We start from the raw sequence: 144,179 nt of genomic DNA on the forward strand, positions 1-144,179 counted from the left end.
TCCATCTATGTTTTTATTTCCCCTTTGATTTCTCATCAGCTGTTTACAATTTCTAGCTTGTAAATTATATTCATTGCTATCAGCTTCTCCCTTTTCCCATTTATACACATATATAAATAGACATATATGTACATATAAACCAATGGGAAAAGGGGGGAGCTGATAGCAGTGAATACAAATTAGAAGCTAGAAATTGTAGACAGCTGACATCAATGGCCTGCAGAGTTAAGGACAATAAATAAAAAAGTTTATTAGGAACACAAGGAATTGTAACAATGGTATTGGTCATAGTCTGGTAGTCCCTTTAGGCTTTAAACTCTATCTAGTCTGACCTCCTGTCTATCACAGGCTACTAAACACCATCCAGCCACCTCCACACCAAAGCAAACAACCAGAAATAGACCAAAGTATTACAGCCCTCAGGAGACTAAACCACTGTGTGCCACAGGCGGAGAACAGAAGCCATTGAGGCACTCTAATGCCTGTGAACCGTGCAATGGCAGAGAATTGATTTAGTGAGAGATGCCTAGGTGATCATGGCAGATGACCAACTCCCTTTGCTGTAGAGGAAGGCAAAACAAAAAAAAATGCCAGGGTCCCTGTCAATCTGACCTGGGGAAAAATTCCTTTCTGACCCCAAACCTGGTGATCAGTGTGACCCTGTGTGTGTGAGCAAGACTTACTAGCTAAGTACCTAAGAAAGAAACTTATCTGTACCACCTCGGAGCATCAGCCCATTCATCCAATGTCCCATCTCCACTCATGTCCCTCTGAAGGTTCATTAACTAGATGGAAATAGTAGAACTATCAATAATAATGCAGAAAAGCCAGAAGTGTTCAATAACTATTTCTGTTCTGCATTGGGAGGAAGCCAGACAGTATTCATATCATATGATGGTGAAATACTTTCCATTCCAATAGTAACTCAGGAGGTTGTTAAACAGCAGCTATTAAAGTTAGACATTTCTAAATCTGCAGGTTCAGATAACTTGCTTCTGAGAGTTTTAAAAGAGCTGGATGAGGAGCTCTCTAAACTATTAATGTTGATTTTCAATGTCTTGGAAACTGGGGAGGTTCCAGAGGACTGAAAATTAATATTATATCAATATTTTAAAAGGATAAATTATAGGCCTTCAGCCTGACATAGAACCAGGCCAAAGGGACTCAATTTACAAAGAATTAAAGGGGAGTAATTTAATAAACCCATGTTAATTGGTATTAATGGAAAGAAAATCTTGTCAAATTTGTTTGATATCTTTTTTTATGGGATTACAAGTTTTGTAGACAAAGGTAATAGTGATAAAGTAATATCCATAAATTCTGTAAGGCATTTGACTTCGTACCACACAACATTTTGATTAAGAAACTAAAATGAAACACATTCAACATAGCACACCTTAAGTGGGTTAAAAAGTGGCTAACAAGTAGATCTCAAAATGTAATTGTAAATTCGGTATCATCATGGAGTAGAAGTGTTTCTAATGTGGTTCCACAGAGATGGGCTACTTAACATTCTCAATGATATAGAAGAAAACATAAAATTATTACTAATAAAGTTTGTAGATGACTCAAAGTTTGGATGAATGGTAAATAATAATAAAGAGGACAAGTTACTGATACAGAGCAATCTTGGCAAACTGGACTCAAACAAGTTACATGTGCATCAATACCACCAAATAAAATCATACATCTAGGAACAAAGAATGCAGACATATTTACCAGCTGGGAGGCAGTGCCTCTGAAAAAGACTTGGGGTTCATAGAGCATAATAAGTTGAATATGAGCTCCCAGTGAAATGCTGTGGCCAAAAGGGCTGATGCGGTCCTTGGATGTATAAAGAGGAGAATATCAAGTAAGAGGAGAGAGGTTCTATTACCTCTGTATTGGCAAGGGTGTGGCCACTACTGGAAAACTGTATCCTGTTCTGGGTCCACCTTTCCAGGATGGTGAAAAATGGGAGAGAAGAGCCACAAGAATGATTAAAGGGCTGGAAAACATGCCTCTTAGTGAAAGAGAAAAGTTAAGGCATGAGATGATCACAGCCTATAAGCAGCTACATGGGGAAAAATAATTTGATAATAGATAATAATTTGCCAAACAAAGCTATACAAAGATCTAATGGCTAGAAGCTGAAACTAGATAAATGCAAACTGGAAATAAGGAACAAAATGTTAGTAGTGAGGACAATTAACTATTGGAACAAAGTACCACTATTGTGCTGGCTTCTCTATCACCGACAATTTTAAAAGAAAAGGAAAAAGCATAGTGGGGTTTCTAAAAGATGAAGGAAGTCCTGTAGTCTGTGTTGTTCAGGAGGTCAGACTGAATGGTTCCTTCCGGCCTTATAATCCATGGATCTATGAATAATGCTGCTACATGTATCATTAGTAGGGATAGACAGTCAACTAATGGGGGGAAAGTGCACAATTGATCACGTATTTGATTAATATTATCCAGCCTTCTGTGGAGCTAGCTGAACAGCAAAAAGTTGGTTTCAAAAATGTATCACTTGATGATCAAAAATGGTCAAATATTACTACCAGAGTAGCCCTAGCTATTAATTTCTGCTGGGTGCCATCACATCTCCACTCCCTCATCATCCTTGGTTGGGACAAAGGGCACAAGCAAGATAAGGGAAATCAGCGGAAGCAACTTAGTTAAGGGGGAAGTGACCAGTGAGCACCAGAGAGGGTTCAATCTCCACTCAGCAGTTCCAAGGGGAAAGCAAAAACCATCCCTAATGAAAGAGAAAATGTAATTAAAAATAATCTCCCTATGAATAATTTAAGGTCCTATTTAGGGATCCCCCCCTCTTCCCCCCTACCACCATCAATTGCAGAAGCAGTGAAATGGATTTTTTAGCACCGTCAGCTTCCAAGCTGGGAAAATAGATTTCAAATCCACACGTTCTCTATTTGGCCATCTTGTTCCTAGTCAAGTTGTGTAGATAGAATTTCTCCGCACAGATGACAAACGACACACTAAAAGAGCGTGCCCGGAAAACATTAATAGTTGAACTCAATGAGTTTTCCTAAGAGTTGCTAGAATCCAGAAATGTCATTCTTAGTATATTTGGGGAGGTGGGGGAACTAGAGACTTGGGGTTTTTTTCCAGGCGATCTGGAAACTGTACTGTGTGCTGCAGGAAGGCTCCCAGAGTACGACAGAAATAGGATTAAAGCAGGTGACACTTTGAACTTAGCTTAGATAACTGACCCTCAAAATCAACAGTCCAAAAGTTTAGTACACAGATTACATGGACATGTCTAGTTAGGTCTTCATCAAAGTGCCCCTGACTTCAGTAAGTCAAATTAAAACAAAGAAGACAGGCTGCTTGGGTTATCTCCTAATATTGCTTTAGCCATTTCTTAGCACTAATGGACAATTAGTGGACTGCGCGGTTCTTTATATAAAACAAAGGAGGAGGATTCTTTGTCTCTTTGAGTGTTGGGGGGGGGGACTCTGATATATACAGATTTAGGGCGGGGCGGGGGGGGGGAGGGAGTGCGAAGGGTCTATTTTGGCCAGGCGGATTCCAAAGCAGAATATAGTTGAAAACAGATTCCTCCCCGCTTCAGCACCAAGAAATCCTCTGCCCTTGATGCACTGGTAGAAAAGAAAGAGGAAGTCTGCACTTTATAAACAACCAAGTAAATGCCCAGGATAAAAAGGCAGGCTTTTGAACGCAGGCTGGCGTGTTGGTAAGAACTTGAATGACATTAGCAGTTCTTCAAACCAAAAAGGCCACGTTATTTCTTATGTGAGCTGGTCCCCACCTGTAGCTTTAATTCTATGGATGCAGACGTGCGTCTTTCCTGTGGGCCAAGAAATAACTTGCCAGGAGAGAACATATTGACCACTCCACTGCGGTTCACAATTCTTTACGCGTGCGGTAATATACTCCTCCCGAGAAAGTACGGTCATAAAGGAACACGAGCCGCTTCCTACAATCCTACCGAAAGTGTGCCTTGCTCAGCCGGGCCGCAGGGCTGCCAGAAATAAGGCGATAAATCATAAATGCACAAACTCTGCTTCTCTCTCGCGCTCTCTTTCACAAACACACGCGCGCGGTCTCTTTCCTCTTTCTTACACTCATTTGAATTCTGTCCCATCCTTCCTTCCTCTCTCTTCCTTCCTCTCTCTCACACGGGCACATTCTGCCTTCCCTCTGTCCTCCACGTTCCCTCTATCCTTCTCTCTTGCACTGCCCGGTAAAGCTCCCGGCCGCGCTCTATAGGCCAGGTTTACGGTCCTATAGGACCATTCCCTGCTGCTGCTATTCAGCCACGGTGCCCATGGAGTCATTTCTCCGGGAGCCGGCGATTGCGCTCCGGTGCTTTCAGCCCCGGACGTGCCAACTGCCTCCCAAGGACCCCGAGGTCCATCGCAGCCTTTGCTTTCAACGTAGCTTCGGGGTTGAGCCCTAATCTCGTCTCGCCCGGCTCTGGCTTTTACCCCTTCCCCCCTTATCGGCGGGGAGTGGAAAGAAACCGAAGCTTTTGGCTATTACATTTACCAGCCTCCTGGCTGATCCGCTGGCCCAGCCTCGAGTGCGGGGCTGGGGAGCCGGGGCCAGGAGAAATTCACCAACGGATACAATAATGTCTCCTAATAAATGAGCCCGGCTGGCCATGAAGCCCTTTTGCCAAGGGACGAGCCGCCGACGCTGCAAGCTCTCGCCTGTCCCTAACACACGCTGCTAACCATAAGCACTCAGAGCACCCGATATTAATGGAGTTATAATTGAGGGCTAACAGACATAGCAAGTCACCTTTAATGCTCACTCGGGAAGGGCTGGGCGCTGCTAGGCTACGAGCCTGGAGCGTTTCCTTAAGTTAAACGCTTTAAAGTTTCATTAAATCAGTACCTTGCCCAAGAACAACGAATGGTCTCTGTTCCGCTCCCCCCGCTTCCATTCTAATACTCAGGATTTAAACATACAATTTCTATTCCCTGTCTCGAAGGACTGAAAAGAAACAAACTCCTTTTCCTTTGGCCAGCTGCTAACTGTGGCTGTAAATGGAACTAAAGATACTAGAATGGAAAGCTCTGGGTCAGTTTGCTATTAAATATCTATATATCCCTATACACGCCCTCTATCTATCTATCTATCTATCTATCTATCTATCTATCTATCTATCTATCTATCTATCTATCTATCTATCTACGAGTATATAATAGTTATGTAACATATGTCCACCACACAATTATAAAACTGTATATACACATTTATGTCTCTATCTCTCCTTATAACCATATATAAATACATATACACATAGCTATCTATTGTGTGTTGTATATACATATGTTGAAAAACAATTTAGTTTTTTTTCTCGCTCTTTCTAGTATGACTGCGTAGTTGTGCGTAAAAGTGTTTAGAGCTAAACGGTTTCTTTCTTTCTTAAAAGCAAACCAATCGATTGTGTATAGGTTTCTCCCCCCCCCCCCCCCGCCCCGGAGCTAGAACATTTCTTTGTTTAACTTTTAAGGACGACCCCTGAAAGAAAAGAAAACCAGACCTTTTCTTTTATACACTTCTAGTCCTTTCTGTCTCCACTTTTTTCTTTATAGCTCAAGGAGTTCACGCCCCAGCCATTTGTTTTGCTCCCTCGAAGGGTGCGCCAAATATATTCAGTCTTTGCAGCCCCAGGCTGCCTGTGTGGGGATTTCAGGGCGATCAATGTATTTGTTTATCTTTATCTGGGTACCCCAGTAACAACTTCATAGTGTCCTGCTGCAAGCAATACACAGGGAGCACCTCTAGCCCGTAGGTAACCTCCTGACATCTTTCGGGCTCGTTCCCTCTATCTGGCTCATTTCTTAATTTTTTAGTGTTTTCTAATCCCACTCTTTTTCTAGAAGAAAGCGTGTTTTAAAAAGGACGCCCTTTATTATCTATCCTAAAATCTTGAGCCTGCTCGAGTCAGAAAAATCAACACCCGGCGGCCCCAGTGTCCACGTTTAAAAGAACCCCTAGCTCAGTAAAATGTGGTTTTCCTTCTGGAAGGCCACACAAAGCGAAGGGCTATTTAAAGTGGGTTTGTTGTTATTGTGCGTGGAACAGGGACAACGGTGTCTGTTGGATGGGAAACAATAAATAATAAACCCGATGGGCGCTGAGAAAACGGACGCGTTCAACATTACTGCATCCAAACTGTCTAGTTGCTGTTGTTTGTTTGGTATTGTTTGCATCCTGTAATTTACAAGATCTTTTCGGTGTGGGGAAGCGGTGTGTACTGGACAGAAGAGGGGGGGGGGGGAATCCGAGATCATAACAAAATAAAAACAAACATCTGGATCCTTTCACCCATGGAAAAAGATTGTTACGGAGTATGAGATCAGGATTTAGTTTGTAGAAAGTGAAATCAACTTGGGCTCCGTTTTGAAACAATCTAGCTTTTCTTCCCCACTGTTTTCTTCTGAGAGGAATGAGTGCTAGGGAGTTCTTGGCTTTTCGGGGCACGCAAAGGAGGAAAGAGCTGGGAACAATTTGATCCGAGGACTATTTCCTGCCAAAGAAAAATAGTTTCGCGCGGCCTGAGAAGATGCTGAAACTGACATGTAGTTGCATTTATGAATGAAATTATCTCAGTATAACGCATTTGGCACTTGTCTAAAATATGAAAAGGTTTTGTGATCAGCTTTGGACGGTGCAAACGCTTTGTGGATTAGTCTGACTAAACTTTAGTTTCTTGGCAACGATAAACCCCGTTCGCATTTGTATTCGGAAGTTGATCACAGTGCTAAAGACATGCTTATGTTTGCCATATTAGCAAATATTTTCTTTTTACCGCCAATCTATATTCATTCTATTGCTGCGCAGCCCCAAATAAAACTGAAAGTCCCCGGTTTTGTGTGTGTGTGTGTGTCCAACATTTATATACAGTACAGTGGCAGACCCGCCTCAGACATTACAACCCTCCTCCCCCATATATACAAATCTTGGTTCTTGGCATACAACTCCCATCGTTTAGTTAAATTTTACTGCGGTCTGAATTATACAGAGAAAAAAATGGCGTTATTATTCTTGGTGCTGTTTTGATATCAATAAACAAGCAGTAATCCGAGCAGACCTCGATCCTTGTATGAAAGAGTCGATCTCCATTATACCGATGCATCCGATGAAGTGAGCTGTAGCTCACGAAAGCTTATGCTCAAATAAATTTGTTAGTCTCTAAGGTGCCACAAGTCCTCCTTTTCTTTTTTGCGAATACAGACTAACACGGCTGCTACTCTGAAACCTGTTATTATACTGCTAGACTCTCTGATTTCCCGTTCAGGGGCGCTGAACATTGCACGGGAATAACATAAAAACAACCATCCAATCTTTCTGAATCGTGATTCTTCCGCCGTTTTTGAGGCGCTTTCCCCGAAGATTCTTCTTTTCTCTGTCTGGTGCAGTGAAAAGTTCGAATGGCTCCGAAAAGTGTATGTGATGCCGAGGGGCTGAAGGCGGAAGAGACCCCCGGTTTGTTTGGGAGATTCCCCCTAGTAATGGGCAAACAACGTAAGAATCCGGTTCAAATGAACTAAATTCTACCCAGCAAATTTAATGTGACTTTGCAGGACTGGGGGGAGGAGAACCTATTTTCCAAATTATCTGCCGAGAACCTATTTTCCAAATTATCTGCACCGTCGTTGCAAGGAAAGCGAGTTGCAAAATAAAACTTTATCCCAGGCAAGACACAGAATTGTGAACATTTGGTGGTAAGCAGCTCTTTTTAGAGTCAGATTTACTTTTAATTCCAGGGATGATGTTTAATTGGCAGGTGGGGGGAAAGGGCAATAATTGATGTGCAATTAAACTCTCAAATATGCACTAAATGAGCTTAAAAACAAGTGTACTTTTCAATTCAGTCCCCCGCGTGGGACAACCCGGGACATTTGTGCACCATCGCAGCGAGAGCGATCATTAAGACGGTCTCTAGTTTTCTTTGGCGTGTTGGTTTGTTTATAGACAACTTTAAAGCGTTTCTTTGTTTCCTGAGTCGCGCCGGAAAATCCAAGAACCGCACGCGCTTCGGGGTGGCTGGAGGAGAAGAAACCGGGTCAAAAGATAGGGCATTTCAGCCACACACTGCCCAGGGAGACAGGTCTGCAGAGAGCCCTGCCTTATCAGGGCACAACGTGTTAATAGGAGATAATTTGGATCATGCCAGGGGCCTGCTTTTCGCTTTCCCCTCCACACACACACACACTTTTGTGTTAAACTCATGTAAGTTTCAGACGCCTGAGGATCTGTCAAATGATCGATTTCAGCTTCCGAAGCAGGGGAGTTTGTCCTTCCACCACACCCCAAAGGATATTTGCTCTCCGCCGGTTTATTTTATGTTTTGGCTCAGAGGGGCGGGGGTCTATGTGCCCATGGCTTCCCCATCGGTGATTCATAGGTAGTGGGAGACTAACGACACGACACGCAAACCGGACAGAAACTGGCTTCTTGGACCAATGCACAGCTATCCGCTGCCTTCTGGATCAGAAAGCAATGAGGCTTTCCCCGTAGATGCTTTCAAAGCCTGCCCAATCTTTTTCATCTGCTCCCCAAAATGCCAATCCCAGTTCCTGTCCCAGATGACCGCTTTCAATCCAATTCCTTTTTTATTCCAGTTCCGTGGACCTGAGCACGGGGCCACACAACTGAAACACAGACGCCAGATTTTCCCACTCACACAAAAGCCAAGAATCAGCGCAAATAACCCATCTTGCCGGGCCTGTTAGGCCAGTCCGCTACCGTTTTACCTTGGCCCGGCGCTAAGTTTTGCACCGAGTTCACTTGCCCGTTTAAAGCACCCACGCCAAGAAATAAACGAGCAGGAACAAACCCCAAACCCTGTGATTCCGAGACACCGGGGGTTGCGCGGATTTTGAAAAGAAAGTTCTATTTTCAAAAAGAAAAAGAAGAAAAGCCGCGCATGTCCATTAGTAGGACCCCATCCTGCAGCCAATGGTAAAATTGTCCCATTTGTTTTTCCTGGCGGCAGGCTCAGGCCCCTAGACTAGCGGGTCTGAGATTGTCTTTTAGTGCCTGCCCTACCTTGTTTGGAAATATTTTATTGAAGCCAAAATCCAAGGAGCTTTACTCAGGCAAAAGCTATAGTAGGTGGCTGAGGACTTTACCAGTAGCCTCAAGTAAGGGCTTCAGGATCGGGCCCTTCCTCAATAGGCTAACCACAGCTTTAGGAGTTGAGCCTTTGAACTGAGTATTCATGTCTGTAGGGGTTTGTGTAAGACTAGAAGAAAAAAACATCTATTGTCCCGGCCACTTCTTTATAGCCACTGATGCTTCCTAGGGCTTCATAGTAGCGCAGGGGCTAGCAGAGGTTGCTTTGTTAATACCTGACCATTCTAACTGAAGATGTTTGTAACCAATCCTCGGATTGAAAAGTGCAGTTTGCATGCAGTCAAATAGGAGGTGCTTTGTGTAACACACATTTGGGCAGGGAGCCCTTTTAAATTGCATTCAGGTAGCTCACCACAATGAGCAGATGCCAACTGGGAAACATGCAGAGGCAGTGGTAGCCCATTGGGAGGCTGTGAGCAGGAATAGTTCCTCACCCCCCTCCACCCCTCACCCCTAAGTTTACTAATTGCATTATCTTCACAAACCAAACAAATAGACCAAACACAACATGTGCCAATGCACTTGTTTCAACCCCCCCCCCCATTCAATAAGATGAATGGTATTTTGGGGGTAATACTAAAGCGGGGTCCCCTTGAGCTGCATGGGGTCCTAAGCAATTGCTTAGTCAGTTTATGCCTAGAAGTGCCACCACTGGCTCCATGCAGCCTGTTCATGCCACCTCCTACCCCATCTAGCCCTTTTACAAATGAGCGCCCCACCTACCTCTTTCTCCTCCCACAAAGGCCTGGCAGGTTAACACTTTGGGAGTTAGGACACTGTCTGGCTCTCCAGGGCAGACAGAGCCTCTCTTTGTGACAGCTGCTCCCTGCCATCGGTTACACACTACAGTTCTGAAAGGCAGCCCCACCCCCATGCCAACATCTGTGCATCCTCAAACGCTTCCTGATGGGGACCAGGGTTTGGCTACTTGGTCATGAATGCAGCTTCATCATCTCATAGCCACAGGTATCACCAGCAAGATCATCAGTGCTTGGGGGAATCTACTCTAGTGAAAGCAAGTTGTTGGTGGTGTATGTGTGTGAGGTTTTTTGCAGGAGTGGGTGGGTGAGATTCTGTGGCCTGCGTTGTGCAGGAGGTCGGACTAGATGATCAGAATGGTCCCTTCTGACCTTAGTATCTATGAATTTATGAATCTATGAGAGTGGAATTTGCTAAGATTTTTTCCCCAAGTCAGGGACCATCCATCCCCCGCCCCCTGAAACATCTACAATTGAGACTCCATTTAACCCTCCTGTATTAACATCAGTGCTGTTCTTTTTCTTATTCGATCACTGGGATGAATGGGGCAGTGTGTGTTTGTGTGTATGTGAGAGACAGATCAGTGTTATCTGCGCGCCATATGGTTTGCTTTGTTTTCATACATACAGAGATATGAATGAGAGGAGTTCCCTTTAAATAGCTCTTTTATTGCCTGCTTTAACGGAAAATACAGAGTAGGCAGTGTTTGATATTACAATGTAAAACACATTGGTGTTATGCTATAGGGCTGGCTTGCCCCTCCCTCCTTTCCTGTTTCTGGCCCTCTCCCAAGTCTGGTCCAGACATGCACCCCACCCCCTTCCTCATTCTAAGGCCACATTCCCTCCACCCCCCAAGTCAAATCGCCTGCCTCTCCGCACGCTTTCACACACACACATGCAGCTTTAGCCTGTCCAAAGTAGACTTTCAGTTAATCTTGACATGAACCTCCAGTTCTCTTTAACAGTATAAATAGTGGAGTAATAACCACTTTCATTTCTGTAGTGACCCATATTCAAAGGACTGTTGTAGCCTGGTATGATATAAATCTTAAATCAAAGCCACAAATGCCCCTGTAACAAAGAAGAAAATGCAAAATCTGGTAAAGAAACAGCAAACTTGAACATCTCTCCCATACACACATCAACTCACAATGGTACAATAAATTACTCCCTACCCCCAAAAAATAAAAATGCCCCTGAAGCAACCAACAACTGAAACACAATCAAATTCCCAGCTGAAATTCAAGGAACCTATTGCAAGAGAAGAACCCTAACAGTGAATTTGAGCATGTCTCACATGTTGTACTGCACAGAAGCAATCTAGATTGGAAAAATATGAAGGTGCCACCAATAAAAAGTTGCAAACCACTAAAGAAGAAGAATTGAGGCCTGAATGCTCATTTACACCCACACCTCATCTAGCTAGGAAAATTGCACCAGTTTAAAAGATATGATCTTTAATCAATTTAGTGCAAATGCCTGTGTGGACACTCATTGCTTTTAAATGAATTTAGTGCAAATTCCTTATTGCTTTTAAATCAATTTAGTGCAAACTCCTGTGTGGACACTCTTATTTCAGTTTAAACCAGGTTTATCTTAATTTAGTTTAAATCAGAATTGGATTAAGCTAAACCAAACTAAAACACAGCAAAAGAGAGGATGGATGGTCCAGTGGTTTGGATGCTACCCTGGCACTGTGGAGTCCTGGGTTCAGTTTTCTACTCTTCTACTGATGCTTTCTCTGACTTTGGCAAGTCACTTAGGCTATATCTACCCTATGGAGCCTAGAGCAGCATAGTTATGCCAGTCAGGGGTGTGAAAAAGCCACACCCCTTAGCTGTGCTGACAACCCCCCAAGGGTTTGTCTACACTTGAAATGCTACAGTGGCACAGCGGTAGGTCAGCAGCGCCACTGTAGTGCTTTAGTGTAGACAATACCTATACCAACAGGAGGGTAAGTGCCATAGCCTCAGACTCTAAAGCTCTGTAATGGGCTATACAGCTATATTTATGACACCTGATATATCTATGCCAATGGTAGGCTCTGTAGTGTAGACATAACCTCAGGGCTGGTCTACACTACAAAATTAGGTTGGCTTAACCACAACTTTCAGGGCTGAGAGAAATGTCACACCCTGTACGATGTAGTTAAGCTGACCTAAACCCCACTGTAGACACCACTATGTCGATGGAAGAATTCATCCATCAACCTAACTACCACTTTTTGGAGCAGTGGATTTCCTACCATGACGGAAGAACCATTTTCGTCACTGTAGTAAGTGTCTACCCTGCAGCGTTACAGTGGCGCAGATGTGACTTGCCATTGTAGCATTTCAAGTGTAGACGTACCGTCAGACTCTAAAAATCTGTAATGGGCAATATGGCTATGGCCTTGTCTACACTACAAGGGTAAGTCGACCTAAGTTACACAACTCTATCTACATGAATAACATAACTGGAGTTGACGTAGCTTAGGTTGATTTACTATTGTGTTTACACTGTGCTATGTTGACAAGAGACACTGTCCTATTGACTTTCCTTACTCTTCTCATTCCGGTGGAGTGCTGGAGTCAACGGGAGAGCAATCTGCAGTCGAGTGAGCAGATCTTCACTAGACCCACTAAATAGATCCCCGGTGCATCAATTGCCGCAGCATCGATCCCCGGTAAGTGTAGACATGCCCTCGATCTGCACTATGGAGCCAGTACTGTCATAGCTATACTGTCATAGACCCCCTAGGTAGGGGCAGCCTACACTGACAAAAGGAGTTTTTCTGCTGTTTTAGATATACCACCTCCCTGAATATAGTTAGCTGTGTCAACAGAAGCAGTCATCTGTCAGTTAGCTGCATCTACACTGGGGGTTTTGTTGGCATAGCTATCTTGGGTGTAGTTTCTCTCATGTAGACACAGCCTATGGCCTTGTCTACACACACTAAGTGGTACTGCTTTAACTATACTGGTAAAGTTAAAGTGCTACAATGCCTCTAGTGGGGCCACAGTGATACTGGTAGACAGGTGCTTTTTACCAGTTTAGCTTCTTCCTGCAGGAGAAAGTGAATAGTTATATCAATATGAGTCTGCTTTTTCCTGATGTAACTGTCCACAGTAGTGGTTGTATGGATATAACTATTTCAGCAAAAAATCACACTGTCTAACTGAAATAGTTTTACCAGTAAAAAATCTGTGTGGAGACCAGGTTCTAGGAAGGTGCAGGAGAGAAGCATCATTGTCTGGTTGCCATTATTCATGGCCTTTTTCCTAGAAAGGTGAATCAGGCCTTGATTCCTTTGAAAAAGCTAATAATATTGCAGTTCAAAATGCAACCAGAAGGAGAGTTATAAACATGTAAGATAATGTTTTGTTTCCCTGTGCTTTTCTTTTCCAAAGATTTGATATAATCCTGATTATAGGGGTGAATTCTACTTCTTACTCACTTGATTAGTCACAGCAGACCTGGACAGTTGCAGGCACTTTGGCGGACAAGATTAGAATTCAAATTGGACTTGATAAATTGAGGAATTGTTCTGTAATCAACAGGCTGAAATTCAGTAAAAGCAAATTGAATGCACAGCGACAAAATGGGGAATAACTGGTAGTACTGCAGAAGAGGATTTGAGGGTCATAGTGGGTTACAAACTGAATATGAGCCAACAATGTGATGCAATTGCAAAAAAAAAAAGCTAATATTGTTCGGAGGTGTATTCACAGAAGTGTTGTATGTAAGAGCTGGTGTACATTTAAAATGTAGGTTGACATCGCTGTGGCACTCAGAGATGTGAAAAATCTACACCCCTGCACACCGAAGCTATTCTGACCTAACAGTGCAGACGCAGCTAGGTCAATGGAAGAATGCTACTGTCCACCTAGATACTGTCACTCAGGGAGGTGGTGTTCCTACAGCAATGGAAAAAAACCCTTCCATCGCTGTAGGCTGCCTTTACACTGCAGAGCTACGGTGGCATAGCTACAACACTGTTGCTTTAGTGCCATAGTGTAGACATGGCCTAAGAGGTGGGAGGTAAATATTCTGCACTGGTGTATTGTGTTCAGTTTTGGGTGACATGCTTTAAGCAAAATGTGGGCAAATTGGAGACAGTCCAGAGAACAGCAACAAAAATGATCAGAGATTTAGAAAAATCTGACCTATGAGAAAAGGTTATAAAAACTGGGTATGTTTAGACTTGAGAAATGAAGATGAAGGGGAGACTTGATAACAGCCTTCAACTATGTCAAAGGCATTACAAAAAGGACGGTGATCAGCTGCCCTCCATGTCCCGTGAAGGTAGGACAAGAAATGTTGGTTTGATCTGCAACAAGGGACATTTAGGTTAGATATTAGGGGAAAACTTTCTAACTCTAAGGTTAGTTAAGTACTGGACTAGGTTACCAAAGGCAATTGTAGAAGCCCCCTCATTGGAGGTTTTTAAGAATAGGTTACACAAACACCTGCCAGGGATTGTCTAGGTATACCTGGTGCTGGCTCAGCACAGGGTGCTGGACTAGATGACCTCTCGAGGTCTCGACATTGCTATGATTCGGTGACTGAGTCCTTGTGTGGGTAAGGTGACCAGAATTTGGCTCAGCAGCTCTGTTCAGGGAACCACGGCTGAACTTTATGCACATATTTAAGACCTATTGACTTCAATTTGACTCAATCATTTGCTTAAAAGTTAAGCACGTGTTCAAGTGAGTTGCTGAATGAGAATGGACATAACTGTGTATTGAAACACTTTGCTGAATTGGGGCCCTATGTCCGGACAAAAAAATGGTAATAATTATTCAGCGCTGCTCAGGCACAGCTGAAAAAGGGGAATCAAAGCATCATTTAATAAAGAATTTTAAGGTAGGTCATTCCCTTCCCTTTCCTCCCCACCCCCCTTCCCTCCCAAGCATATTTCAAGCACATTAGATGTTTGTATCTGTCTCCCTGTCAATAGATCTTGAACACATGAATGGGGAGAGCAGGAGAATGAATGGGGCACTTCAAAGAAAATGCAAACCATTACTAGGAAATCTGTTTATAGAGAGAATGAATGATTATGAGGGACAATGCTGACAGAGAGAGGAAGAGAGACAGAGAGAGTTTGCATGCTGCACAGTTACTTAGCCCAGTGGTTCTCAAATTTGCACTAGCAAGCACCCCTTGTTCCCTTGAAGCCCTCCCCCCAGTCTAGCCAGGACCCCCTTTCCATTTCGCAATATGAGAAGGGCAGGGTGGTTATGATCTCCTGACCACGGTTTGTAACCCCTCTTGTGGTCATGACCCCTAGGTTGAGAAGCCCTGATTTAGCCAAATATCTTCACTATTCCCTCCAGGTCTCATAATTCACAGGTTTCTGGTATCTGACCCCAGTTTAGTAGATAGTTCTTCTTCTGCTACTGCTTCTTTGTCATCATTGTTTTTGTGCCTGTAGGCTCTGATTTGGGATCAAGACCCACATACACATACAAGAACAGGACAGTCCTTGCCTGAAAGAGCTTTCACTCTAGATGATAGAAAGACAGATAGATAGGATGACAAATGGCATAGAGCAAATAATACCTACTGCTCATACAGCACTTTTCCTCTATAGCTCTCAAAGTGCTCTACAAAGGCAGTAAGCCCCATTATGCAGCTGGGGAAACGGAGGCATGGCGCAGGGATGTGACTTGTTCAAGGTCACCTTGTAGGCTAGCAGCCAAGCCAAGAATTGAATCCAGATTTCCTGCGTCCCAATGCCAGGCTCTAGCCACTAGGCCACTATAACACTAAGGTAAAGCAATGCTCAGAGGCCCCAGTGAAGGAAATCAGGAGCCCCTTGTGCTAGAATTGTAGTTTTGCAGTAAAAATATCTTCCTGGCTATTTGGCAGAAAAGGGCAAATGCCAGGAGTGTACTTGTGCCATGCCAATTGCTCTTTGCACATTACTTTGGCTCGATGCTGACAATCTTCCAAACACCTAGTAACAAACAAACGCCTTGTGCCGTGCTCATGGGATGGGATGTATTAATTGTGCAGTAATTAACTGGGAAGGTGAGGCATACTGCCCAGCACTGGCCTCATTCAAAGTGGTAGCTGACTGTTTACCAGCTTGTCCATTATATGGATCACATCACAAGAGACAGCGTTTTCCAGGGATCCCCCTCCCCGCTCCCCAATCCCCAGGCTGACTCTTGGAGTATTAGCACCATAGGCAAGAAGAACATTTGTTCTTGCCATATTAGACAATACATTCCAGGCTTTCATCATTTAGGCCTGGCAACGAGAAGTGTGCCAGCCAGGCTATTGGCTGACACAGAAAACCAGCCAGTGCGCTGCTAGCTCAGTCCTGGTGTGTGGTTCAGAGGAATGTGTAGACCCAGTAGAGAAAACGGTTTTAAAAGGCCAATGGCCTCCAATGGGTCTCCATCGATTTGGCAGCCGAGCTAGGTGTCTGCATCCTGTCACTGCCTCCCTATGCCACAGCATCCGTGCAGTGCCACTTACTGTCTGGTCTAGGTGGTCACATTGGAGCACCCCCGCTGAACTCCCTAGTAATAATTCACTGCAAGCTCCTCCGCCTCCCCCAGACTACTACAGTGGTGTAGCTTTAAATAGCCTTTCATGTAGGTGTGCACCTTTCCACTCTCGCTGATGCAATCATCTCCTGTTACAGTTTGGTATTGTATAATCAAAAGTGAAAGATGTAAGTAGCTCAGCCTCCAGCTGAGTGTTAGCCAAGGCAGCAACCAGGCCAGCTAGCTTTCAAAGGCTGGTTTTCAACTACTCAAGTTGTTAAAAGGGAGAGACAGGGAATGGAAGCCAGGTTAGAGAGGAAGGATGGCCTTGTTGATGGGGCCTTGGCCTGGATACCTAGTTTATATACCCAGATCTGTCATACACTCCCACTGTGACATTGGCAAGTCATTTAGATCCAGACCTTCAAAGGTACTAAGGTGCCCAACTCCCATGGATTTTAATGGGAGTTATGTACCTAAATGCTTTTGAGGGCTCTGGACCTTAGTTCTCCAGCTTTAAAATGGGGACAATAATCTTCCCTTGTGCCTACCCTTTGTTTATTTTGTTTAGTTAGACTTTAACTGCATTGGGGTAGGGACTCTATCTCATTATCTGTATCTAAGGTGGCTAGCCCAATGAAGACCCAAGCTCCATTGGACTCATGTGCCCCGGTAATACCAACGAACATTTAAAGACTAGGACCTGGTCACCACTAAAAAGCTAGGTCAACCCAGCTATGTTGCTCAGGAGGGTGGAATTAAAAAAAATCCACACCCATGAGTGGTGTGGTTAAGCCAAACTAAGTCCCTGGTGTAGACAGCACTAGGTCACCAGAGGAGGTGGATTACCTATGCCCATGGGAGGACCCTTCCCATCAGCGTAGGTAGTGTTTACAACAAAGTGCTACAGCTCATAAGAAGGTAGAGGGTGTAGTGAGATACAAACATGGACATTGCCTCTTCCTCCTTGTCTCGAGTTCTAAGGCCTATTCCTACTGGCATGACTTCATGTGGGCAGTCACATTGCAGGCAATATATATCCTGAGGAATGCTGCCAACAAGGCTTACGTTCTAGCTCAATACGCTGGTGAAATCGTAAACCACTCAGTCTTCACTCTCATGGGGAACCTGTGAATTGCAAAGTTATAAATACATCTGTTAGGTGACATCATAACAAACGGGATCAGAATGGCACTCAAGTGGCTTATGATGTAATCGTTGCCCCAAGATGTATTTATATCACTGGGCATGTGTAGGCACGCATTTTTTTGCCATGAGCAAGACATTTTGCTCTCTCCTTCATCATGTTGTCTCCTCCCGATGGCCCAGCTTTCATATTACTCTTGTATCACTTCTCCCTGTTCCAGGGGGCAAATCATGAAGGTCTTAGGTTTACTCAGACTATGTCTACACCAGAAACACTACAACAACAGCAGCTGCACTACTTTAGCATAGACCCTACAGCAATGGAAGGGGTTCTTTTGTGCCTGTAGTAAATACACCTCTCCGAGTGGTAGTAGCTAAGTCAATGGAAGACTTCTTCTGTCAACCTAGTGGTGTCCACACAGGAGCTTGGGCTGATTTAATTACATTACATAGGATGTGAAATTTTTCAGAGCCCTGAGCAATGCAGTTTAGCTCAGCTAACTGTGGTATGGATCAGCCCTTAGTCATCACTCATGGCTGGTCTACATTGAAAACTGACATCAGCATAGCTATGTCTCTCATGGGGTGTGAAAAACCCATATCTGGGGCATTTGTTAGCAGTTTACCTGCGGCCACATCACTTTGGACTTTATATATTATATATTCTAATATTCTTACCCATTTTTGTCCTGTGTGGCTAGTCAAGGTTCTGGGCCCTGGGCCCATTCCAGTTGAAAGTAGAAACAGATGGATTCTGGTATTTTCTTTGATGCAGCCTTGTTTGTTTACAAGGAAAGTACAATGTCCTGTGGCTCTGAAGACAGAAGGAACCAATAACAAAAGGAGCAGTTTCTTTGCTTGCAACCACCAGCCTCATAAGCCAACATCAGGCCCAAAAGCTTTTTCTCTAGCTTTTTCTAGAGTTACACTGCAAAGATTCCTGGTTAGTCTTCTTGCCTCTCCCTGGCTGTCTGTTCCCAGGACTAGTCTACACCTAAAACTTAGGTCTACCTAGCTACATCGCTCAGGACTGTGGAAAATATCTTGCCTTGTGTAATGAAGTTTGGTCAACTTAACCCCCACATGTAGACACAGCTAGGTGGATGGAAGAATTCTTCTGTTAACCTGGCTAGCACCTTGCGGAGAGAAAAATCCCTTCCATCACTGTAGCAAGTGTATGCTCCATGATGCTACCATGCTATAGCTGCAGCACCACAGGCTTATACAGTAGATATATCCTCAGTTTCTGTGTGTTCTTTCACATGTCCTCCTGGTCACAATATCCAGTTGAACCTTCCACCCACATGGTGTTAGTTTCTGGGCAGGCTCTATTAGGCATTGTTGTAGGTGTGGCTCCTTAACTGTCTCTTCCACCTAGCTTAAAGGAGGACTCACTCACCCACCATTTGGAAGGAGGGTTTTACCCAATCCATAACAAGGTTTCAGCCAGCTCATAGCCACATTTAACAGAGGTAGGCTAAAGCTACCCAAGACTGTGAGGAAACCTTTGGCTACAGCCACATCGACATACAAACGTTGGTTGATGGAAGTTACATTGGCGTAGCACCGCCGCAGTTAGGCAATGTCTAGGCTTAAACCGCTACAGCTGGACAACTGTAGTGCTTCAGTGTAGTCATTCACTACAGCGATGGGCTTCTTCCCTTGACCTAGTGGTGGGGCTTTGGCTGGCTTAACTATGTTGCTCAAGGATGTGAATTTTTCACAATCTTGAGCAATGTAGCTAGATCAACCTAAATTTTAGGTGTAGACCAGCCAAAGAGTGGCTTGAGAGGAAGAATGGCTCAGTAGTCAGGGCATTAGCCTAAGTTTTAGGAAACTGGAATTCAAGTCCCTGTTCCACCACAGACTTCCTGTATGACCTTGGGCAAGTCAGATAATCTGTCTGTGCCTTTATTCCCACTCTGTACAACGGATATATTATCTCCCTACCTCACAGGGATGTTGTGAGGCCAAATATATCAAACATTATGGGGATCTCAGATACTACAGTAAGGAACCAATATAGCTAGTGTTGAGTCTAAGGTTGCCATATGACCTATATGTCTATAATTGGACAGAACCAACCCTCAAGCCAAACTCCTGCAAAACTTGGAGGAAGCTTGCCTGCAGATTCAGACTTTGCAGCTGGCCCACAACAGAACCAAAGCCCTGGGCTTGAAACACTCTAAACTTCAAGAAGGTTTTACTCTAAGGTCAGAACCCTATAGCTGGGTCTCATGTGTTATTTTGAATGGTCTATTTACTGTCAAGGTGGAATATAAATATGAATCTGGTTTTGAATTTTAAAAAAAAGGCAATTGTATTTTTGTGTGTGTGTGCTGTGACCTGACCTGCTAATCTCTTCTTCTTCCTTTAAAGTTGTCTTCTAAATCTGCACATTAAAGGTGATTAGATACCTAAGGGACTTCCCATGTCATTAGTTAATACTTTAGAGCTTGTTTTGGTTCCAGCTAGCAGTAATGCAGGGCCCTTTTGATAATACATCACCCTGCTCAAATACGCCTGCACAGTCTCCAGATGATATACCCCACCAGTGTCTGCCTCTGTACAACTCGCAGATTGGAGAGTCAGAGACGAGTTTAATTTAAAGATGAGCCGCCCTTGGGCTGCCAAAGGAAATGGCGTGTCAGCTACGTCAAAAATAGATACTGTTGTGCAGATATATGGAGGGCGAGATGGATGCTGCCAGTGCTATTAATTACCTGGATTGCCTTTAAATGTCAAAGCAAATCCTTACCCATTCCTTCTCCAAAACCTAAATCACAGAGAGAGACAAGGTCAACCCTAGAAGGCTGGAATGCTGGAAAAGGAAAAAACATATACATAATGTTGCATTTCTATGCGAGTGTGTGTGTGTGTGTGTGTGTGTAAGAGAGTTTGTGTGTGTGTGTGTATCTATAACACAGGATCTATGTGTATACTAAAAGGCACATTGAGATATTGATTTGAGATTTTGGAATGTTACTAGATTGATAAACAAATAGACAGATACCAAACATTAAAAAAAAAACTAATTCCACATGCCTTATAACGCCTGATCTTTCTCCCATTGAAATCAGCCCTAACAGCAGCAGGAAATTCTATGCTAACATTATTTGCTCACATTTTACACTCAGTCTTGTTCAGTTAAAGGTCTAGCCATGTGGGGATGCAAAGGAGACTGGAAAGATATTGAGCTCCCTTGGAGTGACTGGAGAGTAAGCTGGGCCTTTTAGACTGTTGCTTTCGCCACCACAAACAAATTCAGGCAAACATGGCACCTACATGCCTGGCCCCCTCAGCAAAGCAGGCTCCAGCTGGTAATAGACACGACTTTATCCAACAGCCAAAGCCACTTTGGGGCTTGAAGATGGAGAGTACTTTGTGATTGAGACTCAGATCCCACAGCTGGCGAAATCAAAGGGGATAAAGTCTATTAAAAATGACGGAGTCTTTTTTTCTTTTTTATCCACATGAACTTTTTTAGGGATTTTTTAGGTTTCAAAAATCTGCCCCACTTTGCAGCAATCATGTTCTCAGCCAATCATGTTCTCAGCCAATCATGTCAAAAGACTGAATGTAATACAGTGCAGCGTTGCTTTAACTCCACTCTCATAAGGGATTAGCTCACAAAGCTTGGAGACATAGAAAAGGAATGTAATCGTGGTAGACGTTTATCACTAGCATGGTTGCTACGGGCACACGGCTGATTCTTGTACTCTTCTTCCTTCAACAGGATCGTCTCCTCTAGATAACTGGGGACACGCTAGCAACCAGATGTACATTAGACACTGATTTCAGGGCAACACATCTGAGAGCCCAGTTGGTTTCCATGCATGGTACGTGGGGTAAAAATGTAAAGAATTTCTGATAAACACATTTGGAAAGCCACTTAGAGCTACTAGAGAGAGACATGGAACTGGGAAGGAAGGGAGGGTGTGTGTGTAGTTTAGTTATGAGTCGCCTGGAGTCTGAAAGGGAACTGTGCATCTGTCCTGAAATGTATTAGTGAGCTATCTGCCCGCAGGCTCCTAAGACATCAGTCAATCAACACCATTCTCTTATCCCCCGTCTCTAAACCAAAGAATTTTAAAGGAACACTGCCAAGACTGGGAGGCCATGAAATAGTGAAGCCACCTTAAGGATTGATCTATATAGTTTGCGTACTGCTTTACCTATTTTGGTTGAGGGTGTTTTTTTTTTTACCAAAACAGTTAAACTAGCACAGTTCCCAGTATAAAGGTACTTATGCCAGTGCAACTTATTCCCCTTTTCATATGGGAATAAGTTACACTGGTATACGCATCTTTCTAGCAGTATAGCTGCATCCACCTAGAGAGGGAGTAGATTGCACCAATTGAAATATATCAGTTACATTTGTCTGCCCTGCAGTTAGCTTACAGTTTGGTTGGTTTTTAATTTTACTTTTGCCTAAAAAATTTATCTAGGTGGGGAGGGATAGCTCAGTGGTTTGAGCATTGGCCTGCGAAACCCAGGGTTGTGAGTTCAATCCTTAAGGGGGCCGTTTAGGGATCTGGGGCAAAAATTGCGGATTGGTCCTGCTTTGAGCAGGGGGTTGGACTAGATGACCTCCTGAGGTCCCTTCCAACCCTGATATTCTATGATTCTTTCAGTGAAGGCTGTAGGGATGATTCCTTGGATAAACAAACAGTGAAGTGACTCTGATCCTACAATAACAACAAAGGCCATGCTTTTCCCCATCATCACAGGGGAGAGTGCGCCCATCTCTAGATCCATCTGTAGATCTGCAGTGAAGTCCAAGGCACCGGAATCCTTCCATTCAGCGAGGCTGTGCAACTTGCAAATGAAAACACAACAGGCCCAGATCTCAGTTCCTCTGTTCCTGCACTTGGGGAAGGATGGTGGAGGAGATGGGCCAAAGATGGCTTTAATGACCTCTTGACTCCCCTAATTCTGGGACTCTGCCTGGACCCGGTGTAAATTAAAGCAACCGCAGGCTGCTCTATCTTACATTCTGCCTCCCATGGCCCCCATGCGGAGCAGAGAATAGCTGGAGTGCAGTGCTTTCCAGCCAGGCCCCAGTATTCCCCAGATCTGAACCCTATATCAGGAGCTTAGAGCCTTTATACCAGTTCACCTCTGGCTCAAGAGGGTCCCTGTACAGAGGGTATTATCAGGGGACTGTTTCTGCCCACTTTAAGGCACCTTTATGTTGCCAAATCCACATAAAGGTGCCTTAGAATATAACACAGTGGCTCTCAACCTTTCCAGACTACTGTACTCCTTTCAGGAATCTGATTTGTCTTGTGTACCCGCAAGTTTCCCCTCACTTAAAAGCTCTGTGCTCACAAAATCAGATCTAAAAACACAAACATGTCCCAGCACGCTATTCCTGAACAATTGCTCCCTTTCTCATTTTTACCACATAATTACAAAATAAATCGATTGGAATATAAATATTTCAGTGTGACACCTGAGCCTGTTTTTCACTTGTGAGCCTTTTCTGAAGCCCAAGTCCTGCCGCCCAGGGCTGACACCCTGCTTGCCACCCCCTAATGCTAGCCCTGCACTTGTAAATCCCCCACCACAAACCCATCCTGTGACCCCTCCCAGTAGCTTCAATCCCCAGGCTGAGAACCACTGATCTAGATGAGTTGAGTACCACATAGAAGACCTTTGAGTACCCCCAGGGGTACACATACTCCTGGCTGAGAACCACTGGAATAACAGTCAGGCTCAACAGGTAGATTCTTTGTATTCTTGACCTGTCAGCTTTGGCCATGACCTCGAGAACTGGTAGAGTGGTCAGAGCAGGGGACTACAAACTCTTCCTGAACACTACTCCCTGGCTCAGCCACTAACAAGCTGCAAGGCATGAAAACCGCTCTCTGCCTCAGTTTCCTCCTCCGTAGACGGCATGCAATAATGGGTATTAGGCTACTGCGCCAGGCTATTCTGAGGCCTCATTAATGCAAAGTAAAGCACTTTGAAAGCCTCGGGTGAATGGCAAATACAGTGTGTGCATCTTCGCAAAGCCCAGCTAATCAATAACTAATGTGAATAATGATACTTTGCACTGTTCCAGCATGTGCCTGCCACTGCAGGAACTCAAGGCACTGTGCAAAAGTGGCTAAGTATCATCTCTGTTTTATGGTTAGGGAAACTAAGGCCGAGGTGAAGTGGTGCACTCAAATGGTCCCAGATCCAATGGCTGAGACAGGAATAGAACTCCTGATTCCCAGCCCCATTGAACAAAGCTGAGTCCTGATTCCTCCATGGCTTGCCACTAAAAGGAGCTTGTGGGAATGTCCTTTCTGAGACGTGAGCTCTCATTGTGCAATTTCACCCTCAGATCTGGAGGACTACTCCTATTGCAGTCCATGGGCCTTTTGCCATTGAGTTCAATGGGACCAGGATCTGGCCCCTGAAATTGTTTTGAAAAGCCTGGAATCCATCCCTCCTCCAATCCGCACTGGTTTCTCAGAGAGCTATTAAGACCAGCCTAATCCAAGTCCCATAAATGCATTGAGCCCAGTTCTGGCCACAGGGCACATCAGGTTTTAATTGAAGTTAATGGAACTTTTGCCATCAACTCCAATGAGAACAGGATTAAACCATCACGACAATGCCCCTGCCACTGGAATCAATGGGCAACATTCTGCCCCTGTATATACTCATGGAATCCCACGGACGTTCATTCCCTCTGAAGCACCTGTCATTGGCCATTGTCAGAAGACAGGATATTGGACTAGGTGGCCCTTTGGTCTGACACAGTATGGCCGTTCTTATGTCCCAGTGGGGCTGGATGGGTGTAATTGAGTGACTACCCTCCTTTACCAATCATGGCATTCCACACTGCAGCTGGCAACTCTGCTTTGAACAGCTCCAGCTACTAGCTTAAAACTGATGCAGATAGAATCCAAGAGGGAGGGAGACAGAAAGCCAAGATATCTGGGATTTTTATGGGGTCATTTTAGATTCATAGAGTCCAAGGGACTGTTGTGATCATCTATGTCTACACTGGCAGAGTGACAGTGCCGGCAGTTACAGCACCGCTCAGAGAGTGCTGAAGGGACACCACTGTTATGTGGTCACACGGTCAGTTGCCTGGCCAATAGCGTGTTCACACTTGTGGCACTTGCAGTGGTATTTGGAGTGGTGCACTCTGGGCAGCTATCCCACAGAGCAGCTCTTCCTCTTCTGCTGCTAAGAGCTGTGGGAAGGCGGAGGGGGTCGCAGGTTATCCTGGGTTCTGTCCCAATGCCCTGTGATGCACTGCTTCGCATCCCAGCAATCCCTGTGCTTCTCTCTGCATTTGGTGCCATCTTTTAATGGTTGGTGTACTGCGCACTCTGCCTCTTCGGTCTGCAGGCATGGATCCCGCACTGTTGACCAATATGCTGCTCGCTCTCACTAACACGTCATGAGTGGCAGTGGAGTTATTCCTTAAACTACAAAGGCAAGAGGAGTTTGACATTGATCTTGCCACATGTAGTAGTACAACATGAGATTGCTTGTGGGATTCACAGAGGTGCTGACCACAATGGAACGCTGCTTTTGGGCTTGGGAAACAAGCACTGAGTGGTGGGATCACATCATGCATGTCTGGGATGGCGAGCAGTGGCTGCAGAACTTTCAGATGAGGAAAGCCACATTCATGGGACTGTGTGATGAGCTCACCCCAGCCCTGCAGTGCAAGAACACGAGAATGAGAGTTGCCCTATCGTTGGAGAAGCGCATGGTGATTACACTGTGGAAGCAAACCAGTTCAGAGTGGGAAAGTTGACCGTTGGACTCGTTTTGATAGAAGTGTGCAGGGCCATTAATCGCATCCTGCTCTGAAAGACTCTGGGCAACCTGCATGATATTGTGGATGGCTTTGGGCAAATGGGCTTCCCTAACTGAGGAGGGGTGATAGATGGCACACATATTCCAATTCTGGCACTAGACCACCTCACCACTGAGTACATTAATAGGAAGGGGTATTTCTCTATGGTTCTCCAGGCGCCTGTGGATCACTGTGGGCGTTTCACAGACATTAATGCAGGCTGGTCTGGAAAGGTACAGGACACACACAACTTTTGGAACACTGGCCTGCACAAGCATAAGTGCATGGGGCCGGATGCGCAGCATCCGAGAGTGCTAAAGGAGTTGGCAGATGTGATTGCAGAGCCATTGGCCATTATCTTTGAAAACTCATGACGATCAGGGGAGGTCCTGGACGACTGGAAAAAGGCTAATGTAGTGCCCACATTTAAAAAAGGGAAGAAGGAGGATCCAGGGAACTACAGGCCAGTCAGCCTTGCCTCAGTCCCTAGAAAAATCATGGAGCAGGTCCTCAAGGAATCAATTCTGAAGCACTTAGAAGAGAAGAAAGTGATCAGGAACAGTCAGCATGGATTCACCAAGGGCAAGTCATGCCTGACTAATCTAATTGCCTTCTGTGATGAGGTAACCAGCTCTGTGGATGAGGGGAAAGCAGTGGACGTGTTGTTCCTTGACTTTAGCAAAGCTTTTGACACAGTATCCCACAGTATTCTTGCCAGCAAGTTAAAGAAGTATGGGCTGGATGAATGCACTATAAGGTGGTTAGAAAGTTGGCTAGATTGTCGAGCTCAACGGGTAGTGATCAATGGCTCCATCTCTAGTTGGCAGCCAGTATCAAGTGGAGTGCCCCAAGGGTCGGTCCTCAGGCCGGTTTTGTTCAATATCTTCATAAATGATCTGGAGGATGGTGTGGATTGCACTGTCAGCAAGTTTGCAGATGACACTAAACTGGGAGGAGAGGTAGATACGCTGGAGGGTAGGGATAGGATACAGAGGGCCCTAGACAAATTAGAGGATTGGGCCAAAAGAAATCTGATGAGGTTCAACAAGGACAAGTGCAGAGTCCTGCACTTAGGACAGAAGAATCCCATGCACTGCTACAGACTAGGGACCAAATGGCTAGGCAGCAGGTCTGCAGAAAAGGACCTAGCGGTTACAGTGGACGAGAAGCTGGATATGAGTCAACAGTGTGCCCTTGTTGCCAAGAAGGCCAATGGCATTTTGGGATGTATAAGTAGGGGCATTGCCAGCAGATCGAGGGACGTGATCATTCCCCTCTATTCGATATCGGTGAGGCCTCATCTAGAGTACTGTGTCCAGTTTTGGGCCCCACACTACAAGAAGGATGTGGAAAAATTGGAAAGAGTCCAGTGGAGGGCAACAAAAATGATTAGGGGACTGGAACATGTGACTTATGAGGAGAGGCTGACGGAACTGGGATTGTTTAGTCTGTGGAAGAGAAGAATGAGGGGGGATTTGATAGCTGCTTTCAACTACCTGAAAGGGGGGTTCCAAAGAGGATGGATCTAGACTGTTCTCAGTGGTAGCAGATGACAGAACAAGGAGTAATGGTCTCAAGTTGCAGTTTGGGTTGGATATTAGGAAAAACTTTTTCACTAGGAGGGTGGTGAAACACTGGAATACGTTACCTAGGGAGGTGGTGGAATCTCCTTCCTTAGAAGTTTTTAAGGTCAGGCTTGACAAAGCCCTGGCTGGGATGTTTTAGTTGGGGATTGGTCCTGCTTTGAGCAGGGGGTTGGACTAGATGACCTCCTGAGGTCCCTTCCAACCCTGATATTCTATGATTCTATGAAGCCGGGGCTTTCTTCCAAGACTAGAAGATCACTACAGGGGAGGCTGAAATGTCCACTGTGATCCTGGGAGACCCCGCCTACCCCTAATGGCATGGCTTATGAAGCCATACACAAGGCACCTTGACAGCAGCAAGGAGAAGTTCAACAACAGGCTGAGCAAGTGTAGAATGACTGTTGAGTGTGCTTTGGCTGTTTAAAGGCTTGCTGGCGCTGCCTATATGGGAATCTGGACCTGGTCAATGACAATATTTCTATGCTTATAGCCGCGTTCTGTACGCTCCACAATATTTGTGAAGAGAAGGGTGAAAACTTCAGTCAAGGCTGGACTGCTGAAGCTCTGTTCCTGGAGGCTGAATTTGAACAGCCAGAGACCAGGGCTATTAGAGGGGCACAGCGCAGGACCATAAGGATCAGGGATGCCTTGAGACAGCAATTTGAAGCTGAAAGCCACTAATATTTGTTACTATGCTCAGGAGTGCAGTGCTTGTAATGCTAGGAGGTGATTGTGATTGGTACAGACAATGCACTATGAAGGTTTAAGAAAGTTGCATGTTGCTTTGCAGGGCTCTATTTGCTTTCAGTTAATGGAATAAAGATTGCTTTCAAACCAAAATAATTATTTTATTAAAAAACAACAGCACTGAGGGGGATGGGAGAAGGGAGGGTCCCAGGAGGAGGTGGGATCCGGAACAGTTAAAGATATGCAACCTTGTCCTTTGGAGTACAGTGCAGCAGATACTGTATGTCAGCAGGGCTAAACAGAGGGATGGGTGTCGTTCTCGTGTGCCGCATTCTCCTTTCAGTCCCTCTTCTCGCTGTCCTGCCACTCCTTCAATTCTTGTTTTTTGGCCATGGAATGTGTCATGACATCACATAGAAAATCCTCGTTAGTTCTTCGTGGCTGCTTTCTAAATCTGCACAGCAATAACAAAGAGGGAGGCTGGGCTCCCAAGGTCTCATCTGTGAAGCCAAAATGCAACATTTTACAGAAACAGTATTGTTTGCAACACACAGACCACTGATTTAAAACACAGCCACTATTCACATACCTGTCACTAACTGGCTTAACACTGGCAAGCACACATGAGCCTCAAGGGAGGGTCTTCTCCAAGACTTCAGCTTCCATCCTGGCCCTTTTGCAGCTCGCCTGTGTGCAGCAATGGTCCCCCTCACCCCCCAAGATGGCAGAGTGGCATGGGAAAGTTACCTTTAATGGGGCAAGAAACAAAGAAGCTCTGACAAAGAACCTGCAGCAGGGGATTGCCCAGTATCTCCATGAGAGTTTCCTGGAGCTCTCTGAGGCAGATTCCCGTGAAGTGAGGGAGTCAATCAACACCCTGTTCCACTGCTCAGACTAGGTATGTGATGGTACGTGCATCATACAGACACAAGCCTGCTTTCTGCAACTCTCCTGCCCCCAACAACTCGCTTCAGCAATTCCTAAAATCGAAGCCACTTACCAGGACCCTCCTCTCCTGTTTGCGCTTCTCCAAGCTCTGACAATTGTGACTGGCTAGCCTCCTCTTGAATAGAGAAGAGCTCTTGGCTGCATGCATCTCTGACCTCCGAGTCGTTCTCTGCCTATGGGTCCCCCTCCCCCTCCACAACCTCATCCAAGATTTCCTCCTCCTGGCTTGGTCCACTCTCGACTGGCACATGAGCCATCGAAGTATCCACAGGGACCTTTGCAGTGGAGGAGGGGTCGCCACCAAGTATCACGTCCAGCTATTTGTAGAACCGGCAGCTCGTGGTTGCAGTACCAGAGCGATGGTTTGCCTCCCGTGCCTTTGGTAGGTGTTCCGCAGCTCCTTCACTTTGACCCTGCACTGCTGTGTGTCCCGGTCATGGCCCCTTTCTGTCCTGCATCATGAAATCTGTCTGTAGGTATTATAATTTCTGTGGCTGGAGCACAGCTGGGAATGGACAGCCTCCTCTCCCCAAATGCCGCTGAGGTCCAGCAGCTCAGCATTGCTCCAAACGGGGGATCACCTGGTGTGTGGAGCAGGTATGGTCACCTGAAAAGATGCGCTGAGATCATAGGTGCCACTTTCTCCTGGTGCTCGAGCCTCTCCCACCCCTGGGCCCACCGACTCCTCTCTTGCCCACCTGCTCCCAACCCTGCCCTGCCCCCATTCCAACCCCTTGCCCAAAGTCCCTGCCCCAACTCTGCCCCCTCCTTGCCCCTATTGGAATCCTTCCCCAAATCCCCGCCCCAGCCCTGCCTTTTCCCTGCCTCCTCCACTGAGTGTGCCACGTTCCCGCTCCTCCCCCTTCCCTCCCACAGCTTGTTACGCTGCAAAACAGCTGTTTTGCAGCGGCAAGTGCTTGGAGGAGAAGCAGAGACGTGGCGTGCTCAGGGGAGGAGGCGGAGGTGGAGGTGAACTGGGGCAGGGAGCTTGACTGCTGATAAGTGCAAAGCACCCAGCAATTTTTCCTTGTGGGTGCTCCAGCCCCGGAGCACCCACAGAGTCGGTGCCTATGGCTGAGACCATTGTTCGCTTCACCAAGCAAACAGGAAGGGGACTTTCAAAATTCCCAAAGAATTTAAGGAGCGGGGCTCAGGGTTGGTCACCTGAGGGCAGGGCAGTGGAGTTCAAACCAATGACCAGACAGACATTGTGGGACACCTCCCAGAGGCCATTCGCAGTGCTGTCATTGACCAGGGTGTCTACACTGGCACCATGGCGCTCTACCCCCGGCCCAGAAAGCTCTTGTCAGGGTGGTGTTTTTACAGCACTGCATCTGAGCAGGTTCTGCGTGCTAAGTGGCTTGGCAGTGTGCACACCTCGGAAGTTACACCGCAGACTGCTGCTTTACTGTGCACAAACTTGCCAGTGTAGACAAGGCCTAAGCTCCTGTATAACACAGGCCAGAGAACATCCCTTATAGCATACCTTTAAAAAAGCATACCTCAGATCTTAATTTTAAAATTGCCAGTGATGGAGAATCCACCATGACCCTTAGTAAATTGTTCCAGTAGTTAATTAACCTCCCTGTTACAAACTGATGTAATCAAGTCACTCCTTAACCTTTCCTCTGTTAAGCTAAGGGAGCTTCGAGTTTTAAATCCTTAACACTTTTTTTTGTCGTGTGTGGGGGTTTCTTTTCGTGCATCAAATACTGCTGGTAAAATCATTTTGTAGCAATAAATCCGCAATGCGTAGCCCACATATGCTGCTTTCAGGCCCCTGTGGGGTGGTTTGTTTTGGAAGCGGGGTTGTTTTCATGGGGGAATCACAATTGATGTATTATAGGGTTGCAATATAAATAAGGGGCAATAAAAAAATCAGGGGGAAGGGGGAGAAATGTCTACTGCTGATTAGAGCTCTGAATACAGGGCAATCAAATATTCAAGTTCTGAAAGGAGAGAGAAACTGCCCCTTATCTTTTATGCAGAATAATCATCTTTGAGGAATTTTCCTGTAACCTCAGTGCCACTTTTTTACTCTCCATAAACTGGTTTTAGTTATTTTAAGAGGAACAGCCTCAAAAGCCAAGTCATTTATCTTTCCCAGAGCATTTTCCAGCATGTCACATTATGAAGACGGGAACATCACGTGTGCTGTCAGGGTTTTTTCTCCCTGCAGAACCGATAGGTCTCCTGTGGCTTGCTGATCCTAAGGCGATGCCATGGTCTGCGGTGCTGAAACCTGTGGGGGGTCAAGCAGGAGACCATTAAGATCTTCTTACAGGGAAGACCCTCAGCTGATGTAAGTGAGCTCAATAGTGCAATGCCGATTTACAACAGCTGAGAATCAGGCCTTTCCGTGTCTCTGGTGGGATTGAGACAGAAAATAGCTTTTCTGAAGGCAGGTTTATGTCACCAAAAATTAATGGGCGCCAGTTGCATTATATAAGGCTCGGGGCTAAATTGTACCCTCAGTTACACCACTGATTTTAAAAGAATTGCATGGGTGGTTCCTGCCTGGATCTTTAATTTTATATTGACCATATCCTGTGTCCCATCTCTATCCAGCTCATTTATCAGCCATTCTCTTGATGCATGGTTCCTGGTAGTTGCTGTAATCAGTTGGTGCATGGTATCTTGCTTAAGAAAGAAGAGGAGGGCTACTTAGACAAATGAAAAATGGGCTTCTTTCATCGTTTGGACTGAAACGATAAGTTCATCTTTCAAGTCTGGTAAACAGCAGGGTTTGAAATCAGAATACTGCCACCAACAGGGGCTTATGTTGAACTACTAAATGGTCAAGCCCAGGGCTTTAAGACCCAGGAGGTGGGGCAATTCTGTCATTAATCTTTTGACAAGTTTTGCATTCTGGCTTCTGAATTTCATAGCACATCAGCTTGGAGAATTGTGTTAATGGTCCTCTGTACTGAGATTCTTTCTGCAAAGTTACAGTGAAAAGGAACATTACCTAGTGGTTAGACTTTTGGGTTACGTTCCTGGCTCCTCCACCAACTCATTGCCAGCTGGTGCAGGTGACCTTGCCTCACTTACCCTGTCTGTAAAATGGGGACTGTAATATTAACCTGCTTCTCCAAGACCTTGTGAGACTTAGTCAAGAAATATTTGTAAAGCGCTTGGAAATCTCATGTTAAACGTGCACTACTGACAGGGCTCCCACCATGGATGGTCACGACTCCCAGTGGGGCTACAGAAAGATGTCAATGGTAGCCTTCCCATACTGCTAAATAGTAAGAGGTCTTAGCTAGGTCCTAATTAGATGGGAGAAGGTCCCGGAGGGAAGGGCCCAATACAGAAAAAGTTGAGAATGAATGCACTACAGAAATGCAACAAGTAACTAACCCAAGATGTAGAGATACTCAGAAAATGGAATTCCATCCCATGGGAAATTCTGAAATTTCAAAATTTGTTTTCAACCCAACTAAAGGCCAAAGGTAGAAATCTCAAACTATTTTGTGGAGTAGAAATTCTGAGATATTTCAATTCAGAAACATCATCATGTCCTCATCAAAACTTTCACTTCAACTTGCTCATTTTGGTTCATGTCTATGTTGAAACATTATAATATAACAACACAACACAATATCTATATCTATATATAAAACAGAAACAAAACAAGAATGTCAAAAGGAAATACTCCATTTTGTTTTCAAATCATTTCAAAAGTTTCTCCATCAAAACCTGTTGAAATCAGCTTGTTCCTATGAAATATTTCAATTTCAACAAAACCGCATTTGCTGGCGGAAAACTGTTCCATCAATGAAAAAAATATATCCTGTTCTACCAAGCTGTAGACATCCCATAGTGTAGCTCTGGGGAATCTGAATGGAAATTAGGGATATCAGACCCATGTAATAACTCATCCAATTGTACAGAAACAAATCGACTCAGACATGAATTTAGAAGAGACCCCTCTTTTCCATTTCTTGCTCTTCGCTTTAGAGATTTGAGTTGGGTTTTAGCTTCTCTTTTGAATGCACAAATGGATTTGCCTTTATTAAAGCTATTGTCCAGTAACATAGTATTCAGGCTACACACCTTCACTGCAACTTCATTAAAGAGACCTTGATGCTGCCATGCAATATTACTGCTCACCTGCGGATGCGTTACTGAGGGAAAGGAAAGCAAGAACAACAGGCCCATGAAACACATGCAGATCTCTCACCTAGGTATAATAACAGGTTTCAGAGTAGCAGCCGTGTTAGTCTGTATTCGCAAAAAAGAAAAGGAGTACTTGTGGCACCTTAGAGACTAACAAATTTATAAAAAGAAAAGGAGTACCGGTGGCACCTTAGAGACTAACAAATTTATTAGAGCATAAGCTTTCGTGAGCTACAGCTCACTTCATCGGATGCATTTGGTGGAAAAAACAGAGGAGAGATTTATATACACACACACAGAGAACATGAAACAATGGGTTTATCATACACACTGTAAGGAGAGTGATCACTTAAGATAAGCCATCACCAGCAGCAGGGGGGGGAAAGGAGGAAAACCTTTCATGGTGACAAGCAAGGTAGGCTAATTCCAGCAGTTAACAAGAATATCAGAGGAACAGTGGGGGGTGGGGTGGGAGGGAGAAATACCATGGGGAAATACAGGTTTCAGAGTAGCAGCCGTGTTAGTCTGTATTCGCAAAAAGAAAAGGAGTACTTGTGGCAACTTAGAGACTAACAAATTTATTAGAGCATAAGCTTTCGTGAGCTACAGCTCACTTCATAGTGAGCTGTAGCTCACGAAAGCTTATGCTCTAATAAATTTGTTAGTCTCTAAGGTGCCACAAGTACTCCTTTTCTTCATGGGGAAATAGTTTTACTTTGTGTAATGACTCATCCATTCCCAGTCTCTATTCAAGCCTAAGTTAATTGTATCCAGTTTGCAAATTAATTCCAATTCAGCAGTCTCTCGTTGGAGTCTGTTAGCCATCGGTACTCCTTTTCTTTTTGCAAATACAGACTAACACGGCTGCTACTCTGTAACAAATTTATTTGAGCATAAGCTTTCGTGAGCTACAGCTCACTTCATCGGATGTATAAGTAGCTGTAAACCTACTTAGACATTTAGGGTGGTATTTTAGAATCCAGATCCCTTAGGCAGCTGCAGTGTGGTGATTCTTGGCCTCAGAAGAACTTCAATTCCTTGCTATATTAATACCTTCATAGTGTATTTGGGAAGATTATGTTCAAGTACCAAAAGCCTATTGACTGGTAAAAATATGTATCATTTGACTGCCCTCTAGTGGCTGAAGAAAATGTATGCAGCAAGAGAAATATTGTTTGTATTAATTATAACTTCTGACACATTGTGAATGAAAACTGCTGAATAAGAGTCCAGGGCTTACTGATGTAAGCAACCCCAGTGATGTCAATGGGATTGTCCAATGAGGAAGAACTCCAGGATCAGGTGTCACATGTTCTATACAAATCCTGTGGTTAAGATTGCCTTGCTCCTCCTAATGCCAATTTATATTTTTAGTATTTATTATTATTAGTAGTAGTACAGTAGCATCTAGAGGTTCCAGCTGAGATTAGGGCTCCATTGTGCAGTACAAATGCAGAGTGAGAGCCAGTGCTTCTCCCAATCTAACGAGACAAGGCAGACAAAGGGTGGGAGGGTAAGGAAAGAAGTTACTTGCCCAAGGTCTCCGGCAGAGCTGGGAACAGACCCTAAAACTCCTGAATGCTAATCCTGAGGCCTACCCACTGGATCACATGGCCTTTCAAACAAGAAACCACTTCCTCATTTGCCAAAAAAAGTACCTTTTTGTCATTGCTCAGGTGAGTCAAAGGGCTTGTCTACACTGCCCCGCAGTTCAGACTATGGGGTGTGTGAATAGAAGTGCACCCCAAAGTGCTGCGCTGCTTTGGGGGGATACAAATTAAAAGGTTCCTAGATTGCGTTAACAGAGTCCTCTTCAAACAGGACTGCATTAATGTGAACCAGGAGCCTTTTAGTTCAGGCCTGCAAGCATCCACACGTGAGTGGCGGGTATCATTGGCTGGGGGAGGCTGTGCCTCCCCAAACAGCCTGGTGTGGCCCCACCCATGCTCCACCCCCAGACTGCCTCCTGCAGTTCCCGGCGCTCTGCCCTGCTTCAAGCTGGCTGGGGCTGGCCGGCCTGCCTGCCATGGGGACTTGGAGTGGCTGGTGCTGGGGCTGTGCTGCCCACCCTGTGCTGCAGCCATGCTGCCCAGATGCCCGGTGCTCTGGGGCTGGCCATCCAGCGCGTCGGGCTGCGGGTGCTGCCGCCCGGTGCTGGGGCCCATGGTGAGGGTGCTCTGGGCTCCTGTGGGGGAGGGGGTACAGGAGGGGAGGGACAGGGCCTCAGGCACAAGGAAAGGGGTTGGGGGCTAACCTCCCCCAATGGCCGGGTCACTGGCTGCCCATGCATCCACACAGAGGAGTTACAGCATGTGAAGCTATTCACACCCCCATAGTCTGAACTGGTGAGGCAGTGTGGACATAGCTTAAGAACCAAAATTCCTAATTTTTAACCCCTGGTGTTAATAGTTGCACTTCCTTATCACTGTCTCTTATAAGGCTTTGGTACAGTGCCTGCACACTGGCCAGATCCTCAAAAGTATTGAGGTGCCTAACTCCCATTTTTCAGAGTAGCAGCCGTGTTAGTCTGTATTCGCAAAAAGAAAAGGAGGACTTGTGGCACCTTAGAGACTAACAAATTTATTTGAGCATAAGCTTTCGTGAGCTACAGCTCACTTCATCGGATGCATTTGGTGGAAAATACAGAGGAGAGATTTATATACACACACAGAGAACATGAAACAATGGGTTTTATCATACACACTGTAAGGAGAGTGATCACTTAAGATGAGCTATTACCAGCAGGAAGGGGGGGGAAGGAGGAAAACCTTTTATGGTGATAATCAAGGTGGGCCATGCCAATGGGAGCTCAGGGCCTAAATACCTTTGAGGATCTGGGCTAATGAGACCCTGACCCAGCTGGGGTCTCCAGGTGTAGTCATAATACAAAGCAGGGGGTGTGCTTTCCTATTTGCACTGCACAAATGTGCGTGTCATTTAGACCCTTTGTGAAGTGATGCTTTGGGTGACTGAAAAAACAACCCGCTTCCCCAGCTTAGCCGGTTTAAATACAAATTAGCTTTTAAACAAATACATACACATTAGCGTTTAATAATACATTGCACTTGTCTAGTGCCTTCCACTGAGGTTCTCAGCATTCTCGGTGTCCTATATGTTTGCCACTAGCCACATGTAGCTAATAGGCTATTGAATTGTGGCTAATGCATGTGGCTTTTTTATAATGTGGCTAATAAGAAAAATTCAAAACCACAAGTGTGACTAGCAGTGTGGCTAGCTTCGACTTTCTATTGGACACTGCTGCTTTATAAGCATGAATAAATGAAGCCTCACAAATCCCATGCTTGTTAGATTAATGTTATCCCCATTTTACAGATGGGAAACTGAAGTGCAGAGAGGGGTAGGCCAGCCCTTTCAAAAGTGGCCACTGATTTAGGGTGCCCAGATGTAAACCCCTTGGACCTGCTTTTCACAGGTGCCAAGGACCCACCATTTTCAAAGACTTCAACTGGCAACTGTCTTCAGCTTGTCCGAATGATAGCAACTTTTCCTTAGCAGATAGCAAAGACTGCTGAAGGACACCCCTACCTTGTACTAAGTTCCTGCCCAGTTCAAATTACATCACCATCATTTGGTTAATTCTGATATGCCACAGTTTTAGCGTGCACAGAATTAATCCAACGTATGGGATCGGGGCAGAATTCAGGGTGCTGTATTCTACATTGTTAATAATTATAATATCATGTGTATTCAGGTAGAGCCAAAAAGTCCTAAGCAGGGTCAGGACCCCACTGTGCTCGGCCTATTCACACACAGACCAAAAGATGCAGCTCTGAGAAAGGAGAGCATGTAATTTTCACCGCTCTGGGAGTAGCCCCAGGACTCATTGTGACTCAGAGACAGCCCTCTGTAGGTATTAAAAACCTGCGCTGGCCCATGTCAGTTGACTCAGAGTCCCAGGGCTTGGGCTCAGGGGCTGTTTAATTGTGGTGTAGACGCTAGAGACCGGGATCCTATGGTGGGGGGGGGGGGTAGTATATCCCAGACTCCAGCCCAAGCCCAAACATCTACACTGTAATTGAACAAACCCTTAGCCGGAACCCTGCAAGTCCAAGTCTGCTGGCACAGGACAGCTGGCGTTGTCTAACTGCAGTGTAGACATGCTCTGAGTCACATCTCTTCCCCTGCATTCTCCTTCCTTTCAAGTAAGGATAGCAGATTACTCCTGGTCTATATCAGCAGCAACCTATTCCCTTTTTCTGCCCTCATGTTGACTCATCTACTCTGATCCCTGAGTGTAAGAGTGGGGAAAGGAGGAAAGCCAAAGCTCTGCCCATTCCCCTCACCTCCCTGCCCACCTGCTCTGGGAGGGAAGGAAGGAAGCAGGCAGGTTGTCCACTTATTTCTAGGCATGTAGACCCAAGGTCCAGGTAGCCCACATACCAAGATAAAGATGGCTTCTTTACTCCCTTGCATTGGTATATAGTTCAAGTCACCATCTATCCCTATGAGGGTGTGTATCACCTTGGACAGTGAACAACAAATATTACAGCAATGAACCTGTATGGAAAGGCAGCCCAACGACCGACTTGGGAACAATTTACCAAGGGTCATGGCGGGTTTTCCATCATTGACTATTTTAAAATCAAGTTTGGATATTTTCCTGAAAGCTCTGCTCTAAGGATTATTTTGGGGCAGGTCTCTGGCCTTTGTTATATAGGAGATCAGACAAGGTGACCACAGATGTCTCTTCTGGCTTTGGAATCTATGGGGTCAGGGCTTCATGATTTCCCACAACTGCAGATGGGCTGCTCCAAGAGCAGAGTGCTTTGGCAGCTCCTATCCTGTCTCCACTTAGCCAGGCCCCAACTCCTGCATGACCCCAGGGAGGGGAGCAATGTAGGAGCATGCTGGAGGTGGGGCCATAGGCAGGAGTTGGAGTGGGAGAGGTTCTGTGCTGAAGCAACATAAAGGGACCAAACCAGGGACTAGAATCTGGCCCCCTGCGTTTCAACCTGGTGTTCCTTGTACTAAATCACGTTGCTTCAATCTATGCTAAGAGGCACAAAACCAAGCTGTTTTCTTTCCAAGCTTCAAACAGGGCATTAGGAACAAAAGAGAACATTGAAATAATACACTTATCAACACAACGCCGCTGGCACGTCCCCAGTAGCATTGAGTCCTGAGACGAATAACAAAAGGTTCTAGTAATGCCAGGTAACAAAAGGTGTCTTGTTATCAAATTGGCATACATATGCCAATGTCCGCTCTAATGTGCGCCTTGTGAAATCCTGTAAGTCAGCATTCAGCCCACTCACTTTTGCTTCAGAAGTCCTTGGTTAATACCTTAGTAGGGACACAGATTCTTTATGCCAGTGCCCAGTGCATGGTTTGACATGCCCTGTGTTGCATCTGATGCTGTACAGCAGAGTGCAGTTTGCATTCATTTCAAAGGAACAGCTTTTTGTTCCTGGGGTCCTGGGCTTTGTTAAAATGGAAAATGCAGGCATTCGTCCTGTTCTCTGGCAACTCAGAAAGACAGCAAACTACTGTGACTTAATAGAAAGGGACCTTTGGGTCAAATGGCAGAGTCTTCTCTATTGGAGCCAGTAGTCTTCCTTTCAAGTCTTAGCAGAGAGTGAGTCACTTAATGGACTTGCTCTCCAGACAGGTAAAGTATGCGTGATTCTAAACTTACCAGAAGACATCTTTGAGACCAGAGACTCAAGGAACCCAGCATACACTCAGGGAGTCTTTCCTTAAGTGCACCTGCTACCTTCATCCAATTCTTTCTCCTAACTTCATCATAACCTCTGGCCTCAGCCTGCAGATTTCAAGCATCTCAGATGTTCCATGGTCTGTAGCAATGGCATCTTCAAAACCATCAGGGACAATTCAGGCTTTCAATTGATCTTGACAAAAGTTTGACTCAGGGCTACATTCTACCTACTCTCAAGGGTGGTTGGTGTGTTTCAATGAATCTATTTTGAATCCTTTTTAAACAGAGAAGTGTTCCCCACCTTATCCCAGCTCTTTCATAGACCGCTGTACGATTCTTCTCATAGCTCTACGCCTCAAGCCCCCTTCTTCTCTTCTTCACAAAACCTGCATGAGTAGAAGCAAAAAGTCAGACTGCATAAAGTTATGTGCTTGGGAAACTTATCGGTGAAGTTGTACAACTGCACAAACCCTTTCATCTTTGTAGATGGGATCAAAAATGTATTAAAGTTAAATCGCTCCCATTTTGCTCAGCCCAACATTCTAGAAAATCAAGTTAATAATCATGGTAACTAGCAGACTAATGATTGTAATTACTAATAGATACATCCTATCATTATATCATTCCCACCATAATAACCACCAAGCAATCTAGCCATTCTGCTCCTGAAAATGAACTCCTTATGGTTAGCCTGTTACCATTAACCTTCTCTCTTGTGCTGTCTACTCCAGCTCCTGAACCTGACGTAAAATATAACTAGCATGAAAAAAATTGAATCTAACGATTTTGTTCCAAACACAGGGCCTGATATTGCCCATCCTTCCTCCCAGAAAATAGAATCTTACCTTGTAGGGAGACCCCAGGGCACAGATCCTCAAAGGGTACCTAGGAGCCTACTCCCATTCATTTCAATGGGAATTAAGCACATAAATCTGTTGCCCCCTTTTGATCCGAGCAGCTAGTCAAAGTTTGGGGCCCTGGGAACATTCCAGCTGGAAGTAAAAATTGATGGGGTCTGGTATTTTGTCTGAGACAGTCTTGTTTATTTACAAGGAATGTACTAAGTCCTGCTCCTCTGTGTAGAGGAGGAACCGAGAAAAAAAATGAGCATTTTCTTAGATTACAGCCCAAGACTTTTTAGCCAACAGACCCAAAAACTCACTCTCTAGCTTTCCTCAGGGTCTCACTGTGGTCACCAGCTACTGCATGGCTTTCTTGCCTTCTGCCTCTGCCTCTCTCGGAGTGGTCCTTCTGGTCTCCATGTCCAGGTGTTCTCCCTTCCCTCACCCACACCCAAGCTTTACTCAAAACAATACTCAGCAAAAGCTCCTCTGCCCACCCAGTCTAAAATTCCTGGGTGGGTTCCCAAGCACTTTTGTCTCAGGTGGGGAGGCTGATGATTAATTTATCCTGACAGTTCCGTTCCTTGAAGGGTGAATTCACCCCCAATCTCAAAACAGTTTGTGGTCCATGCAGTCACCAGGACTTTTTAGCACAGGTGCCAACTTCCATTTTTCTGGGTGGGTGCTCCCCGAGGCCCCACCCCCACTCCACCTCTTCCCCCAAGATCCAACTCTCGCTCCGCCTCTTCCTGCCCCAGCTCTGCCCCCTCTCCGCAGAGCCTCTTGCCTGCTGCTGAACAGCTGATCGGCAAGTGGCTGGTGGGTGCTGAGCACCTGCTATTTTTTCCCCCGTGGGTGCTCCAGCCCCAGAGCCCCCACGGAGTCAGTGCCTATGCTTCTTAGCACAGGCTTACCTTTGATGACCTGGCCCTGGGACGTTTCATTAAGTCAAGCACTACTCATTGTGGCTAAGCCTGGAAGAATCTGGCCTACCTCAGGGATGGGGAGCATCTCTTCTTACATCTCTATAAAGTATTATGCACAGCTGTGACACTAGAGTAATAAATAATCATAATGATGAACACATTGTATCTCTGGGGGTCCTTCTTATCACTAGAATCAAGTGCTTTGCAGACACTGGTACTTAAGTCCCCTCCCCCCAATACCACTGTGAAGTATGAGGTGAGTAAGAGATATATAAAAATCACTTCATCCATCAGACAATTTTCTTTCCAGCTGCATCTGTTTAACAGCAGACAGCCATAGCAGAGAACATTTTAGGACAGGAAGTGAAGAATGCCACTGCCTGTTGAAACTGAAGGGGCCATTGGAGTCAGCAGACTGACTCAATAACATAACCAGGTGAATATCCTAATTCTTGAGAAAATGCCATTGCATCTTTAAATGACCACACATTGCCAGAACTTTGGTGTGATGTCCAAAAGAGGTGCTGAGTTGCCCTCAATTTCCAATAGAAGAGTGCTCTCTGCCACCACAGAGTAAAGAGGAAGGATGGTCCAGTGCTTAGCGTGCTAATCTATGCCATGAGAGACCCAGCTTTAATTCCTTGCTTTGCTGCACACTTCCTCTATAACCTTGGCCAAGTCACTTTCAATGGGAGTTCGGCACTTAAGTACCTCTTAAGGTCTGGATCTTAGTCTTTCTGGGCCTCAGTTTCCCGTCTGTAAAATGAGGATAACATCATTGCCCTATCTCAGAGGGGTGTTTTGAGGATAAATACATTAAGGATTGTAGGTCTGGAAGTCATACAAGTACTTAAGATGGATTTCTGCTTCATAGAAAAAAGCATCAACAAAGGAACCTGTGACACTGAAAAAGATTTGGGGGTCATGGCAGATAATCAGTTGAACATGAGCTCCCAGTGTGACGCTGTGGACAAAAAAGCTAATGCAATCCTGGGATGCATAAATTGAAGAATCTCAAGTAGAAGTAGAGAGGTTATTTTACCTTTATGTATGACGCTGGTGTGGCTACTGCTGGAATACTGTGTCCAGTTCTGGTGCCCACAACTCAAGAAGGATGTTGATAAACTGGAGAGTGTTCAGAAAAGACCCAAGAGGATGATTAAAAGATTAGACAACATGTCTTACTGTGACAGACTCCAGGAGCTCAATTTATTCAGCTTAACAAATAAAAGGTTAAGGGGGTGTGTAATGGGGCAAGACTTACTGGTGCAGCACCTCCTGCTGGTTGTCCAGGGAATTAGCTCTTCACCAGCACTGAAGCACCCTCTGCACACCGGTGTCTCACCTGCCACTGGCCTTGTGTCCCTCCCGGACCCTGGTGCCTTTTTCCCTGGGGATCTGCCCCTGCAGGACCCCTGCTCTGGGTCTCCCCTCCCAGGAAACCCCCAACCCTCTAGACCCACCTTGCCTCAGTGGCTACTGCCAATGATCAGCTAGCCGCCATTCACTGGGGCAGACTGCAGTGTAATGGACACTCATCACTGCCTTTGCCTATCCTCAGGCTGCCCCTCTGCAGCCCCAGTGCCTCTGTAGGCCTTCACCAAGGCCTGCAGCCTAGGGGTTTATCAGCCTGGAGATCCCAAGCGCTGCTGTGCTCAAGCACCCTGTTTCCAGGCAGCTAGCCCTTCCCACTCCAGAGCAAGAGTGGGACTCCTCCAGCTCCTGGCCCTCAGCCTTCTTACAAGGGCCAGCTGGGCCCTGATTAAGCCAGCCACACCTGTGGACAGCTACAGTCAGCTTCCCCCAGATGTTCTTAATCTCTCCAGTGCTGCTTTTAACCCCTTCAGGGCCTGAGCGGGGTGATCACCCTACTACAGGGTGACTTGACTACAGTCTAAAGTTATCTCCATGAGATACAAATATTTAATAATGGGCTCTTCAATCTAGCAGAGAAAGGTCTAATACAGTCCAGTGGCTGGAAGTTGAAGCTAGACAAATTCAGACTGGAAATAAGGTGTATATTTTTAAGTGAGGATCATTAATTGGAACAATATACCAAGGAGCATGCTGGATTCTCCATCACAGACAATTTTAAAATCAAGATGGGATGTTTTTCTAAAAGCTCTGCTCTAGGAATTATTTTGGGGAAGTCCTATGGGAGGTCAGACTCACTAGATTATCCTAATGGAACTTATGAATCACCAACATAATATCTTCTAATACCTAGGTGTATTTAATGATCTCCCATTCAAATGCCTACCAAGTTTAACCCTAGTTAGTTTGTGGCCTCTGAGCAGCTTGCTACACAAGGTGGTATAAGTTCCGGTCAAAAGCATCAATCAATCAGATTCTGAGCCCAGCAGTGGAGGTGGGGGTCCAGGTTTTTGTGAACAGGATTTGTTTTTTGACAGAAAATTTTAAAATGCAAAATTCCCCCCCCACACACACACACTTTTTTTAACCAATTGTTTCAGTGAAGGGAAACCCCCACTTTCTCCTATTTTTTTCATTCCCCTTCCTATGCCCTCTTTTCCAATGGGAAAAGAAGTTTGGAGAAAGTGAGGTTTTCCCCCCAAACACACAAAAATTAAAGGAAAAGTTTCATCAGACATTTTGAGCAAAACAATTTTATTTCCTTCACAAAATACACTTAGGTTTTTTCAACCAGACGTAGAGATGTCATTGTGTGGGATCGCTATGGAAAATAATATTAAACAAGTGAGTTGTTTGTATAGTCACTTAACAACCCTGCAGGAGAACGTTGATATTTTAATAGAATATTGAATGATATAATATTAGGTGCTGAAATCTTTCGTCTGCCTGTTAAGCCAATTTTAATACAAATTGGAACCTGTCTTACAGCATCTTCTGCTGGGCCCTTGCACAACTGAAGTCACAACTGGCATAGTTTGTAAGCAAAATGGCTACCTGTTGAGCACAGGTTAGGAATGCCAGATCTAATAAAATCCATTTAAAACGAGAATGACATAATATATTAATGGTTACAAGTGCTTCTTACTGTGTTCGCTTCCAGGCTATTAGGCTGAGCAAATCTAGCACAATGTAGCACTAGGGGTATCCGAATGAATTAGGTGAGATTGCACTGTACAACAAAGCCACCAAACTTTAATGTTTAAAGAATGCTTTGTTTCACTTTCTATTCCCTCAGCCTGTCTCAAACCACATCCACCTGCAACCCAGCTAGTGGGAGAGTGGAAGCCCATTACAAGTTAAATAATACTTCAGATGTGCTGGTCTCTTTAGAGGCTGTTGACTTAGATCCTACATTTTGCATAATTGGAAAACTCTGCTTGAGACACCCAGGGCTGTGATAGTTTGCGAGTGGGGAGCAGGGCTTGCAGAATCAAGGAACATTAGCAGAGCTAAGCTTGCCCAGACTGACAACAGGATGACCTGGTAGTATTAGTCTCAGAGATCCACTATTATTCATGCATTTCTCCAATAAAATGAATGTCTGGAGCGGCTCACGACCATGAGTGCCTGCCTCAGGGCAGATGGGCAAAACCAGGGCAGACGCCCCAAACTGGTGGTGTGTCTATGGATTTCACCAAGCCAGTAACAAATGTGAACTCCTGGATCACTATAACAGTCTTACCATGGAATCAGACAATCCCCTTAGAGTGACTCTCCAGTCTGTCTTGTTATCCAGACAAACTGGACTTAGTGATAAATGGTCACTTTCACCAAAAATCACACCACATTCAGGCTGCTTCCAGTCTTAAGAGACCAGTCACTTACTCCCAGATCAATTGGTTTCCTAGATCTTACACCAAAGAAGCTTGTAACCAATCCTGTAATAAACTATCTAAAGGTTTTTTTTGACTAGTTACCACTGCTCGTTTGGGATGTGGGTTTTTATTGTTGGGAGAGCTCTCCCCGGGCGATAAAGCGTATCTACACTGCTCACTTCACAGTGCTGCCATGGCCACACTGTAATGTGGGCAGTATAGACGTACCCTCAAAAGCTTGTCTCTTTCACCAACAGAAGTTGATCCAATGAAAGATATTACCTCAGCCATCTTGTCTCTTTAAATATTCTAAGCATTGGCCTGCTGCCAGATGAGAAAAACATAGGATACTGTTCAATTAAAAGACAATAAAACACACTGGGCTGGAAGTTTCATGGCTGTTTGAATTTCAAAAGGGATTTCAAATCTCTCCTCCTGTCTGCTTCCCCCACCCATCTAACAGCAGCTATAAATCCTCTTCTATCGCAGGAGATTATTCCACACCCATCAATTAATCTGGAGAGAATGTGATTTTGTGGATTGAGCTCAGGGACTGGATTTAAAAACTTCGGAGCTCGACTCTTGTCTCTGCTACTGATTTGTTGTGTGGTTTTGTGCAAGTCACCTATGGCCTAATTTTCAGAGGTGCTGAGCACCGACACCTCTTAGGGAAGCCAGTGAGAGCTGTAATTGCCTCATCTATAACATGAGAACAGTTTAGCTCACGAGGTGTGAAGGAGAACTAGTTTAGGCACGAAAATTGATTGTGTGGTTAAGGTGCTGGCCTGAGAATAAGGAGATTTGGCCTCTATCACCAGCTGTATGTGTGATTTTAGGCAGGGCATTTCATCTCATTCTGGTTTTTTTTGCTATTTAGATTTTATACTCTTTGCAGTGAGGACGGTCTCATACCACGGCTTTGCACAGCACAAGCACACTGGGGCTCTGATTCAGTTGAGGAACCTAGGTGTTACCATAACACAAAAAATAATAACATCGATACAGGGGGTTGAAACTGCAAAGTTCTAAGGTTTATGATCATAATGGGAGAGCCTTTGCTTGCATTTGGTTTTTCCCATCTCTCTTTACATTCCTTCTTGGACCGGCTCTTTAAGGAATTGAATATATGTGCAGAGGGCACAGATGCAGCAAAAAATAAAGTATCATATAAACGGTTCAAAGCAATGGCTTATATTCCAGAGATAAATTTAAAAAGAAATCATATCTAAATCTCCAAAGGAACAAGAAATGGTGAAAAATAGTATAGAGAACAAGGAGAAAGAAAGAAAGAAAGAAAGAAAGAAAGAAAGAAAGAAAGGAATTGAACAAAATGGGAGAAGAGAAGGGGAGAGAAAAAAATCCAAAGGTTCCAAAAATTCATAAGTTTCTTTGGATTTTTTCTCGCCCCTTCTCTGCTCCCTTTTTGTTCAATTTATTTCTTTTTATGAATACAGTATTTATACTATACGGAAGCCACTCATCTCCTAGTTTTAGAAGGACCCTTCAACATGTAGAATACAATATGATCTTTCCTTCAAGTAGAAAAACATTTGTTTTTAAATTGGAACATGCTTGGTAAGCTTCCCCCCAAAAACACAGGTTGAAATTCCAGGCAGAAAAAGACTCACAAACTTGAACTAGTTTTGCAACACCTAAAGCTATTTTGACCTCCATGAGAACAATAAACAAGTGTTCAGCTGTCACTCACCGCCTTAACCAGAGCTCACTGAAGCCAGTGGAAGGTTGTCATTGACTTCAATGGGCTTTGGATCAAATCCACAGTGAACATATTAATTTTAATGTACAGGATCAAGCGTTCTCAGATAACTCATTTCAATTATGAGCCAGAAGGATGTATTTGGACAATGGCTTAAATTCTGGCATCGAGTCATATTTCCCTGTGATCAAGTCCTAAGCAAGCAACTGTTGGAGAATATATAATTACAGTACTTTGCACTTATACAGCACCTTTCATCCAGCAGTTTCAAATGCTTTACAAGAGCTAATTAAGCTCATAACATCCTGATGTGGTAGACAAATATTATCATCCCTATTTTATAGATGACTTACCAAATCCAAAGCCACACAGCAAGTGGCAGAGGTAGAACCTCAACACATTTTGAATATTATTGCCTATCTCTAAAATGTTGCTCTCATTTTTTACCTCCATGATGAGATATGCAGGGGGATTTAAATGTAGTAATCTTTGTAACAACCCCAGTCCCACTTGTCAGTTCCATCCATCTCAAGAGGCTTGATACATACCTAGATTGTTGGCTCTCTGTAATCTTTATACTGTATGTTTGCACAGTCCCTAGCACAATGGCCCTAGATTATACTATAGAACAAGTAACTAATACTAACACAACCAGTTTAATATAGCACAGATATGTAGTGGTCTATTACCTTGGAATCTGTCCCAGGACATAATTAAATAGACTTTAGCCATTATCTGTGCCCCTAGTGTCTTATTGCATGTTTTATGGATTTTTTGTATATGCTAGTCTCACAGATTTTACTGCAATTAAAAACCAAACAAAAAGCACCACATGATAACTATAGGATGGAGTTTACTGAGTTTGTAGGTGAACATAACCTGTTGCATGGAGAAACAAGTTTTCTTGAGTCTGTTTTATGACAGAAAAATTATTTATTACTGGGATTTGGATTTCAAAGCAAACACATACTGTCCTAAAAGTCACATGGGTAGAGACGGTCAGTCCTGCATTTTCTATTATCATACATATTGATTATTATAATAGAATGGGAGTTATGGAAATATGTTGAGAAGAGATTATAACTCAGAGGTATTTTACAGAAGACAAAAGAGCTGTGTGTATCTGTGTGTGTGTGAGAGAGAGAGAGACTCAGACGTTATAAGTAGAACTGGGTAAATTTTTTTAGGCAAAAGGTTTTTGTTTGTTTTCGATGAAAAATGCAGAATTTGGATTGATTGAAACATGTAGAAAATTTAGGTAGAATTCATGGAATTGTTTTGGTTAGAAATAAAGACAAAAGGAAAACATCCGAAAAAAAATCAAAACATTTTATTTCTACATTTTCAAAGTGAAACATTTTGATTCTTTGATTTGAAAACATCATTTCATTTTGAATTTGAGTACAATTTTATTTTTTGAAAAAGTTTAAAAGTTTGTCAACATTTTTGAAAAAAAATTTTTGTTTCAGCTTGACCAAAAATGGTGCGATTTTTTTCTGCTTTTTCAGTCCAGCCACTGAATTGAAAAAATCAGTTACTTGCACAGATCTAATTATAAATATTGCAAATATGTTTTCAACTTTGTACCAAGAGGCTGTCCTAGAACCTGGGAATAGTGGCGCATAGTGATGTGGCAACACACCTCCTGTTCCTCAGCCACACTCACTGTGCTGGGAAGGCTGCAAGGGGAGGTACAGGCTACATCTGGCCTATGCCCCTTGAGGATTCCCCAAATGCAGGGGGAATTCCCAGGTGGCCAGATCGGTGGTGCAAATTGGGTTGCATGGGTATAAAGAACTAGGACCTTTGTTTTAAAACTGAATAATACAGTTTTAAATTACAGCAGAACAAAGGATTCGTGAACTCACACTAGTTTTGCAAACTCCAAAAAATAGTTTGTGAGTTTTGCCAAGCCTTGGAAATTCCATGATGCTTACCCATCCCTATTTCAGACAATAACCAGGTATTGAGCTGTCACCAAAGGAACAAAGTCTACTGTACAGGATCAAGAATACAGCCAGAACTCACATGCCTCTCACAGATAAGCCCAAGGGATCAGCAGGGTGCTGTCCATATCTTAACAAGGAGAATCCTGTAAAAATATTCCCCTTAGCCTGTGATACACACTGTGTACAAGGGATACATGTGCTGCAGAGAGGAGGGAGAGGACGGAGTAATAGACAGGGAAATTGACCCAAATTTTTGCTTTGGTGGAAGGCCCTAGCGCGTCTTCTTCAGCACATCACTGAGAAGGATGGGGTTTGGCATCCCAGCCAATTGCTTAAATTCTGGCATCCGGTCAGAATTTCCCTGTGAGCAAGTCCACAGCAAGCATCTACTTGAGAATATGTCATTTGCACTCATGCATCACTACCATGTGCTGAAGCAGGTGTACTTAATTCCTACTTCAGCACAAGGGGGGTGGACTAGATGTCCTTCCAGCTCTACATCACTATAATTTCATCAGATCTCAAAGCACTTTACAAATTTTAGTTAAGCCTCAGAATATTATGTTCCTGGCAGACACACAGAGAAGTTAGATAAGAACTTACTATACTTTCTGGAAGGTTGCAAGGTAGAACTGTTTCTTAGACTGCAGAACAAGAACCCCAAACCAGAAAGAGACAAAGCTGGCTACTCCCTAAAAATAGAGAGGCACAACTCACCACACCTTACTCTAGGCTGGCTGGCTGCAGACTGACTGCTGAGATCCAGAATCCCACGTCCCTACAGAGCCCCTTAGCCTGCAAGCAGGACCAGGAAACACCCCTACTCAGAATGATAACTTGCAATTCCAACACAGTCCTCACTACACCATATGGAACACTCCAAAGGGGTAAGTGATGGGTAAAGTGAAGCAGAGTGCTTTAGTAATTTGCCCAAACACAGCAGCAAGGTCTTCCAGTCTTGGGTCACTAGGCCATTCGTTCTTTTACAATGTTTATCTCATGTAAATCTCCATTCTGCTGCTATACCAACATTTCTTGTGTCGCTTTAAATTACCAGCTCCAGTGACTATGCAGAGAGTCAAGGAGGCTAACCTAATACACTTCTCAATTTACGGTCCTCAGTGGCTAGGCAAATGGTGACCTGAGTCATTTGCTAAACTCTGTTTGTTTCATTGTAAACTCATCCACCCAACCCCCTTTTGCCAGTCTTATCCACCAGTTGCATCCTGTCTGACATGTAGGTTGGAAGATCTCTGGAGCAGGAACTATCTTCCTTGTCACTAAGAACACGTCTACATTTACCGGGGATTGATGCTGTGGGATTGATGCACCGGGGTAGATTTAGTGGGTCTAATGATGACCCGCTAAATTGACTGCAGTTCACTCTCCCATCAACTCTGGTATTCCACTGGAACAAGAAGTGTAAGGTAAGTCGACGGGAGAGTGTCTCCTGTTGACCCAGCACAGTATAGAAACTGCAGTAAATTGACCTAAGCTACATTGACTTCAGCTACATTATTCACATAGCTGGAGTTGTTTAACTTAGGTCAACTTGCTCCCATAGTATAGACAAGACCTAAGGCCTGGTGTACACACAAGATGCGTATACACTACAAAGCCTCTGTCGGCACATCTATGCCAGCATAACACTCTAGTGTAGACACAGTGCACACTGATAGGAGTTTTTCTGCTGTATAACACCACCATCTGACTGAATGATGCTAGCTGCGGGCTTGTCTACACTTGAAACACTATAGCAGCACCACTGCAGTGCTTCAGTGTAGATGCTACCTACACAGACAAGAGGAGTTCTACCACTGGCGTAGGTAATCCACCCACTGAGAGGTAATAGCTAAGTCGATGGAGGAATTCTTCCATTGACCCAGCACGGTCTATGCTGGGGATTAGATCGGTTTAACTATGTCTCCCAGGAGTGTGGATTTTTCACATCCCTGAGCGACGTATCTATGCTGATGTAAGTTTCCAGTGAAGACCAGACCCAAGATGACAGACGACCTCTTCTGTCGGCATAGCTGCATCTACTCAGGTGGTTTGGCTGGCACAGCTGTGTCACTGAGTGGGAAGGGTGGATTTTTCATATCACTGACCGATATAGTCATGTCGTTATGAGTTTTAAATGTAGACCAGGCCACAGATTTTGCACCAGTATAACTGCATAGGGTAGGGGTGTGATTTTTTTTTACCAAAATAGTTACACTGGTATAAACTCTAGGGTGGACCCAATCATACTGTTAAAAAAATGCCTTATACCAATGTAGCTTATTCCCTTTCCTATATAGGAATAAGCTATATCTGCATCCACACTAGCAGGGTTTTGTACCACTTTAACTATACTGGTATAGTTTAAAGCAGTACAACTTTTGTGTGTAGATAAGGCCTTACGTAATGCCTAGCATCATGGGACTCTAATGCTTATTGAGGGTTCCATAATGGAAATAATAAATAATAATAAAACTCACACTCTCAAACAGAAAATGTAGCTGTCTAATTACCTAGGATCAGACCCAGGCTGTCATGACCCAGACTGAGGATATAATTGGCCTCCAGAGTTTCTTAATGGGATCATATATGGGAATCCACAGAGTCTGTGCAGTTTGCAACCATTGAGGTACATAACAACAGCTTATGCCATGCCAATGCCGTAGGCTCAGTTTGGTTGAGTCAGTGGATGAACGTAAGTTGTTTGCATGGAGACAAACAGTTACACTAGTCTGTTTTGTGACTGTTATCTATTGCAGACGTTTGTACTGCACCTTATTATGGCAGGGTTATTCTCGCTCAGGTACAGAGAGCAATGGCTATTGTTATCAGGTATTGTACATGCACATTAATGAAAGTGAACTGAGAGGAAACGTGTGTGAACAGCACCTAACCCAGTGGGATCCTGGTCTCTGACTGGGACTCCAAGGCACCCTGGAAATACAAACAAATAATAATGTGTAACGCCCGCTAAAACAAGGTGGCCCTTTGTCTTCCATTGGTGGCTCGACCACATACAGTGGTTTACAAGGCTGCTGCTGTTCTAAATACACATGCTTCATTCATGTATGACTAGCAGTGGGTGTTCATGCTTTTAGAGCCACAGGTCACATCTCCGATTCCCACTGGTGACCCAGCCAGGGGCATTGTTACATATAGAAGATAAATGAGGTTAGCAAACAATCATTTGACCTAATTGCTACAAGTTCCAGACATAAAAAGCTTGCAGGAACAGCCCCCCCTCCCACCCTCCTTTCATCTTTGAACTAATGATGGGTGGATCTGAAATTAAGCCATGGTCATTGTTAAACAAATAGTCCTAAGCAGCAAAGAGGAAGAGGAGGAAGAAAAAAGTAGTATCTGGATTGGGTTTTGTTCCATTTAAACAAGCATTTGAAAGTTCAGATGCCTGCCAAAAGCATAATTGTGTTCGGCCAGCTGTCTTGAGAAACAACTTTCTTGAGAGATTCCTGTTATTTCCTCATTCTGATCCTGGCTTGGCTCGTATTTTGGAACTTCAATTTACCGTCCTTTGCTGGACCCTCGACGAGCAGATGGAAGCAAAAAACTGGGACAGAAAAAATTAAGCTTATGTTCTTACCATCATCTTCAGTCCTTTGTATTACAGTAGCATCTAGGGGTCCCCACTGTGCTAAGCACTGTACAACCATGAGACAATCCCTGTTGTGAAGAGTGTACAGCCTAAATAGGGAAGACGTGCAAAGGGGGAAGGGAGGCACTAAGAGATGCAATGATTTACACACCATTAGTCACAGAGGAAGGATTTGAATTTAGGTTTGCTGACTACCTAGGGCAGTGCCTTAGCTGCTAGGCCACATTGCCTCTCTCTACTGAATTGACAGTGTTTTTCACGTTTTGCACTCACTTTTCATAGGTAACCATACTAGGTGAAAGGCAGTTATCTCACTTGAAAACTATCTTTGATCTGGCCTACAATTAAAACGTATGCCAACAGAGCTATCTCAGCCAGGTGTGAAAAAAAACCCACCTCACTAGCTACCAACATAGCTACGCTGGCCAAAAAACTCCAAACCACCCCACCCACCCACCCGTTGATTCAGCAGTGCTGATGAAAGAGTGCCTCTGTCAGTTTAGAGAATGTCATTCGGGGAGGTGGAGTTCCTACATCAGCAGAAAAACACCTTCTGTAGGTGTAGGCTGCGAATTGCTATGACGGCATAAACTCTGGAGCACAGGAATAGACTTTGACACATTCTCATCATGTCCGTTTGTCCTCCCGAATACCAGAAGAACAAAAAATAAAGACAACAATACTTCACACATAAGCGCTTTTCAGCTTCAAAGCCTTTTTTTTTAAAGCAAAGATGAATTAATTAATTAACAGAGAAAGAGGGAGAATGTGCATGCAAACAAAGCACCAAAGCAGAGAAACTGAGAGGGCTCTGGGCAGAAATGCAGCCTCGGGGAAAAATTACCTTGCCTTCTCTTTCTTCATTAAACTCAAATTCAGGTCCAAACAGGCACCAGTTTGAATGCGGCCTGAGAAACACGCAGGAATGGGGTGTACACGTTACAAATGGTCTCTGAATTACAGGGCAGCCTGAATGAACTATTCCCTCTTCACCCTGTGTTTTTGTGTCTTTGCACAGCGAGTTACTTACATCTCAACACATCCGTGCCTTTCGGAGCCTATTGACTTAATGAGAATTACAGTTGGGAAGACGTCAGTATGCAGAACATCCGACAGCTGTTTATTGTTCCAACAGTCTTGTTGAGTGAAATTTGTCTTTGGAAAGAGTTTTGATGAGCCCAGCCTTGCTGGCATAGAAGTCATGGAGATGTTTTGACAAGGACGTCAGTGGGAACGAACTCTGGCCTTTTAGTTCTTGCTCCAAGGTAAATAGTGGCATTTCCCCTGTGGTAGGAAAGAAAAGAAAGAAAGACTAAATTTTGGAGTAACAGGAAATAGACAGGGGAAAGTGGAGACAGGGGAGTTATTTATCAGACCAGCTATATGCTGCTAGTCTCTCTGGTCTGCCACTAAACCATACATGTTAAGCTAAGCACACTGAGGGTACATCTGCATGGCTGCTGAGGGTGTGACTGGCAGCTTGTGTAGACATACCTGCGGCTAGCTGTACTTGAGCTCGCTCGCTAAAAATAGAAGTGAGGCTGCTGTGGTGTGGGCTTCAGTGCAGGGTGCAGAAGCAAGTAGGTACCTGGGGGATCATGGGGGTTTGTGCAGCCCACCCTGAAGCCAGGCCACGGCATCCCCACTTCCATTTTTAGCAAGCTAGCTAGAGCACAACTAGAGCCGATCCGCCCTGGCTGGAATGTAGACATAACTCTGAAGCAGATTAATCCTTGCATAAGTGCAGGTGCCAGCAGAGGGACAGAGGTGAAGCAGTTTTAGCCTCTCCTATTCAGAAGCTCTGGAAGCTGGCGCACCCCTAAGCACAGGCTAGGGTAGTCCTGAGGCCTGCCTTAAATTGCATCCCTGATTCAGTGGCTCCTTTTGCAGGATACAGAATAGCTGGGACATTACAGTACTCCAGACAACCCTCCTTCTGCTCCAGCATACCTCCTCCTTCCTTCAACCTGCTCTCAGCCCACTTCCAGGCCCATTCCACCCCTGGCTTACCCCAGAACGCCCCCTCCACCCAGATCTGTGGCAGAGACAGTGCAGAGCTGCCACAGCCAATTCTGCACTCAGCATAGGAGACCAATATTCTGGGGTATTCCCGAGAGGGGGCTGCTTGTGTCTGTCCTATGGCCCCTTTGATCCAGCTTAGTGAGACCAAAATAAAAGGATAGATTGGGCCATGGGACCAGATTCTTCTCCCAGACACAAAGATGCAAATCTGAAGTAATTTCACCATATTCATTGGAGTTCCTCCAGATCTCCAACAGATGGAACTGAGAGCAGAACCTGTCCCGATGGAGCTGTACATGGGGAACTAACTGAAACCAGCCTTTGGCTCTTGCTTTTCAGTTTTCTAGCATTAGCTGTCAAAAATACCCCACTAGATTCTTCAACGCAGCTGAAATTCTAACATTTTGCAAGCCACTACCCCCATAATCTCTCTACCCCACAAACAGTGAAGGATAAAGCTCTTTCAGTCAAATTATGGATGCACTGAGTAACCACAAAGCGAAAGATACCTGGCAAACTCTGTGCAATTCACAGCTTCAATAAATTATCTCTATGATTTAGTACAGTTGAGTGGGTCCTGGAAGACTTCTTTGAACAGTAGGTAGCACGCAGCATCCACAATAGCTCTTCAGAGTTCATTTTGGGGATGTGCCAGGTTCATATTTCTGTCATTTTCCTTTGTATCTGGGTGTCCATATATCTATTTACTGCTAGTCGAGTCATTACATTTAGCAATCCATCAGTGTTGCTGTCACTTTAATTGCCTCTGTCTCCATGGATTGCTATTATTTATCTGTCTTATGAGCAATACATATAATGCCATCCACCCAATACATTCATTCCATAATTACATGTGTTGATATTATCTATGTACTTCCTCCTGCTTATAGAGTGGCCACTTTCTTAGGAAGGAGAGAAATGTGCTTCAAAGCATAAAAAAAGGTTAATTTCATTGTCCGTTATCATTACTGATTAATATGTTCTTTAATTGTTAAGCACTAACACTTCACTCAAGACACAAAATGAAGACCAGCCTTGCATTGGAGGCAATAGGGATCTTTACGGTACAAGGCACTGTTTTCACTGTGAGGATAGGAATCATATTCTGACCCAAAAGGAACAGCAAAGATGGGACATACCGGGAAAGCCGTTGGGAGGGAGAACTTGGGGAGACAGGTTGTTTGTTTTGTTTTTTTGAATGTGTGATTGCTTCGCTTCTTGCAGGCATTGGAGAAAGAGGGAGTCTTTAGGCAGGATCAGGAGGTGACTTGGTGAATAACAAGGATTAGGCTTTTCTAGGGCATGCCTTACCATAATAGCTATAGCTATAGATAGCTGAGCCCTATATCTCAACGACCTAGCTTCTCTTTGTATATCTCTTCCCATGCTGACAATGTCTCCCCAACTTCTTTCATCTGAACCCTGATCCCAATATAATATATTTGAGTTTGAGTATAAGAGGCCAAGTACGTCATTGCCCTGGCCCTGGTATAATCATTTACAGGAGTGCTAGTGGATGAAAAATGCTATTAAAAGCAGAAGGTTGTATTTTGCATCCACTTTGCACTGGTGTAAATGACAACCCAATGTGCAAGGAAGGCATGAATCAGGACCAAGGTCTTTAAGACAAGGACTTTTAGCTAGATTCATGAAGTCTGTTTTGCCCTGCTCCAGCATAAATGTATTTGCTTCAGTACTATGTTTTTTAAATTCCCCTTGTTTCTCTCCATTTATTTTTCACTCTGTCCCCTCTCTTCTCCCGGTTTCTCCACCCTATTTCTTCATAAAATATTTTCCTATCTATTCCTTTTTCCTTCTCACCAAACTAGAATTTAAACTCAATGGTGTTGGAGTTAATCCAGCACTAGAACCCAGAACATTTGAGTAAATTTGAAATTAGACAATACAAAAGTTACCTGTTGCATGAATAAGTGTCATCTATCTATCTATCCATCTCTTTTCTTTAACTGCTTCCCTGCTGTAAGTCAATTATGAAATGTAAAAGGTTCCAAGAAACTATTGGCTATTTCTGAGCCAAGTGGCTTACACATCAGAGACTGGCAGCCTCAGTCTTTGTGCTCAAAAGTTGAATAGTGTCAGGTGATGGAAGAATTCAGCAAAGCTCTCAGACCTCAGGGAAAAGTATCCCTTTTCATGGATGTGTTTCCCAGCAGCAGCCATGAATGGGCTGATTTGTGCGCGTGTGCTTGTGTGACGGGTTGGGGGAGGGAAGGAAATGACATGTCAGGTAAGTGGCCTGTTGCCATCCACACGATTTGCTCAGTTCAGTTTTCCTTGGAGAAGGCCATTTTGTGGTGTACTAGCTCCCTCTTGGGGATCGGCTCAAAACTGCCGGCCAAAAACTCTGCTTGAGCACCACTATGGCTACTAATTTGTGGTCAGGCACTAGAGAAAGCTGCACCATTTCAGTGAGCTGTCCCAGCCTGTGGTCAGACTCACTGCAAGTTACATCAGGTGAGAATTAAATCAAGATGCTTTGGAGGTGTTTGGGTTCTCCCTGTGCATCCAAAAAGGGATGCTTCCCGAGTCCAATTGAGAGGCATCAAACTTGCCAGATTTCAGCTATAATCCACTCTTGAGATTGATTCTTATGCAGAGGAGCCAGCACCTCTTAAATCATTAGAACAGGGCTGATGGAACAATGTCTCACACCAGTCATTTGCAGGTTCAACCCAGAACCCTCAGCACCACATCACAGACCTCTCCACTTGAGCTAAAGAGCTACCTCTTAACTGGCAGCCATAGCAAGCTGTTATCTTCTATGTAAACCACACACTAGAGGAGGACATACCAGGCATTTCGCTAAAGTGTTATACATAGGATTTCATAGAATCATAGAATATCAGGGTTGGAAGGGACCTCAGGAGGTCATCTAGTCCAACCCCCTGCTCAAAGCAGGACCAACCCCCAACTAAAACATCCCAGCCAGGGCTTTGTCAAGCCTAACCTTAAAAACTTCGAAGGAAGGAGATTCCACCACCTCCCTAGGTAACACATTCCAGTGCTTCAACACCCTCCTAGTGAAAAAGTTTTTCCTAATATCCAACCTAAACCTCCCTTACTGCAACTTGAGACAATTACTCCTCATTCTGTCATCTGCTACCACTGAGAACAGTCTAGATCCATCCTCTTTGGAACTCCCTTTCAGGTAGTTGAAAGCAGCTATCAAATCCCCCCTCATTCTTCTCTTCTGCAGACTAAACAATCCCAATTCCTTCAGCCTCTCCTCATAAATCATGTGTTCCAGTCCCCTAATCATTTTTGTTGCCCTCCACTGGACATTTTCCAATTTTTCCACATCCTTCTTGTAGTGTGGGGCCCCAAACTGGACACAGTACTCCAGATGAGGCCTCGCCAATGTCGAATAGAGGGGAATGATCACATCCCTCGATCTGCTGGCAATGCCCCTACTTATACATCCCAAAATGCCATTGGCCTTCTTGGCAACAACAGCACACTGTTGACTCATATCCAGCTTCTCGTCCACTGTAACCCCTAGGTCCTTTTCTGCAGAACTGCTGCCTAGCCATTTGGTCCCTAGTCTGTAGCAGTGCATGGGATTCTTCTGTCCTAAGTGCAGGACTCTGCACTTGTCTTTGTTGAACCTCATCAGATTTCTTGTGGTCCAACCCTCTAATTTGTCTAGGTCCCTCTGTATCCTATCCCTACCCTCCAGCGTATCTACCTCTCCTCCCAGTTTAGTGTCATCTGCAAACTTGCTGAGGGTGCAATCCACACCATCCTCCAGATCATTAGTGAAGATATTGAACAAAACTGGCCCGAGGACCAACCCTTGGGACACTCCTCTTGATACTGGCTGCCAACTAGACATGGAGCCATTGACCACTACCCGTTGTGCCCGACAATCTAGCCAGCTTTCTATCCACCTTATAGTGCATTCATCCAGCCCATACTTCTTTAACTTGCTGGCAAGAATACCGTGGGATACCATGTCAAAAGCTTTGCTAAGTCAAGGAACAACATGTCCACTGCTTTCCCCTCATCCACAGAGTCAGTTATCCCATCATAGAAGGCAATTAGATTAGTCAGGCATGACTTGCCCTTGGTGAATCCATGCTGACTGTTCCTGATCAAAAAGAAAAGGAGTACTTGTGGCACCTTAGAGACTAACAAATTTGTTAGTCTCTAAGGTGCCACAAGTACTCCTTTTCTTTTTGTGAATACAGACTAACACGGCTGCTACTCTGAAACCTGTTACTGATCACTTTCCTCTCCTCTAAGTGCTTCAGAATTGATTCCTTGAGGACCTGCTCCATGATTTTTGGAGAAAATGGGAACTCATGATGACGGAATTATTTTGCCTCTTACTGCACATCTGTGAGTAGAGTGACTACCATTGAAACCCAATGGCTTTTGGATCACTTGGTCACTTCTTGTTCTCAAAACAGTTCCCTCTGCAATTCCCTGTTTGGACATCAACCGAAGCTTGTGTTTCACCCCACTCTAGCCCTTCGCTTCTTAGCATAGTTTACAACCATGTCATCAGGACTCACCTATGTTTATGTCCCAGAAGAGAGCAGGGGAAGATGTGTCTGATCAAAGGGATAAATTCACATAATCAAGAGAGTGTTGTGTATACAATTGTTCCAGAATGCTGTCAATCCATTGAGGCTTTTCTAATTCCCTAAGGCAAAGCTAGAGACTTGACTTCATTTTACAGCCACAAGAATTTCCCAGAAGGAAAATAGCTGTAAATTTTGTCAAGAAGGGGAAGTCCAGTGGTGTTGCAGGTGCCAGGAGTTTATTTTAGGAAGCAGTAATCAATGATCAACCAATTGCAGCACTTTCCAGGCCTTGTAAAATGCATATGAGCTGCCTTGTATTACTTTGTAATGTACTCATTGTAACTATGAGCAAACAAAAAAAAGTCTCCTTTTTTTTTTAGCTACAAGTATGTTCTGAGGTGTACAAAATACACCCAGCACTGAGACATAAAGGGCCAGATTGTTAGAGGTATTTAAGTACCTAAAGATGAAGCTAGGTGCCTAGTGGGATTTTCAAAAGCTTCCCATTGATTTGCATCTATGTGTTTTTGAAAATACTATTACACATAGCAACTTTAGGTGCCTACATATTTTTTAAAAATCAGTCCCAAAGAGCTTGGTCTATTTAGCTCATTGAAGAGAAGGTTAAGGGGATGGTAGTCTATAACTACCCGCACAGGGAGAAGTTGTTTGATAGTGAAGTGCTCTTTAATCTGTTTGACAAAGGACATGATCCAGGCTAGATATGTAAGCTAGACAAATTCAAACTGCAAACACAAGTTTGTATCAGTGGGAGTAATTAACCACTGGAACAGCTCACCATGGAATATGGTGGATTCTCTACCACTTAAAGTCTTTACATCAAAGCTATGCTGTAGTTCAACCACAAGTTGCTGGGCAAAATAGAAAGCAACTGGGTGAAATTTTATGGCCTACATTATGCAGGGTTAGAGTAGATGCTCATAATGCGTTCAATTCTAGCTTTAAAATCTGTTAGCCTACAATGAGAGATTGTGTTTTTCACTGACTGATAGGCTATCCACACTAAAGTAATTGACACTGGATGAGGTTGGAATGGCAGTCACTTCACAATTTAAAAGGTGTGCTTACTCAGAAGTGTGTTGTCGGTCCTCTCATCACAGCCCTCAGGTGTCTCTGAAGTTAGGACACATTGCGCAACAGAACTCTTGCTTTTTAATAGGTCTCTCAACTAGTTAGACCCTGATTCTGCAAAGTACTCAAGTATGTACTGAACTTTAAGTGCATGAGTTGTCCCATTGAAGTTAATGGGACTACTCACATATTTAAAGCTAGACATGTTCTCAAGTGCCTTGTTGAACCAGGGCTTTAGTGGACCAGCACTGATCCAAGGAAGAGATCTTTATTTTGGGGATACTATATACATGTCTGACCTTGCGCCATTGAAGTCAATGGGCATTTTGCTATTGAGTTCACAGGGAATCAGATCAGGGCCAAAGAATATAAATAAATGTGGAGCTACCCATTTTAGGAATGTCCCTATTCAACATAAATAAGTGACATTTTAGAAAGAAGTAAGTTCAACAGATTGGGCCAAATTCATCCTGGTGAAACTCAGTTGAATTAAAACAAATTACCCTAGAGATGCATTTGGCCCATTGAGCTCATTTTTGAAAAAGTTTTGCAAAGCCACAAAACCACATGCACAATTATACGTTTGTCTAAGGCTAATATTACTTGTATGGAAACAATCTGTGCTTAGATCCAAGGTGTTAATTGCCTTAATAAAAATAGATGATAGATGGAAAATCAAATGTGATACCTTCTTTCAAATCTAGGGAAAATTAATTTTGCAGTGATGTATTGCACTGGCACAATAACCTAAGGTTCAAAACTGATTCCCTGAACTCCCATTGACTTCAGTGGGAACAAAGTTAGGGCAATGTTGGCTGCTTTAAATTATTTCTAAATTATTTGTTCAAGAATAAGAATTTAAGAAGAATTGGAAGTACATTAATGATTTTTGACCCAGGGGAAAATTACTCCTTGGAAGCAAAAACATTAGCAAAGTCATATTGCACAAAACCGCTTAATTACATCTAATATACAATGGGCTCAACCCTTCACTCACACTGGCAAAAATTTGTGCATATTAATGACACTCACTCACACAAGAGGTCTATGGGGCTCATGGATATAAGTCCTAGCCAACATGAGTAAGGCCAGGTCTACATTACAAAGTTAGGCTGGTTTAGCTATGTACTCAGGGGTATGAAAATAACACACCACAGCTGACATAGCTACGTCAGCAAAACCCCCAGTGTAGATACAGCTTCTGTTGGCATGAGAATGCTTCTCTTGGAGTAGCTAATGTTGTTCAGAGAGGTGTGTTACCAGTATGACAGAAACATTCCTTCTGTTGGCATAAGTGCACTACACTTGCGGGCTTTGCCAGTATAGCTATACCAGCAAAGTGCCTGTAGTGTGAACGAGGCCTAAGGCTTTCAAAGGGTACATCTACGCTACCGATGCTACAGCAGCACCACTATGGCAATGCAGCTATGCCACTGTAGTGTAGATTCTTCATACATCGACAGAAGGAGTTTTCCTGTCTATGTCGTTAATCCACCTCTCAGAGAGGCAGTAGCTAGGTTGACAGAAGAATTCTTCTGTTGACCTAAATGCAACTACACTGGGAGTTAGATTGACCTAAGTCCGCTACTCAGGGCATGACGTTTTTCACAGCCCTGAGCAAGGAAGCTAGGTCGATCTACTTTTTAAGTGTAGGCCAGGCCAAGGTTGCACGCTCAGTGTTTAGCTAGCTATAACACCCTTCTCCTACAGGTTAAGGCAAGCCAAAAATTGGAGTTGGATATTTACACCTTTTTCAAGGATAAACAATGAGTGTATTGGAGCAAAGAAATCAAGCCGATATTAGAAAGCATAGAATGGCAATATAAATGGTTTACAAGGCTCTCTCTCCTTGCATCTCCTCAAAAACAGATCTAATGTCTGGGACAACAGGCCCAGACTGTAAATACCTCAAGTTCACCCTTATTCACACAATCTTATGTTGTCTCCTGGTCTCTCATTTTAGGCTCAATGTTCTATACTGCACTGAAAAGGTTCTGACCTTTTACTGCCCCCAGACTGTGTAATTGGCAACTCCTCTTGGCTTATAGATCAAACAAGCATAGCTAGACATGAGCTCATTTTTGCCTTAGTAGATTACTCTCCACACACTTAGGATCTGATCCAAAGTCCATTGAAGTTAAGGGTTTCAGTGGGCTTTGGATCAGGCCCTTAATGCCAAAACCTGATATTTGCTCCTTCCTCCCAACTTAGCTAGAACAGAACCAGTTTTACAAGCAGGGTCTTCGTTCAGAGTAAATAATAACCAAAAACAATGACTCACAGTCCGGTAGAGTCCAAGGAAATCACCAATGGACCTTTATGTTAAGCTAATGCTTACAACCCTTTCACTCAAAATACGGCTTTCCGTTGTTAAGCAGAAAGAGGCATTCTTTTCCACTTGATCTATGATGGTATTTTCAAAAGTGCCTAAATGACTTAGCAGCACAAGTCTCATTGAGAATCAGTTATTGTTTTGTCCAGAAGTTACCGTTTAGGAGACCCCTGCCATAGATATAATCAGAAATCTGGTAGAAGACTTTACTTTCTCCATCAAAGGTCCTTCTTCAGTGCCTGTGAGGTAAGAAATGAACCTGGGTCTGAGGTAATGACTGGAAAACCAGTTACTTCCAATCTTATTGCACCAGCTTCACTCCCCTCCCATCCCTTTGACCCCTGGACATCGAAAATCTTCATGGATAAGCTTCCCCCATGGGCTAAAATGTTAAACATCCTGCATTGTCTTTCCTCTCATTCCCTTTGTGCATTGTTTCCATTGACTGTTCATTATTAAATTTAATGGATGGGCATGCCCACACTGGCAAGCAAAAGATTAGGGATGCTTCTGTTGTCCTCGCCATACTACTCTACACATGCCACAATACATCAAAACAAAAATTAATTCATTAGTTAGGAAAGGGCTAAAACACCCACATTCCTCATCCAGACATGCAGAAATACTGGAGGTGTCCTGGTATGGGTCCATCTGCACAACTCACCAGGACAGACCAAAGGAGCCAAGGAGGAACAGAAGCCCCTTGAGAGAACATCCGTAGTCCACCTTAGAAGCCATTTGATGAGAGGAACTGGATAGCTCAGGGTAGTGAAATGGGCTCTGGTATCCACCTCTGATTTGTCAGATCAAATTCACCTGGCCAGTGCTTAACTGAAAGCTGTGACCCATTTGATGGTCTATGAAAACAGTTGGTCCATTCCTCGTAAGCCTTCTCACCACAAGCGACCCTCTTATTAGCAGACTCAGTAGAAACACCAAAGCATGAATGCATCAAGGAGACTGAATTCTCTCACCCCTGAGATGATTCCTCTGGGTCCAAGTGCAGACACTTTATTGAGGAAATGCAGAGCAATTTGCACATCTTCTGCATAGTATAAAGAGAGTGCCTCAGTCTTCAAACTCACTGCTCTATGATGTACAGGTATGAATTGGAAACCTTTCATATCTCTTACGGCTTTCTTATTACCGCTCCTTGTGAGGATTTTTTTTTAAATGGGCTGAATCCTGAAGATTAACTAGTCCAAGAGTTTTCAAAGCAATTAGTATATTTTGGCTGCCTCAGTTTTTGAGAGCCCAACTAGAGACACCTTATAGGAACCTGGTATTCAGAAGCTGGGGGCTCATCACTTTCTGAAAGTCAGGCCCCCTTTAAGGTGCCTTAGGTTGGACACTCCCAAAAATGGACACTCACAAAATCACTAGTTGCTTTGGAAAGCTCAGCCTCAATTCGACAGGACTCCAGGCACTGATTTTTCACCTGATTTCTTTGGTCATTAGACACCTGATCCACTTTTGCTGTATATGAGGCAGGTTGCTTCAAACAGTTACCTAGAGGTATTTTCAATCATTTCCTTCCCTCCACACACACACACACACACACCAACCCCTCCATAGTGTGGAGAGATTTAGAACTTACACTAGATATTAGAGGCCACTTTAAAAACCTGCCCTAACACAAGTCTGTTATTGTACACCTTGTTTACTTACATTCATTCTGTGGTCTGGGACCAGGAAACTTTGCTCAAGGAAATTTACTGTTCAAATTAATGGGGGTGGGGAGAGAGAGGGAAGGTAAAACTGCTCGCTTCTGGCTCAGGGATAAGTGCAGGAGAAAGTTGTTACTGGGAACGTTGTCAGGGAGCTGGGGACACAGAAGGTGTTTTTGAAGGTATTTATTTTAAATAAAGAAAGTTTATACAGCTTGAGAAAATTATTTGGATGGAAATTACATCTCAGAACATAGCTCTTCCTTCTCATCTTGACACTTGCAGAGCTCTTCCGTCTCCTTCCCCTTCCCAAGCTTTGTCATAAAAGCAAGTTTTCATTCAGAGAACATCGCATTCATCATTCCATTCTGATTTACAGCTAGATCATGGCCCAGCCTTACACACCCACTTGCAACCAGAAGGGGGAGTCAGACCCACTCAGACCCACCTCGGCATGGCAGCCCCAGACTTTAGGACAGGGCACAGTGATAAACAGGCTGCCTCATGAGCAAAAGGGTTGGAGCTGAGCTCTTGGGGGTAAGGAATGTGCATTTAGCAACATACTGCAGCAGGCTACGTCCGTCCTGGACCATGAAGCGAGCAGGGAGGAAATTGTGACACTGAGTCACAGTTACTTCCCTAATGCTACTCCTAGGGCAGTGCAGCTATGTACCACCTTTGCCCAAAGCTCTGCCCAAAGAAACAACCAAGCCCTTAGTCTGAAGGGTGAGAGGAGAAACTGTCTTATTCAGGAAATGCTACAATATGCTACGGTAATAGTCCAAGCTGCTGCAACAACACTAATGTAATTGTAGCTGTGCTGCAGATACCGTACCAATCAGATGTCTTGGTGATGGGCACAATACACACACAGTCAGACAGAGATAGTGAATAGATTAGTTTAGATTAGATTTGACTGCCTAGTACTTTAATAAGGACTGGTTTAATGCACATATAATATATATGCAAAGTGTGCACCATGTTTCCTGCTAGTGGGTGGAGAATAACAGCCTACTACTGTCACCATCTAATGAAGTCAATGCTTTAGCTCAAGTGGCAGAAGTCTGTGTGATGATGCTGTGAAGGTCCCAAGCGCAAATCCTGGTGACTGCCGTAGGGGCAATGACAGACCCCCGCTGGAACTAGTGGCCTTAATAAGAGAGAAGTGAGGCAAACTTTGCTCTTAAAGAGACATGAGAAGTTGGGGCTTCTTCAGTGCTGCAGCACAGGGCTGAGCTCCAGGCTAAAGTACAAAGGTTAAAGCGAGGTATTGAAGGCAATATGAGCCCAGCAGAACAGATTCAACTTGATTCTCTGAAATGTCTCCATAAAACATCTTACCGTTTTAGTCTGCGTTTCACCTTTCGCAGCTTCCGTATCCATGATCCCTTTTAACGCATATTCTTCATCATCATCATCATCATTCCACTGAGGCACCAGAAAAAGAAAAGGCCAGGACTGACTCAGCGGCAGCTCTGGACGAGTGTTGGGAGGGATGGGAGTCCTGTGAGAGCCAGCTCACCCCAAGCATTACACTGGATTCAGTTCCTGTCCTCATGTACTTCCCAGCTACTTCTAAGCACTGTACCAGGCCTGGGTTCCTGCTCCCCAGGAGCCTGTGTGGGACTCAGCCCCTCTGAGCTTCCATGCCTCCAGGGCACAAGGCCCGGGCTCTGGGAGTCCTCTGCTGGGATTTGGTTCTTGTGAGCTCCTGCTGTCTCTGAGCTCATGCCAGATCTTAGCTCCTCCCCACCTCCTGTCCAGGTTGCCTCAAACTACAAGAGCTCCAATCTAAGGTGTATTTAAGGGGATGGAGGGAATGAAGTGGAGACAGAAAAAGGAATTATTTCACCAGTGCCAGAGGGTGAATTATCCCTTGGGATTGTATCAGATGGGGATGGGATCAAGTTGGGAAAGAACAAGAGTTGGAAAGCGGAGTCTAGGACAAGAAAAATGGAGGGGAATAAATCCCACCCTATAAATACATATTGTCCTAAATTGGGAGGATGAAGGGGGCATTCAGATATTCATCTGCACACCTGCTTCCTTCAAATTTTTTTGATTGTCTGATGGAAAAACAAAACAAAAGAAAAAAAATTCTGCTGAAAAATTTCAATTTGTGAATGAAAAAAACTATCATGAAGAAAACCTCATTTTCCAACCTCTCTAATGCAGATCTCTTTTCAAATTTGCCCCCCATTATGCCTTCTGAGTTCTTCTGAAAATCTGGCCCTCGTTTTAGGATGATGCATACAGGTGACAAAGTGAACAAAGATGGCTAGGTGAAATTTTTCAACTGAAACTTTTTTTTTTTGGTCAAAAATTGTAGATTCAGATTGACTAAAACATTTTGTAAATTCACGTTGAAAAACCAAACAGAAAAATCCTCCCAAAACCAAAATATTTTATTTTGACATTTTTGTTTTGATTCAAAACCTTTTTTTTGTTTGAAAATTTCCTTCAATTTGATTTTTAAAATGTTAATGTTAAAAAACGCTCAAAATCAAAAGTAGACATTTCATTTTGGGTCAAACTAGGCACTTAAAAAAAAACTTTTGAATTTACCAACATTTATTTAAAATGTTGTTTTCGGATTGAGCTGAAACAAATTTCTCCCCTGCACCTCCAGAACTGTCAGAGAACCCAAAAAAATCAATTATTCACACTGCTCCATATACATATAATCTGTCAGGAGCAATGGAGTTAGTAGCTATTAAGTCATTGAAATCAAAGGTGTAATCAAGAACAGAAATGTAATCTCGGCACATTAGTATAAAAGTGTCCTAGCCTTCCTTAGTTATATAAGACACAATTCATAAAACATTTGAGGCAGAACTCTGTAATAAGTCCCCTCCCTGGGATGGTACAAGACAGGTTATATCTGGCAACTTGCTTTCAATGTCATTCTAATCATTCTGGTGGTAATTATATCCACAGCTGGGAAATCAGGTGCATCAACGAGTTTTGACCTCATGGAAGGCCAAAGAAGTTTGAAAGGTTTCTCTCTTCCAGCAGAATGTTCAAAGGAGTCTGGGCGTGGCTGGGGACCCTCTTCTAACACAGAGGAGCCTGAACACCCTTCCCAAACAACAAGCATTTCAGAAAGGCTGCATTGCCTACACAACAGACTGGCAGTGTGGCTTGGGTGGCCAACCCTCCATGATTCACCTGGAGTCTCCAGGAATTAAGTATTAATCTTTAATTAAAGATAATGTCATGTAATGAAAATCTCCAGGAATACATCCAACCAAAATTGGCACCCCTAAGTTTGGCCTACTGGAGAGTGCACTGGGCTGGGGGTCAGGGTGCCTCCATGCTATTGCTGCTGCTTGACCTTGGGCAAATCATGTCTCCTCTCTGGGCCTCTATTTCCCTTCCCACTCCTTATCTATCTGATGCAGGGACACCGTGTTTGCACAGTATCTTGCACAACAGGGTGCCAGCCTTGGTTGGGGTCTGTTGCTCTATGTGGAAAACCAATAGCCAAGTGCAGAGCATTTAGGGTGTGGGCCTGATATTCTCTTGCCTTCCTTCTCTCACCCACTCCAAGCTCCCAGCGAGGGTGGAGTGAGTTTAGGGACCACTCTTCTCCGCCATTAGCTCTTTGACGGTCTCCAAAATAGTCAATGAACTCCCTTTTCTTTACAGGTGTTTTGGGTTTCCAGGTTAAAAGTCCTAGGCCAGATACTCAGCTGGTGTCAGCCAGCCTAGTTCTCTTCACCTCAATGGCACTGGCCAGCTGGCACCGGCTGAGGATCTGTGCGGCACTCACTAAAGCAAATGGCCCTGAGGAAATCCGTGAAACCCGTCAAAAACACAGAGTCAGCAGCCACCAAACCAGGATAAGTTGAAACACGATAGGCAGTTATTTGTAGCTGAGGTGTTGTGCTGTGAACAATTATTTTTAGGAGGAGACGCGAGTTCACTCCCATTTTCCCCTATGTACGTCTCCTTGCCACACTCAGAGGCCTGGTCCCGCAGCGATCATCCCTCCAATCAAACAGGGCTGGGCTCACACTTCCTCTGGAATCTCTCCAGCCACTTGCAGAAGGAAGGAGGGTTCTCACGAGTGACATAAGACTGACTCCTTCCTGAATGAGCCGTGCTGCAGTGCTCTTAGCCAAGGGCATCTTCGCCCTTTTTTAGACTGGGGTGAGCCCTGGTTTAGCCAATGATGGATAGCAACTGGGGTAGCTGCAACAGTGCAAAGCGCAAGCATAGATGAGACAGCCAGAAATTGCATTGATGGAGTTTAATCCAGTTTCAAGCTGGGGATAAGCACAACAGGTGCAAATTGAAGCTTTCTGTGGTCAACACCTGAGGTCTATGACAGGCGCTGACTGAATCTGAGGTACAGAAAAGGTAAGCCAGATTCTGCCTTCAGAAGTGCATATCCACTAAGTTCCACTGCATGCCTCCGATGAAGTGGGCTGTAGGTCACAAAAGCTTATGCTCAAATAAATTTGTTAGTCTCTAAGGTGCCACAAGTCCTCCTGTTCTTTTTGCGGATACAGACTTACACGGCTGCTACTCTGAAACCTAAGCTACATGTGCGCATCAAAGTAAATTCTCTTATATGGAGCAGGGGAGGGACAGTAACCCACCAGCCCTATGTCTTTGCCTTGTGGTCATTTTAACAGCCAGCCCCACGCCCCCTGCAAAGTGGGTCTGTTCTTTGTGCCCCTTTAACTTCTACTGGCAATGGGGCGTATGCACCAAGCAGCACCATGTACTTTAAAGGTCCAGTTTTAGGCCTCAACTCCCCTCCCGCAGGCGAAGAAGCATTCAAGGGGGAGAGTTCCATTCCCTGCCCTTGAGTTCTCACTCCCTCAGTACCACAAGACAGCACAGGCCTTCGGCACTGATGGCATTTAGCACTTACGCGGCACTCTTGATCTTCAAAGCGCTTTACACCCAATGACTAATTAAGCCTCCCAATAGCCCCGAGAGGTGTTATTAACCCCACAAGGCAGGGGAGGAAACCGAGACAGCGAGCCAGACTGGCCCCTGGGGTAATGCCACTGATCTGAGGCATACAGGTGACCCAGCGTTGTGTAGCGATTAGAATCAGGGTCGGTGCTGGAATTACCATTTAGCTGCCCAGGCTGCAGAACTAGGATAACAGAGAGACAGCTTGTCGCTCTCACCAACAGAAGTTAGTCCACTAAAAGACGTTGCCTCACCCACTTTGCCTCTATTATCCTGGGACCGACAATTACACTGAGTAGGAACTCAGATAATCGCTGTTCTCCCACCCATGCTCTGATAGCCCGAGATGAAAGGTGCTTTAGTCCCCAAGAAGAACTTAGCCTTGAAAAGTTCAGGGGTGGAATGGCATCAGATCTGTGCATATTACCAGAAGGGCGAGTTTGCCTGGATACAATGGGGGCTTGATTCTCTGCCTGCTTCCCATGGTGTAACTCATTTTGCCTCAGTTACAGTCAGTTTGGTCCTGTGGCTAAAGGACTAGATGGGGATTCCAAAGATCTATGTTCATTCCCAGATGATCTTCTTTGAGACCTTGGACAAGTCACTTCTCCTCCTGATGCCTTTGTTTCCTCTCACAGCGCTTATCTCTTTAGACTGTAAGCTCTTCAGAGGAGGGACTGTGTCTTACTATGTGCCTAGCCTGATCTCGGTTGGTGCCCCTGTAACCCATCACCTCCTCAGTCCATCTATAGCCATATGTGAAATACATTTCAGCTCAATGCTCATGGGCAACACAAAGCGTGCAGCCCTTTTACATTCCATGCTCTGTATCCAATAGATGGTGTGTACTGTTCAGACCATGGGGTACTGGGGAACCTAACCAGAAGAAACTCATGCAGTTGTGAAACAAATGATCATACACAAGTAGCAATTTCTGATTGCCTGTAAATGCCTCTTCATCAGTGTATTGATCATCTAGGCCACACAAATGACCTTGTCATTCACTTTTAAATTCCATTTCAAAATAATTTCACTGGGCAGAATGCATCTGACCTATACCCGGGTACAATATCTAGAGTAGTGAGTGGCTGTGTCAGCCCTGCCCCCTAATCTGCAGTGCCCTTTACCCTGCCTGATTGGTTTTGCCCCACTCCTCTACAAACAGCGTCTAGCATGTAAGTCACTCCTAGCTGTGCTACCTGCTAGTCACACTCAGGCTTTCACTAGCCTGAGTTATTCTGCAAGAGAGCGATTTTAAATGAGTACAAGTAATGAGAGGAAAAAGTCAGAACTGAGTACAAGAGAAATAAAGCTAAACCACCACTAGTGCCTATCTTAAAATGATACATTCAAAGCAAAGGTTCTCTCACCACACGCTCTCAATATTCTTCCTGACCAAACATCATGGCCAGACTCCTTCTTCTGTGTCAGGGCTGCTTCCTATGTTCCTTCTGGTGCAGTCAACGGACAGAGTGAGAGCTGGGAGGAGGGCTGCCTTGGGGTGTTTGTCCCTCATTTTTATGGTGTCAGTTCCCCCCCTTAGAAAAGATTTCCTGCTGAAATTCAGGGGACAGCCTCACTTTTAACTGTTTATCTCTTGATGGTTTATCCACCCCTTGGAACTCCCTTTGTGCTTGATTCTTCTGTTTATTGCTTAAACACAAATAAAGCAGATTACACATTCTTTGTTTGAGATAGACCTGATTGCCATTTTCTGCATAGGCGGGGCTAGGGTTTGGAACATGTGCTAATAACACCATACTGTGGAATCTTATAACTTTACCTATAATGTTGCCATATATATTTTATCAGGACCATATTGATCAGAAAATTATGAGTTTTCAAATGATACCTCGCAAGGCATATTTTGTGCAAATGTTATTACAATAACATGGAGGCGTGAATACAGGGCTGAAGACCATCACAATGACTTCTAAAGATTTATTATACTTCTGGCCCAAGAAGTCCTCAGTTATTGTAAATCTGAGCAGATCTGTTGACTTTAAAGGAGGATCTGGCCCTTTATGTGTTTCAAAAGAAAAAGAAATCACAGCTTCTGAGGTTCACGTTTCATGTCAGATATGGGGAATTTCAGATCTAGATCCAGATTTAGATTCTAACTCATCCTCCCCTCCAAAACATGTGTATGGGTGTTTGGCCCTGAGGGTGCCATCTGGGCCCATCATGCACTGATTGTTTGAAAATGCACAACTGGTGTGCTACCTGTGACAGATTTCAATGCCTGCCCAGCACTGGCCTCAATTCTCTGCATCTAATAGTGAAAGCATTTTCCCATTACCCTCCCTGTGTTAAGGTTGTTTTAGCTTGAAAAGCCTCCTCTAATCATTAAGGCCCTCAAGGCACAAGAAACTGCTATCAAACAGGTTATACAGCCCCAAAACAAGACGGATGCTGAGCTGCAAAAGCCAAGGATTAGTGAGAGCGTTCAGACTTTGGGAAGAATCCCTGGTGCCAGAAAAAAAATAGCTAGTTCTTTTTGGCATAATATCCACAGGTCTCGCTCACTGGAGCCATCTAGTGGCCAAGTTTATTATACCTTTATTCCAAACACTGACATATCTATATATTCAACAAGGAGTCCGGTGGCACCTTAAAGACTAACAGATTTATTTGGGCATAAGCTTTGGTGGGTAATGCATGCAGTGAAAAATTACAGATGCAGGCATTATATAGTGACACATGAAGAGAAGGATGTTACCTCACAAGTGGAGAACCAGTGTTGACGGGGCCAATTTGATCAGGGTGGATGTAGTCCACTCCCAACAATAGATGAGGAGATGTCAATTCCAGGAGAGGCAAAGCTGCTTTTGTAATGAGCCAGCCATTCCCAGTCCCTATTCAAGCCCAAATCGATGTTGTTAAATTTGCAAATGAATTTTAGTTCTGCTGTTTCTCTTTGAAGTCTCTTTCTGAAGTTTTTTTGTTCAAGTATAGTTACTTTTAAATCTGTTATAGAATGTCCAGGAATATTGAAGTGTATCACATCCATATCCATATCTTGTTTAAAATTAAAATATCAGCTATCACATCTTTTAATGGTCTTGTGAGTATTGAAAGATAATGGTCAAATGAGAAGACAGGCAGGTTTTGGCAAATCATACATAGGGTTCTTTTCATACAAGGGCCCAGATCTTCAAAGATTGATTGGTTCAAATATTGATCTCATTGATTTCACGAGCTTTGAGGATCTTAGCCAAGACTTCTGTTGGAAGGGAAATATTGTTTTTCTTTCCCTACCACACCTTTCAAATGATCATATCCATTCCAAGATGCTTTCCAAATTAGGATGACTTGGAAGTCCTAGCAATAATAATTTGAAAGGCGTATCCTGTGTTGTGGATCTTTTTAGGTCAGTCCCTGAACACTGGTGGGGGTGTCAGAGAGAGACAGGTCCCCCTCTGTTGTAGGCACAACTAAAGAGCTTTATCTCAAGCTGTAACAACCTGTGCTTTTAGGTCTGGAGGTCCCTGCTTCAATTCCCAGTGCCTAAGCCAAAGTGATAACCATCACATCTGCTCTGTCAAAGCATGAATGGACTCCCAACAGGAGAAGTAGTGGGAGGCTGAGTTTGTCAGACCCTGAAGCAATGTATTTCTCATGGCTTTACCTCTATATACAAAATATAAAACATGCGTGGCCCTATTTCTTAACAGTATAAAAACCAAAATAGTATGGTGACCTTGAGCTTGTCATTATGGCACCAGACAGAGTCTAGCCCCATCTGTGCCACTGACTTGCTATGTAGCCTCTGAACCAGTTTCTTCTTCTGTTAAATGGAGAGAGCATCAAAGTTTCAGAGAGTTCAAGGCCAGAAGGACCCATCAGATCAACTAGTTTGACCTCATGCACATTACAGGTCATTACATTTCACACAAATACCCCAATGCAGAGCCCAATAACTTCAGTTAAACCAAAGCATTTTGGTCCTCAGGAGACTAGAATTGTGTGTGCCACAGGGAAAGAGCACGAGAAACCAAAGCACACCAGTTCCTGAGGCCCCTGCCGTGGCAGGGAATTGGTCAGGTGAGATAGGCCCAGATGATCTGTTGTAATAATTAAGACTACAGATTTACCCTAGTTGTAAAAAGTATATGAAAGATCATAAAATGTCTCAATCTAGAACAAATGTTGATGGGAATAGGTGCAAGAAAACTAGTCAAAGAAACTATCAGCCTAAACCAAAAGGCCGACATTGATATAATCCACGATAGGTTGAGATTATGCTGCTTAAAACAGGTGATGTGGTGGCAGAAGTCAATGAACCAAAACTGGTGTCAGACATTAGACCTAACTGGTGGACAAAATTCCCTTTGTGGGTCCTTAAAGAAAGAGACTTTGGGGTCGGGGTGGGAAGTGAGACAAAAAGAACAGATGAAAAAGGAAGAGTGGATGGAGGCGATTGAAGCAAACTTCACCATCCTGGCTGCTACCCCCCACCATCTCCTGCAACCCCAGACCTTTTTTGTCTGAATCTTGGGAGATGTCCTGACCAGCTCCAGCCATAAAGAGGGATCCAGCTGACATTGCCACCCTTATCAGCTCCCGCTGAACCCCAAACACCACCTGTGATAAAATAGGATGGGCCTTTATAACAGCAACAGCGCCAATTCATCTCAGCCAACTTCTTCTCTTTCCCCAAAGGACAGTTATGACCATCTCTGATACCCTCCAAGACCCCTGTCAAACATGTGGGGGGGGGGGGGACAAGAAATGTGAAAACGAAATACTTTCCATTTCAAAGGCTTTCACAGTCTTTTCTTCTTTTCTGTATATTTAATAAAAGGAATTTTAATGGTGTGTTTGTCATGGTTCTAAGCTGGCTGAGGTCTTTGTATACTAAACTCCCAATCTTATTTAACACTGTTTAATGTTAACACCTTTATTCCATCTAAATTAATACAACAGATCCTAGCCAGTAAGAATACTTGCCCATTTCAAAAGACTGCAATGAGACTTAATTAACTAATTGGAGAAATTCACCACGGGACAGAAATTCAGCAAAAGCCCTGTGCACCTCTTAATTCCACCTTAGACTTTCAAAAATAAATTTTCAGTAGGCACAGAGCTAATGTTTGCAAAGTGCTTTCTAGTTCTTCCTTGGAAGACATTCTATAAGAGGACAAAATTAGAGATTATTTAAATACAATGCTGTATACCAATAGATTAAAAAGAGCAGACATGTGCATGAACTAAACTATTGGTAGGTTAATTTTAGAAAATCTAAATCAACATGAGAAATATTTTTGAGCTCAGGAGTATATGTACTCTATATCTATTGTTTGCACCATGCTTTAATATCAGGTCTGATCAGAAGATGAGGTGTACATATAGGAAATAGATGGAGTTATTTTTAAACACAACGCTTGATGGATATTTTTTAAACCATTTGGTTAACTAACATGTCCAGAGGGTTCTTTCCTTCTCTGTAGGAGAATGAGGACTGGTCTACCCTAGAAAGTTAGCTCCATCTAGCTATGTCACTCCAGGGGATGAAAAATTCACATCCCTGAGAGACATCGTGAAACTGACTTACGCCCCTGTGGATGGCAGAATTCTTCAATCAACCTGGCTATTACTGTTCAGAGAAGTGGATTTACTACAGCGCCAGAAGAATCCCTTCCATTGCTGTAGTAAGTATCCATACTATAGACTACAGCTGCAGTGCTGTAGCTTTTCTAGTGTAGACATACCCTGAGTAAAAGCAATGGGTCTGACTTGCCATTGCCCCGCAACTTTTTCTGTCACTTTCAAGGCAAGTGCGTGTAAAACACCAGCAGATCAGGATAATAGCATTTACACCTACACAAGGGGCAGGGCCATGGAGTATCAAGCCTGGGAGTTGTATAATAATGGCACTAAACCTACAGGAAAGAAAAAAACCCACAAAATGAGGCCCTGATCCTGCCAAGACTTATCCATGTGCTTAACTTCACATACAATATGTAACTCCACTGAAGTCAATTCCCGTATGGGAGGAGGATGCAGACAATTCTGTTAAAGAGGGTGGGAAACAATGGGAGACCAGCACAGCCCAAAATGTGGGTGGCATTGCCCAGGCATGGCAAAGTTGGCTGGAGAATGCACTCATTGAGCATATCCTCTCTGCTGGCAGACTTCCCATGGGGTCACAGGAAAGACTGTAGTGGAAATCCTACAAGAGTCCAAGCAGTGGTACCATCTCTTGGGATGTGTCTTCCCCGGGATACTGAGGGCCTTACTCCCTTAGGATGGCACTGATTGTACCAACTTTAGTGAACCTTCACCTTTGTACCTTAAGGAGCATGAAAAATGGTGTTTCTACTGGTAGCACTGGAGAGGGGGATGTCATCAGCTCCACTCACTGTTGGGAAGCCTTCTCCTTGCCACTGTGGGGATTAGGTCTTTCCAGGTCCAACTCCCGCTTCTGACATTCGTTCACATGCCCACCTACCTCTCTTTCTGAGATTCAGGGGGCTCTCCCTTTGTGGTTTGGCCCTCCAGCCAGGTCACTGCAGGTTTTCCCTTTGAGGGGTCAAAGTCCCACTGGATGACTGTCCTAGGCAGTCTTCTGCCCCACTGCCTTGTCTGTGCCACCTACCAAGTGGACGGTGGGGGAACCTGGGCCCACCCACTACTCCAGGTTCCAGCACAGGGAACCAGCAGCCAAACTCTGCACAGTCCCAAACCTTGCTACTGTTTCCCTGGGCTGCTCCTACTTTATCTTGGTCAGGCTCTTTGCCTCTATCCGATTTATTTGCCACCCTCCCCTACGTACACTCTTCCCCCAGGCCTTCTATTCTCCCCCTGATTTCCTCCTGTCATTCTGTGCCAACTTCCTAGTCTTATCATAGCCCTGCCTTTTCCTTCTCAGCTGGGCTCTGTTCCCAGTCAGGGGTTACTGAGCCAGCCTAATTCCCCTCAGGTGGGGCCAATCATGTTAACTGGCCCCGTTTCAGCCCCATTAACCCTTTCAAGGCTGGTGTGGGGTGAACATCCCACCACAGGGGGGCGCTTTTAATGCTCGGCAAGCATATTCCTAAAACATCACCTACATCTCAGTCATTTGTTTTATTTTTTTATTTCGCTCTTGCCATCTCTCAGGACTATTTCAGGGACTGTTGGCATGTGCCATCAATAAACAATCCTGTTAGTTCTGGGTTTAGAGGCACATGTCTGATTACCCTGTACCCACAACTCAGGATACAGCTGTCGCCAGATGATTGCCCCTGCAGTAGTCAAGGAAGAGACTCCGGAGTATTTTTACTGCCTGAAGAGGGGAAAGATTTGTTGTCTGAGAAAATATTGGTGCCAGACCATAGCATAGGCCGCACCACTAGATGGCTCCATTGGAAGCTGCTTTAACTAGAGCAGCCGAAAGAAAGGAACTGAATCATTTGCACACTACAAACACTCAGCAGTCGGTACATAAATACTCTTTTGCACTTTGTGCTACAGTCTTGCCAGGCAGCAGAATCTTGGGGAAGGAGGAGCCTTCACAAATAAATATTTCCCTAGGGTTTGTGCTCATTTTTATGTTCTGCTGTTAAAATCAATGAGAATTGGGCATCTGAATCCCCTAAGTGTTTTAGAAAATCCCCCCCGCCCCCGAAAATAAACGAAGTATACCAGTGAAATATGCAGGGTTGTGAATACCATCACTATGATGATGCATCTCACAAACTCCCCTCTGAAGCTCCTAATGCTCCGAGTGAGACCAGGCGGCTCGTGGCCTGTTGCCCTTGTAGCATATGCAGTCATTTGCACCAGTGCAAGGTTCATGCAAAACACTACATCAGATCAGAACTGTAGCAATTTATACCTACTTTGCACTGGTGCCAATAACTGCACACAGCGCGGGGCAATAAGGCCCTGAGTTGTTATGCTTTGGTGGGGGAGAGATTCAGTAGAAGCTGTGGAACAACAGCAGTTTCAAGAGTCTGAATCCCTAAAGAAGCAGCCCTCACTGCATCTCCTGGTGGCACTGTGGGCCTACCAGCTGACCCAAGCTCTGCAGACCTGGGTTCCAGCCCCCGGATCTTTACATCTGGGGACCTGACCCTTACAGTCCCTCCTAATCCTATGGTTCTACCTGTTCACAGGATGCAACATACACTACCTTCTCCCACCACACTAGTCTGCAGGTGCTGAGGGTGGATTACATTGTAGCCCTGACCTCACTCTACTCCTCCACCTCTACGTCTGTTGGCAGTAGATTCACCCAAACGCTGGGACAGAAGGGCTGGGGTTATACCTGGCCCCATCCCAGAGAGTCCAATCACTGGGAAGAAGTTTCTTGGGTGCCTGCCCCATGTACATCTGGCTTTAGCTTTTAATAAAGGTATCCACAGAGTGAGTGAGCATCTTGCTGCCTAGCACCATTCGCTAATTCTTTCTTTACAATTTCCCAACCTTGGCTACAAGTTTGCAGGGAGGGAAGTATTCCTCCCCTCTTCTATTTCTGCCTTGGTAGAGATCTTCCCCTGCAAAGAGTATTGTAAATATAGCTCCTCAATTTTTTTTAAATCAGACTAGCAGGTCTCTTAATTTTTGCCACCAAAACAGGGCCCCATAAATCTTCTAGACCCTATATACTCAAACCTAAACTGAAAGAGGCCAGGAATTGATGCATACCTGAGAGTATTTTTAATTCCAGTTCTCACACGTTTAATTTCAAGTGCTCTTAGCTGCATTGCCCCAAAGAATTACAATGGTTTCAGCCAGATTGCTGGTCAAAAATGTCAAATAGTTTTACATTGAAAAAAAAGGTTTGTTTCCTCCAAAATTTCTTGTGACTATATATTTGTTTGATTTGCCAGCAAAACAACAACAACAAGAGCCAGACAAAAATATCAGATTTCAAAAGCCATTTTTGAATAATTGTTTGTTTGTTTTTAAACCAACCCCCTCTCCCTCCCACCCCCAAAAATTCAGTTTGTCATTGGGGGAAAAATTGGCCAGAATGAAAGTTTTCCATTTTGGTTGAAAAGTCATTTTTCATTGAAAAAGCGTTTTGATGACACAGTTGACCAACCTTTCTCAGTGGATCATGGGTAGAGAGGGGTTCTCCTGTAGGAAGTGTGATTGGGTCTCAGTGGACAAACAGCTCAACATGAGTTCCAACTCTATTGCTGTAATAACACAGGCTAACACAATCCTTTGATGGACAAACATGAGAGTAGTGAGTAGGTGTGGGGAAGTGATTTTATCTCTGTAGACATCACTGGTGGCACGATACTTGAATACAGCTCCCAGTTCTGGTGTCCACATTTTAAAAAGAAGGCTGAAAAATTGGAGAGAGTGCAGAAAAGTGCCACAAAAATGATTTGAGGCCTGGAGAATATGCCTTACTGTGAGAGAAGTAAAGAACTCTGTTGAACTTACCAAAAAGAAGACTGGGGGGACTTGTGCTCAGTGTCTAAGTGCCTTCTTCAGGAGAAGATGCTGGGTGTTAAAGGGCTCTTTAACATAGTGGAGAAAGGAGAATAGAAGCTAGTGGTGGGAGTCTAAAGCCAGACAAATTCAAATTAGAAACAAGTTGCACATTTTAATTGCGACGATGATTAACTGTTGGAACAAATTACCAAGGGAAGAGGTGGAATCTCTCTATCTTGATGTCTTCAGCTCAAGACTGGATGCCTTTCTGGTAGACATGCTTTAACCAAACACAAGTTATTGGTCTTAATGCAGGGTTAACTGGGTGAAATTTAATGGCCTGTGATATGCAGGAGGTTGGTCTAGATGATCTAATGATCCCAGCTGGCCTACGAATCTATAGACCAGGCCCCTCACCCACTGAATGACTTAATGAGCAAGACCAAAGCCTTGAATAAACACCAGATATGAACGTGAGGCCTGTGGAATCATGTAATATATTCTTGGGCAGTTTTTTTCCCTGCAGAAGAGGCAGGCTGCTGCATTTTATACATCTGGAAAGTTTCCAAGTTTCCTCCTCTATCTTCTGCTCAGAGAGTTACCACCTTAGCATAGCATGTAGATGAAATAGATTGGAGGGACCAGATTCTCATCTCAGAGGAAGCGGGGTTTCCAGGGAGTGGTCAAAGGTGCTTCTCACCACTGTTGGTACTCCAGTGCCTGGGGAAGTAATGAGTGCAGGAAGATCCCAAGTTTTATTAGGATTGCAGCAAGGCTTGATAGGCATGAGATCAGGACCCCATTGTTCTAGGTGCTGTACAACATACTCAGACAGATCCGGCCCTGAAGATCTTACCAGTACACAGAGGGGAAACCAAGCAGAAGTAACTTACATGAAGTCACACCGCAGATCAATGGCAGAATCAGGAAACAGATCCTGAGGCCAGTGTCTTAGCCATTGAATCATGCTGCCACCAATAAACATAATGCATCTCTTTGATATTGCCTTGATGACTGAGGGAGGCAGAGATCAGTGCGTTGGCAAACAGTTACCAGTCAGAAGCCAAATAAATGCTTGGGTTCGTCAACATCAAACAACAATAGGAGCACCTTGAAACTTTCCTTTTCATTTCACTCTCACTTCAGTTCAGTCAGAGCCAGGTGTTGATTTCTTGTGAGACGGTGACATGAGGCGCTGGGTGGGGCCAGGATAGTAGTGCTCAGTCTTTGCTCCCAGGAGTCACATAAGAACAGGGTTTTCCTACAAGATTTCTGACCAGACTGGAACTATTTCTCCCCTGCCCTGAGAACAGGCTGTATCAGGACATTTCTTCTGGTCCCGGGGCAAGGAAGGGAGAAAAGGAAGATGAATAAGTTGGCCAAATGTTTTAGAACCTCCCAAAAGTCTGGTGGGTTCAGGGTAATTGTTCAGGGTGGAATTTTCAAAAGCATTGAAGTCCCATTGAAAGTTCCCGAAGTCACTTAAATACCTTTCAGGATCTGGGCCTCAGTGATTAACTCCCATGGAAGTTAGGCATCAAAATACCTTTCAGGATACAGGTCTTAGGTTCATCTGAAAATCACAGCTTTACTGTTGTTGATTTGCACATCTCTAGTAGCAGCCAGTCCTGACGGTTTGAGTGGAAACTCCCCCACCCCGCTCCCCAGCCCAGTAGCTTTCCTCTTCCTAATTAATTTCTCAAGATGCTGAGGTCTGGCTGGAGTAGCAGTCTAGAGTGACCTGCCCTAAATTGAAAGTGGCCCACACAAATCCAGAAGCAGAACAATAAGCCGGGCATTCTTTGGTGATTTCCGCCTTGCAAGCGACTTCTCCTGCACTAGGAAGAGAGAATGAAAACACAGCACAGGCAGTGCTTAGAGTCGTAGGGGCCCTATTTTGCTTTTCTTTGTGGCAAGATGATCCGCCACACACTCAGCTGCTTCCGCCCCTCATCTCATTAACTGATGTCTGTTCAAGGGAGCCTTGGTTCTTTCTCCCCCTCTTCGCCCCCCCCCCCACGCTGCTGTCTGTGACTGCAGAGACAACCCTGGTCATACATACAGGGGGCATGGCAGCCAGCCAGCCAGCAGACAGAGTGCGGGAGGCAGGACAAAGCGGCAAGGAGATGACTGTTGATCTTGAAGACGGGTAACTCACTAAGCCTTTTCTTGGCCTTAATAAAAGCTTCTAAATAGGCTCAGAGAAGGTTTGCAAAAATCCCTAGCTACTGTTATGGAAAACGACAGAATTGTCTTCAGATACTCTCAGCCTATTAAGGCTGATACATTTTTGTTGGAGTAGCTGTAAGTGAGTGACATATTAACATGGAGTGTTGACAGTGTGTGTGTGTGTGTGTGTGTGTGTGTGTGTGTGTGTGTGTGTGTGTGTGTGTGTGAGAGAGAGAGAGAGGGTTTTGACTCAAGCACGCAATCCATTCAGTATTTGCTCTGCTGTGTATTCTCAGTTCCTGCCTTTTGATTGTAAGCCGCTCCAGTCATGGACTGTTGGCTCACACATTTCACCTACCGCACAGCCGGGTGGACATTTGCAGCGCTGTGCTAGAGAAATGATACAAATAATAATTTCAACCACTCTCCCTCCCCACATACACCCTTGTCCTGGCGCAGGATGAAAGAAGAGTGTTACACGGACGTGCAGCAGACCTAATGGAGTCTTCAGGGAAAGGGTTTGTGACCTTGGCGAGAATGACGCATAAGCAGGGATGCCTCAGAAGGTGGCCTAGCCGGCAAACAAAGGTCCCTGACCTTGCACAGAGCCTCACTCGTGCAGACCCCCGTGCCCACACGGAGCCTGGCAGACAATTGACTTCAATGGGACTTAAGTGGGTGCTGAAGTGCTTTGCTGAGTTGGGGCCTCAGTCCACGGGAAGTGGATCGTGCCAGAGGGACAGCCCTGAAGAATGATTGACACCCTCAATTTTGCAAGGTGCTGAGCACCCTTGATTCCCATTTGAGTCAGTGGAAGATGAGGGGGCTCAGCATCCCAGGAATCGTCCTCCTGTAGGTGTGGGATCAAGCCTTTTGTGCTGGCTCCAGAGACCAACAAGAGGAAGGGCAGGTGACTGGTTATGGGGCTAGTCTAGGATTTGGGATACCTGGGTTCATTTCTCTTCTCTGCTACAGGCTCCCTTTGTGACTTTAGCTCCTCTCTGCCTCAGTTCCACATCTGTACAATGGGGATAACTGACGTCCTGCAGACATGACACATATGGGGGTCAGGTGCACCAACCCCCAGGTTGGCTTGTAATGAGCATGCTCACATGGATTGAGCATGCTCAGTAACTCTGCTGAAGCCAGCTGCCCTCACTCTGTGCACCCCACACTATTGGCAGGCGCAGGTCATCACAGGGGTGGTGTGAGGTACTCACCTACTACAGGAATGGGGGCCATGTGGTGCTCAGCTATGGATGTAGAAGGTTTCCATGGCAGCAGGATTGAGTGTCTTAGCCCCAGCGCAGGCCCAGCAGCAGGACGTCAGTGCCATCGTGGAGAGGCCACCTGTGGAGTAGAGGGGAGAGGATAATTCATTTTCCTCAGCCTCTCTGCCACGTCTTCCAATAAGGTTGCCCATTAGAGAGAGATTTCTGAGAGCTGGACACGTGTCTGCCAGGAACTGGATTAAAGCCACCTTATGTCAGCAATTTTCATTCTCTCCATACCTGGGGTGGCCTCAAACTGGTGACCCAGAGATGAAAAGCGCCCATCCTGCTGCCTATCCCAAAGCCCCTCCGTCTCTCCTGGAGCACGGGGTCACTCAAAACACGCTTTCTCCAAATGGTCCCATAGGAGCAGCATTTCTTAAGCGTTTGAACACAGTGCCCCCACTTCAGGGAAATGAAAGTCATTGCACCCACCCCCTCTGGGCCCCAGCCATGGGTTTTTAAAGGCCAACCTATCTCAACCACTGCATCTTTTGCATCCCCCAGCTAGCGCTATGCAGCCCATAAAAGGCTCAGTCACCAGCTGGGGTGCCCTCCCTTGTGGCAGAGCATGGCACAGAAGCCCTCTAGTTTCTGTTGACCCTAGTCTGTTCCTTCTTGTGATTCACCCCTCTGACTGGGACACTCGCAGCCTCGCCCCCTCCGGGGCCCAAATGAAAACCTAAAGCCTTAGTGACCACGTACCAGGCCCCACGTAGGCTCAAGGGCCCTTGCCCCTTTACTCCCAAGCCCCCTCCTGTTAGGAGAGCTCAGGCCCACCCTCTCCTCTGGGTTCCAGCCCAAGACCCTTGTGATAAGCAGCTCTAGTCTGTTTCTTATCGCTCCCCACTGGCTCCCTGGACTGCCACCTACCTTTGCCTGTTTGCCAGTATCTGTCATGGAGCTGCACACTCCTCTCTCACTGCAGTTCCATCTTTCTGGACCCCTTTTCCCAGGTTATTGCTGAGGAGATTTCTCAGGGTGGCTCCTAGCCTTTCTGATAGGCCCCTTAGAACTCCTTCACCTGTGCAACCTACTGCAGCATCCCTCTCTTGGTGCTCACCTATTAGCCCTACAGGCCATCCTTTATAGAACCACTCAAGCTGGTTCTTCTCAGCTGGCTCTAATCCTTAATTATATGTCTCCCCTCCGGGTGTCACAAAATGTGCTTATTGGATGCTACAGCTCCCCTTAACCCTGTCACTGCCACACATGCTTTGGGGGACACTGATGTAAATCTTCACACTGTGATCATTCCTCTGTTTTCCTACATGCTTTATTGATGGGTGAAACCACTAACCAAGCTGGCATTTAACGTATCATCATTGCCATCTGTGTTAACATCCATTGATATGAATGTGGTGTCGCTCCTCAGAGCCACTGTCTCAGGCTCTGTGCAAACTCAGGCAGACAGCGCAGTATGAATTACATTAACAGGACGCATAGAACCATAGAACATAAAGGGTACATTTTCCAAGAGCACCTAAGTGACTTAGGTGCCTAAAATCCATTGAAAGTCAATGAGACTTGATCTACTACTGGTCTACACCTAAACATTCGATCCACCTCGCTACATCTCTCAGGGCTTTGAAAAAATTGGCACCTGGGCACTGTAGTTAGGTTGACATCACTCTTACTGTAGATGCAGCCAGGTCAATGGAAGAATTCTTCCATCAGCTTAGCTTCCATGGCTCAGAGAGGTGGATTAAGTAGACTGATGGAGTAGGAAGGTGTTGTAGGAAGTGGCTGCACTGTAGCACTCCAGTGGCTCAGCTGCAGAGCCCCAGCTGTGCCACTATAGTGTAGACATACACTACGTCACAGAGGCCTGGATTCTCAAAGGCATTTAGGTTCCTGACTTCTATTAAAATGAATAGAAAGTAGGATCCTAAATACCTGGGATGATCTGGGCCTGAGGCGCTTTTGAAAAATTCATTCCTAGAAACCAAGAAAAAAGCAACACTTTTCAAGTCCCCACCACAATAAACTCTTAGTAGTAGTCATACCAATAAATGTTTATATTATGGGGGTGCCTGATCAGGATCAAGGCCTACTGGGCTGGGCGCTGTGCAAGCATTGATAAGAGAAAGTCCCTGGCCTGGAGGACTTGCAGTCAGGAAGACACAAACAGGCAAAGGATACGGGATGGGAATGTAACATGGGAGTAAATTAATTGGGCAAAGGGTTGACCCTGTTTGCTTTTCACATGTTTTGCTGTTGTTGTTTTGACTTTTAATTGGGGACTAGAGGTGAGGTGAGGTGTGGGAGGAAAGGACAGCAGGGGCTAGGAAGAGGAAGGGAGAAAAAGAGGGATAGGAGGTTTTTCACCTTCCTTTGCAATGTGGGGCACTGGTCACTTGCTGGTCTAAACTAAAGTAAATGGTGGATTCTCTGTAACTTGAAATCTTTAAATCATGATTTGAGGACTTCAGTAACTCAGCGAGAGGTCGGGGTCTATTACAAGAGTGAGTGGGTGAGGTTCTGTGGCCTGCCATATGTAGGAGGTCAGACTAAATGATCATAATGGTCACTTGTAGCCTTAAAGTCTAGAAGCCTCTGATAGTCCCAGCTCACCCCTGGCCTAGTCATAATGAGCAGGCTGGATTTTGTAATGGGCATGGCAGGGGTGTGTCTACAGGAGGGATCTGGAGGAAGAGGAGGCGATGGCTGTTCAGATTTTATCAGGGAGTTTTCCCCATGAATAAAGGGTAACATGGGAGAAAGTCTAGAGACATTCAGGGGGTAGTTGCAAAGGCTGAGCATCTTGGCAGAGTGATGATGGGGGTTGACATCATGATAAATTACTAGATCAGCTGGGGCAGGTGGAATTAAGATGTGAAGAGCTTTGAGGATCTACAATCTAGTGTTGTCTTGATTTGTTTCTGACCCTTCCCTCTACTTCTCCTAGTCTCTTGCTTCCAGAAAAGGAGTACTTGTGGCACCTTAGAGACTAACAAATTTATTAGAGCATAAGCTTTCGTGAGCTACAGCTCACTTCATCGGATGCATTTGGTGGAAAAAACAGAGGGGAGATTGATATACACACACAGAGAACATGAAACAATGGGTTTATCATACACACTGTAAGGAGAGTGATCACTTAAGATAAGCCATCACCAGCAGCAGGGGAGGGGGGAGGAGGAAAACCTTTCATGGTGACAAGCAAGGTAGGCTATTTCCAGCAGTTAACAAGAATATCTGAGGAACAGTGGTGGGTGGGGGGGGGGGAGAAATAACATGGGGAAATAGTTTTACTTTGTGTAATGACTCATCCATTCCCAGTCTCTATTCAAGCCTGAGTTAATTGTATCCAGTTTGCAAATTAATTCCAATTCAGCAGTCTCTCCTTGGAGTCTGTTTTTGAAGCTTTTTTGTTGAAGGATAGCCACCCTCAGGTCTGTAATCGAGTGACCAGAGAGATTGAAGTGTTCTCCAACTGGTTTTTGAATGTTATAATTCTTGATGTCTGATTTGTGTCCATTCATTCTTTTACGTAGAGACTGTCCAGTTTGACCAATGTACATGGCAGAGGGGCATTGCTGGCACATGATGGCATATATCACATTGGTAGATGCGCAGGTGAACGAGGCTCTGATAGTGTGGCTGATGTGATTAGGCCCGATGATGGTGTCCCCTGAATAGATATGTGGACAGAGTTGGCAACAGGCTTTGTTGCAAGGATAGGTTCCTTGGTTAGTGGTTCTGTTGTGTGGTGTGTGGTTGCTGGTGAGTATTTGCTTCAGATTGGGGGGCTGTCTGTAAGCAAGGACTGGCCTGTCTCCCAAGATCTGTGAGAGTGATGGGTCGTCCTTCAGGATAGGTTGTAGATCCTTGATGATGTGTTGGAGAGGTTTTAGTTGGGGGCTGAAGGTGATGGCTAGTGGCGTTCTGTTATTTTCTTTGTTGGGCCTGTCCTGTAGTAGGTGACTTCTGGGTATTCTTCTGGCTCTGTCAATCCATGACAGTCCAGAGAGAGTCTTTGGGATTTTCAACTCTTCCCTTGCTTTGGAAAACCTCTCTAGCTTTGATCCCTTCCACTGGGCAGGCGCCCTTCCTGCCTTCATTATCCTGCAACGGGGCTGGACAAGCAGTTTCCTACTAGACCAATAAAATATCCCAGGAACTGCATATCAGGGTGGTTTCCCATGCAGCTCAGACCCAGTTTCTGGTATGACAGTGTGACTCCAGGTGACTGTGTCCTGAGCCAGCCCATCTCAACAACCTCTCCTGTAGGGAGTTGGAAACACCTGCACAATGCTTGGTGTCACCAACCAGAGGAGTGAAACCAGGCTGGCTGCTTATTAAGTTACAGTTTTAGCCTCCTGCAGAAGAGAAAGCAAGCGTGTGGAGAAGGGTTACAGCAGAGAAGAGAGAGGATGGAAGCAAGCTCGATGTTAGAGCGTTAAACCATTAGAGCTGCAGATCTGGGTTCAAACCCTGTTGCCAGTTGCTTGTCAGAAATGTGTCTTATGGTCCCTAAGGGACCTTAAGCCATATGACAAAAGCTAGCAAACAAACTGGCCAGATCAGCAGTCTTTACTCATAGCTAGACTGGTGCAGGTCGAAAATGATGTGCACTTGTGGGTGGGGGCAGCCTGGAATAGAAGAGGGTGTGGCAAATCAGGGTATAGTGACAGAGCCATGTGTGGGCCTAGGATTGAGAAAATGGGTCTTGCATGACAGGAATAAAGAGCATAGAAGGAGCCCAGGACTGCAATAATATGACAGTATATCAGGAACAAGGAGCACAATTTTCAAAAGTGCCTAAGTGCCACTGCCAGGACTTAGGCTCCTAGGTCACTTTGGAAAATGTTACCCAATGTTCATTGGCAAAGCTGCTTGGGGCCCAGGACTGAGCTAGCAGAGGGGTCTTGTATGCCAGGATTAAGATGCCAAAGCCAAGTAGATTTGAGGCACTTTCCATGCTATATCTGGCTATAATTAATGCTATCATTCTCTCTCCCTTTAATGTGTACCAAACTGATGTGAACATATTTTTAAAAGAATATTTATAGATTTCTCTCTCTCTCTCTCTTCTGGGTTTCACTGGGAAAGCTGTCATTTAAAAAGACAGAGAAGAAAAGGCATCAAGTAATCAATTACCCCCCAAATCAGGCTATCATTCAATAAATAAATCAGCATGTCCCCTTTTAGCGAAAACCCAGAGTCCCAAAGATTCCCCCTAAGGATCTGAACAGGATGTCCATTATCCAAACTGATAGCAGCTAGCCAAGTGGAAAGAGCAGATGCGCTTTCACATTTTCTGACACTTTGCCTTGCATATTGCGCCATCCTCGCTGAGCATAAAGTGATCTGGACTTTAGATAACACATTAAGAAATGTAAGGAATTGCTTTGCTTTCCAGCCAGCATATCCCCTGTCAATTTGGATCAAAAACCAACACCCGAGGAATTAAGAGTGGTTACTTTGATACATCTCAAGTTAATCCTTCTACTTCCAGCAAAATTGCTGGCCATCTAGTTGTGAATTCCCCCAAAGCTCTGTTCGCACAGCTACACTAAACGTTTGTGGCAAGATCGGCTATTCTGCAGCATGACAATCATTCTTCCCTCTGCACCTCCCCACCCCAAAAGAATTAACATGAAGCTCTCAGGATTTAATTCCTTCATAAATCTTTCAGGCTGCTGTATAGCAGGAATTACCTGCCACAGAAACCCTGCATGTTGATCCTTGCAGAAGTTGCAAAAGCAACCTTGGCACTCACATGCATAGACATGAGTCAAGGGCCTTAATGAGAATGCACACCAGCTTGAGAAAGGACAATGGGAATTTCTGATGAATAATCAGGGACAGTTGGAAACTAGGGCAGCAGTTTATTTTCTAGCTCTGCTGAGCCTGAAGAGCCTCTGATATAGGACTGTCTGCATCACTGGGACCTCTCAACTGTCTCAGAAATGTTGAGATTGGGGCAGGGGATCCATGGGGCAGTTAAACACACATGGCTGCTCCATAGGAGGAGCTAATCTCCTTCTCACTGAGAAGGCTTTCTTTCCAAATGTGTGACCACTGTATATTAAAAGGCAACCAATATAGTTCCCATTGTTTACCCTGAAGTCTTCAGGCTTTTACATCCTTGTTCTCACATTGTAGTGGCCTCCCTCAGCAAATTGATCAGTACCTTTGGGAGGAATGTTGGTTGCAAAATGTCAGCTTCTCAAACAGAATAGCTCCATGTGTGTGCAGGGGGGACAGAGAGAAATAGAGAGTGGTGGTGGGGGGGATAATATAGTAATAAAATGATAATAAGACAAAATACTTGAAAATGAAGATGTTGTTCTTTACTGACCTGTTGGTTAACCTAAGTGTTAATTTGGGGGGAGGGGGATTTCAATTTTAAAAAATTCCCTCCTAATAGAGCACATCTAAGCACACACAGTATTTCTGTAGTTTGTCTATAAAAATAAAGGGCCAAATTCTTCTTCCACCCAAAGATCCAAAGTCCACTGAAATCACTGAGAGCTTTACCATTGCTTTCAATGGGTTATTGAACAAGCCCTATAGGACTAGGCTCACTTATACAAATTTACTCAAGCCAAAGAAAGAAATTGCATGTAATTATGAACATCAGGCAGGCCCACCCTTTCCCCTCCTTTATGGACAACACACAGTTTAATTTAATTTTTATAACGAAAGCACTTTGAAGTTGTCTCTAACAACCAAGCAAATCTTGTGAAGTTGTTTTCATAGGTTTACCATCATCGAGTAACACTTGTGGAAATACTTCATGCCAGTTATCTTTTGAGGGGTTGGGAGGGAACTGAAGAAGTGACTTAGAGAGTGACAAGAACAGACAAGTGAGTCTGGTGAATTTTCTTTGTTATATTTTCTGCTAGGAGTCTGCGTGTAACTTGCTTCTTTGCAGATAAGACAAAGGAGTTCACTTGACAAGCCTTTACCAGCAGATGGCACTCCAAGAACAGTTTAGACCGCTTATGCCAGGGCACCGAATCGCGCCGTACTGTACTCCACGTGAACTGCGATTCACTTCGTCCCCCGTTCCCTTTCAGGCAGGTATGTTGATTGACTCCCTGTTCTAGCATGATTCAAATGGAGATAATGGATTTGTGAGGATTATACAGAAATGCAAAAACAAGGAGCTGGGTTTGGGACCCAAAACATGCAGGCTTCGGGTACAAGGTGGTCAGTTATTGCTTAGAACATGATTTCCTCTAATAACAGGCGACATTGTTACTAAAAGAAAAGGAGTACTTGTGGCACCTTAGAGACTAACAAATACAGACTAACACGGCTGCTACCCTGAAACCTATTGTTACTCAAGAGTCCTTGATCTATTGATTACTATCTGCAATGCAGGACAGCTGCTCGCTCTGCATGGGTCATGGTAGCACAAGTTAAGTGCCAGTAAATCGCTCCGAAATATTCGATCAACCCTAGAGAAGTTTCCTGACAGGAGAAGTTGCATCCACGGCTTGGGGGAGGGGGGGGGCGGTTAAATATGTATTTGGTGGCTCCCTCCATCCGCCACCCAGCCTCATTTAAACAATTATCGAGGGGAAAAATCAGCGACCGAGTGCATGAGTGCCAACAAAGGCGCTTCCCCCCGGGGGCTAAACAGAGAGACTGGGGCTAAACACGACGCCTACTACTCGGAAAGAAGCAGCGAGTTGCAGTGTGGGGGGCACCGAGATGTATTAAACTGGCAAACATACGTAAAGGTGCTTTACAGCTAAATAGTCTGCGGGGGACGGGAGACGGAGAGAGAATTTTGGGGCATTTACAGCCGAAGATTGTGGCTGAAATTGACCATGATGAAAAAAGAGAGGTGTGCAAAATGCATACACACACACACACATTAAACGACGTTAACTGCCATAACATTAAAAACTTTGTGTCGTGTGTTCTATTTATATAAGTAATACATAGAGTTGTGTATGTTATCTAAGTAATATAACATATAATATTATACCATCGTGTAGGTAGGTATGATATGAGAAATACCTCACACTTTCTGTGTGTATATACACACATATATAATACAAACAGCGAGTTATAATATATACACTTTGTAGATGTACGCAGTATATGTAGTATATACATATAAATACAGCTCATATTATACATAATATGTACAAACACACACATCTATAGTTATGTATATATAACATAATACTCTTAGACGGGGGTCAAAAATCTACCACTATTTCGTGTCCTGTCACTTCTCTTTTCCATCATGGTCAAATTCAACCACAATGTTCAGCTGTAAATGCCCCAAAATTCTCTCTCCATCTCCCCCTGCTCTTTTCTCTCTTTCTTTCTGTTTATTCGTCTCTCCGAAAAAATACACTTCCTCTGTTAAAACCCGGGGAGCCTTAGCCCCATTACAGCCCCACTCTGCACTTTCCCCAGAGCAAAAGATTCCTGATGCAAACCAATATCTATCCCTAATTTTACAGAATCGGGGCTAGTTTCACGTGTTCCTATGGGTGTCTAAACCTCGGGGTATTTTTCTCTTTTCCAAGTGGAGTCATGTTGAGAGATTTAATCGGCAGTCATAGTTAAAAACACACAAACACAACAATGCAGTTGTGAAGTTAAAATCCCCTTAATGACTGATAACTTGTGACAGTGAGACAAATAAATGGTAAGGGGTGGATGGGTCATAAGCCCTTTCAACCCTAAAGTGAAATTTATCAATAGCCGTCCTTTAAGCCACGCTTTTCACTCTTCCTAGAGGAGAACCTTGAGGAAGCACTAATGATCAGTTCTTGCATTTTACATATTTTTTAAAATATTTAGTTTAACCCGAGACCCGAGGCGGAAGTGAGCTGAACTGGGACGGAGGGGGGGCGGGGGGAATGAAGTGGCTCTCAAAATAAAGTCACTGACATTTTTTTTAACAAATCACATTTAAAACTAATTCTAAAGAAACCCAAAGCAAAAAAGCAATACCAGAACTGAGGCCAAAATAATGTTTCCAGGGGAGATTCATAACAGACCTGATTGCAATGCTAAATTCCCAAGGAAGTAAACGAGAGAACTGATTGCAAACCTAAATGTCCAAGTTATGACTTTTGCAGATGAAACTCTGTTTTGTATGCAATAGCGCAAACACAGATTCAGCTCAGAAATAGCCTCTTCCTTGAAAGAAAAATGTCATAAAACTTTACACGAATGCTTTAAACAAATCTTCCCTCTTCCCCATTACAAGTGGCTGTCATCTAATTTCTAGGCTGATCTTTATAAAAACAAATGTCCTGCATTTTATGAACATTTCAGCAAAAATGGGGAGCCGTATTTTCTCCTGAGGGTTTTTTTTTTTCCAATACTGTTGTTATGTATCTCCATTTATGTATTTAGTTGTTTTTTTTTAATGGACGTGTGCAAAGTGAGTTTGTTTGGGATTTTCTCACCCCCCAGATATCCCTTTTATTTCAGGTTAAATTTGCAATTAGAGGATTTTTAAACTTAAAACAAACAAACCTAACTTAAATTTGCACCAAACAAAGAAGCTAGCAAAAACAAACCAACCCCAAAGTACACCTAAAATGTCCTCAGACTCAATCAATATGGTTCTTTCTTTAAATTGCATTTAAGAGAGAGAGAGAGAGAGAGAGAGAGAGAGAGAAACACCGCCTAACTTTAGATTTCAGGAGGAAGTGAAATGAGCAAAATTTTCAACAGCGCTGCTTCTGGTATTCCAAAATTGTCTTGGAATCCAATTGAAGCACTCAGCAGAGTGGAGCCTGCTGTCTCGGAGCAGCTTGTTTTCAATCACAGACTTTTCAATCCCATGCCAGTCAAGATGTCAAAAAGGTCTGCTTGCTGACTGCAGAAAGTGGGGGAAGGAGGCAGTAGAAACCACTCCAAGAAAACATCCCAAGTTCAGGAGGAATTCTGTCCCCAGTCAAATTGCCTTAGACAAGAGTCGTTTCCCTTTTTGCTGGAAGAATTTTATTTCATTTTTTAAAATGGCTTTAACAGTATTTTTCTCCTAAACTAACAGAGGGACGGAACTGGGAAAAAGGGGTGAAAGAAGGGGGGGGGAGATCGCACTGGCATGAAAAAACAGCAATTACAAAGCAAGAAATTAGATCCTTGGTGTTATTAAGTGTGTGCTGGGGATTAAAACAGTTGCTCTAGATCAAGGAGTAAAAAGCCCAGAAGTGGAATAAAAATATAGGAGTATTATCGAGCTTCTGCGAATTTGGAGAGTCTGTTAAAATCTTAGCGCCCTCCCAATGTGAGCACCTGCCTGCACTTGTTAATCTGTATTTCTAGCAACATCTAAAATATCCCCATTGAATAGAATCTGAAGAAACACAGCTGGAAGAGTCCCTTCGAGCCACTTGAAGTCCCTTCGAGCCACATTCACAACAGCTGAATTGACGTCTTATCCAGAGCAGGCGTGCAAATCCGAATTAGAATTCTCGTGTCAGGATGGCTCGGAGCAAGGGTGGCCAGGCTACACTGCACTGCCAGCTCAGTAGAGAGTTTATCCTCGCCATGTTTTTACACGTCTTTCGGGTCTTGATGTTCCCTTGTAACGAGGGGGTTTGGTTAGGCGCATGTGTGGAGTTTGGGACTCGAGCGAAAAAAAGAAGCTGAATTCGCTTCAGTCCTGCTCTCTGGTGAGTCAGTGGCTTTCTCTCTCTCTTCCCCCCCCCCCCCGTCAAAGGCTTCAGGGGGGGCCGGGAGCTCTTTAAAATCTCAAGCAATGTAAGAAGGGCTGGGCTGGGCTGCAGGGAGGGGTCGCTAGGTCAGAGGGAGAACGCGATCCGGTCTTACCACGACAAGAGTAGGAATGTCCCTTTTCATGTCTGTTTACCTGTTCGGGTGTGAAGGGGGTGGAGGAGCAAGTTGTATGGGGCTCTACGTTCAGCAGGACGTTGTGTGTAACGGAGTGCGGGGGCTGGGTGTGTTAAAGAGTGGAGGTCGTGCGTGTGAGAAAGTGTTTGTGCATGTGAAAGAGAAAGAGAGAGAGAGAGAGAGAGAGAGAGAAGTGTGTGTGTCTCCATAGTCACTGTGAAAGAACCACCAAAAGATCTTGTGCCGGATCATGTCTGTAACGCCCTTAAATTAACTCTGGGAGCAAACCTCCAGCTGCAACGTCCACAGGGCTCCCCTGCTACTGACCCGACGGGGGAGCAGGAACCTCTACGTTGTGTTTCCATGAGTAGCAGCTGCACGTGCACCGTCCATTTCTGTGGCTGGAGCCTGGCTTCGGCCAACCCCCCAATTCCTGAGAGCACCGAGTACATCTAGGGCTCCCTCCTGGGCCTCTCCAGACGCTGTTATCTCAGCACCTGGCAGCGTGTCTGCAAGGCACCGGCAGAGAACTAGGTGTCTGTGCACACAGGCTGAAGAGCAAGAACGTGTGTGTCTATGTCTGCCAGAGAGGGGAGTGTGTGTGTGTGTGTGGGGAGGGGTTTCCAGGGGGCATAGTGATGGGCACCTAACTCAAGGAGCCGAAGGAAGGAGCGGGTCGAGTGTGTTGCGTTTGATTATCCCCAGCTCTCCCTTTCTGAGAAGTGTCCCGGGGAAACGCTGCATGACAGTATCAGTTATGAAGCCCATTAGCCTTACTCATGCAAAAACCCCATTCATTTCAAGCGGATTTTGGTCACAGTTATTGGACCCCGCGGTTTTGTTTCCCCACCAGTAGAGATATAAACAAATCGGTATATTCACACACTACTGTACACACGGCGTATGTGTGTAGTGATGTATTTATAACCACACTGGTTACATATGCATTAGGGGCTTCCAGTCTCAGATTGACCTTGAATGCAAAGCTCAATACATAGGAGCATGTGAATATACGTGTGTGTGGATACACACAAACACATATACAGCGAGACACACTCCTGCGTTCTTGATATATAGATATAGATCTCTGTCCATACTAGTGCAAGTACCTTTAGAAAGTAAATAACTTTGTTGACCATAATCTCACATTTGTGGTATGTGTCAGTGATTTTATCTATGCATCTTGCAAAAGGCGTGCAATATATTATGTGTGTGTATGTGTGTGTGTATAAAGAAAAGGAGTACTTGTGGCACCTTAGAGACTAACAAATTTATTAGAGCATAAGCTTTCGTGAGCTACAGCTCACTTCATCGGATGCATCCGATGAAGTGAGCTGTAGCTCACGAAAGCTTATGCTCTAATAAATTTGTTAGTCTCTAAGGTGCCACAAGTACTCCTTTTCTTTTTGCGAATACAGACTAACACGGCTGCTACTCTGAAACCTGTGTGTGTATAGTATGTGATCTATATGTGGGGCCTCTGTGTTTCTTACAACACAACAGCGTCTTCAGTTACGGTACAGAAAGCGTACTAATCCTGTTTTCTGAGACGGAAAAGAATTACTTTTAAAAGCTGCCCGAAACTTGTGTCTGTGTTATTAGTCACCGCCCTGTAGCACAGCTCGTGAAATGCTACAGCCCAGGATGCAGTAAATTGGGAGAGGAGGTAGAAGAGAGACAGACTGCACTGGTCATTGCTTTCTACGACATTTAAGAACAATCAGTATTGAAGGAAACGTTTCCCTTTCTTGCACAGAATATGGAGGTCCCTTTGATCCCCTTAGGCGACATGTATCCTGTTTTATTCTGATCTTTCAAGGGGACAAATGAAATTACGGCTGAAGAATCCATTTCTAGCAGGAAAAAGCCACTATTAGCATCGCGGGGCGGGGGGGGGAGTCTATGCGTTTTTAAAAAGCGATCAAGGGGCGCCAGGACATGGAATATCAGCCAGTGGGTTTGAAGCTGTTGCCTGTTACTGGAAGCTGCAAAGCCCAACAACACAACTAGTTGCACCAGCCCGGCACCGAGTGTGGACTCCAAGCAGGAGGGAACCTCTCCATTGAAGGGGGGTGGGGGAAGAGGGTTTTAATAGGATTTGTAGACCAAAAACAAAACAAAAAAACAAACCCCGCTTGGGTGTAATAAATTGTCACTTGTCATCGATAAATAATTAACTAATACTATCGTGAGGTCTGAACCGACCGGGCAGGGACCACAAGAACGGCGCTTGCAACTTGAAGACAAAAAGAGAGAAGACGGGCGGACGTGTGCGCTGTTTGGTGGAAAAATCAGAACAGCTGGTGTCGCCTGGAGCAGGACAATTTAAGGGGTGTGAATTCAAGGGGGACATGACCACTAACTTTCCTTTCTGGGGGGTGGAAAGAAAGAAAGAAAGAAAGAAAGAAAGAAAGAAAGAAAGAAAGAAAGAAAGGATCAAGTGGTGGAGAGGTGTAGGGCAGGGGATCTTTTGGGGCTCCCCGGTTTACCAAGACCTTTAATTAGGACCCTCGCTAGAAGAAGAATGACCAATTGCTCATCAGGAGGAAAACCCACGAGCCCCAGGGACGCTGCCCGCAAGCAGGCTGCTCATTTTAAGAAGCGTCCTGGCTCGAAATAACGCGCAGTTGCGCCTCCGCCGAGCGGTTTCCTCCTCTCTCGCGCGCACACACAACTCCTGGTTCTCCGCGTCACACTGGGGCTGGTAGCTCCAAGCGCAGGGCTCGGGAGTCAGACCCGTGGCCGCCTTTCCCATAGACTTTGCACTCGATCAAGCAAAACGCCCATTGACTACGACGGGGAAAGCAGCCCCTGGTAGGCGTTCAAATCCCTGAACCGTCCCGTGCCTCGGATTCAAACACCCAGTTCCATACAACTCGGTAGAAAGGGCTGCTGCATCTAATTAACTACCTGCGGTTTAACTGTGGTCTTCCTGGCAAGAGAAGGAAACTGACCCCCCTCCACCACCCCCAGTTAGCAAAAGCCTGCTTGCTTCCTTAAAGTCAGATGAGCTTCTCCTATCGCCTTGCGATCACATAGGTGGCGCTCCTCCCCTGCTAAAGTCTGCCCTAGCACCAGCCAGGTCGCCTGCACAAACCAGCAATCCCATAAAACCATTGGGGATATCAACTGAGGCGCCAGGTGAGTAATAGACAGGATAATCCAGAGAGATTGCTCGCCGTTTACCTCGATCCACAAGCGCCACAATGGTTACTCATTAACGTTACTATATACAAATAAGATACTCAGGAGATAAAGCCATTTGCAAGTCAGAATTACACCTGGGGTGCATAACTCTTCTCTCGTGAGGCCTGGGTTTTAGCTTGCCCGCATAGGAAAAGAGCAAACAGGCAAGGGAAAGTTGCCCTTACTTCTGATCTCCAGGTGTGAGGTTTGAAGATTTCCCCCCAGAGTTTATGGGGCTATCAGCGGGACCCAGCTATTTTGAGAAGGGCTAGTTAGATATCTCAGTTCCATTGAGGCATTTGGGGCGATCTGCCTAATCAATGAGCCCAGAGGCAGCGCGGAAGAGGTCGGACAAGAACAATTGTTTTACATCAGACATGAACAGCGCGTCTCGCTCTTCGCCCAAGACCCTCTCCCTGAAAATATTTCAAGTTCTCAGTGCAAGCAGGCATCATAAAAAGGAGCAAAAAAATCTATGAGCCCCAAAGTAAATTACTCTTACACCGCTTCAGTCTATAACAGAAAAGTGAAGGGTAGCTCAAGTTCTTTTACACATTCCCCTCGAGCCCTACACTTCGGCTTCAGTGAGACGTTCACACGTGGCCAAAAGGACGGCGTTTCCAATACACTTTTTATGCATCAATTATTGCACAGGTCAGGAGCAGCTCATTAGTAGCCATGGACGTCTAGATCGACTTGTGATAATGCTGCTTTAAGTTTCCTTAGCGGTAGCTGTGCGTGTGATACACAGCTTCTGGGTCTCTAGCCATTCCCAGCCAGCAGCCTTTCTGCCTAGAAAGATCTGGGACGAAACTGACGCCTTTCGAGTTGGGGTTTATTATTATTTAGAGTCCAGCTAAATAGGGTGCATCATTTAAATGAAATTTCTTACTAGGCCTCACAACGGGCTTTCAAGAGACCCAAAGAAAAAAAAGCGCTCGACCTTAATCACGTCAGTGGGTGCAGATTGATCCATCAACATTTAACACGCAGTGGTTTAAAACAAGCCCATCTATCCGGCTCTCAAATATTATAAAGCACCCTCCAGTGAATGATCAACTGGAGACAGCTCTGCTAGGAATTTGTGTGTTTGTGTGTGTAAGTGCAATATATATGTATGTTTAGGCAGTGTGTGTGTACATGTGTTTGCACTGTGTGAATGTGTGTGTAATATGTGGGTCTATACAGCACTTGTGCAGTGTGTATTTATGTGTGTAGTGTGAGTGCTTCTGTTAATGGCTTTATGTCTGTATATAGCGATGTGGGTTACTGCTCCTAAAACTCCTGTCAACTTTCTTTCCTCTACTAAGTACAGGAGAAAGTACAGAACAGTCAACAGTTGGACTCTAACATTTTGAGGTCGTTTAGTTTCCTGTAGTATAAAGAAGCAAAAATGTTTTATTGGGGTTCAATTTTAAGATGAAATGTCCTTTTTCTCTCAAAAACTCTCCATGAACAGAAGATCGGATCAAATGAACCCCGAAGTGTGACTAACCCCTTTTTTTTCATGATGTTTTCAGCAGCAGTTCTTCTTAAGGGAAGCGTCCAAGTGCCTCTTGCAAGGGGATTTTAATAGGTTTGTAGAAGGTTGCTGTGTATATATCCACTTTCACCAACTGGACCTCTGTTTATCTACAAACCACTCAATTCAGAGGCCTTACAAGGCAGAGGAAGGAGAATAAAACAGGATACAGCCTGGAAGTGGATCCTTATAATATTTATTACTGGCTGGAGATGAATCACTTTCCAATATATAGGCCACTAACTGTTAAAAGAAATCTTTTTTAACAAGGAAAAATATATACATAATGTTTGAGAATGTGATCAAGGAGTTGGCAAATGTACAGAGAGCTGCTGCCAATTTTCTTCATTTCTAATCTTATAACCTCTAAGGCCTGGTGAGGGTAACTAGAAATATAAACCCAATGATTAAATACTGAATTTGTGTTCCTGCTGCAGTCATTTTATGTCTTTATTATTATTACAACCATAAAAACAGGACAAGTTGGAGGAAGAAAAATGTGCTTTCAGGGCAAAATTAGAATGATTCTACTCCGAAAAACAGACAGCAAGAAATAAAATAGTAATACCACACCACATTGTAAGCACTTTACCTGCAAATTTTTGAGGAGGCTTTTGCATTAAATTTTAACAGATCTATTCTCTAATTCTTCACTTTTGCTTTATTAATTTATGCCAGATAAAAGCATAGCTGAGCCATTCTCATTAACTTTTCAAATGTCACTTAATATTTTTCCATTAAAAAACTTGACTGTGTTGCATATGAATCCACGTTTTAAAAAGAAAAAGAAGAAAAAAGTGTATTATTAAACAGTTTGGTTCAAACTTGTATTTTCCCAGGAACATTACAAGCTATCCTTCTCTTTACTGCTTGATTTAAAAGAATCCTTCTCAACTCATTTCACATGGAAGATCTTAGTTTTGATATAGAGCAAGGAACAGAAGAAACAGAAAAGGCAATATTTTAAAAACCCCTCTCTTCTCCCTCCAGTTCAAGTTTTTAGGAAAGTTTCTATTAAGGCATTTCACAAGAGGCCCAAAGACATTTCAATAAAAATTTATTGAAACTTCAGTGACTTTTAAAAGGGGGGGGGGGGAGAGAATTACAGAAAATCCAAGAACTTCTTGACAATTATATAACACAAAGTATACCTTCATTTTTCTTTTAATCAGGTCTGAGCACCTACCTGACTTTCAAGCCATTAAAATATTCACCCACTCAAACAAAGACAACAATAAGCAAAACAGTAAAAATCCATTGTGATTTTGACACACCAAGGGAATTGGAAAATATCTTTTAAAAAGTAAAGAAAAACCTAAATTCTTCGTCTCTCTCTCTCTCTCTCTTTTCCTTTCAAGTTACTAGAGAAGTGTGTTGTCATTTTATTAATTTTTTTTTGAAATTGTATACTGAGAGTAGCACTTTTAACACTGAAAAACAAGGGTTAACCGCTACAATGGCACATTTCTTTCATTCTTGTTTAAGTTAATTGATTTTTTCTTCTTTTTCTTTTGCATTCAGATCTTTTTTTTTATAAAAAAAAATCAGCTAAGTTTTTGCATGGTGGTGAACCAAAAGAAAAGTGAACACTTAGCATTGGGCTATATTTGGTTGGTTTGTTGGTTTTAGGTGTGTTTTTAAAGGAAGTAAGAACTTGAAAATGACTAAAACAAAACAGAAAAAAAACAGCTGCAGTCATATTTACAGAGATATGTACACTGTCAATAAATTAAAGTTTAATTTTGAGTATTCATATTCCACTTATTTACAAGTTATCAAATAATTACATAAATACTTTCTGTCTTAATAATAGTGTCCACTTTTTTCTTCTCATTATGTTTAAACCTTATTATTGCATATACAGTAAAAGAGGGAAAGCTGTAATAAACCTACAGTCAAGCTACAGAGGTTTTTAGATAAAATATTTTCCCCTTTCCAGCTACATTTTTTATTTTTGTTGTTACAAAGGGGAAGGGTGGGAAGAAAGGGGTATGGATCATATTTTTTATTTGTTTTTTTAATTTTTATCCCTGGGATTTTTAACAAGCATCCAAAAATAAAACAACCCCCTCCCCCCAAAAGCTGACTACTATGGAACATGCAAAAAGCCATAAGGTGGCTTTGAGACATCACAATAATATGTCAAAAGACACAGCTTCCCTTAATAAAGACTAACAAGAGCTATATTTAATAACCCATCAAAAAAAAAAACAATATTGAAAGAACTGATATGCAAGTTACTTACACATTTTTTAGAAAAAAAAATCACTTTTCTTACTTTATTTTTAACCCATATGTTTGTTTGCTTTACACATTGAAGAAAAGAAATAAACACCACCCACAAAACCACCTTTCTGGCCTACATGTCATTGCAGTGACCAGCATGATCGTTGATAGCAGCTTTCAAACCAGCTCTTCCACCTCCAGGCCCCCACCCCTTCTCCTTCGCCCATTTCAAGATACGTTTTGCTGATAAGCCAGCGCAGTCCGCAGAAAGCTGGGCCGGGCCATGTGGTTTCCTTCAAACAAAGTGCACTGCGAGCCTGATTTGAAATGAGACAAGAAAGGGGAACCCCACCCCCGTGTTAACACACTCTTCCCCCCTCCCGCCCCTGGAGTGGAAGGGGGTGCAGTGGAGAGGCGACACTATTAAGGAGACCCACTCCTGGATCTGTCTTGCTTGGATTCAAGTCCACTCACGAGACGCTGGATGTTCTGCAGTTCGCTGGTCGCTTCCTTTTCCGAGCAGAGTTTGGGCGACAGGGACACGGAGCCCGAGGAGAGAGTTGAGGACCTGCTGTTGAGCTCTGAGCCCGAGTCCAAGGCTACTGAAGCGGGGCTGGCTGCCATGTTGCCAGCTTTGCCCTCCCCTGTGCTGCTGGCCACGGTGGGCAGCGCAGTGGTCAGCAGGCTGCTGCTGTCAGGCAGGGGCACGGGAAGAGAGTAGGGGCTGTACCTCAGTCGAGGGCGGACGGCGCTGAGGAAAGGGTGCCGGTGAACCGAGCTGCCGGCTACGGAGGAGGCCGCGGCTGCCGCGGCCATGTAGGTGTAGGGGTACGGAAAGAGGCTTCCGAAGGGAGACATGGCCAGGCCCTGCGAAAAGAAAAACAGAAGCAAAGGGGTGGGGGGGGGGGACTGTCAGTGATGTTTCACCCTTTGTCCATGTTCCCAGGCAGCCCAGAGAGAAAACACACCGCTGGCTCGGCTCGCCACAAATCATCCCCCCCTGGCTGGGCAGATTTGGGGTCTGGTTTATGGAACAGGGAGACTCACACGCAGCCTGCATGTCAAAGGCGGAGCAGCTGGGATTGTGAGAACTTACGCCCCCAGCAGACCAGGGCCAGGGCATAGCCAGACTACGGATTTGCAAGCCTGAGTGCCCCAAAGTGGAGTCACTTCAATTCATTTGGAAACACCTCCCCGGCTTTCCACAAAAGGTGCTGATCACCCATTCAAACCACTGGGCCCAACGCCTCTGAAAATCGGGCCATTTACACAGGATGCATTCGAAGTGCCGAACTTTAGGCACCCAAAGTTTGAGAACTGTGGGCCTGCAAATAGGAAAGAGAGCATGGTCCCTCATGGAAATTAGGGGAGATCCCCCCTTTCCTACCCAACTATATTCTTATTTTACTTTTTAGAGCCCTCCATTCTCTCTCATCGCTGACTGATGAATTTCAACTAGCACCGATTCCCCCTCTTTCCCCCCCCCCATCACCTTTAAAACAAACACATCACACTTGAGATTAGTAAGGATTCTTGGAAGTAAGGAAGTCAGAGAGCTTGGAACTGAACGAGATCTAGATCAAACACCCTGTACACAAGTTTCCCAGGGGAAATAAAAATGAAAGCCTAAAAAAACAAAACAAAACCAAAAAAAAACAACCCCGTTTTCTATTGCAGGTTAATTTTTATACAACCTGGTATTTTCAACCCGTTGCAATTTTGTAAAACCGCTCCCCATCGCGGTGCGGGTGGAGGGGTGGTTCTGACTCTGTTCTTAGTTGCAAGGGTGTAAATCTGAAGTGAGAACCCAGTATAAACGAAAGGCGAGTCGGACCCCTTGGGTGCTCAGGGAAAGGCAGAGCGCATCCCACCGCGTGGGAGGGAAAGGAATCCCAGCCCAGCAGCACCCTGTGAGCGCCAGGGCTAGCGGAGGGCAGGCCTGGGGGAATACCTGAGAGGCCAGGACGTGCTGTTGGAGGTGAAACGGTAGCGCAGCTGCCGACGCCCCAGAAAGTCCTTGAGCCGCTGCTGTGGCCATAACCGTGCTTTCCAGTCCGCTGACCCCGGCCGAGGCCCCGGACACGGTGGCCAGCAAGGGGCCCATGCCAGCGGCCATGCTGGAGAAGGCTCCCCCCATGGCAAACTGACTGGGGTGCAGGAGGAGCGGGTGCCCGTTGCCCAAGGGGCTGAAGAACTGCTGGCCCGCCAAGCCGTGGGGGAAGCCCAGGTTCTGCAGCGGCCCCTGGCTCAGATGCGCCGGGCTGTCCGTCTGCACCGTGAGCGGGGCGAAGGGCTCCTTGCTCAGCAGCCGGGACTCATCCACCTTCGGGGCGTCCATGCGGGGGCTTTTGAGCTCCTCGCTGCCCAGGCCTCTGGTGCTGGAGGAAATGGTGGCTGGGCTGTGCCTGGAATCAGGGGGGGCTTTCTCAGTCCGGCTGGGGCCTTCCCTGCTCTTGCCGGCCGCGGAGTCGGTAGAGAAGAAGGGCGCTTTGGCCGGGCTGCCGCCCTTCTCCCGGGGGTCTTCCGCCGCCGCCGTGGTGGTGCTGATCTTGCCAGAGTCACTGGCCTCCGGCAGCTGCTGCTCATCTTTGCTCTCAGCGTCGCTCTCCCCCTCGCTGGGGCACAGGTCTGCAAGGCAAAGGAGCAGGCGCTATTGCATAATACTGGCCCTGGCTGCAGACCCCATGTGCCCTGCCAGGCAGCACCTCTCTCGGCGCTCCCCTGTCCTGGGGATAGGGGGAATATTCCGTGCAAGCCTGAACTAAGAAAATAGCGAATCCTTCCACTCCAATCAGCAGAGGAACAACATACACGTGTGTATGGGAAACTACCTCAAAGTGAACGTGCCTCGGGCCAGAGCCTTCAGTTACACCGGGGTAAATCCGAATTTGCTGCCACATAAAGCTGGATTGCTTGGTCCGGCGAAACTGAGAGCAGGTGGGGGGGCGCGCAAACAGAGGATTTAAAGAATAACGGTATGGGAGTGTTGTTTGTTTATTTCTAAATCACTTTCTGCAGCTTTCAGACTTTTTTTTTTTTCCTGTTTAAAGACAGGAAACCCGTTGCAGGCTTTGAACAAACTCCTTCCCTCCTATCCCCACCCCTCCTGGCCCTGCATAAGATTCCTGGGTATTTTATCTCCTAACCTAAGTGCAACCTCCAGGTGTTAAGATCTAGTCTGTTTTTCAGATCCCCTCCCACCTCCACCTCTGCACGACTTTAAACCACAAAATAAATAAAATAAAATAAAATCGGAGGGGAAGGGGGAAGAATTGAAAAAGAAATACAGTGTCTCGGCCAACACAACAGAAAGCCTAAGGCAGATTTCAAAACCACCGCCGAGAAAAGGGGAAGAAAAAGAAATCCAAGGCGATTTTTCTGCAAGAAAGTAGGATTTAATAAAAGGGGGCTGGGGAAAAAGCCTGCCTTTAATAACAGATTGAAACATGAATATTAATGGTCCGGCTCCAGTTTTGAACTTTTGCCCCGTAGTCTGCCTTTGCTCCCTTGACTCAGGGCTGGCTCCTTTCTGAACCGCAGGGAGGGGAAAGGAGGGGAAAAAAGAGATTCAAAGCACAGCAGCAGAAGAAAAAAAGCGAGGGAGGGGTGGGGAAGAGAAGCGGATCTGTATATGTAAGGAACCTTCAGCGGATGCATGTTCAAAATCATTTGCTTCGCTGTAGCCAGAAGTTTGGACAGGAGCGAAACTTTTCCTTCACGCCAAAAAGGAAAACCATGAAGAATAGACACGGCCTCTGGCGTAGGTGCTTGCGGGGAGGTGAGGGGAAGGAACCTCACCTTTCAGATTGGATGTGCCCACCGCAGACACGGCGGGGGACGAGGACTGAGCGAAGCACTTAAAGGCGGTCTGCTCGTTAGAGGACTCATCAGAGGTCCCGTTCTCCTTCTTCTGCCTCTCGTCATAAGCTCTCATGGACTGCAAGGTCAGCTGCTTTCTGCGGGGACAGCGAGGGAGCAGAACTTCTTCAGAGGGCTTTTTCGCTCTCCCAGGACTCCAGTTAACCTGCTAACTAGCACAACTGCCCTTCTGCACCCCACTACCTCCACCTTCCCCTTCTGGCTGTGCAGCAGGAGGGGCCACAGAATCTATGTTGCATTAATAACGACTTTGTACATGTCAGATGTTTCCCCCCCGTGTGTTCGGTGGGGATTGGGTCACATTTATGACGGATCAGGGTTCATGGATTGGAAGGAATACATTTTTGCAGGCAGAATTAAAACGCTGCGGGTTGTCTGCTAATGAGAAGAGATTCTTGGAAGCTGTTAGCATCAGTACTTAGCTAGGGAAGAGTATTAAATAAATGAGGAGGAAAAAAATCATTCCCAAGCGATTAGCTTTTAAAATGTTAGCGTGTTCCTGGGATATCAGGCATCTTAATGGTTGCTACGATTGCTAGGAAGTGGTTATTTTGCTAGGTACTCTATGTAATCTTTCCCCCAACAATTAACCCGGAGTGAAATCTATTTATATTTAGAGAGAAATTAGAAATAATTTCCGACTTGTGGCTTCAGTGTGGGATTTGTTTTCAGTTGATAAAATGCTACCTCCCCAGTCAAATGAAAGGCGTCTCTGTTAGGGCATTAAAACAAGTCTGTTGCCACAATGAAAATGCTTTGTTTGTTTCTATATAAAATATGAACTACTCCTACTTTACAGAAATAAAGTCCTAGACAATTTTATAATCAGGATGCCATCTCTATAAAAGAGATGTATTATATTTTCTCTTCAGTACAGAAAGAGGGTTTTAACACCCCAAGGAAGATACCAATGTATACAAACAATGGCATGTATTTACCCGTGGGCTCTCAAATCTATACTTCATTCCTCGTATTTTCCAGAGCCAGCTGCAAACACATGCTTTAATATCCTCGCCTTTTAAGAGAGATTTCTATCCTTGGCCGTATGTCATTCTCTTCTTATGTCACTTCTCATATCAATCCAATGCAATATTGAAAATAAAAGGTAAAAACACAATCGAATCACCCGCAATCTGTTTTGCTTTATGAAACAAACTCTCCTTATTAAATTTGGCTGGGGGAAGGGGCTAGTTCGGAGCGAGCTGTAAGTTATATTGACCTCTGGACATGTTCTAAAGTTGGCAAAAGAGAAAGAAACAGGGCAACTTTTCAGACTTACCTTTTCTCCCTCCTTCCATTCCCGGTGTCGCGAAAACCTTTGGCAAAGGGATTGTTGTCAATTTTTAATTGGGTTATCTAAAGGGGGAAAAAGGTGGGGAGAGGCCACAAAGTAAGGCACCTATATTTTCAAACTCTCCCCCCTCTCCTGCAATAGATACAGCAGGAAGTTTCCTCTTCAAGAAACACACAGCACATAAATCTATACGCGGAGGTGCAAAGATTTTTGCGTTGTCAGGGGCAAGCAGATTACTTGGTGGATCTATACATTTTAATACTCTGGCTTTGCACAGTTCTAAAGACACGTTTGTCTCCTCAGTTACACAGATTGGCTTAGTCGAGTCAATCGCACAGAATGGCTTGCCACTGAAAATCCCCCATGTCCCTAATACCGGGCTGGAAGGAATGTAACAAAGTGCACTAGATCCATTAAAGTTATGCCCCAGTTTAAACTCTTTAAATGCCATAATTAAACCGCAAGCGAATCATAGCCACCCCCCTTGCTATACAATAAAGAACTTTATATAGTTACATTGCACAGCGTGTGCTGGGGGGGAGGGGGAACACAGAGCTGATTTTATTGAAAACGCCTTGTAATGCATCAAGATTTTTTAGATTAAAAAGCACTGAGTTACCCTTGAAAACATTTGTTTTCGCTTATCCGCTTTACATTTTTAAAGCCTGTTTAAAGAATCGGTGGAGATCTTAAAGAGACACTGGGCAGATTTAAGCCCCCCCCTCGAAGTTTGCGGAGCGCCTGTAAATACGAGGCGAGGAGTTTACACTAGAAATATGCACCGAGGGTTTCATTTACAAAATCGGGGAGGTGAGGAGGTGTCAAGGTAAGAGGGAAGGGTGTTTTATTTATGTATTTATTTATTGCAAACCCAACAACCTCCGCTTAGAGAGCAAAGCAGCTCCATAAAGCATAACTTATGCCTTCTGTTTGGATTCCCTGAACTCTGCATGGTGTCTTCTTGGTCTCTAAAGTTAAACCCAGAACCCATCGATTGCACGAAACTAACAAAGGTCTGGCTAGGTGAGTCGTGGAATGTGGGTTCTGACCTCTCGGGCAAGATCGCTGAGTTAGAGCAGGGGGCGAGGGGCACTTTGCTTCCATTACCATAGGCTTTACACACAATTTCATGGCAATAAGACAAGTACATTTAGTTCTACTCTGCAACGAAGTTAGGCTCCGCTGACGGCTCCAAGAGAGCTGTGTTGCTAGCAAGTCTCAGGGCAAAATCTAGCCCCATCTCTCCTGCACACATTTCCCTTCTATTTCCTTACCAAAAAAAGCAGGCTTGCAGAAATCGTGTAAACTCCCCCCCCCCCCCGCGCTCCCTACAATGACAAATAGCTCTTTAAAATATAATAATTAGGGCGTGAGGAATCTTCCCCTCAACTTTTAAAATATTCATCTCGTGGGATAACAGAAGGGGGACATAGAAGGATTTACACATCGCAGAACTCCAGCAACTCAGCCAGGTGCTTTAAATCCAGCACTTTTTAGTCTAACAAAAGAAGTTATAACGTGTAGAGAAAAAAATAAAATAAACACCGCCAGTTTTCGCAAAAAGAAAAGGAGTACTTATGGCACCTTAGAGACTAAAAAATTTATTTGAGCATAAGCTTTCGTGAGCTACAGCTCACTTCATCGGATGCATTCAGTGGAAATGCATCCGATGAAGTGAGCTGTAGCTCAAGAAAGCTTATGCTCAAATAAATTTGTTAGTCTCTAAGATGCCACAAGTACTCCTTTTCTTTTTGCGAATACAGACTAACACGGCTGCTACTCTGAAACCTCCAGATTTGGCTCTTTGGTTCCCGAGACCAGTCTCCATTTTCCTAGACTCAGCACTCAACAATCTCCCAAATAGAACTCATTGGATGCAAATGATCCCCTGGCAGACGGGAAAGGAGAGGTCTGTCGCGCTGCAACTTTGTCCACACTACCTCGTTCAGCCCTTAATGTTAAACTCTGCTAGAGAGCCTCCCTGATCAGAACCTCCTCCTCCCACCCCCGAATCAATAACAACAGTAATAAAAACATTGCATGGTAGAAATAATAATAGGAAGTAAAGGTGCGTTCCAGCCTTATCGCCAGTGTTGTCAAAGGAGGTAAACTGGTGCAAAGGCCAAAGGCAATGCAAACTACAACCCCGGCTCCGGCCTGTCTTTCTGAACACCGATCGGATTGAGTCCCTCCTGCCCCCCTATGTTATCCATATTTAATCCACACCGAAAACACAGATACCCTCCCTCACGTGCACACTCAGTGTAAACCCTCCCGTTTAAAATAACATTTCCAAGGCAAACTGGATACGCGATATTAGGAGCCTTGTTTGCACTCCAAAAAAAAAAAAAAAGAGAGAGAGAGACAGACTTCCTGATTTTTAAATCAACAATGCACCAGAAAAGCTTTATTAAAAGCCAAAGCACTTAAAAAGAATCCCTCCCGAATCGCCTTACCTTATCGTTCTGGTATGCGGTCACAGCGATGAATTCAGTTTCAGGGAATACATAGGTCCTGAATGTACTGTAGGGCAGCTTGAGTATATCGTTGGCTCGTACAATATGGAACCTCGGTTGGTATTTGTGCATGGAGTTTAAAATTGTCTGCAATTGCACGGGAGGAGGGACACGATCAGATACAAAAACAACAACCGGATTTACAAGAGTGATCGGTTGGGAGGGTGAATTTGTTCCCTCTCCATTCCCCACACACACCTTACAGTCCCCCACACGTTGACAGCTACACACTTCAGTTTTCAATTAATACACATCTCTCTGTGTATTTTGAAATCGACCAGCATTTTGGCAGCAGATGGTGGAGGGGGAAGAATCGTTTGCGATAAGGACAACATGTATTTTAATTTAAAAAACAATCCAGGGCCTTAGTTGTAACTAATTGACGGTCCCAATCCACTTAAGGCCTTCTGCGAAGAGCAAAAATGTATCATCTAATCAAATCACAGCCAGCAAATGCAATCTTCACAACATTAGAGATTTCCCAACTCCCTGCTCCTTTGCAGAGTCTTCCCAAGGAGAGAGAGAACCCTAGAAGATCATTTAACTTCTTTTAGCACTTATCAGACTATTTGTTTGATTTAATTATTAAGTTAGTTTTTATCACTGCACACCCAGTAAATGTAATGGAGTGGGTAGAAATGAATGGGCCCCTTGACCTCTCATTCTTGTGTCTGTTTATTTTCTCTCTGACTTGCATTATAGTATCTTGATGAATATATATTTAAATGTTTGCATTCCCGGGCATTTAAACCACCCTTTATAAACATACCCATATAATTCCCTACTGTAAAAATGCAATCCTCTCTATTTTAAAGCCAATGTTGCTCCAGTGAGTTTCTAGATGTACCAAGATTGAAAATACTATATTCATCAAAAGGAAAATAAATTAGTCACATTATAAACTGGACACGTGAGTGTTAAAGAGGAGGGTTATTTATTTATTTATTATTGCCACAAATCTATTCTTTAGCGAGTTAAAATCAATGCAAACGCTTCTCTTTTTTTCTTTTCTTTCTTTCTTTTTTTTTTTTTGCCTCTTTGCAACCCCCTCCCGCAATATTCCAACTCTGCAAGACTATGTAGTTTGCCATGGGCTGCACCCTCTTTGCAAACTCAGTGGCTCTGGTTCTGTTGCAAATTGTGGGTGGGAGGGAAGGAGTGAAAGAAAAAGTAAGAGAGGGATCAAACGGAAAAGGAACTTACAAATCCATGCTTGTCAGAAATATTGTTAGTCAGTTTAAGTTTGTGGAAAGTGACGACTTTGGACATCCATTGTTCTCCCGTAGCCGGACTGTCCGGGTGGATGTACATTCTCTTTGGCATTTCAGGATCAGCTTTGCCGGCTACCATCCACCGGGAATTATGGAATTTATATCTACAATCATCAGCCGCCACAATATCCATCAATAAAATGTACTTGGCCTTTTTATCCAGCCCAGTGCATCTCACTTTAAATGGAGGAAACATTCTCCTAGGGATAGAGAAGAACAGGAAGAGAGAGAAAAAGACAAGATAAAAAACCCCATACAAACAAACAAACAAACAAAACCCTACATGAGTAAACTCCTATATCCCAGTGCCATTTCAGCCAGTAATGTCATGTCTCAATAGAAAAAGGCCCTGAAATAAACACGATGTATTCCCCCCCCCCCCACAGAAAGTATTCTCTCTCTTTTTTTTTTCAATCGCTTAGAGGTTTCAAGAGAAAATTCTTCCTCGAAAAAGTATGTACTGAGGATGTGTATATTTCCCTACAATCGCCACCACATTCCCAGCCCTCCACTCACAAACTTCAAAGCCTGACATAGCAGTTGGATCTTGAAGCCATTTGTATTTATTTGATTTTATTTCCCTGAGTGCTACACAAAGAGACACGGGAAGCCATTTGGTTAACTGTGTAAATGTTCTGCATGTTTAGGAGTCAGTCCATTAGCTGTGGGGGCGAAACAAGATTTCTGCCGGGGCCGGGAAAGAGCCACAATGTTGTACGTAAGTGTGAAATTCAGATCCAATAATGTCTCAATGTAGGGGAACATATCTGAGCAGGGCTCCTTGCAAACCACATTCCCCTATGCTCCTAAATCCATGCAACAGGATACCACAAATTTGCTGTTTATTATACCGAGTGGTTGGCATTCAGCAATCTTCACTTAAAAGGAAACACATGACTTTGCAACAAATAAGAAGTATCTAATACTCTTCAATCTTTCCTGCAAAAGTTTGGCCACAGAAAAATGGGGGAGGCGGTAGTGTCTATAGGGGCAATTTTCTCCAGCTCTCAGTTCTTTTGTGGCTATATAATCTACAAGTCATGCAATAAAAAAACCTATAACTTAAATATTACTATTATAAGCATTATAGGATTACTTCTCAGGAATGGTTCGTTAAGAATTATTTGCTCTTGCAGATTGCATATGAATTAGCAGTGTTTATAATAAAATACAATTAAGTACTATTAATTGTGTATATATGTATGTATATGTCTAACGCATATGCGTGTTATTAGTATACACATTATATAATACATATATAACATACCCATATTCATATTTAATATAGTCTGTGTGTGCACTCAGAAATGAAGGAATTAGATAGATAGATAGATAGATACCAAAATTGCTTGCAAATTTTGCAGACAGAAACCTATAACTATGCATTGTGTGTAAGATTATTTTTTCTTTTTCTTTTTTTATCAGTTTATGTATTTCCAAACGCCATTAGTCAGCACAAATGCTTGCATAGATCACAGTAGAAACACAGATTCATAAGGAAGCAACAGAAAAAGGTAAGTCATTTCATCTAACACTACTATATTTACTTCAACAGCAGAATTATGTCCCCTTTTCCGGTTATAAAAGACAACATGCAGTAAAGCAGAAATCAAGCCAGTTAAAATCCTAACCAAAATTCTAATATTGGTTCTAATATTCTAATAACTTCTAATATTCTACAGTCACACTAAGCTGTTGTCTCACACATGTGTGCATGTTCACACACAGACACACTCAGCATCCACTATTGGCGATTCAGAAGCTGAATAGGGCCGTGAAGCGCAGTCACTTCAGCTGTCTGAAAGTTTTTATCATTCCAGATGAAACAAGTTTTCTGGAGGAAGTCGTTGGCTTGCTTTGGGACTACATTGTGGGGTGGAGGGGAATACAGAGTGAAACACAGAGACCTACCTTCCTGATTTAGTGATTACCATTTCTGTGCCCCTTTTGTGAAATTGTTCCCAAAGTTCTTTGGCTTCCAGATGCACTTTGGGGTCATCTTCCACCTCTTCCTCTGGCTCCAGGGTTTTTAGAGGCCTCAGATGAGCTGCCGCCTGGTGACCCAGGGAAGAAAAGGGAATGCCAGTCTCAGCCGCCCCGACTAATTGATCCATAATCGGTTTGGCCAGAGCCCCGGGAAGGGAGAGGGCAGCCGCCCCATTGGGAGGCAAAGCAAGCGCCGGGAAGAATGGAGGTTGGTGTCCCAGTACTGCACTCATGGCAAAGTCCGGTGCCCGGTGAGGTAAAAAGGGATGATAAGCCATGCTTGTCCCAGGGATTACTGGATCTCTCATCGGTATACTCATCCACTCCCCCCGGATCTTCCTACAGCTGGAGGAGCCCTGGAGTGGTTTCTAACAGTACATCATGGGGGGAAAAAATCACCCCAAATAGGGTGTGCGTGGGGGAGAGATCTATAGACACAGAGTACATGAAACAAGAAAAACTCTACACACTGCAAGTGGCCCAGTCAGGAGACATAATCACTCCGGACAGCTTCTCCTTGTGGCGGCTGCTGATTAGTCTGGCTTTTTTTTTTTTTCCTGAGTGGAAGTTCTTGCATGCAATTTCAAAGGATGTAGAAGAAGAAGAAGAAAATCCAAGGATGTCGCAGTTGCTGACGGGGGTCTCCGCCGCGGACGCAGGCGCTCCTGGAGCCTGTGTATGTTTTATTTCCCTCTCTCTTCCTCTCTGTCCGTTGCAGAGGTTGAGGGCTCGAAGACGGGCTTTCTCTCTGTGGTTTGTTTTCTTGTTGCGGTGTGTGGGTCCCTTCCCTCCCTTGCACAGAACAGAGCCTGGGAAGGGAAGGGAAGGGGGGGCGGAGATAGAAAAACAAACAAAACTCCCCACAAAACAGAAAAGGACCCGGCTTGATCACCCTTCTAGCAAGCAGCAGCTACAAAATTTGCAGTGAAATCTCGCTTCCGTTTCCCCTCCCTCCCCCGCAGAGCCTTCGGAAGGAGCCCTGATTCCAAGAAGGATCTCTTCTTCTTTCCTTTCCTTTCCCCACTTCCCTTCTCTCTCTCTCTCCCTGCCTTTTTTATTTGGAATTACACCCTTGTCTCCGCTCCAGCACACTCCAGCAGAGGGGAGAGAGAGAGAGAGACTTTCAGCTCCAAGAATTCCCTGTGAGCTCTGCTGCCCTTGCACCGGATTGTCTGGATGTGTTATGGGTCGCAGGGGAGCTGGAGCCTAGTTGATTGGCTCTTTGACGCTTTCGGACCAATTGTGTGGCTCCATAGGCGTGGTTTTGACAGGTCGGGTGGAGGGGGACAGAGCCGAGTTATAAAAAGAAGGTGTCGGAAACTGTAACGCTGCAGCAAAGCATCACTACTACTCCATGGCGTGTGAATATGTCAACATGATCCGAGGGGAGGGCGCAGCGAGCCACTGGGGAGCGAGCGAGAGAACCGCCTCTAGGTGGCTTCTCAGAGAGGAAATCGCCCCCTAACCCGGCTCGAGCTGCTCCAGCCCTAGAGAAGGGGGGGGGGGGGGCTGGGAAAGGCTCGCCTCTCCCTGGAATAGTGCAGGGCTCCGCGGCTCCTTCCCTTTGGCCAGATCTCGGGCTGGCCCGCGCTGGGCATTTTCCTTTTCGACTTAGCAACCGCCTGGCTCAGCGGGGTTTGCATCGCCTCGCCGCCTCGCAGGACAATAGCCAGGGCAGCCGCTACGGGGGGGGGGGGGGGCTTGGAGCCGCGCTTACCTTGCCATGGAGCGGCACCTTAGTTCTGCCATCCGGGGGTGCGCGATTTGCAGCTGGTGAACGGGCCTTAACGAACCGCGTCTCTAGGGGCTTGAGTCCCCAGGCCCTGGTTAGAAGTGCAGGGGATAAGGTGCCCCAGGACCCACACGTTACTCTCCGCCCTGTGCTAGCTTCTACCTTGTACACACCTTGGAATCGAGTCTACGGGGCACATACAGGGAGTGGCTATAGGCCAGAAACACGCGAGTACCAGAGTCAGACGCAGGGATATAGACTAGTCTACACCCTAGACATGTCATGTTGGAGCCAGTGGAACGCAGGGTACGTGACCGATGCACGCGATAGATGCATTGTCTCGAGAGGCGACCGCTGTTACACGTGTGTGGAAGGCACAGGGGTCCCCCCCCCCCCATGAGGTCTGCGCTAAAGCCGCCTAGAGAGAGGCTCACTCGGAAGGCGAAAGTGTCTCAAGGCCTGGCTCTTCTTCTAAATCTTTTTATCCCTTTGTCACCAAGTCTTGGGGGGGAGGGGGGATATCGGACTCGGGGATCGCCTTTATGATATGCAGCCTCGCGCTTCCTGCTCTTTTCTTCACCCGCATAGCAATCGGGGGGGGGGGGTTAATTCTTCTTCTTCTTCTTTCTTCTTCTTCTTCTTCTAAAGCAAACCGTGAAATCTTGCTCTCCGGCCTCTGATGTGGCTGAGTCCTTGTCCCAGTGGCTTCTAGGGGAAACTGGGGAATGGAGGGGGGGGCAGTTTTTTTTAAGCAGTGGATTGTGCTAGCAGTTCATGCTGGCACCGAATGGGTTACTCTTTAGCCCAGCTCCTTCCCACCCCTCCTCCTCCAGATGGGTGCGCAGGGAGAAGACGGGAAGTGCAGTGCAATTCTCTGTGCTCTTTGGGGATGGGAATTTGGTGGGGGTTCGAGAGGGCGAGCCCGGAATAAAGCACAATCAGACCTTTCCTAGAGTACCCCAAACCCCTGATGACTTCAATGGGTTGTTAAGGAATGCAGGATCGGGCCCCAGCTAACATACCCCTTCTGTGTCCTTCCACCCCCTCTGTGTTACTTTAGGAAGATCAGAGCTGAGCTGGCTTTGCCTTGGCAGTTTATGTTCCTTTGGGAATGACAATGCATACATGCAAGTCATATCTTGCGGATGGGGCTCGTGTGAGAGAGAGACAGAGCAGAAAATATGTGGAGTGGAGTTTGAGTGTGGCTGTGGGGAGGGAGGGATGGAGCATGTGTGTGTTGAGTGGGGGTGGGAAGGAGGAAATGAGCAGCCAGAGAAATCATACAGATGTACAAGCTGGGGTGGAGAATGTCACATTTTGGGGAGGGATCCCCCCCTCGCACACACACTCCGCTTACAGAAAGGGAAATAAATGCTGGGAGCAAAGCAGAGAGAGAGAGCGAGCCGGCAGTGGCATTGTGGCCTAAATGCATGTAGATAGCAGCGGAACATCTAAAGTGATTAGCTCTTCTAACGTTGCATTTTTGACGCACATGGTTAAGAGCGCTTGGCGCCAGCCTGGTGAAATCCCTGTAGTAACCAGCGTCTAGGATCACTTTGCATTCACCAAAATATCTCCCCTTCAGTCTCAGGCGGGAGGGCGGAGGGGGAGCAGGGACTAGGCCTTCAAAGGCGATGCGGGTGGATGGGAGGGCAGGAGAGAGAAAGAGAGAGAGAAAAGAGTCGCATTTTTGGCGAACCCAAACACTTGGATCCTCTAGTGATTCTTTGGGCTAGCTAATCCCCTTGGTTATAGTTTTCAGCTAGTTATGGCAGACAGAGGGAGAGAAAGTGATTGCAGATCCTTCCTCCAACCCCTGCTAGAAATCCTTGATTCCGTGTCATTCATTCCCTCTCCTGCCCATCAGAACCTGAAAATCACAATGAGGATGAGGCTAATAAAATAATGAATAGAATAATCAAAATAAGCAAACCTCTGCTCTGTAAAACTGTTTGGTGCATTAAAAGTTTCCAGAAATCCAGGAGCTCTTTAAAAGCAACCCCCATGAGTTCTCCAGTGACCGAAAGGGTGTTTGCACGCAGTTGTCTGGTTGTGTATCAGAAGTGTGCCTCTCTGTGTATAGATATACACTTCTATCTATATAGGGGTGTGTGTATTTGTATATACATTTCCGTGTGTGCATGCAGGGGAATAAACACACCATGCATACACCCAAAGAACGATCTGCACATACACACAGGAGATAATTGTGGGTTTGGGTTTGGTTTTTAAAAGTTTCAGTGCAGAACTGCATACTTAACCCCCTTGGAGTAACGTCGCCTATAAATCCACCACCCCTGCTAGGGAAAACAAAGGTAGCGGCTAAAAGAAAGAAGTTCATTTATATTTTTCCACGCAGACCCTCCCTCTGCAAAATGTCCCCCCCCAGCCCTCCATTTACTAGGCACTGAAAATGTTTGTGGATTATGATTTCCAATCGCATCGTCTTGCTAATGGTGTACAAACTTCCGCCAATTATGAGTGACCTCCCAGACGAAGCCCCCCGGAGACTTCTATTATGAAGGGATGCTGCACTAATCTAGGATCAAAAGCAGGAAGGTGCGAACTCCCTTTGTCTCTCCTCGGCCGCCTCATTCCCTCTCCTGTGTGTGATAAATCTACACTGGCGCCGACTGCGCGCTGGATGATTAATTTGCAAGCAAACAAAAGGGACCTGATGGCCAGCCATCTAAGTTAAATATTGGCCAGCGCTTCCAGCTACTTGTTAGCCCCTCTCTTGCAAGGCAAGCAACAGGGTCGAGCGCCAGCACAAAAGCAAAGGGCGAAGCGCCAGGGCAGGGGAGGGGAACGGGGCCAGAAAGGTTGGGAACCTGGGCTGAGCAGAAGCAGAGCCGATAAGGTGGCGAGATAAGGGTGGCTTTTCCCTGCCTTATTTGAAGCCCGGGGACGAAGCATGTTAGACGCTATCTTGCTCTTCAAAGAGGTATTGAGATGTTTTCTGTCTCTTGGAGGAGTGGTTAGGCCAGGGCCCCCTCTAATCTTTTAACACAAGGACTGTGATAGCGAAGGCTGCAATCAAATAAATAAATAACACGGTGGTACCTTCCCTGTCCCCTCTGACCCTGAGCCGATCAAACGTTCCCCACAAGCCCCCCCCCCCGCTCCCCGACGGTTTCATTCACGAGAACTTTGCCTTAGCTCCACTCACGTCAGGCTTTTCGGTCCTCTCTTGACATATACCCTGAAGAGGCTGCGGCATGCCAGCCTAGCGGTTAGCTCTGGCCTTGGGGACACTTGTTCTGCGTCCCCTTTCAACGCCAATAACCCATTTTAAGTCTACCTGCCTGTATGCGCCAGCTATTGTGCGCTCTGTGGACACTAGGTTGTTTGTGTGCCTAGACTCAGTATGAGAGTGTGCACTGTGCACATGTACGTGCACTGTGTGTGCCCGCCCGCTCGCGCTCGGTGTCTGTAGATTTGTGTGCGCACTGTGTTTGCGGGTGCACTATGTATGTGGGCACGATATATACGGATATTTGTGTTTGCGCGTTATGTAGGTGTGTGTACTAAGTAGGTGTGTGTATATATATATATATGTGTGTGTGTGTGTGTATGTGTGTGTGTGTGTATCATTGCTCCATATCCATAATGTGTGTGCATTATGTCTGTGCATATCTGCATGTGTGTGCACTATGTATCTGTGTGTCTTTGGCTGCCTGTGTGCACGTAGATTTGAATCATGCGTACAGTGTGTCTGTGCGTGTGTATTTGCCGATGTGCGGAGGCGCGAGGTATACACGTATGTATATCTGTTTAGAGTCTGTGCGCACTATGTTCCGTGTGTGTGTTATGCAGCCGTATGTCTGTGTAGGTTCCTTTAGGTGTGGTGCCTGTGTTTGGATCTGTATGTATTTCTAAGCGGATGTGAGTCTGTCTGTGCGTTGCGCATATTTTGTTTAGATGTTTATTTGTGGGCATCTCTGCATGCGTTTACCGCGCGAGCACCTGTACGTGTGAAGCTGTGCTTGTGTGTTTGTGCATCAGAGGGGCGCGGGGAGGGTTGTGACTGTGCACATGAGCGTGTGTTTGTGTGTGGAAATATGTATGTACCCATGTGCATGGCGCTGCTGCCTTTCGTTCCACCCCCTCCTCCTCGCCCCCGGGTCCCTCGCTCATGTCTGACGCGCTTTGAAGGAGCCAGAGCCTCGGTGGCCGACCGCTGTTTATCTCAAATAAAACGGAGTGGGCGAGTTTGCTTTGGCACTTTTGCTGTAAATATTCTCCCTCGCACGTGTGAGGTCTGGCGAGCCGTGATTACATGCTCATTCCTACTTAAACTTTCACCCCCATTCGCAGGCCCTTTCACTTCAGCAGAAGGTGTCACTAAATAGGAAGCGGTGTTGACACAACTGCATCCTCGCTTCTCATTGAAGGGCTCAGTCCTAATTAAGTAGGTTCCTTAGGGGGTTAGTCAATATGCTCGGACTAAATAAACTTTTACTGGGGAGGGAGAATTGCTCGCGCTCTCTCGCTCCTATCAAGACCTTATTTTAGTTGCCAGCATAATTTAACACTCAACTTAGGCCAAAACTTTCCAGCCGGGGCTGCCTAAAGGTTGATCCCCACAAAACCCAGCACCTTTAAAACCCCAGCCACTTCGATGGCAGATGCCTAAATATGGGTTTTAGGAGCCTATCTGTAAGCACCCAGGTCTCAGAATGGTGCTCTGGGGTTTTTAGCAGGTTGCTGTGTGGTTGGCAGAATTGTCTTATCTGCTTAGAATGTCACACTTGCAAGAAAAGCACTAGCTAGAGGGTTCCACTTGAAACTGACCAAGAGACCCTCAATGCACCACCCCTTACGTTCCTGGAGGTGCCGGAGAGTTTGCTTGAACTTTATCATGTACTGAGTTGAAAGGGAGTCCGATTAGGCCCAGCAAGCAGCGGCTAAAATCCAAACTTAACATGCAAGAAAAGGAAAGGCTGCTCCGTGACTCAGATTGGGACTAAAACACATCCCTTGACTACAGAGGTTTGTAAAACCCTTCTCCAGCAGCGGAGGGAATGCGATTAGTTAACATTTCTATTGAACTACAGGGCAGCTCTTTGGCCAGATTCACAGGATAGTGAAGCAGCACCTAGAGCTTATGGTACAAGGAGAGCACCTCACTTCTGAATGGTGTGTGGCCTCGGCTCTGATCAGGCTTCTTTCAATTACAGGACCTTCACAAATGTATTAAAAGAAATCATCTGCTTTGTCTTTCTCTAGTTTTAGCTTCCTTCCTCCCAGGCCCTCTCCATGGCTGCTTATAAAAGCTGGGACCCGTTTCACAAACCAGCATCCCAGGCCCTGAGCATCCTTGACTTAATCAAGTTGCTTTCCATTTGGCCCTGTATAAAAAACATAAAAAAGCGATCTAGCTTTCCTGTAACTTACATTTACATGTCCTCTGACAGGGCCTTTGAATTATTGATCAGGGCAATTTAGTGCAACAGTCAGCTGTGTGTGTGTTGGGTGTGTACAGAAGTAGAGATAGTCAAAGTTGTCTAGCGAGGCGCTGCAGCATGTTAAGCCTACAGCCCCGCTTTGGCGCCAGTTGGTTTAGGCTCTCAGTAAAGCACACGCAATCCACACTGATTTTTTGGTGGGTTGGTTTTTTGCTCGCCAGTTTTTGCCAATATGTTGCTGGTACAGTCTAAGAGAACGCTCTCACCCCTTTCTAATGATCATCTTTCTTTCACCAGCGGCGATGAGGTAGAAACTATAAGTAGCTAACGCTGTGGAGTAGGTCAAAAGAAAAGACACACACCGTTGTCTTCTCAGGAAGTTGAGCTAATTCTCGTTTCCTATTTTCGAACAGATCTGTCTTTTCAATGCCTGTTTTGTGTGTGTGTGTGAGAGAGAGAATGTTTTATTCAATTACTTTAACACACACACACACACAATGAAGAGACTGGAGGATTCCTATAACAGGAATCCGCTAGCTTTCAAGACGCTACATAATCCCCCCCCCCCCGCACACACACTTTTCTTGTATACCCTGTAACAAGGAACTCGAGACTACACAGCAAAGAAGCTGATTTTTATCCGCTTTGACCATCCAACGTGTTCTTTTTTAGCCCAGACACAACCCTGAAGACTCTTTCCCATCTCTCCCACAACCCCCTTACTCGAGTTTTTGTACCGATGAAGGTAAGTGCTGGAGAGCTGCTGTGTGCTCGGCTGTGGAGCACGCTGCCGCACTCTGGAGAAGGGGGCTGCAGAGGGGAGCAATGTTTAGTCACTGTCAGAATGAAACTGACAAACCAGCGCGTCCCAATAGTCTATGCACCTCAGAGAGTCAGTTTCTCTTTCCGCAGCAGCATTGCCTGCGAAAGTAAAACCAAGCAGAGGGATTTGATCCTTTGGCTGCTGATCGGATACATCTTGCTTTTGTTTTTAAGCATTTTCTTCAAGATGCCATGAAGCCACCAGGCAATCGATTGCTCCCTAGGTTTTTTACCCCCCAGTGGGGATGAGGAGGGCGGGGGGAGGAGGAGGGAAAGGGACATCTGTAGCAGAAGAGCATGGCAAATCTAATAGGGGCTCCAGTCAATAGGAAAATGACAGGCAGAAGAAGAACTGGCTTCTTCAAATCTGCTGAACTAACACTCGCCATGTAGCAGCGGACACGTTTTCTCAATTTAAGCCGGGTATCCATTACTATTTTCCTTACTGGGTTTCAATTAAAGAGACAAAAAACATGCACCCAGGGCAGGAGATAAATGAAAGGGAAGACGAAGCTGCGGGCAAATCCCTTTCTCCTCGCTGGGTTTGTTACCAAATACGAGCTATTTACTTCCCCAACCAGAATAAACCAACGGGGCTGCATGCCAGGAAAGGGGGGGAACCGTTTGCAAACCTGTCCTGAGGACTGGAAGGCGCTGGGGGGGAGGGGAAGGGGGTGCTGCTACAACATCACAATGCAAGGCCTAGAACATGCCTGTTAAAATACAGACGGCTTCATTGCCAGAATATTACATAGCTCCATTGAACTCAGAGAGCAATAATCCCCCCGCCGAAATATTGCAACTTTCTTTCTTTGTTGATTCCACCATATCTACACATGATTCGCTTGGGTTAAATCAACAGTTGGGTTGCACTGAGATCTATCAATAAGTAATTCAGAAGAAGCAAGAGTCTGCCTCACTAGTCAAGAGAGGGAAGGAATAGTTGTTTCCCGCTCCTTGTAATTCTCCTTAATCTATTTGCGTAGGAGCAGTTAAAATCCCAGAAGCCCTGAATTTTTTAAAAAAAGAATCTCGGTACTTAGAATATCTCTGCATTTTAAAGGCTGTACGTACTTTATTAATAGAAAACCGAGCGGGTGTTCTTTTCCCCCCGCCCCCGTTTCAAGGCAGCCTTTTAAACTGTATATGTTTTCAAAGCACTCCTGTAATTGAAGATCTAAGATTTACAGTATCGCTACACAAACCAGAAAGCCTGGTGTAGGACAGATAGATTCAGAGATCGAGAGCTGTCTTTAATTAAGCATATGACTTCCAGAGTCCCAGTATCAAAGGAGCGTTTTCCCCTCAAATCATTAAAAATGTATTTAGATTGCCCGTATAAGATGTACATAAACTGCACATTATTAAAAACAAAACAACTTTGATCAATTTCCACTAAACTACTTGAGCTGCTCCCTCCCCCCCGCTCAGAAATGAATGGGACATATGTGCTATGCTGGTCATGCTCTGTTCTAATATTTATATCCGTGTAAAGTGCTCAGAGTTCATAAATAGGAATTATTCTTCTCTTAACTCTTTCTTTTGGTACAATTACAGGGATCGTTTATTTGAACCAGGGGGTGAACAGAAAGCATATAATTTACAATTCTACTTTCAGTTATATACCCCCCCAACACTAAAATATGACTATATATTGGCAAGAGACAGAAGAAAACATAGACTTCTAATTTTTAAATCCTACAAATCTCTTTGAGGAGGGAATCCAAGAATTTATAAAATCTTCACTTTAGAAAGTTTATCGTCAGATGAATTCTGTTCCTCTTTGACAGCCCATCAAAAATTTTCATTTTAAAGGCGAAATACATGGCAAGCCGCATGGTACAACGTCCCAGGAAAGAGCTTTTGTCAACCACCTTACTCTCATTCAGTGGAGTAGCATCGGGGAAGAGCTACCTTTGTACTGTTCACGATCCCATCACTGGGAAGCATGAAACTTCTTTGCTAGCACCGACTTGCCCGCGATGTAAAACGCATGCATCCCAGCCACATCCGGATCAAAAAGATAGTGTCAAATAAATATAGACCATCCCTACAGAAATCAGTGGGGTGTCTGTGGGATTTGTTACGTCGGGACGTTATCACGACGACATGCTGCGTGACAGTCACTTCAGGGAGCTGGTTTTTTGTGCAAGACAGCTCCCACCACTTTTACTGCGCGCTTTGCCCGTTCCAACCCTGCGCTTTCGCAGCTGGAATGGGACAAATTCTGACAGTTTTATAATCTGACCAGAGCAGCTGCCGCCAGAGGTGTGTGCCATTCATTTTCATAGGAGTAAGTTTTATACGGAATCACAGAAAATGACCGTGGCTGTTTCTGTCCCTCCTAGGAGTCTATTAAACCTTTCCTTGTTAGTGGCACCCCTTTTGTCTAAAATCATTCCCAACCCCCAAATCTTTAAGAACAATTCGACTTGATCACAGCTAAAATTTGGTGGTGGTTCTGTTTAAAACAAACAAACAAAAAAAAAATCACCAAGGCAACCTCCCCCAAAACCCATTCAATGGATAAGCAAAGCAAGAGGAGTTTAAATGTGTACCCTGGGAATTGAAAAGGATTTCCCTCTTTTTCGATGGCTGAGAGGCAGGGTTTTTTATTATTTTATTTTATTATTATTAAATATGTGTTTCCTTAGAACAAATTTTGGAAAGAATTGACCAAAATGCATACAAGTGGGAAAAATGCAAGGTAATTAGGAGGGAAAAGAGGAATATTGGTTACAGAGGGGAGTTGGGGGGGGGGGGAAGCGTCCAAAAATCTATATAGTCAAAAACCACCTTTAATTCACCATTTTAAACGGCCCTCTAATTTCTTTCTGGATGCTGAAAGGACATGTTTTACATTTGCTCTTGCACTTGCTCCTTGCTTTTCAGCTGAAAAAAGTTATTTAAAAGTAGCCATTTAGCCGAAAAACTCCCCAGCACCCCACCCCTGTCTCTCTTCCTTCAGCAAGTTGCAGACCATTAGTGTGCCTGGAGTAATTACTGTCCTGTTAGGGTTCAGTGGGATAGGCAGAGTCGGTTCCTGTCACAGAGTTTTTGCAGCAGGGGTGTTGTGAAAATTTATTAAACACAGATGAGTCAGGAGTTAGGGCATAAGGAAAAGATTTACAATTAAAGTCCATTGGAGCAAAATACAGTCATCCCTCCAGTGCAGGTGAAAATAGTGTTTTTGTAAAGGAGTCAAGCTTGCATGTGCTCACTTCTTCGTACAAACCTTTTTCCTGTGACTGTAATGATCTGAAGGGGGAACGTTACCCATTTAGGACTTAGGTGTTTTTTTTTAAAATTGGGCAAGTAAAACATGATGCTGGATCCACCTTCACACAAATAGCATTGCCTAAATTCTTTATGAAATCTAATGGCACTATAGATTTATATGCTCCCTCCCCCTTTGAATATATATACACGTTTTCTGGTAAACTCCTTGCATCTGACTGAATTAGCAGGTTGGAATGTTTCTGAGTTCATATGGCTCCAAATCTATAGTTCAGCATTACAGACCATCAGTGAGCATGATCGATACACACTGCATCTGGTCCCCTCCTAGAAATAATCCTTGTTGCCTATGCTCTACCTAGGATTTGCAGACCCACTGGATATTCTGGGGTTCCCTGACCCGTGGAAAGTTTTGAACCCTTGTATGCTCTTTCCATTCTGTTCATCACATGGGGAAAGGAGACTTCTTGATGTTCTCAGGCCTCTTTGAAAGACTTCCAAAGACATATGGGTAATAAATGATCCCAAGTACACTGAAGGTATGGAGAGAAAATATACAGGTTGGAAACGGAGCATTGGATGTGAACTTCCAGATAAGGAAAGGTAAAATACGTTTCCCATAGTACTGAAAAGCAAAGAATGTGCCTAAGAGATTATCTATTTGTTACCCCATTCATTATAGCAAAGGCAAGACATGTGTAACATATCAGACATGCAGGTCACTGCTAGATATTAAGGTTACATTTATAAATAATTGAAAAGGGGCTAATAAATTATCAATAGGTGTTTTATTTAAATGTCATTAGGACAAGTGTCCATCCTGAGGCAAAACTCCTTTTAATTTCAGGTACAAAAATGGGATATTAGCGATTATAAGGAGTGTAGCGTTCGATGCAAAAAAAAAATACATGTGTCTCATCTTCTTCCTATGTAACAGGTTATGTATTGCATCTGGTGTATAAAGTGTGTGTACTTGTGTTTTTACCATTCACACACAGTAGAGAGGCTCTGTTCTGTGCATGGTACGTTGAGAAACATTGTGTTTATAGATTGGAAAAAGCCTTACCAAGAATTTAAGAGGGGAGAGTAGAACATGTACAAACATCTAAACAAGATTCAAATAGTACAAAGCGACGGAAAATCCAGAGAAGCCACATAAAAGGAAAGTTAAGTAGGAAGTGGTGTAAAAGTGTTGTCATTTATTTTGCCTTCCCTTACAGATGTTCTGCATAAAGCCCTGTCTTAATGAGGGGGAGTGAATGAACGCTGGGTGAACCTAGAGCTGAGCGCGCAGGCAGAAGCTCTGGGCAGCCAGAATACCCAGTGCGAGGGGCTTCCCTATGTTTAACCTCTTGTTTCACCAGCTCCAGTGACTAGAGCAGCTCTGCTTATTCTCTGGAGTGCTTGCAGGGCCAATGGATCCCCTGGGATTTCATACCTCTGGCCACTTGATGGCGCCCCAGTGGCCTTCACTGAGTGTCTCTCTCCGGGAAGAAAAAGTGGTTTCCTTACCTGAACAGTTCCTTCTCGGTGACAACGGTTAGGCTAGGGAGAGAAAAGACTTATAATTAACTCGCTCTTGGCAGAATATGGGGTGGGGTGGTAGCTAATTCGTATGCACGCTGCTTGCTGCAATTGGGCAAAGGCCAGTCTAGGGGCATTGCTCATCTTAGGGCATTGCAATAAACTGCTTATTAGAAGTGACAGATCGGCGTTGATGTACGGAAAGCGTGCGCACGATTCTGGATCGGGGCTCTTCTCCCCCCCACTCCCCTTGAGGTATGGGGGGCGTGCAAAATCATCATTCAACCTATTTCGGAGTTAGGGGTGTGTCGGGGGAAGAGCGGGAAGCCAGAGCAGAGCCAAAGACTTTAAATTAGCAACAGAGTTGGGCAAGAATGGTTCCTAAATTTAACATCGCATATGGGATAATATCTTCTGTGATGAGAGGCAGTTACTGGACCAACTCAAAGAAGTGACTGGGGGTGAAAAGAGACTGGGGATTATTGATAAAAGAATTCATCTAAAAGGCCGATCTCTTTCTTGCTTTGACGGCTGAAGTGTACAAGGAGCCTGGATGAGCCCCGATTATTCTTTTAAAGTGGTACAAAGGACGACAAGTGTGCTGTCAAATACACACACAGAGGAAATAATCGTGTGTGTGTGTGTGTGTGTGTGTGTGTGTGTGTAATCCTACTAGCAACAAAAATATTACAATGACCTCAACGATAATCAAACAAAAACTGAAGTCCCTTCATGTGCTTATTTTTCAGACAGTTCAGTCAAATCCCAGGTCATGAAATCTCTCCGTTTCCCAGTTAGCAGGATCAGTTAAAAAAATAAAACAAAAACAAAAAACCCCCCTTCCAACTGCAGATGAAATCAAGGGATGACAAGAACAGACATTTACCTAAGACAGGTGTGTTCAAGTGTATGCTTAGTAGAATCATTCCCCTTGCAATACTGAGACTAATTAGATCCTATAGAAAAACTGTCGAGACTAGCTGGAATTATCCAAGGGAGAGAACGTTTGATTCTTGATTAGCGGTGAGTCGGTTAGAACCTTATTAAGAAGAATCGCTACAATCAGCGAAACTCTGCCTTGTGTTTTGCCTGTTACATTTCAGCTACTCCTTCTGCGCCGGCTACCCAAGGCAGTTGAGGGGCTGACGGGAGTAAAAATAAACCGGTGTCCATTTGTTTAATGATATTTTAGCCCAACAGACCGGATCTGAATTCAGCATGAGAGCTTTAGTTGACAAAAGACGTTCAGTGCAATTTTTCCATCTCCTGCCTGGGAGAATTGCATTATATTTCCATTTTAAAGGCTTTACAAATACATTATCTGGTTTATTTTTTCCTCCTTCTTTTGCAAGTATATTTAAAAAGTATATTTATTTGCCACCTCCTCCCCCAACTTTTTTTTTAAACCCTTAATTTTATGTGATCGATGGCCGAGGTCATTTGGTGCATAATTAGGTCAATAAAATCAATGCTTATTCCTCTGATGGGCTGAAAGCTAATAAATTCCTTTTTTATATTCGCTCCCTCCGATTGCTTAAAAACTATCTTCCCCACCCCAAGCTAATGCAGAAATAAAGTGATACCCTGCTTAGTAGAGGAGTCTCATAAAATACCCTGTCATTGGGCGTTCCTGCACCTACATGCTGATAAATCACTATAATCGGGAGAATCAGAGGTAATAACGCATCCACTAGCCGGCCAGCTGAAAGCTTTTTTCTTTTTAAGTCCTTCCCCCCTGCACCCCTCCCCCATTGTTTTTAAATGTGGAACTTTTTACAGCAAATCCAGAGATGCACAAATGGGCTGGCTCTCTCTCTGCCCAGATAACTTCATCTCCCTCGTGTCCCCTCTGAGCTCATCTTAAGCCTCCTAAGAGCCGGGTCTTGTCGTGAACTCCAAAGGGGATGCAGGGAGGAGGAACTGGAGAAATCCTATTAACATTTGGAAAGCGAAGCTTTATGCGCGTAAACCCCAACCCATAACTATTTGCACGGAGCAACAGAAGTGTGTGTGGGGGGGTCCTAATAAGATCAGTATAGAGGGGGCTACACATTTTAACAAAGGTTCACTAGTCTACAGTGGGCTCCAGCCCTTTGACATACATTGCAGATTAATTGGGCAAGGTAGAAAGGAGGGAGGTGGGATTCCAGTTAATTAGTCCTGAAATGAATCAAACTCAACATTATAGGAATTGTCTCCGGGTACCGGGTTGTTAGTGGGGATTTTTTTTGGGGGGGGGGATCAGCTTTTGTGCGGGACAAATTGGATGCGAGTAGCGTGCGGCTGCCTTACACTACAGTTTTGTGAACTGGCGACAGCTCTAGTCCCTGGGAAAACTTAAAGCGGCCCCTGCGCTGTCACAGAGCCTCATTATCTCATGTCTGATCCCATCTTTCGGGGACAGCGCTTAATCAGCCGTGGCACACACAACCGCACCGGGCCGTGCTGCTAACGACGCCGTCTCCTGCAAACCACACCACCTTGCCGCGCCCCTCTGCAAAACCTCCCGCCTCCCCCATCAAAGGGGGGCAACGTTCCGTTAAAACGCTGCGTGAAACCTTTCGAAATCAAGGGCAGGCAGGGAAGGAACTCACATTTTTAAATCAAGATCAGATGTTTTGTTCCCCTAAACTAGCTACTCCAGGAATGATGGTGGGGGAAGTTCTACCGCCTGATTAGCTAGGAAGTCAGATTAGATGGTCACAGTGGTCCCTTCCGGCCTGGGGATCTAGGACTCTAAAACCTGCTCAAGTAGATGAGGGTCTTGGCAGGGACTACAGTGGATTTAGGGTCAGATCCCAAATTGGAAGTACATTTTTACTCAAGCAAGCCCCCAGGTAAATAGGAACTTCCCTTGAGTAAAAACCAGGTAATAAATACTAATAATCATCAACCCCTCCTGACTAGTCAAATCACCCTTCAAAAGTAGGTTTGTTTTTTTTTTCTTTTTAAGTTTCCCAGCTGACCTGATCCCCTCATAGCTATTTGAAAAATAGGAGGACCCCTTTTTCCAAAATAGGCTTTTTTTGAGGGGGGAAAGGTGCTTTCCAGTCCCAGGAAAGGCGAGTAGGCTGATCTTCTGCCTTTATGGTGACAACTGTCTATTTTATCAAGACAAAAGGGGCACCCTGAAACTCCACAAAAAGGTACATGCCCCTTTTCAAGAATCCAACAGGTGCTGAGCACCAGTGTCTTAGCTTCCCACCCCGCAGAGCAAATCAAGAGCTCACATTTGAACTTATGTGGGCCCAATTCTGCAGCCCCTTTTCCTGCTCAACTCCCATCGACTCCACTGGGAGTGTTCCCTGGAGGGGTCAGGCCAGCTGGCTTTCACTTTCTAGCAAGAACCCAGGCAGGTGTATTGGCTTGCAGTTTTTCTAACCCCTCCGATTTTGTTCCGAAGAGTTTGTGATTCTGCTGTGGGGATCTTTGAGCTGACAAATGGGGTGAAAGAATCAAACCAATCACCTAAACTGATCAGTGGTTTAGAGAGAAAAATATAGGTAAGCGAAAATAATAATAATTAAAAGCTCCTAACCTCACCTCACTCTCGGGCCTGCAATTAAAACAAAATTACTTTTGGAGGCGTTAACCTCCTATAAAAACAGTTTGTAATGAGGTCTTATTGGGAAGGAAATTGCACGACCTACACATTTCTTTGTCAATCTAGAGAGACAGCTATCGAGTACATGTGTATGCTTTGCACCCAGGTGCCTGTCTCTGTCGGTCCGGCGGAAGGACCTAGGGAAATTGTGTACTTCGATTTCCATGAATTTCCAGGAACTGCCCCGTTTCTCATGGAAGTGATTGTTTCCAAGGTCGCACGGACACTCCAGTTGACGCTACCTAAAAGGAGCCGATCCACGTCTGCTGCTGGTAACGCAACCGGCACAGTGGCAGGGAGGTGTAATATGGCTGCATCTTCCTGTAGGTTTGTAGGGTTCTGCGCAAGCTGGATCACAGCTCCCTGAAGACCGCTCGGGGGCAGGGAGGGGTTCTTTTGCGGCGTGTGATGAAATAGGGTTTCCTAAAAAGTCCTTGGTAGATTTTATGGGGTTTCTATTTCCTGTCTGCTGGAAAGAGAGCGAGAGAGACCCGATCACTCAGCTATTAGTGTCGCGGTAAGATATTAGTGTTAGGGGTCCTGCCAGCCGAAGCCTATTGGAGGATCAGATGTTGGGTGTCTGACAGGGGACCCAGATCTCCAAGTAGACTCGGGCTATTCCCGGGTGATCAGAGCGTCAACCCACCAAGTATTAGAACATTATTGCAGGAGTGGAGACCCAACCAAGCAGATGCCGGGGATCTTTCATGCGAGAGGTACAGCCATTTCCACCGGTGTTTACAAAACACAGGGGCTTGCCCCAGCTGAAGCGGTGTAATTAGTGAACGTTTAATTAGCAACATCCCTTTGGGGATCAGGACTAATTACAGCGGCTCAGAGCGGTGCCGTGAATCCCAGTTGAGCTGACACCCGTCAGGTGCGATCTTCTCTGACCACGGGGGGCCGGGCTCTCCCCAAGCAAACCCACCTCCCCCACGTGGCTCGTGTCCCTTCTCCCAATCCAGCCGCGCCCTGTTTTGTCGCGCACCGGAGGGGCGGGTTTCGGGGGTTTTTTTGCTTCCCACGTCAAACGATCCGTCCAGCCTCGAAGGTGAGGAAACAAACCCACCCCACGGCTACCACCCCACCCGCGACCGCGCTTTGCCACCAGGCGCAAGTATCGTCTCATTTCTGTGCCTGCTACTTAGTGCAGACCCCACTGCTGCAGGACGCAGCCGTTTTAACCGCAGGGTGTCAGGTTGTCTGTCGCCCAAGCCCTCCTCCCCCCCCCCCGGTGTAAAACCACCTTGTGCCCATGGGGCAAGGTCAGGCCGATCGCTCCAACCAGGAAACTTTTGCAAACTCCGCACCGCTTCTCCTCTTCCCAGCCATCCCGAAAGTTTCGGCTGCCCCAGAGGCCCCCCCGGTTAGATGTGAACTGAAGTCTCCCGAGAGGAGAACCTGCCTCTCAGGACTGTTTAACTTCGCCACGTTTCTTTTGTTGTAACATCCACAGGCATGAAAAATACCAGGCGAGCCCCCCCAGCTGCATTTTAGAGATGAGCCACAGAACCGTACAGACGGGGCGAGTTTCTCTTGACCCGTTTTATTCTACAACTCCCCCTACGCCAGCCCAGTTACCCAATGGAAGCCAATACTTCGGTTTGCTTTAAAAATAATGATAATAAAAAAATCTGTTAATAAGCAATGTTCCTCTCCTCCCCCCATTAAAGCATTTTTAGTTGGGCATACCAGATCCCTCGCATTTTCTGCAGACCACAAAGGAGAACGTGGGGGGAAGATCCTCTCAGCTGGCCCCAAAAGACAACACAGAGAGCGAACAAGCAGGAACACAGAGAATTGAGCGATGGGAGACTAGGGAAATTCCCAGGGTCCATCTCTAGCTCGAAGTAAAGGGGATAAGGCCAGTTAGTAGGTCTGTAGTGAGTTGTAAAGTTGCTTCTCGGGAAGAATTCCTGATGTGTTACTTAACATGCCTATATAGTTATCTGTCTCCGCATTAATGCGCCCATTAAATCACTATCGAACAGCATCAACCTATTCCCAGAGCACATGGTCGCCTGGGAATATGGTTTCTAAACAGGATCAAACATCTGATGCTGACAAGTTATGAGATAAGTTATAATTAATTAGGGTTTGCTACATCCACAGAACGGTTACTTGGGGGGGAAGATCTGGCCAGTAAGGATTTCAACGTGTTGGTAGAATTCAGACTATTGAGTTAAAAAAAAATAAATCAAAGGTGGTCTAGAAGAATTGAAAACCTGCAGCTTTCAGAACTCAGCCAAGATTAAAGCAATTTAGGAAACGTTCCCCAGTCTCTTAATGAAAACCATGGGGACATTTGGATTGATCAAGCAGCAACAACTTCTTGGGATAACTGCTACCAAAAAAAAAAAATAGGCTCAAGTTTATGAAGAACTCCTTTAAGGGGTAAAGGTCCAGTCTGGGGGTACTAATGTCAAGTGAGAAATCCTAGAGAATCTCAGGCAGATGGGCACATCTGGTCAAACGCTGCACTTTTTGAAATTTCAGAGAGAAGGGTTTTTTTTTCCTTCTCTCAACGATTTACCAACACTTTTATAGAAAAAAAGTTGCAATTTTTTCCCCCCGGCAAAAAAAAAAAATGACTTTTTGGCAATAAAATAAAGTTAAATGCAGTTTTATCACCCAAAGACCCAGTTTAAAAAAAAATAAGCATTTTAACAACGCATTTCACATTTTTCAAAATGCACCCCCTAAAATTTAGGACCCTCCCAAAAGACCCCTTTGTTGTTTCCCCCCAAAATTTGTCCAAATTGTTTCTTGAGGGGGGAAAATATCACTTTAAAAACATCAGAGTTTTTCTACAGGCTCCGCTGCTGGGCTGTCTGTCTGTCTTCCCCATGCCCCTGTTAATGAATCTATTCTAATGCACCAGGCAGGTCTCCCCTGTTCCCTCACTGTCCGGCTGCTGCCTTCTTAAACACCCTCTCCAGCAAACAAGTGGATTTGTGTGAGAGCTGGAATAGCCCTTATTTGCTTTGCTTTAACAAACAGCTGGGGGGTTTACTTTAAGGCACGCTGTAAAAACCAATACACGGGGGAGGGGGGTTAACTGGCGGTGGGGGGTTCGTTTGAAAGGCAAAGCGATTGTTGGGTTTATTTGCTTGCTCTCTGCAATAAACCAGAGCTCCTCAGGTGCAGAGGCGCTGGGAGGGTGGAATGCCAGGACAGATTTACACCTGTCCTTACAGCTCAAATTGACAACTCTTATAGCCTACAGAAATGACCACTGGTGCCAGGCAGTCTGGGGAAAGCCAGCCGGTTAACTTGTTTTACAAAAAAGCACAACACGACATGGAAAGAGATCACTTAAACTGATATACACACAGACACCTCAGCCTCACCCCCGCCCCGCGCCCTTCCTAACAGGGAGACAAATATCACCACTGACCCCTCCAAGGGCCTGGGCTGTGTTTCCTTGCTCTCAGACAGCACAAGTGAGACACATACAGCCTCCTAGCTACACCTGGGTGGAGGCAGCCAGAAGAATCTGTCTGGATTGCTGGCCCTGCCAGCCCTAGAGCCCAGTTCACGCCCCCTCCGAAAGAGAGAGAACCCCCTCTGCTTCCCCACCCCTTTAATACCACACCTTGCTGACAGACGCTATCCAGATGCCTCAGGAATCCAATCTGGCAGAAGTTTCATCTTCAGCAGTGGAGAGGAGGAAGACCACGGTCCCTTCTTCTAAGAGCCTGTTGCCAGCTCCTGGCGCCTGCTGAAAACTGACCTCAGGCCAGTCCTTGAGCATGGAGCCAGGGTCACTAAGGCAGTGCTTCCAACACACCCAGGCCGTCTCCAGCCATTCAGATGAAGAGGGTTGGTGAGGGTCAGCAGATGCATGAAGGTCTAGTGAGAAAGCAAGTTTCTACAGCTGGCAACTTCATACAAAAACATCTTGGGAAGAGAGGGAAACAGCTCTACAGGAAGGGACCTGAGATCATCCAGACACCTTTTAGTGGTGGAGGGTGACTAAAGTATCCAAACTGGGCATCTAAACATAGACTTAGATCTTCATCTGGGCCTAATTCTGTATTTAGGCACCTAAATAATTGTCAGAGGTTCTGAACAGCTGCAGCTAACACACTTGTTGGAAGTGAGCTGCAGTATAGCAGATAAGCATCTGTTTTACAATCAGCAAAATGCAAGCTTTGGATGAGCAGTTGGGATTGAATTTGCATATAAGAAATACTCTATTAATTAAACACATTTGAAGGGAAGTAGCTATAAAGTCTCTGGTGAAAGAGAGCATTCTGAAATATTATGTTAAAATGTGTCTTTTCCAGGCTACATGCATTGCCCACTTATTGTTAATGAGATGGAAGAATACACATGCCATACAATAAAAGTTGAGACTGAGGCAAAGGGAAAGCTGCAGTTGATGTGGAATGAGACAGCCCACAGGTTAAGCAGAGTTTCATGCACAGGGCACATTACACCAGTGTCCTACACTGCATATCAATTTCCAGGCTACATTAAAGGCCTTGCTTTTGACTTTTATAGACTACATGGCTTGGATCCTGGCTATCTGAGGTCAATTCTCTTCTTGTGCACTGAGATCACCTGAGCTAACAGCTCCTTTTTGATATAAAGAGGAAGGTACTGACAGCAACCTTTGCTCAGTGAGAGGCCCTTAGCTAAACAACTCAATTTTCTCCTTGGTTTACCAACATCAAGATTTGGTTCCTTTCAGGGCTTGCTGTAAGACCCATTTGTCCTCCAAGACATGTCCTGAAGGTGGGGTAGGATGTTTAAGAGAAGGGAAGAAGGAGGGTTGTGAGATGTTATTAGGATTGGGAGGATACTGTAGGATATCTGTGTGTGTCTCCTTCTATGATGTATGGGTGTAAGCCTGTTTGGATACCCTGTTTTTATATTTTATTAAAATCTGCTATTCTACTGAGGGCCTGTGATATAAGTACAATGGACCAATCTGAATAGATCAGTGAGACCTACTGAGGTCAATGGAAAGACTCCCATCAAGTCAGGCAGGCTTCAGGTTGAGCCGTAAACAATACATAGCAAAAGGCTTGGAGATGAGCACACAGCAAAGTAATAAAAGATGGGATTTTAAATGTTCTCACAAGGTCGCCTTGAGTGGAAGGGAGGGAAAAATGAGCCTTTGTACATTACAGCTTATCTGCAATGCTATATAATGTGGTGGCTTCCAATTTTAAAAGGAAAAGTTATGCAACAAATTGATTCTTTGTACCTTTCACCATAAGGGTTAGTTTTTCTTGGGGCATACGTATGTGTGAAATAAAAACATAGGCACACATGCACATCCACACACATCATTTGGAAGTTTCCTGAGAAAATGAGTGACAGCCAAATTGCCGGTAGCCTTCACTTCTTTTTTCAAATTTCTCTGCAGTTTTGCACTGAGAACAGGTGTCTTTCACACCTAGCACATATTTCACTTGGCTGAGTGTTAACAGTGAATTTAAAACCTTTCCTTTGACCTAGGAATTTTGATGGGAGATGTAACAGCATCTCTTTCGGGAGGGCGTGTTATATCTTTCCACAGGAACATCCATCACTTCTTCATAAAAAAAAAAGAGAGAGACCAATAAAGCATACTCCATGCCTGTTATTACTCAGTGAATTCAAAGGTGTCTCATTTTTTAATAGGCCCTTAGCAATCATGCATGTGTCTTCTCATCGATCATCCAGTGGTGACACCTACCTCGATGTGAAAGGGTCTTGAGTGATGTTGTTAAATGGGGAGTGAGGCAGACAGAGAGAAAAGGGAGAAGGATTGCAGCTTTTCATTGCAATGGGTGAAATTATGGCTCATTCTAGGTACCTGTACAGGGGAGTGAGTGGCATAAGACAGCCCCTTATTCCTCTTTGTGGGCTACCTACAGCACAGGGTAGGATAGATGTCTCCATGAGGTCATTACTTCCTTTCCAGTGCAGATGGGTGGGGACGGGACAGTGGGTGGAGCACTGACTTTGCCGCACCCCCTCTCCCCCCTCAGCATGCCAACCAGTACAACTGAGTCAGCATGGAAGGGGAAGTAATCTGCACTATGGCTGGCACAGATTATTTCCTTCTAGAACAAGGGAGGAACCAGAGCAGAAATTGTGACTCAATCACAATTTGGAGCCTGCTCGTCTCACAGAACAGTGCAACTACATGCTGCCCCTTACTGGTGGCTTGTGGTAAATCCACAACTGAGCCCTCAATAAGGCCAGAAAAAGATCCTCTCACAGATGTGATGTCTTTTCTGTCTCGATGTTAGAAGATGTTTCTAAAGGAAATGGGCCAGAACCTCAGCTGCTGTAAATTACTATAGCTCAACTGAAGTCAATGGAGCCATGACTTACACCAACTGAAGATTTAGCCTTTACGGGTATGTCTTCATGGCAGTACAACACTCTTGCCTGGCCCAGTCAGCCAACTTAGGCGCTCAGGGGTCAGGCTGTAAAATTGCACTGTAGTTGTTCAGGCTCAGACTGGAGCCTGAGTATGGGATCCTTGCACGGGGTGTCAGAGCTCAGGCTCTAGCCTGTATGTCTACACTCCAATTTTATAGCCTTGCAAGCCTGGGTCAGCTAATGCGGCTAGCCACGAGTGTTTTATTGCAGTGTAGACATACCCAGAATCTACTACATTACAAACCAGGCTAACAGTGCTGACAGTCACAGATTTGTGAGAGTTCTACTGTTCCTCAGTGGTGGGAATTAACTGCAATGTAGCATTGTCTCAAATCCATTTGTAATGGCTGTAAAAGGAGTCAGCTGATTTTGACATTTTAGCAGTAAATCTTTCACTTTCCCTAGAAAGGATTTTCACTATAAAATTAACTTTCTTTTCCTGCCATGCCTTGCAGACTGTTTCCTATCACATGGTGTTATGCAAAACTGACGTAGTAATTACTGTATAGGGCGCCTTTCATTTGAGTACCTTGGAGGAGGCTTGGAAGCCTAGAGGAATTTTGACTCCGGGACATCTAGTGAGGTAGACATAGATTGTTATGCCCATTATACCTGCGACTAAACTGAGGCACAACAAAGTCAAATCCCCATTTGTCTCCACTCCTTTTGGAGCCTCATTTTCTGTGTGCTCAACCTGAGTCCCATTCAGGGTGCTGAGCAGCCACAGTTCATGCGAAGGTCAATGGAATCTGCAGGTACTCAGCACCACTGAAAATCAGGATCATGGGAAGACCCTGTGGCAGTGATGGGTACAGAGCACATGAGTCCTTGTGCCCGTTTGGTCCACGTGTTAACTTTTCACTATAGAAACATTGCTTGGAACAAATGTGGAAGTAAACGAACATAGATCATCTAATATCACCTACCAGAGAGGGGATATGTATGCAGTTAGTTAGGGGTCGGAGTGAAATATTCCTAGTTGATTTTATAGGATGCTCAATATCTGGGTTTGCCTTGAGACAATGTTGTTGCATTAGACAAAAAAATGAGAAGATATTTAACTATATTAGAAGCAAGAACCACAGGGAAAAATCTACTAGATCACCAAGGTGTAAGGGGAGAATCAAATATAAAAGGAAGAGATTTCAGAAAAGACATATTATGATCGCTGTTACGAGGCCTCAGTGTACTAGGCACTGTACCAACAGACAGCAAGAGGTAATTCCAGCCCCCAAAGACATTACAATCTAAATAGACAAGACAGAGAAATTGTGGTAGGGGAAACTGAGGCACAGAGAGCAGAAGTGACTTGCCAAGGGCACACAACAGGACAGTGACTGAGCCACGAATAAAACCCAGCTCTCATGAGACTCAGTTCAATGCTTGATCTACTGGGCCATGCTACCATTTCTTTGATTTGGTCATAAATAGAGCTGGGTAGGAAATAGTTTTCCTATCTCAAATTGGGACAAAAAAATTTCTGTGAACCAAAATTCTGGAAAAAAAACAGCCATTTTGATTACTTCAAATAACTTTGCTTCCATTTTGACCATTTTTAATTTTTCAAAAAATAATATTTCAAAAATGAAAAAATCATTTTGAAAAAAACATTTTGCTCAGAAAACATTTAACAAAACATTTGAACCAGTTTGAAACTTTTTTTCCCCAAAAATGTTTTGAGTAAAGAAGATGTGCCTCAAAACCAGCCCTTTCCCATAGAAAGTTTTGGTTTCAATAAATCAGCAATTTCCAGTGAAATACTTGCTTTTGAAAAATTACTAACTAGCTCTATTCAGAATGAGGGGTGTCATTTGCTATGGAGTAAGGTTGTCCCCCATCCTTGATCTTTCATAACTCTATATATTCCAGTTTTTGCACTCCCTAAACCTCCCCCCCATCCTCGACTTTGCAGGATACAATATGAACACATAATGCTCTATATACTGAAAGAACTTGGCCTCCCCCTAGAATTTTTCTGAAATGATGCTCCTGCTCAAAATGTTGGCAGATGAGGCTAAATATCTATCCTAGGATTACTCTTTACAAGTAATGAAAGTGAAAAACTGCAAGATGTATAGTCTATGGAACAACATAAAAGCTGCAATTGCAGTAAAACATCAAGATCGTATTGCATTTCTTTTGAGAGTTCCAAAGGTTTTAAAGAATGAAAAAACTGCTTTCCACAAAAATTAATGGGGCCAGATCCTCGCTCGCATAAATCAACATAATTACATGGAAATCAACAAAGCTATACTGATTTCCATTAGCTGAGGATCAGGTCCCACACATTTGTCTTTAACTACAGGTACAATATCAGTGGATTGTTGTACGCCTCTTAGAAAATTGGCTAAGGGTGATCTCAGACTGGTGAAACATGCTTCACTTGCAGAAAAAACAGAAGGTAATTTTATAATAGTGAAGTAAATGAACCTTGATGAGCATAATATAATAGGGACAAAAGAATGTGGGTAAATCATGCCTCCCTTAGCCATATGAATTCTTTGAAAGTTAATAAAATGGCAGGAGAAGGAGAACCAGAGAATATAATTTATGGAGAGGTTCAAAGGGCTTTTGATAAAGTCCTTCACTAGAGTCTCTGAAGGAAATTTTACAATCATGGGGTTGGGAGATAAAGTGCTGTCATAGATTAAAAACTTGGTGAGACAGAAAACAGAGTGTACGAAATAAATGGCAAATGGCCAATATGGAAATAATTTGCAGGATGTGTCCCCAAGTTTTTGGAAAGTGCTTAACAGGGGGATGCTTCTGTAATTAGAGTTGGGGAATAATAAATTATAACAATAATTAATACTAGAATGATGATGCCTAAACCAGCACCCATTGAAATAGAAATAAATTTGCTATTGACATCAATGTGGGTAGGACCAGGCCCAAATAGCATGGGAGGTGATTTGCAAAGGAAGGGAAGTACGATCTAGAACATTGTTTCAAGCTTTTCAGGAGGGTGACCCCTTATTTAAAGTAAAAAATTGTTACAGCCCCCTTACATTTACTATGAAAGTATGAGTAAATAATATCAATGATGATGATAACTCTGCATAATTTATCTCTGTGTGTGTGTTGAGAAATTGATGGGGAATACCTGATCTGGAAGGGTAAAGGTAGGTGGAGACTGGGGGAGTGAGATTTTCTTTGCTTTAGAAAATATGATGAAATTCTCAATGACTCGCACTTCCCTGACCGCCTCTCATGACCTCTCCCCAACGCAAGGGTTGCGACCCACTGGTTGAGAAACATTGATCTGGAAGAAATGGTTGAGTAATTAAGTGAAATATTTTGCTGATGACTTACTTAGGTAAGTCAAGACTAGGGAGAATTGTGATAACCTCCAGAGGGACCTAAGAAAACTACATAATGGGGCAACTTACTAGCAGATCAAATTATTCGGCATGGACAAATGCAAGTTAGCATACACTGGAAGGAGACTGCTGGAGAACTAATGTAGTTTGATGAGTTGTAAAGTATGGTAATTTCTTAAGAAAAAGAAGGAGGCAGCACTTCATTGAAGATGGGCAGCAGCAGTTAAAAAAATCAAATAAGGGCCTCAGACATTAAGTAGGGTTGGGCCTTGCCAAATATTTGGATGGGAGACCTTCATTCAGAGAACAACTATGTTCTGGAGGAAGTGATTATGGGAACGTATCTGGTAGCAATCTGCCTTGGGTGAATACTAACCCAATTCCCCACCATGCTAGGAGATGCTATGGTTCTGAGGAAACCATATTTAAGGTAAGGCAAACCCCAAATCCTGACCATTTGTGGACAGTAAAGATCTCATGGCATTTTTCACAAAAGCAGGAGCAGTGTTCAAAGAGGAATAACGATGAGATTAAGCCCCACCTCTGCTTATTACCAGGAATATCCTTTATCTCCAGCTCTGGCATCCTTCAACTGAACACCTCCCCCATCACCAGACTCAACACAGAGATCCTTTCACGTTAACCAGATTCACGTTAACCAGATCCACAGCTACTATGGCTTCAGACCATCGCAGTTTATTGAAGACAGGCCAAGAGTTGGCACTGCTAATTCTTGTGGCTTCCCCACTTTCCAATCCATTCCTCTTTCTTTGGTTGAAGTCAGTGTAATGCAATTGGAGTTAAAGGCTGACAAACTCCTGTGTTAAGTTCTTTCTGTTGTGTTTGCATCTCACATTGAAGAAGAGCATCTGACCCAGCACAAGGATGAGAGAGGAAGTCTCTGAGGAACTGACACTGACTGTGTTAGCTTGGGCCTGATGGATCACCTGCATTACTAGTGTTGTACTATTCTCTGAGAGACCACGGGACTGATTCACCTCTCCATTACTCCAGTTGTACACCAAAGTAAATCCGTTAATTTCACCAGAGTTATAGTCATGTATAGCTGGAGTAACATAGCGGCAAATCAGACCCCCTAATTTTAAGTGTACCTTTCAAACAGCCTCTAGTCAAGACCAGTGACCAGTCTAATACTTAAACAAACAGGAATCGATGGACTCTATACACACTGAGGTCACAACACTGCAAGATGCTGCCCTGCCTCAACCCAACTGATTTCAGTGGAATTCAAAAGTGTTTGGCCCTTTAAAGCACTGAGTCCTGATCAAGGAAACTATTGCATGGATATTGACTGCACAGATATTGACTGCTTCCCGTGCTTTGTGTGTGTGTGTGTGTGTGCGTGCACCCATAAGGACCACATAATCTTGGCTGGTCCAAACATAATGTGCCTCATAGCTGGGACTCCTGGAGCGTGAAGCGGATGATGCTGGGAGCTGCTAGTGAGAGCAGATGCATTTGGGTAATTTCCAAACAAAAGCCATTGCACTGATGGTTGAAGACAGAGGCCTACATAAAACTTGATCAAGGTTAAGTGGCTGGTGTCCTAAGACCACTACCTAGCATACTGATCAACACGGCCTCATTGTTTCCTTGTGCTCCCCACTCTGTCTCTATACATCTGTTGTCTACCTTAGGGCAGAGACTGTCTTTCTGTTCTGTGTTTGTACAGTGAGTGTGTCTATGACTAGGGCTCTGAGGTGCTACGATAATACAAATAAATAAATAATAATACTGCAGTACTTGCCCCTTTGCTAAACACTTCACCCAAGACATTGCAATCTACCAGTACAAGTGCTTACTAAAACATCAAGAGGAGCCGGTGTGTATGGAATCAACACATTTGACACATTGTAAGCTCAAGGCATTCCAAGCCATGTGTTCTGTTGTTGTTTGCAAAATCTTATTACCCTAATGTGGGCAAAGCTCCTAAAGTCACTTGGGTTAGCTCAATCTCAGTCTTGCATTGGACTCGACTTGGAAAATCTCAGAAAAATAGTACCAAAGGAAAGGGCCTTTGCAAGGAGGAAATCTTGCCTCTCCTGCATTGTGTCCAGAGGGTCCTCAGCGGTGGAATCAGTGTGGTTTCCACTGCACAGAGTGGAAAGGTTCTTTGGGATGAGGCTCTACAGGGGATCTGTACCCAGTGCAGAATCAGCTCTGCAATGGCTCCTGACTCGCCAAAGAATAGGGGGTAAGTGGGAGTGAACTGAAGGAGAGGTGAGGATGAAGATCCGCTGCTACATGAATCCTCCCCGTCTCTCGACAAAAAAGGGATGCATTAGGGGTGTGGAGGCTACAATAGCAGGGTAGTAGCATGGCTCCTCAGTCACTCTCCTGAATGCGGAGGTGCAATGTCAGGTCATTAGACCAAATTCCTGCCTTTGCATCCTTGGTCTAGACAAATGCCTTGTTAGCAGAACCAGTGATATTCCACTCTGTGGGGTAGAGGGGCTGCAGGATTCCACGGGGCTGCACAGAGACTGTGGCAAATAGTTCAGCTTCACAAAGGCAAGGGGTTGTGCTGGAGCTGATTGGCCAAGGGACCTCTAGAAAGTTGAGTTCTGCACCACTCAGAAGTCTGCACAGCTCCTGTGCACCCTGAAATCACAGCTTTCTCCATGGAGATCATGCTGAGAAGTGATGCTCCATGGCCATAGAGCTGGGGGAAGGAAGCTAGCCTAGCAGCCCCATGCTGTAGTCTGAGGCTACGTCTACACTAGAATTTACTTAAGTATAGTTTACATCACTCAGGGGTGGGAATAATCCAGATCCCTGAGTGACATTAGTTATGCTGTGGCTAAACGCTGGTGTGGACAGCGCTATGTCAGCAGAAGAGCTTCTCCTGCCAACACAGCTACCGCCTCTCGCAGAGGCAGGAGTTATGAACCTGCCAGGAGAGCTCTCTCCCATTGGCTTAGAGTATCTTCACCAGAAGCGCTACAGTGGTGCAGCTCCATCAGTGTAGCTGCGCCACTGTAGTGTAGACATAGCCCGAGTTCAGTAAGCATCCCTCAAGATTTTTCCTGCATCTCTCAGACTGTCCATGGACTAAGCAGTTCAGAAGACCTGTAGCAGAGCTTCAGGGAGGGTGAGGTTAGTCTGGGTGAGAACCTGAGAACATTCACGGATGTCTGCCTGCTGCTTTCTAAAGGCACAGAATTGCCCACCTGCTATGGGGCCAGATCTTTATTTGGGGTAAACTGGCCTCGCTGCATTGATGTCAAAGGATTGATGTTGAATTCCACCAGCTGAAGTTTTCATCCATTATCCTTAAGCAAACAATGGCTCCACTTCTGATCTCACTTATACTGGTGCAAATCAAAAATAACTCAGTGGAAAAGGGGTCACACTGGTGCAAAAGTAGTAGGTGTAAGTTCAGAGTCAGGTCCAGTATATTTAGTGCAAGATTGTGGCTTAAACCAATGGTCCATGCTGGAGAGGAAGGGGGAGGAGGAACAGAACTGCAACATGGGCCATAACCTCATCTGATGTAAATCGGCCAAGCTCTATTGATTTCAGTGGAGTAGGTTGATTTATGCCAGTTAAGGTTCTGGCTCTGTACACTACTGAGATTGAAAATTCCTCAGGGCAGGGACAAGGAACATTCTGTATTCTGGACTGGACTGAGTCTCGGCTGGTGTAAATCAGCATAGCTTCACAGATTTCAATGGAGCTACAGACCGGTTGACACCATCTGAGAATCTGGCCCATAATTTTAAACTTGAACTGTGACCTCAGTGTACCAATGTATTAATAATCTTCACACAGAAAGCAAACAGGAAACAAACATACAGTTAATTAGAGCTGGCAGTAAAGAGTTTCTTTTTTTTATCATGGGAAAATGAAACAAAAACTATAATAAAAATATATTGCCGTTCTCCATGAGAAATTTTAACTTTTTGCAGAAGATTAAAAAAATCCAGCCAAAATACAAAAATTTGGGAGGCTTCCCCAAAGTCAACGTTTATTGTGGAAAGCAGACCTTATCGCAAAACATTTTATTGAATCGAAACCCCAAGTCATTATTGGCAAACCCATTGCAACAGAAAATTTTTAACCAGCCCTAAAATGAAGGCATGAAGAAAATCAGTGGTAGCTAGCTGGGGTCTGAAAATAGGCTTAGGTGATACAAATAGGTAGAGGCAAAAGTTTATAAAAACATGCAGGTGACAATTCTGGCAGAAGGCGGTGTGGACTCAAGAGCGTAAAGCTACTTCCAGTGCAGCATTTGGTTAGTGGTTAAAGCAAGGAGCTTGAGCATCGGGTTTCTTGTTTCCTCTCTGCTTTGGCCTTGCTGGGAGACCTGGGTCAAGCCATTTCCCCTCTTCATGACTCATATTCCCACATCGGCAAAATGGGTGATACCAAATTGCAACAGTAATTGTGTTCATAATTATCTCAGAGCAGCCTCGAGCGGCTGCTCTGGTAGCCTCCAATGTTCCTCAATCCAAGAAGTAATTGCCTGGTCCAAGGGGGAGGATTCCCCTCAAAGACTTTACAAGGAGATCTAAATCCTCACCTTCTCAAGACTGTAGGAAACTGGCCAAACTCATCCCTCCATTGACCTCACCTATATCTGTTTAGGTTTAGAGGATGATATGCACTGAGAATGCCCAGTGCCTCTTGTGCATTGATCATGGCAGGGAGAACTTTTCTGGGCTGGCTGAGGGTCAGTGAGCTGAGGTAAATCTTTAAAAGAAGGAGCCGTTTGGAATTCTGATGCCTGATGACTCCATTACAGAACTGGAACTGTCAGCCTGGCAGAGGGCAGGACTCAGGTGCCCAGCACAGAGGATATTGTTCTAAATGGCACCTGCACCATCATCACCAACTTGCTGTAATCACGTGTGTCCCCTAATTCCGTCAGCAGAGCCCTCTCACTGCTGTAGGGATGGGGTTCCTGCCAACGCCCACATCAGATGCAAGGGGTGTGTTAAGTAACTGCTCAACAGATGTTAGTCTTAAAATAACATTTAGTCTAGTGGCAGGTTTGTCTCTGACCCCTCCTCTTTTGAGCTGCTAAGGGTACAGGTTTGACCTGTAGCATCTCCAACACCTCTTATTGACACCAACAGGAATGAAAGAGAGGAAGGCTGCTAATATACTGACTGGGGTTCTCATTTACATGGGTGCCTTATTCCCCTGTTAGATCTCTTGCTCCTTTCTGTGGCATGGGCAGGCTTCTTTCTTTCTAATCCAGGCTAACCTGGTCCAGAACAGATTGCCCTAGTGCTCAGCCTCCCCTTTTTGAGGATCTGCTGGTACCAGACTGATTCTTATGAGAAGACATACAAGTTGAAAGAGTTGGCATAAAATTATTCAACTTAAAAATTATCGGATTCCAATGCTGACCTCCCAAATATCCTTCGTTTTCATGCTGTGACCTGCAAGTTGCATTTATTTGCTGTGGGGCCTTTCATTAACTATGCCCAGAGGTAAGAGTGCTTCCTGATAACCCGTTTGGGGCCAAAACCAATTACAGGATCTCCAGTCAACTGGGCCAAATCTTCAGATGGTGAGAGCTAGCAGAGCTCTTTGACTTCAGTAGCTGACTTATACCAGCTGAGGATTTAGCCCAGGTAGTTGTCTTCAATCCATCCTTGGTTTCTCTTTTCTAAAAACAATACTGAAAAATGTTGAATAAAATTACCCCCAGGTTTAGTCCCAGAATACAAAATATCTTCCTACTCCATGCTTAGCATTACTTTTTTTTGCCAGTGGCCACATATTTTGATTACCCTTGAAGCTTGCAATAAAGGTGTTAAAAGACAAGAGAGGTTTTCATGTCCCACTTAGAGACTTGATCTCCTCTGTAACACACATACACAGAGTGAATTTGTTTAATGTCTGTCTGCAATTTTCTATCGTACTTGAAGCCAGCAAGGGGGGGGGGGGGGAAGTGTGTAGCAGAGTCGCTTTGTTAGGTAGCTATTCAGTGGCTCTTTTCCAGGGAGATAGATGAAACCACATTAGCCACTCCATATATGAAGTTATAAGACACTTCATGACCGGCCAACTCTGCTATCTTGTTTACAGTGCCTACCACCCACTCTGGACAGAATTATAAGTAGGCAGTGTTCCCTCAGCCACATTGTGGCTGGCACCTGTGTCTTTACTTATCTCCCAGCATGCCTATAAGAGGTCAGCCACCATATTGCCATAGTCTTCTAAAGTTTAAGATGCCAAAGTCAGACTGATGTTGCAGCAATTCATGCCTGGGGAGACCTAGAGCAATAGCAGTGCCATCTTCCAGATTCTGCAGACAGACTGACAGAAGTGATAGCTCTAAGAGACATTAGAATTGACATTTTTACTAACCATTAGTTGGGATTTTTCAAAGGAATCTAATGGAGCTAGGCACCCAAGTCCATTAGAATTTCAGTGCCTAACTCTTGAAAACTCAGACTGTATTCTCAATGGGGTGATTCCTCTGAGCCCTAATGATACCAGCCTAAAAGACAACATTCCAAACTATTTCTCTGTGGGTCATTTTAACAGAAACACCTGGCTAGGCTGTGAACATGGAGGCTGCTTGAACAAATCATTGCCACCACCTCCCCTTTATTTATTTATTTGTGTTGTGGTGGTGCCTTGAGTCTGGTTACAGCACCTCTGAAATAGCTGGCAGAGCATTCCACTCCCATGAGGTCTCTCATACAGACAGGTTCATACAACAACTGTGATGGAAAGAGGTAGGTTTATCACTACTTATCTGGTGCAAACAGCTTGCAGGGTAAGAGATGCTACAGATTGTTGATGGCCTTGGTCATACCTCCTTTCTGTTTCTTTAATCTTTGAAGAAACCAGTCATTTAATTAGTGTCAGCCCAAGAGAATGGAAAGCAAAAAAGAACAACTGTCAATTCAAATGTAACCCAAAGACTCAGGCCTTGTCTTCAAGGGCAAATTGATCTATGGCACTTTTCTAATGTTGTTTCCAAAGTGCCATAAACTATATTTAAAAAGTCACTTTTATCCCAGAATAGATTGTTCACATGGGGAGTGTGGTGTTGACAGACCAGGTGCCTGCTCATGCCAAAGGACCCCATGCCTCAGTGGAACACTGACAAATACAGAACTAGAATCCATCTGGTTCACCTGTGTGTTAGTATTGTTAAAATAGGTATTAGGATTATAAAAATGTGTTTAGCAGTGAGACTTTATTGAATACTTGTAAGTTGCTGAACGCATTAATCTCACTTATAACATCTGTGTACCATATTGTAAGGTACTATTTAAACATTTGTATTCTGTAACTGTGTAAATCAGCAGGCAGGAGAGAAACATTAATTAGAGTAAAGCGCTGATCTCCAACAGAAGGTGTTATGTTCTGCCCCGCAAGCAAGGCACATTGAGACCAGATGAACTATTGTGGAACACCAAAGAGGACAAAAGACTTTGCTGATTGATCTGCCTCTCCCCCCATGAACAGGAGTAGTGCAAGTGAATTCCTTCCATCAACTGAGTTTGCAGCTCAAAGTGGAAGGGGGGGATATCTTGAGATTTTAAATATTTTGTGTATGAATACTAGCTTGCAGGTAGAGGTTAGCCATCAGTTAAATTTGCGGCTCAAAGCGCAAGCAGGGGAAGTGAATAAAAAGCCCTAACAAGGAGGAAGTGTGCCTTTATACTACTGGGATTCTGAGAGGCAAGGATTAACAAGCATAAACATAAGATCCCCAGTGCTTAGTCTGGGTTAGCCCTAAAGGACATATAGAGTTTGCTTATTATAGCAGCTTTTATTTTGAAATTTATCATTGGAACTCATTTGTGTGTATGTATGTTTACCTGTTTTAATCTTATTAATAACGCTCTTGTTTCCTTTTCCTGGATAATACATCTTTAGCTAGTTTATTACAGGATTGGCTACAAGCATTGTCTTTGGTGTGAGTTCTAAAGAACAATTGACCTGGGGTAAGTGACTGGTCCTTTGGGACTAGGAGTAACCTGAATATTGCTGTGATTTTGGGTGTAAGGGACCATCTATCACAAAGGTAGGCTCACTCAGTGGCGAGATAGCTCAGAGCACCCAAGGGAACTATCTGTGACTCCATGTTTTGGCTGTTATAATGAGGAGTTTAAATTTGATGGTTGATGGGTGAAATCTAAGTATAGCACTCACAACCAATTTGGAGTTTGTGCCCTGTTTCCTAACAATTTTCCCATGAGGTTGGTACTCATGCTCTTAAGCCACTGCTGGATAGCTTGATAGGAAGTTATATTGGCATACTTATAGCAGTATAATTATACCACTGTATATCTGCTGGTCAATCTCCCTGTATTGTAAAGCTCTAAGACACCATAGCCTCTAGACCCAGCACTGCAGGTTGTGCCGTAGACGTAAAATGAAGGCCATAAAATCTTTCAACATACACATGCCATTTAAAACAGTATTTACACACTTGGTGTTACATGATCTAGATTTCTGCAAAAAAAAAAAAGATTTATTTTCGTGAACAGTTCCTCCCCGCCCTTCAGTAAAGCTTTTAACCAAGAATATTATCTCAGTTTGGAAAATCCTTGCATTGTTGATTTTTAAGCAGAACACTTGATCTTGGTTAGAGCCTCTCACTGCTCAAAAAACAAAACAATTAGATTTCAGTGCGTAAATTTCAGATCTAATTGGAATGTGCTTTATGATTCATTTCAGTTTGCCAACACTTCTACTATTCGTAACTGGTGAGCTCACTGATAACAAATACTATGTTTCCAGGTGATGTTTTACATACAATCTATCCTGATGTTTGAATATTAATAAAGATTTTCTCCAGCTTTAATCTCCAGTATCTATCATTGGTAGAAGTGTATTTGTTATTCCATCACTGATATGTGAAAGTCCATTCAATGATGAGTACAGTAGAATATCATTTTTTAAAAATCTTCCTTATTTTTTAAAGCCATCTTTCTAATGAACTCATCCCAAACAG

General features: G+C 44.6%; 1 protein-coding gene and 1 long non-coding RNA gene across 2 annotated transcripts; both read right to left on the reverse strand.

Moving 5' to 3' along the window:
- Positions 1 to 29,616: 29,616 nt before the first annotated feature.
- Positions 29,617 to 81,574, reverse strand: LOC119843766. The gene is made up of 5 exons (XR_006275923.1): positions 81,404 to 81,574; positions 80,484 to 80,609; positions 51,974 to 52,413; positions 38,635 to 38,719; positions 29,617 to 30,779 (listed from the first exon to the last, which is right to left on the reverse strand). It is a non-coding gene; the product is annotated as an uncharacterized LOC119843766 (long non-coding RNA).
- A 15,492-nt stretch (positions 81,575 to 97,066) lies between these two features.
- TBX3 (T-box transcription factor 3) lies at positions 97,067 to 111,384 on the reverse strand. The gene is made up of 7 exons (XM_038373938.2): positions 109,124 to 111,384; positions 107,145 to 107,412; positions 105,882 to 106,028; positions 103,411 to 103,487; positions 102,051 to 102,208; positions 100,204 to 100,880; positions 97,067 to 99,119 (listed from the first exon to the last, which is right to left on the reverse strand). Exons 1-7 carry the CDS (start codon positions 109,516 to 109,518, stop codon positions 98,676 to 98,678), a joined length of 2,166 nt encoding a protein of 721 aa, XP_038229866.1. The 5' UTR covers positions 109,519 to 111,384; the 3' UTR covers positions 97,067 to 98,675.
- Positions 111,385 to 144,179: the final 32,795 nt, after the last annotated feature.

The sequence above is a fragment of the Dermochelys coriacea genome, chromosome 15 (genome assembly GCF_009764565.3).
Source record: "Dermochelys coriacea isolate rDerCor1 chromosome 15, rDerCor1.pri.v4, whole genome shotgun sequence".
In the NCBI taxonomy this organism is placed as follows: Eukaryota; Metazoa; Chordata; order Testudines; family Dermochelyidae; genus Dermochelys; species Dermochelys coriacea.

What these genes read in the sequence shown, in the direction of transcription:
- TBX3 (XM_038373938.2), bottom strand. Translation starts at nt 109,518, where the DNA reads ATGAGTATACCGATGAGAGATCCAGTAATCCCTGGGACAAGCATGGCT. An exon ending in CCGCATACCAGAACGATAAG is followed by an intron (nt 103,488 to 105,881) that starts GTAAGGCGATTC and finishes TTCCCCCTTTAG; the next exon opens with ATAACCCAATTAAAAATTGA. An exon ending in AATGGAAGGAGGGAGAAAAG is followed by an intron (nt 102,209 to 103,410) that starts GTAAGTCTGAAA and finishes CTGTCCCCGCAG; the next exon opens with AAAGCAGCTGACCTTGCAGT.